Source organism: Dendrobium catenatum, unplaced genomic scaffold (assembly GCF_001605985.2).
Source record: "Dendrobium catenatum unplaced genomic scaffold, ASM160598v2 fragScaff_scaffold_1284, whole genome shotgun sequence".
Lineage (NCBI taxonomy): Eukaryota > Viridiplantae > Streptophyta > Magnoliopsida > Asparagales > Orchidaceae > Dendrobium > Dendrobium catenatum.
The window spans coordinates 2,502,436-2,619,736 of NW_021319746.1; the positions used below are offsets into that span (position 1 = coordinate 2,502,436).

Genomic DNA, 117,301 nt, shown 5'->3' on the forward strand with positions numbered 1-117,301 from the left:
GGGGGACGGCCGCCGTTAAAGTTAGGACCACCATACCCTGTTCATTTACGCCGGCAAATTCGTTATTATTAGTGGCTCACAATATCTTCGAAGCTAATACTTAAGATCATATAAAAAGTTAACCCATCGAAAATAAATTTTCTCAAATATTTTTAAAATGAAATGCATAATATTAAAACGTCTTTAATGCTTTGAACTATTATATTATAATTAAAAATTTTAAATTTTTTGCCTAAATTTATTTCAAAATTATTAAATTTATTTTGCAATGGATACTCAACATCAGAGGAGAACTGATTTACATTACTAATCATCATATACATATAGTATATTATAATAATCCTTACTACGCAATGCACAACACTGAACCGCGTCACAACCATGATAAATTTTGATATGTGGTTTGAAAGTTTGCAGTCAGAGAAACTGACAAAAAACCTCAAGGCCATTATTCTATGGCAGACTGCATTCAATAAGCGTGGAAAGTGGGTGGGTGTGGATGGGTATGACATCCGGAAAATCACCATAGGTAGGTGTGGGTGGGCAAAGCCCGCTAGCGCAGAGCATGGGTACCCAATGGGTACCCAGCCAGGACCCAATGTAGGGCTCTGGTAGTCACCTCAATTTTTTTTTCATAAGGTCATTCCATCTGTACCCAAGGAGAAATTATTATGTGCGGATGTCGAATGCAGCTCTACGTTCAGATGCTGCAGTACCCAGCGTTACCGAGCCGCTGTAACGAGCAATACCGAGCCGCGGTACAGTAAAATTGTGACATAGCACATTCTGTGTGCGGATGTCGAATACAGCTCTACGTTCAGATGCTACAGTACCCAGCGGTATCGAACCGCTGTAACGAGCAATACCAAGCCGCGGTACAGTAAAATTGTGACATAGCACATTCCGATTGATTTCTAACAGCATTTGACGTCCACACAGAATACTTTTTTATACCCAAGAGATCAAAACCTCTTAAATGCCCTAAATCATCACTACTACCTTTCTAAATAGTGTTGCACATTTCCTTTAGGCTATGCAATCTTTAATGCTAAAAGAAGGATCATCATGATTGCCTCTAGTTACCTCCATAACTTTCTATCGTCACTTCACATATTGCCTTTATGTTGTGTTATGCTTATCTCTAACAAAAGGAACTATTTGACCATCCTCAATATCATTCGTAGCGTTTAAATATCGCCTCATCTACTGTCTTAAAGTTGTGTGCTTTGGCAATAGGAGGAGGATCATCTTAACAACCACCAATAATCTCCTTGACCTTTTATAGCAACATTTCATTCATTGCCTTCATGTCCTATTGCCTCCAAAACTAATGCTATACCTTGCACTCAAGCTTATCACCATTAACTTTCTATTTATACTTTACACGTAATGATATACTATATCACATTATGAGATTTTTAAATTAATGCAATGTATTAAAAGATTCATGTCATGATTATTCAACAAGTTTTATGATGATTGTCAACTACCTAATGTAACCCTAAACTTTTCTTATCACAGACCTAACAATGACAATATTTACAAGACGATGTACCATGATGTATGTTTTTTGCTGATGATGGCTTCTTGTTGGTAAGTCTAAGAGAGAGAAAGTTGAAGGTAAACTTTGAATTATAGAGGTCAAATTTAGAGTCTAAAGGTTTTCGCTTGAGTATATCTAAAATCGAAGACATGGAGTGTAATTTTATAATAATAGATCTAGTAGGGGAATTGAGACGTTGAACAATCAAATTATTAATAAACAGGAATATTATTATTAGAATTCAAGTTGGATGATTGAAGTAGAGGAATGCATCATGTCTGTTGTGCGATAGAAAAGTACCCCTCAAACTTGAGGGAAAATTTATAATATGGTGGTGAGACCTACAATGCTTTATCGTGCAAAATGTTGGTCATTAAAAGAGAAGCATAAAATTAACTTAAATGTTGCAAAGATGAGGATGCTCATGGAAATGAGTGGCTTCACTATCAGATACAAAATATGAAATGAGCACATACATGAAAATATTGGAGTAGCTCCAATGAAAGACAAGACTAGAGAGAATCACCCTAGATGGTTTGGTCACATAAAATGTCAGCCTTTTTATGAATCCGTTAGGAGAGCAGGTGTATTAGAATAGATACATGTTAAGAGAATTAAAGGTAAACCTAGGAAGACTTGACTATAAAATATTAGAAATGACATTTTTATTAAATTTAATAAGAATTTGATTATTAACATGACAGAAAAGAAAAAAAAATCTTTCCCCTCCTACTTTTTGTTTACTTTATTAATGTGTATAGGCTGTCATTCATAACAATACTATCAATTAATTAATTGTGTTAAATTATCGTATAAAATTACTTTTAATATATTAGATACTTCACCTTTTTTTTATTTTGTGTTATTTAATGCTGGTCTAAATATAAATTCATTATAAAAATTAAAATAACAATGTAATAAAAAAAGAAAGCTATTCTCACCAAATAATTTTATGCAAAAACAAAGCCACCAATCATGGTGTTTCCCTAAATGTGGAAAAATATGCGGACTTAGTGACCTCTCCATGTGGCTTATGTTCCCAATCCATTAATTAACTTAAACGCTTCTTAATCAACGAATTAAAGGTGCAATGCGCAGATTATCTTAGACGGCATTGATTTATTAGTGTTGCACTAAAGATAGTACCAAAGTGACTAATCGCAGCATCCTAAGTGTTAAAAAAGTACAGTTAAATAATATAGTCTCATGATCCCCATCACTATAAAAGGATCCATCCTATCAATCCATCCAACTTTTTTTTTTTTTTATTGAATGCTAAAATATAAATTTAATATAAATATAATTCAATTCAAATAATAATAATTTAAGATGTTAAGGAAATTGAATGTGCTTAAACAATTTTTAATTGAAGAAGTTATTACATTTAATTCTATTTTGATAATGAAGTTTAAGGTTTAATATATCAACATTTTTATAGAAATAAATTATTTTAATACTTCTAAGGCTTTGTTTAGGTCAATTTTCTTACTGCATTGTTTTTTAAATCGCAACTATAGTTTATTTTTGGTGACTGCTTTTAGGAATTTTTTTTATGTAGGAACCACCAGCTTTATAAAAAGTTGTAGCCGTCACAAACGGACCTTAAGTTACACTTAAAATTACGGCACCATTTGTGACGGCTTTCTTACTATTTTGTAATGCTGCTATAGAGAAAATAACTTGTTAAAACTATTGTAAAAAACAACTTTTTAGCACAATTTTTTTAAGAGCACAGAAAAAATGGCGATCAAATAGATATTATGATTACAGTCTAAAAAGAAAAATAGTAAAAAAAAAATGGCATTAAAAGAAGCCTATATCAATCAATGGTGGGAAATATAGAAATCAATGTTTGCATGAAAATAATTAATTTCTCTCCCAATAACAATATAAGAGGATTGTTAACAATAACAATATGCAAAAGCATGTAAGATTAGAATGCCAAAATTACTTAATAATAATTATTAAAGTGATATGTTAAAGTCATACTAAGGCTTTGTTTGGGATGGCTTTTTTATTGCTTTTGAAAACGGAATTTTAGTACAAAAAATAAAAAATTTGTACTACAACTCCATTTTAGAAAGCAATTAAAAAGCCGTCCCAAACGAAGCCTAAGTCTTCGTTTGGGCAATTTTCTTGCTACTTAAAGAAGCTTTTCTAGTATAAAAGTTTTAATTTTTTACTACACTCATAGGTCTAGATGCTAATTTCATATAAACTCATAATTTATAAAAATAAAAAAGACAAATAAAAATATATTAAAAAGAAAAAACCAATTATTAGATGCCATTTTCATAAAATAAAAAAAAAAATTATGTCAATTTCATTAAAAAAATAAAGAATTAGTTTTTTTTTAAAATACAAACAACCCTTCTTCTTTATTTTCAAAATAATACATTTATGAGCCAATTTCATTAAAAAAATAAAGAATTAGTTTTTTTTTTAAATACAAACAACCCTTCTTCTTTATGTCCAAAATAATACATTTATGAAAATAAAATTTTCATTTTGAAAACAATTGAAATTAATCATTGCATTTTGATTATTTATCAAAGCTTCCAAAAGAGATATTCTCTTAAAAGCAAATATTTACTAATTACAGTATCATAAAGCAATACTTGTTATACACCATAGTTAAAAAGGAGAAAAATAAAATAAAATAGGTAAAAAGGAGAAAATTTGAGTGTAAATATTCTAATTAAAATTTGGTGAGAATAATTTAAAATTTCCTAATTTTTTTATTTAGTTAAAGATCTATTAAATTAATCCCAAAAAAAAATCAGCGGCCGCCGGAGCAGCAAAGAAGAAGCTTGAGGGATTCGGAATTACCAGAAGAGAAGAGATGGAGCCATAAGCGAGCGTACGGAAACGTCCGCAATAAGCGTCGGCTATAAAAGCTCCGATCAGCGGCGCGAAGTTAACTGTGCCTAAGAAGATGTTAGACATGCTAGCCGCCGCCACCGGCTCGATGCGAAATCTCTTCAGTAAATACACCGTAAAGTTGGCCGTGATCCCATAACTCGCCATTCTCTCGAACGTCTCATTACCTTCTCAAAACCGAAGCCTTTCAGAATCAAAATCAATGGAAATGTGAGACAGAGTAATCGATCGGAAGAGAAAATAGAACCTATGATGTAGGGGATGGATTTCCAGCCACCGGGTCTTCTTTTAGGTTGCTCCGGCGAGTCGGAAACGCCTTCCAGATCTTTGAAAACCGTGGGTTGGGAGAAGAAAGGAGAGCATTTTAGGTAGTAGATCAGAGCTCCAGGCAGGGATTTCCACATCATGAAAAAAGCTGGCTGTTTTGGGGCGAGGAGGAAGGGATAAATGAGAGCAGGGGAGTGGGGAAGTGGAAGAGAGAAGGGTAAATTTAAAAGTGGGGAGGAAGGAGAGAAGAGTACTCAAAAAGGCAAAGGGCAGAGAGGAGAAGGCCCACTAATGGTGACGTATAGAGGGCTAAGAGTCACAGTCCTCTGTATTTAGGCCGTCGGAGAGAGCCATAGTGGTGATAAGAAGGCGGAGAAGAAGACGGCTGGTATTATAAATTGGTCGACTGAAAAAGGGCTGAAAGGGGTCATTTAAGGCCGGCAGTTTGGTTCAAAGTTTAGCAATTTGGTTTAATATAAGTTGTGTCTAACTTTAGTCAATTTTTATAAGAAGATTAGAACATATATAGAAAATTTTGAGTATATATGTTTCATATTATATAGAATAAAAAAAGTCATTATTTATTTTATTGAAGAGAAATATCATAAAATTTATTTCAGACAAAATTACTTATAACGGGTAATAACATCTTATATCTCATACAACAAAATAGGTTCGAATATGTTCAAATTTGAATTCATATTTGAACATACCTAAATACTTCTCAATCGTTTTCATTTGAGGAATTATTACGGGCGGAGTCCGGACGTAGAGGTATGTCTAAACTCCAATAAAATGTTGACATATTGAGCGGACACGTGGATATTCAATTGGATTTATTTTTTACTTAATATATTTAATGTGTCCGCAGAACTTTAAGCCAAGCGCATTAAAAGAGTAGTCAAAGCGCAGGTAAAATACAGTCAAAGCGCAGCAAAAAGTACAACAAAATAGTAGTCAAAGCGCAGTTAAAGTGCAAATAAAGCACATGTAAAGCGCGAGAAAATCACCAAAAAAATACAACTAAAGTGCACTCCACGTGTCAAATTTTAAGTGAACGTCTAGACGTGTCTCTACGTCTGAACTCCACACATAATAATTTATCTTATCTGACCTCCATTATGAGAAATTAGTATGTGTAGTCACCAGACATCGTATGGAGGCGAATTAGGATACGTCATGGCACTTTTTTGTTGTGTACCAGTGCTATGTACCATATAACATGGCCTGTCCTGATTCGACTCCAGACTGTCTGATGGCTGCACATAATAATTTCCCCTCAATTATTGGTGAACTTCGTGAGCATCTTCCTACCTCACTGAAGACATCCCTAATCACATATTGTGGTTGAAAGAGAAAGAGAGTGTGAGAGGGAGAGAGAGAGCTTTCATAATAGCATGAGCTAATTCATAAATTTTAAAAACATTTGATATAATAGCACTAATTAACATATTGATTGAGATCTAATTTCTCTTATTTTTTAGCTGATTAATTTCGTAAAATTTTCATATATTTTTAAGACTAATTTTGAATCCTACAAATCGTGATCAACATAAAATATTTAATATATTAAAAAAATACAAAAATAATAATAATTCCAAAAAATTTCTGAATCCAATTCGAGCTCCAAGCCTACCTTATGGCATGGCAAAATGTGTTCAAAACAAATTTGGGCCGGCAAGAAATTGGGTCATGCTCAGCTAGATAGCCAAATCTAACAAAGCGATTTAATTCAAATTTTGTCGGAGCTATTTAAAATAATTTCGTATTAAATGTGGGCTTTCTCGATTTTGAGGTTTGATTATTCTATTTTGTACTTTTCTCGATAAGCGTATCTTCATTCCCCCTCACACAGTTTTAACTTCAGAATTAAGGGCCATTTCTTTGTGTTTTTCAAAATTACTCTAAAGATGTTGCATTATATTTGAGTGAAAAAGCAGAGTTTTTTTTTAAATAATTTGTTTATGATGTGTGTATATATTTTAAATATATATTTAAAACTATTTTTTCAACTAATACTAAGGCTTGGTTTGGTATGATTTTTTTACTATTTTTAATAAATTTTTAGTGCAAAAATTAAATTTTTATATTAAAAAATTGTTTTAAGAAGCAGTAAGAAAGTCGTCGGGTTCATTTGGGACAACTTTCTTAATGCTTTCGAAAGCGGTTTTCTGGCACCCAAATTTTTAGTTTAATAAACTTTTGAACTAACAAGTTGCTTTAGAAAATAATAAGAAAGTCGTTCCAAACGGAGCATGACGACTTTTTTATTGTTTCTTAAAACAACTTTCTAGTTTAAAAATTAAAATTTTAAACTAGAAAGTTATTTTAATATGCATTAAGGAAGCTGTCCCAAATAAAGCCTAAGTTATCAATATATTTTATTAAGAATGGCGCCCAACTAAAAAAATTCTATGATCAATCCATGATTGGGATAGATAAGGTAATTGATAAACTTAAATCGAGTCTGTTTGTGATGGCTGAAACTTCTTGTGAATGTGATTGTAAAACTATAGCAGGAAAAGTAATTTTCTGAAAGCTATTGTAACATACAACTTTATGATGCTGGAATTTCTTAAAAACAACGAAAAAACTCATTTTTCACTTCAAAATACAGTAACATTCATATCAAACAGTAATTTATTTCCAAATGAACTTAGTTTCTAATATCAAAAAGGAATATTACGTATATATTCTTTCTTTTCTCTATTTTTAGTCTAAAAATGAGTCATTAAAGTTCTCAAAAACACATTTTTGTGAACATTGTGATATCAATATTGATGTTGCACTGTACACAGTGGAGAAAAAAGTGTAATAATGCATTTGTGTTTGAGATATAATGCAATATTGATGTCGTATTGTTCACGCGGAGCGTCGGTGCGGCAGAGTGCGCTGGCAAGCTTTTTCGCACGGGCAGGGTGCAGGCAGCCGCGGGCTTTGCGTGGGTAGGCGGGGCAGTGCGGGCAGCTGATTTTAAACGGGTTCACGGGTTGACCCGACAACCCGTCAGGTCAACCCGAACCCGACCCTTTTTCAAACGGGTCGATTTTTGGAACACGAACCCGACCCGTTTTGAAATCGGTTGGGGTCAAATCCGAAATTTTCGGGTCGAGTTCAAGTCGGATTTTTGTATCATGTCAAATATTGACACCCCTAATTTGAACTTTCAATAGCATCGATATTAAATATAATATACGCATTAAAAAAGATTAAAAATGAAATTTTAAATTGGACCGAATGTAATTTAAGCAGCAATTCAACTTAGCATTGAAAAATGTGAAATTTTAGGCCGAAATTTGACCGGCTTAACGTTGGCTACTGCTCAACCATACGACCCGAATCTATATTGTGTTTTTAAGTTAAAAACTGTTGGAATAAATACATAGTTGACTAAAATAAATTTTGTATTAAATGTTTGGCAAGAGAAGTTTGACTATTATGTTTAAATAGATCTCTAAATTATTAAATTTATTTAAACTAAGTATTTCAAAATTTATAATGTACTAATCTTGAAAAAAAAAAAACAAAATTCCTTCAAAGCTAGCTATAGAAGTATGAAGTCTTTTATTTCATAGTTTAGCTCAGTGTCCATTGTTCTTCAATTTTCTTGCTGCTACTGCATATAAAATCATGAAAAAAAGAATGTGAAAAAATAGAGACGGTTTAAATTGCTGTTATACTTACATAATAGTGGCGGCTAAAACCGTTACGAAAATTATCGCTGCGCACGAAAACTATCGCAATTTATCTTTGGCTCTTCTTAGCTTATAGCAATTTATCTTTATATGAACCAAAGGATTTAATCCTACATAATTTAACTTAATTTTATTGCGGGCTAGAATATTTGTGGTGGTGGATTGAGTAAACTTTTGTCTTAGTGATGCATGAATATCCAACACACAAATAGAGAGAGAGAGAGAGAGAGAGAGAGAGAGAGAGAAGTAAAACACTCGATCTTTTTGTGTGGAAAGCACGAAGAGGGAAAAATTACGGGGCCTTGCACAGGTGAAACAATTCTACTAACTTTGAGTGAATTACAAAGGTTAACATTTCGTTAACTTAGAGGCGGTCAAATTACAATAGTTTGGAGACTTATGCGAAGATCTGGTGACGGTCGGGTAGAAAGCTTACGGTGTCAGGGTAGAAGTTTAGTTGACGGGGAATGATCTGACAAAGGTCGGGCGAAAGTCCGGGGATGCTCGAGGATCGGGTGGAAATTAGGAGGCGGTGGACAGTTGGGCGGTGATCTGAAAAAGGTCGAGCTGAAATCCGACGATGGTCAGTAGTTGGTTGGAAGTTCGGTGCGACTGCCGGATGATGGTTTATCAAAGGTCGGGCTGAAGATTGGCTGCGGTTGTTGACCTGTTGGAAGTTCGGCGGAGGTAGACGGTCGGGTGGTCACTGACGAAGGTCAGGCTAAAGTCTGACACTAATCGACGGTCGGGTGGAAGCTAGTCTGGCAGTGGTCGATGGTCAGGCGGTAGTCCAACGAAGGTCGGGCTAAAGTTCGACGGCTCAGCGGATGAGTAAAAGTTCAACGACAGTTGAGTGGAGGTTTTGCAACTCTCGACGGCCGGGCGGTGATCCGACGAAGGCCAGGCTAAAGTCCGACTGCGGTCAAATGCTGGGCAATGGTTCGACGAAGGACGAATTGAAGTCCGACAGCGGTCGGCGGTTAGGTGAAAGTCTGACGATTGTCGGTGATCGGGCAGTGGTTAAGCTGAAGTCAGGCGGTGGTCAGCGGCCGGCGGCCAGCGGCCGGGCGATGTTCTGATAGCTGTCAGGCTGAAGTTTAGCAGCGGTCGGTGGCCGGGCGGTGGTATAACGGTGAACCGTTGAAGTTCGGGTTGAAGTCCGACGGCAGTCGATGTCCGAGCCAGCCCGTAGCGTTCGACAGCTAGGCAGTGGTCCGACGAAGGTATGTGATAAAATTAGACGAGCGAGTGGAAGGGCAGCAGCGCGCGGGTGCGAGCGCGGACGCGGTCGGGCGCGAGCGTGGACGCGGTCGGGCGCGAGCGTGACGCGGGCTGGCTCGGACTCAGACTGCGTGTTTCGGGTCAAACGGGTTGACCCGGCAACCCGTCGGGTCAACCCGAACCCGACCCGTTTTTCAAACGGGTCGATTTCTAGAACCCAAACCCGACCCGTTTTGAAATCGGGTCGGGTCCAACCATAATTTTTCGGGTCGGGTTTTCGTGTCGTGTCAAATATTGACACCCCTACTGGCAGTAATTAATGACTGGACGGTGGTCTGATGGTAGTCAATGAGCAGGGGCGGAACCAACCTTAATTCTCTAGGGGGGGAGGGGGGCAAACTTATAAGTAATTGTTGGGATTTTTATTAATCTTTTAAAATCCTCCTAAATTAATTAAAAATAGGCCAAATCGGGTTGATTTTTGGTTTCTGGGTCAACCCGAACTCGACCTGGTTTCAAAAACGGATCGAAATCTCTAACCTGAAATTTTCGGGTCTGGTTTTGAGGTTGGGTCAAATATTGACACCCATACCAATGATCCCTCTCATAGAGAGTGGGAGTTTATTTATAGATTTTCATGTGTGGCACACCCCGTGAATATAGAGAAGATCTGAGGTAGGTTCAGAGTGCTCTATCGGAGGGCACATATTGATTCCCCCGATCATAGAGAGATTTTCTACTGTTGATGATGTCAAAATTCAATGATCTTGAACTTGTTCGATTCGTATCGCCAAACCGCTTGATTTGACTATAAGCATGTCATATTTGAATATCATTTTGTCATCCAAATAATGATTTGAACCTTCCAAATGTGGCTTGGGCCCCCGATTTGGACCCATTTGGGCTCAGGTTTGACCGATTTTGGTGTTGTTATGTTTGTCTCTTTGAGGCATTCTAACTATAAGTTTTGCTGAAATTTGAATTCAGATGAGAATTTAATTTTGAAAGTTTTCAACTTAAATATGCCTTAAAATCCGTGCCTTATCAAGACCGTTTTTGTACACGTATCAAGTTTCTTAGTCTTATTTTAACTTACCAAAATTAACACTTGTAATCTAGATTTAAGATGAGCTAAACATATAAAGAATAATAAAAATTTATATTACGCTTATCTCAATAAACATTTAAAAGTTTTAATCTTCATCATAACAAATAAAAGATTTGCTCTAAATTTCTTATAAATTATATTATAATTGATATATCATCAAAAAATTATGTTGTTTGGACATGAATCTCGAAGCAAAATCAAGTTAGAAACTTAAAAAATTAAATTGAAGATCATATGAACTCTGATTTTAGAAAACTTACAGTCGAACTGAACGTCTCAAAAATACAAACCCAACGACACCAAATTTGACCCAATCCAATATCAAATGAGTCCAAATCAAAGACCTGAAGCACATTCAAAAGGTTCAATCCATAATTTGGATTACCAAATGGTTTCCAAATGTAACATGCTTATAATCGAATCGAGTGGCTCGATGAGATGAATCCAACGAGCCCAAGATCGTCAAATTTTGACATCTCTAAGGCATTCAAATGTCCAATAAACAATCCATAATCAAGGGAATCAACATATGTCGTCCATTCAAATCACTCCTAGTTTACCATTGATTTTTCTCCTATTTATTGGTCATGCCATTCTCGTAAAACTATAAATAGACACCTCATTTTATATAGAGGGGGGACCCCAAAGGGGAGGAGGAGGATAGCCCATGCAAGAAGAAAAGAAGAAAGAAAAGGAAGAGAAGAAAGAGTTGTATTGCTACCAGACTCCACCTCGACTACCTCCCGACCATCAACCAACGTCAGACTTCAGCCAGTCATTAGATTTTTACCCAACGCGTGACTTCCGCTCGTCGTTGGAGTTCTACAAGTCTCCATACTTTCGTCGAACTTCTACCCGACGTCTGACTTCAGCCCGCAGCCGGACTTTCATCAGACTTCTACCCAACGTAAGAATTCTATCCATCTTCGGACTTCTACCTGATGTCAGACTTCTGTCAGTCATCGAACTTCTGTCATTCTTGGACTTTCATCAAAACTTTTACCCGATGTCGGACTTTAGCCCGTCGCTGGATTTCTACCCGACACAAAACTTTCGCTCATCGTCAGACTTCTACCCGATGCCAAACTTCTCCCCACCGCCAGACTTCCACCCTAACGATGCTGGTGTTCTACCCAAATGCTGACTGATGCTGAAGTTATGCATGTCGCCGAACTTCTTCTCATTATCAAACTTTCAATGAACTTCTACCCAACGTTAGACTTTTGTCCATCGCCTAACTTCTACCCGTCGCCAGACTTTTGTCGGACTTCAATCCAACGCCAAACTTCTGCCCGTCGCTGGACTTTCATCGGACGTGTACACGACGCCAAACTTTTGACCATCGCTGAACTTCCTACCTTCATCACCAGCCGACTATGATTCTTCTGATCTTCTTCACCAAACAATGATATTTCTATCAACTGTCGCCCGCCGACTATGATCCCTCCGACCACCGTCAACCGACTACGGTCCTTCCGACCTCTGTCGCCTGCCTACTACGATTGTCTACTATCCTTCCTACCTCCGTGGCTAGACAATGATCCTTTTGACCTCGTTCCCCCGCCGACTACGATTGCCTACGATCCTTTCGACTTCTGTAGCCAAACAAAGGTCTTTCGGACCTTCGTCGCCCATCGACTATGGTCCTTCCAGCCAAACAAAAACATCAGCATTGATTCTTTGTATTCATTCAAACTGGCTCGGGCCCTATGGTTTTTCCGCTTTTCAGGATTTTCTATGTAAAAATTTTGGTGTCTCTTATTAATACCGCATACTCTCTTTCATCTTTTTGTGTGCTGGATCTTCGTACAACGCTAAGATGTTAAACTTTTTATTTCTCTACCGCCGCGAATACTCTAGGACGCTACAATAATGGAATTTAAAATATGTAAATTTATTTTAATATTAGTGCAATATAATATTTTATATATAACAATAATCTAAAAAATTAAAATTGGGAAAAAACCACTGAGTCACACCACATCAAAAAATATACTATGAAAATGGAGAGAAATAAGTACAGAGTTTCTTCTCTCTCACTCTCTCCTTTTTTCTCTTCTCTATTACACCATTCTCACACAAGACATAAGAGAATGCAATGTAAATAACACAAAGGGACAACACTCTTCAGAAAAATGAGGAAAAAAATGTGCAGTCTGCCTTGAAGTGTTGCTACACTATTTTTGAGCACTGTGACAGTCAAACCTCTGATCTTGACCCATCTGGCGATGTTGCGGCGCTCATACCCGCAGTGTCGTGGCACTACACAATGTTGTGGCGCTCTGCTCTATCTCATTTCTTCCAGCAAACTCTACAGCGCCGAAACATTCGGGTACACAGCGCTGGGGCAAGTCGTCTTAAATGATTTGGTCATATAAAATATCGTCATTCCAATGACTGAGGATGACTAAGTTAGGAGAATAGATATATTAAATCTGATATATGTTAAGAAAGGTAGATGTATATCTAAAAAGATTTGGTTAGAAAGTATTAGAAATTATATTTTTTATTACATTTAAATGATAATTTGACTCTTAATATGACATAATGGAGAAAATGGATTCACGTGTAGCAAACCCCACGTGGTGAGATAACAGCTTAATATTATCATTATTGATGTATGTTATATTTATCTTAAAATAAATATTTTTTGGTTATATAACCATAACTTAATCAAAATATTCCAAATAAAATATTTTCCAAATTTATTCCTTTTTCAGTCGGAAAGCTGTTTTCTATGAATTAATTATAAGCCAACCATGCGTCAGCTCAGCAGAGCACTGCCATGAAAACAAAATTAATAAATAATAAGTAGAGCTCCTGCATTTTATATATCTCAAAGTCTTTGAACTACATCAAATATGAATTTGAGCTTAAAAATGAACTCAGCACTAATTCTTAGACTTAGATTAGATCCCTCACATGGTAACATGCTTGTACTATTAGCATCTAAACATTCTAGATAGACATTATTTAACTCTTAATTAAGCATCCTCTTCTATACTCTTTTATTTTCCCAATTCTTAATCTATCATAATTATCTTTATTTAGGGTTGGAACTAATCATTTTCTTAAGAGTCGGTAAAATAAGATTAAGACATGTATAACTTTTGACGTTATAATGCATAGACATGAATACGATGACATGAACACTACACGATACTGATACGGGACACATAAATTATTGAAAATATACGACACAGATACAAGTTGGACATGATATTATAATTTTTATATTTTATAAAAAAAGTTTATAGAAATCGATTAAACAAAATAATATTAAGAATAATAAGTCATTTAACTAGGATTTATACTTAAATTATTTATATTATGATGTAGAGAGTCAGACGTCAATGTCTTCTGTTAGGAATCTAGAAAGGAGATGCATGACAATTTTGTTGAAAGTTAGACATTGATATTATGCAGTGGACATCGGGTGTAGATTTTGTTATAGCACGACCCGGGGATGTAATTGTGGGTGCATAAATTGCTAACGCGATTGTCAATATCAGATGCTAAGATAATTTTAAAAGGCTGATGTTTTGACGTTATTGGACGTTGATGATGAGATGACACCAAACGTTGTTGTAAAACCTTAGTTGCCTGCTAGATAGAAATAAAAATTAGAGTGTTTGGGGAATGAGATATTTAATGTGGACGATTGATACGAGGTTGTGGAGAGGACATAAAAAAATATAGTTTTTATAAATAAAAATTTAAAATACATAAAATATTTAAGACAAGCATGTCCATTTTTTTTTTAATTGGATACATCTTAGCCATGCCCGACGTATGTTGGAGGTGTGTTGGATGCTTGTCGTGTCTAATATGTGTTGGATGTTGCATATTTTTTTGAGAAGAAGTGTCAGTGGATCATAGTTTAAAAGTGAACTGAAAGTAAAAAATTCCTTAAAATTTGGAGAAAATGCATTTATTGAGGGAGAGTGGGGGTGAAATAGTTAAACATATCCTACTAAGATTAAAAAACAAAAATTTAGAACGACCAATTACCCACTATGAGTTCTTCTTAAATCTTCCTCTTTATTCACTATTGCTCATATGAATGATTTTTTTTATTATTAGCTTCGCAGAGAGAGAGGGGGGGGGAGAGAGAGAGAGAGAGATGGAGAGAGAAAGAGAGATGGAGAGAGAGAGAGAAAGAGAGATGGAGAGATAGAGAGAGAGAGAGAGAGGGACCAATAATCATCAATTTGATATTGCCTTGTAATGCAAGGCTATATGATCCTCCTGAAATGGTCTAAGTTATCTTCCATTTGCTTTTTTTTTTATGGTCCTAACCATGTGCTTTTTGTGTATGGGAGGATTAATAATTAAAATTTATGGATGGATGCCAACTTCCTACCTACTTTCATATTGGCCCTAAGAATATGCATCTATTCATAACATTTTGCATTTGTAATATTGTGCTTCTAGTTTTATGTGAATAACTCAATACCATTAGATGTTTTATAAGATTATTTTTTATGAAAATTGATAGGAATTAAGGATTTTTAGAGGGGAATTATGTTAGGATAATAAATTTATTTGTAAGTTGAGCATGATAAAAATAAAAATATTTCGGTGAATATATGACAAAATAAAAAAAATATTAGAATGATAAGTAATTATATCGTAGGAATTCAGAATAATATTTATTAAAAATAAAATAGTAGTTTATATATATGTTTTTAGCATGTATAAAGAGTATGTTTGTGATGGCTGTAGCATTTTTCAAAGTTGATTGCGAAGTTGTAGTGGGATAAACAACTTTGTTAATATGGCGGTTAAAAATAGTTTTTCATCACTGAAATTTTTGAGAGTAATGATAAAACAACAAGAAAGCAATACCTAAATAAAATTATGTTTGTTGTTTGAAAAACAAAGCAACTAGGAAGTTTTCCCAAACAAATCATAAATATGCACTAATAAAATAAAGTAATAAGATATTGTCACTTAATTAAGGACACTACAGGAAATTCACTGAATACCGGCGATTTGACCGCTGCTATTTATCGGCGGTTACACCATCGGTACAAAACCAATTAACAGCTGGAATATTCTGGCGGTTTACATGTGGTTTTGGAAACAATAATTTCAGACTATTATAGCAGCCTGAAAACCACCATAAAATTTTACCGCCAGAAATATATCGTAGGCTTCTATCTCCTACACAGATTATTCCAGCAATCTTCAAGCTACCGGAAAACCGCCGGACGTTTTCATAACCGTAAAAAATTTGATGGATTATGACGGAAATTGCCACCGGTAATAGACGATTTTCCTGTAGTGGAAGAAAAATGTGGATCTAGTAAAGATCATGGCCTCACTATAATATCTTGTGAATTCTTTTTATTTAATATAATGTAAATATTACTTATGTAGCGATTAATAAAAAAATAAATGTAAAATTCAACTCGAAATAATTGAGATGTTACTAACAATAGCGATGATTATGAGCTATAAACTATAAATATATCTATACATTTACAATTATATGATGAAATAAAATAAGTTAAATAATATTGGATATATTTATAAATTGATATACTTTGTATAGCTCAATTGATCTCAAATTGGTCTTTCCACCGGTAAGTCAGTGTTAGGCAGTCAACCTCATGCATGCTCAGCACCCACCAGACAATACTTAAAAGGATATATCAATAAGAATAAGATACTCATTGAATAAATTAAATGGTCAATCAGTCAAATACAAATAGAATCCATATTCATTCGATAAATGACAATAAGATTTGAACATAAGTAAATGGCATTTGCGTTGCCAGTCCCCTTCAATTTGACTGATTTTTTAATGCTTTTGATTAATATTTTCATCTTTTTTTATATATGTTTGTATTAATATAATAATAATACAGATAAATACATAACCAAAAATAAAAAATAAAAAATAAAAAATAAAAAGATAGAGAAGCTTCTAATCTCTCAAGACAAATAAGAGAAAATTACAAAAGAAAGATTTAAAAAATATGATTAATCTATTATTAAAGTTTTTAAGCTCTCTAAAATAATATTTCTATGAGTTACTTCTCTCTCTTCTCAATTCATTATGAACTTTAAAAAATCTCTGGATCATCTATTGGGGCAACTTTCTTATTGTTTCATAAAATAATTTTCTATTACAAAAATTTATAATTCAAAATATTTTTGCATGAAAAAATTGTTTTATAAAGCAGTACGAATGTTGTCCCAAATGAAACCTAAGACTTTGGTTATGTTAGAGACCCCTTTTTTGATATTTATTAAAGCTGATTTTTATTACAAAAATTAAAATTTTTATACAAAAAAACTGCTTTAAGAAGCAACAAAAAAATTGTCTCAAATGAAGACATCATTTCAACAATTTTCTTAATGCTTTTTCAAACAGTTTTCTAATAAAAAAAGTTTTAATTTTAAAAATTTTTATGCTAAAAAAATGTTTTAAAAAACAGTAAGAAATATGTTTCAATAGAAACCTAAGTTTTAGGCTTCCTTTGGGAAGGCTTTTTTATTTCTTCTTAAAGCAAATTTTTAGTAGAAAAATTTTATTTTTTGTACTAAAAAATGCTTTAATAAGCAATAAGAAAGCCGTCCAAACAAAGCCTTAATCTATCAATTTATTGAATAATCAATTCAATATAAAGTTACATAATTTATGTTAAATCATCTAATCCATTTTAAATACTTCACATAAAAAAAAATCTAATACCCACATCATCACATAGTTAATTAATAAAAAGTAAATTAATATCTAATAATTAAACCACCTAATGATATTTTAAAGCATTAATTTATAATATTAAATCAATATGAAACAACTCATTGGTGCTGTTTGCATCATTAAATGATGCGTCAGCCAAAGATTTATTGATAGCTTTACTTTCTTTTTCTGGAATCTCAGTTGCTAGGCTTTTCTATCTCTCAGTCCACCTGGCACAAATGATGAAGCAGGCAATGCTCACCAATGCTGTTAAAGCAATCAAGAAGTTCAAAAGGTCCAATCTTCTTATTAAGACCGTTTGCCAAACACTTCTACTTTCTATCTTCCTCTTGTTGTTCTATCAAAACAATCATCATTTTGAAACTGTTTGATGTAAAGCTAAGAGTTTGATAAGCTTAAAATATTAATATTAATAAGGCTCGAATCATGCATTAAGTTAATGCGTTTAAGATTTCGTTTGAGACAGTTTTCTTACTGCTTTTTAGAATAACTTTTTAGTACAAAAATTTTAAATTTTAAAACTAAAAGCTGCTTTAAGAAGCAGTAAGAAAGTTCTCCCAAATAAAATCTGAATTTTATATTTGCATTAAACTTAGTTATTATTGAGTTATATTATTTATAAATATAAAGTCTATTATAAATTTATATTTATAAAGTATTGAATGTATGTATGTTATCATGTATACATATACAAGCACATTAAAGTGTAGAGGTACATATATACAGATATACATATATTTTTTATGCATATATAAACATAATCAGGTTGCTATAAAGTCAGATACAATCAAATATGATTGTGTTCATATGTCACTTTTTAAGGGCATGTTGGAGATGGTTATAGTGTTTATAAAGTTAATTATGAAGAAAGTAATTTCGTTATTATGGTTGTAGAAAACACTTTTTCATCATAGAAATTTTTGAAAATAGTGAGAAAGTGATTAGCAAGTAATAGTCATACGAAAATATGATTGTTGCATGAGAAGCAAAGCATACAGAAAGTTATCACAGCAAATCCTAAATGAGTGGACTTATAAAAATGAGTTGGTTATCGGGCGGAATGAGATCCAATATCAACAATATTTTTTCTTATATGACTATTTTTTATTATAAATTGATGGAGAAAAAGTAGAAAGATAATTTGATGGAAACTTATCATCTTATATAAAAACTATGAAGAGAGGGAAAAGGGAAGAAGAGCATCCAGAAGGAAGGTTAAAGAGCTTTGAAGAGAGAGAGACAAATAAAATTTTTATCACATCGTGCATGAGAGAGAAATAAAATAATCAAATTGATCTCTTAATTCTTTATGAAAGATCAAAATGAAACGCAAATTTAGTACTAAATGATCATTTTGATCCCTCAACTATTTAAAAAAGAATAAAAAAAATTTCATAATAGGACTATTTTGATTCCTTTTAAAACACTTAAGGAATCAAAGTAGTCATTTAATATAGTTGGAGATTATTTTGATCATTCATAAAGAGTTAGATGACCATTTTGATCTTTTTCTTAAATTTTAGTTACGCAAGAATCTAAGCATTTCATATTTAAGTCTAGCATGTAGAATGAGTAATAACTATAGAGCAAGAAAAGTGTTTCTATAAGTGACCAATGATAAAAAAGATACTTAAAAGAATAATAAAATGATCAAAGAGCCTATATAGGCAGCACTGCTGATAATCATGCTGATAAGTAATGAGGAAAATCTATGTATATAATAAGGTGGTGCCATTATAAAGTTATATATAAGAATGTAAAATAAAAGTATGTGATTTTTTTTTTTATTTGGCTCGAAGTAAAATACAACCAATATAAAATCAAACGATGACAGTAGCCTACAATGATAAGTGTATGCGGGTGGCGGGAGCGAGGGGCAACTGGAATACAAAATCAAATGGGGACAGTGGCCATCAACGATCAGTCTCAGCAGGTGGCGGGAGCGAGGGTTGACTAGAATATAAAATCAAATGATGATAGTGTCTGACAATGATCAGTCTCAGTAGACGGCGGGAGCGAGGGGCAACTGGAAGGTGGCTGTGTGAGTTTCTATCATTTTTGGCATCACCTAGCAGGTTATAAGGATTTTGTTAAATTAATTCATTATGGTTAGACATATAAATTAAGCTTTTAAGCAAGCTTAGGCTATACAAATTTACCGTTTTTTTATTTTGAATCTATAAACAAGCTTCTACTCAAAAGTTTGTAATTAATTTATATGCAAAAATTTACTTGTATCAAATTGGTTCTTCCATCATTTTAATTGAAAGATGAGCTGCCTATGAGAATGTGATTTTGGATTAAGAGACTTAAAATTGTTTGAAATTGAGATCAAATTCAGAATGAGAATCTATTTATAAATCAAATTAAACTTAGGAGACCTGATTGAGATCTTGGCTTCATTTTGGATAATATTTTTTATTTTTTAGAAGTAATATAATCATAATTTTTATTTGATCATTATTTTTTTTAATGATTTAAAAAAATTATGCTTGAGAAAATTTTTACTATAGTATTTAATTTTTTTTTGATGGGACAGCTTTACAAATTTATCTTAATTTGAGATAGAATTAAAAGACTTGAGCTGATTTTGGGGTTAGCAGATATTTAATTTTTGTTGTTTTTTTTATTCATAGGAAGAATTTTTTTTTTTTGCTTCTCTAAGGATATATATATATTTAGGATTTTTGCATAATAAATTTTTTGGTTGAGAAAGAGCCGATGAAGATGAAGACTATTTTGGAGGAGGACGTTGCATTCTTCGAGCAGATGATATGCTCACAGGATGTACAATTTGAAAGGCAGTACGCAAATGTCCAAGATAAGGAAAACTTAAAGTTGAAAAAACTGTAGCAGCGGGAGTCCAAGGGGCATGGCCTCTTTGGTGGAGTTTTGACCTGCCCGATCAGCTCGCGAGTACTGTGTATTATTGTGTATTGTTGATGTGTATCGTTGCATATTGTTGTTGTATATTGTTGTGTATTATTATTATGTACTGGTGTGTATTGTTACTGTGTAATATAATGTATTATTGATGTGTATTGTTATTATGTATTGTCATATAATATTATATATTATTGTTTATTGTTATCATGTTTACTTTGTATTGCTATTGTGTACTACTGTGTTGTCGTGTATTGCTTCTCAAATATGAACTCAATCCAACTAAATCATGGAGAATAAGCAAATCAATAGCAACTATAAGTTTCTTTTTCATCAATCAATCTTTGATTTTGCTAACATAAATTCTTCATTAGAGTAATTCGAGAGAGAGTGGCGACTTCAAATTTGGGCTTCTCTCCTCAGATATGATCAATCCATCATTTTAGTTTTGCTTGTTAATGTTTTGAATTGAAAGCCATAGAGGATATGGTTGTAATAAATCAATATGCATGTTCAAGTCTTCCTTCTAGTTATTTGCTTATATATGTATCTACTCGTTGCTGGATTTATTAACAAGCTAATAAGGGTTATATATGTATTTAAGGATTTTCAATTTAGTGAGTGCAAAATTTGGTTGGTCTTATTGCCTTAATGATTAGAGATTTTTGTTATTATTCAATATTATTAGCAATATATAATACGTTTTAGCGAAAAAATTATATTTTTCAACATAATTTCTCTAACACCCAGCTATGTAAAAACTCAAAAAGTTTTCAAATGAATAACTATAATATTTATAGATTAATATAAGGTTGAATACACAGCGATACATGACAATACATAGTACATTTTAGCAAACAAGTTATATTTTCAATATAATTTCTCTAATACACGCATGCACAGAAGCTCAAAAAGTTTTCAAATGCATAAATACAATATTTGTGGACTCATATAAGCTTGAATACATATCAATACCAAAGCAATACATAGTGCATTTTACACAACGGTACATAGTGGTACTCAACAACACATAATGTCAAAATGAACAAAGCATCACATAAACGAAAGAGAAAAAATGCATAATAATTACATCTGATAGAATAAATGAATGTCCAAAAAATTATCATTTAAATACAATTTCACATAGTTGATTTACATAACAGAAGCATGTGTTTCGTAACATTCGACATGTAAATTTTTTAAGAATACATTTTAATTGAATGTGTATGAAATGTCAGAAAAAATACATAAATTATTACTGTCCAATTTATAAATTTCTTGTTGAAATATTTAAACTTGTTTAAGAACTTGATATGCATAGAGCTACCTCTAGGGGCTGTTTGGTAGCAGGATTTAGGCTGGATTTGAGGCGGATTTGAGCGAAATCAAGCCAAACGGTCTAAAATGCAAAACCAAATCTCACGGCAAACGAAATCCTCCGTAGACGAAAAAATCCGCCGATTTGCTCTAAATCCGGGATTTCCGAAATCCTGTATTTTGTAGGATTTACGAAATCCATGGTACTAGAGGAAGAATCCGCTCAATAAATCTTGCTATGTAGACAAACAGTCACATGAGATTTAAGAGGATTTATCATGAATGTTACCAAACAGTTTTCAGGATTTAAGCCTCTCAAGATTTCCGAAATCCGGATTTAGAGGATTTAGGAAATCCTACTTAAATCAAATCCAGAATGATACCAAACAGTCCCCTAGAGTCCGCATAGAATAGTTTCTAAGAGGATTGTGATAATCATCTGATTTACTAAGTATACACTATAAACACTATACAAATAATTACAGTATCCCGTCCGGACTACGCGCGTAAGAATTTCCCGTTCGATGGAGTGCGAACTCTGCGTTAAGGAGTAGGGTTTGGAGTTCACTCCTGTAATTCGCTTTCGTGGGTCGGAGGCCTGCTACTTCCGTTCATAGTTTTCTGCGCCGCTGTGCTGCCGCTGCGCTATTAAGATGATGGTCGCCGATCAAAGTCCCAGTCGAGAAGCCCGGGAAGAGTCTAAGGAGGAAGGGCAGGAAGAAACTGGTGCGGAAATAAGAGGCGAAGAACCGGAGGAAGAGGAAAATGGACAGTCTCCTTCGCATCTCCCTTTCGCCCCTTCATCACAGGTGATACTTATAAAATTCCAGCAACCTCCTGCATATAATTCATCATTTTCCCCTATTATTGGTAACCGTTTTGTAATCTTATGGCATTTGTTTAAGATCATAGAAACTTTATTACTTCAGGTGTTCTGAAAGTGGCATTGCTTTCATAATTTATTTGTTGTTTTCATTCGTAGATCGACCAACTCTACCCCTAGGTCTCTGGTTCAGTGACTGCCCCCCTCATGCATGCCACTTCCATGTTCCCATTCGCTATTAAAATCCACAATTTCGAGCCTCTCTGTTATACAGTCGATGATCCTTATTATGATGTTGACATAAACTTACTAGAAAGTTATTGAGGATAGATGATCGTAAATGTGTGGTTGAAGCAAAACATGTTTCAGAATTCGAATTTTAGGCGAGACCTGAATCGAAACTGACCTTGGGTCTGAGTATGAGCTCAAATTCATACTTGAAGGTGTACTAAAATTTTGTCATTTAAGCCTAGCATTGAACGACAATGTGAATTTAATGCTGAATCTATACTTTAGTCAGAATCAGAGTCTGAATCTAATTGTGATCTTAAATACGAACAACTCATACCTGTTGAAGCCATTACTTCTCTTGAATACCTAACTTAACTCCTGTGTCTTTTGCATGAACTTCAGCATGTTGCTGACTTTGTTTTGGTTTCAGATTTATCAAATTTCTAACTTATGTCAGGGCGTAAGCTGAGTTGCATAAATACCTTGGCAGGCTTTCCTAATGGCTTTCTTTGTGAAAGCTTGAATCCTAGATGCATAGTGCAATCTTAACTCATTGATTCTAAATTTAGAATGGTCCAGCTATTTAGCCTTAAACTATAAGGTTTAGGCTTAGTTTGGGACGGCTTTCTTACTGCTTCGTAAAGCAGCTTTTTAGTACAAAAATAAAAAATTTGTACTAGAAAGCTGCTTTAAAAAGCAATAAAAAAGTCGTCCCAAACGAAGCCTTAGTTTTCTTTAAAAAGCAATAAAAAAGTCGTCCCAAACGAATCCTTAGTTTTCTTTAGAAAGGTTGTTTGCCATGTATGCTCACCATTAAGCAAAGTCACTTGACTACCATGATTTCAAAATTCTTTTTGTTATCACCTTGTTTCTCTATATTCTTAATTTCATTTACAACTTTCTTATTTGCTAATGTAGGATGTGGATACTTCTCAATGTATTGTATTTGGCATCTAGTTTGGTCGTTTAAGAATTCCAAAGAATTAATAATCCATTGAATTAAATTTTTTTTTTCTTTCATATTTTGAATTTTTTTTAATCATAAGATCTTTGATGCCAAAAAAATTTATTGACCTTGTGTAATATATGTTATTTTTCATCTTAATTGTACTGATATTTTTGCAGTTATCTGATACGACAACGGTGGATCCCAGCTATATCATTTCTCTAATAAGGAAGCTTTTACCAAATAACACAAGGACTCAAAAACAATGTCAAAATGCTACTTGCAATTTGTATCCTGTTGAAACATCAAAGGAGTGTCCTTTGGAAGAGAACATGGTGGGAGAATCTAATTACATGAAGAAAGTAGGAGACACGGAAGCTATTAATAATTCTGTCCCCCATAATATTGTAAATGATAGTGAGGGTTCGACTAATGATCACTTTGTTGATTGGACATATTCCTCTGCTTCCACATATAATGGGATGGGACCTGATTCTAGAAATGACGACACTGGTTCTGATGATAATGCATGGGAAGACTCCGGATGCATTATCTGGGATCTCTCTGCGAGCCGAGCTCATGCAGGATTCATGGTATTTGATTTTTTTAATCCTAAATGATTTCTGTATTCACTTTTTCCTTTCATCATGATAATTTAAAACACTCGTTGCATAGCAATTTTGATTTGTAAGCTTAGTAATCTTTTCAAAAATATTATATGGAATGATACATAATTTGTTCTCCTATTTTGATACTCAGAAGGTCTTTAGATTTTGCTTGTTTAGTTTTATTATTACTGTCAATTACTTATTAAACCTGGAAGACCATTCTTGCTATCAAATGATCATGCCATTGACTCAATCTTTGAGTCTTCAAATCATAACTAATTATATTTATTGACATTGATTTTGTAAATGATAAATCAAACTTTTTTATTTCCTAATTATTTCAATTAAATCTTTTTATACCCACATGTATTAGAATTACTTGTCCTTATGAGCATTGGATCAGAGCAAATTGCATGTTATATTTTTTTCTCTTTAAACTAGCAGCTCAATTTGCTGTTCACTACGTACATAGAAGTGGTCAAAATCAGGGAGGGAGGAGAAGATAAGAGAGAATCTCGGGAGAAAAAGAGAATTTAGTTGAATTGAAATTGTAATTGATTAGTTAAAGTACAAGCACTTAAGCCCTATTTATAAAAATATATTGTTACAATTTTAAATTCAATCTATATTAATCCATATTGACATAGCTCTAAAAATCCTACCATCTGATTTAAAATAAAGATAATGTTAAAAATTAAATACTTTAATGCTGAAATAAAATCAAAAAAATTATTTACAATGATAATCTAGCAGTTTTCTAGAATAATCTTGATACGTATTTTGCAACTGCTACAACTGGTCGTGTAAGATCAAATTCATTCATCTTATTATTGATCATTATGACTTAAACCTATCATATGTACCAATTTTGAACATCATTTTACCATACATTAGATCAATAAAGAAATTCTATATAATTTGAGATTTGTGATTTTGGTAATATAGAGCCTTTCAAATGATCAGCAATCTAACTCATTAGTTCCTCATATTTTTTAGCTCAGATTCCACAATCTTGATTGATGAAATACATGGGGAGAATTGCAACTTCTTTAAGTGGGTTTCTTTGTATGATCTAATGGTCTTTATATTGAATATAAGTTTGATAGATGATTATATCCTGAAGGAGACTGATACAACTGTAACAATCGGTAGTTTTATATGCTCAATGAAATTCAGTAGTGTGATCGTGGAATTCACTATCATAATCTACTAGATAATGACAATGTTTTGAATCACAATAATTTATATTATCGGTTTCTTTTTGTAAAAATTAAAAGAACATAGGAATTATAATTGAATGATTGCTAGCACTTGTAATATAGTTCTTTTTATGATAATAAAGATGAAAATGTGAATGTTCATATGAGTGAAAGGCTTTGCTTCTATCAAGCTACAGGTAGTCAAGATGGTATCTCTAACCGTAAACGAGATAGTTTAAGCATATGGGGTGTGGCTTTTGTAAATATGAATATAAATAGTAAAACCAAAAGAGATCTCGAAGGAATGAATGACAATGGATGATTGCTTGAATTGTTTGAAAATTTGCACAATGACGTTGATGTTGTCCTTTATTTTAATTTAATATTCATATGCATGAGTGTCTATTCCTAATTGAGATACTTTCTTTTAAGATATTTATATGCAACATGCAAATTCTGCTGTTCATTAAATGCCTTGGTTATTATTGGAGCAATTATATGGATCAATTTTATAACTGTCTTATGATTAGCCAACAATGCAGTGTCCTATAATGATGAATTTATTTAATTTATTGTTCAGGTCAACAATTTCATGCTTGAAGTGCTTCTAGCAAGTCTCCATTCCTCAAAATCTCCTCGAATCACGGTTAGTTACCGAGACTGCTAAGTACATTAAACATAACAAATCATCAATCTAGATATCTGTGTATTTCAAAAAGAGTTACATTGATCTCATCTTTAAAATTCTACTTAATTTAAATACTTATTTATTTATTTTTTTCCTTATACAAAATCATTTGCGCAGAACCACATATCCTTTCCTTCCTGTACTAAAGATACCTTCCTACAGAGCAGATCTTAAAGTTGAGTGATATGATGGGGTCAAGTCAGGTTAAGCGTTTATAGGTTTTTTGAAAATAGTAGATATCTCGGTTTGATGCTTTTCCGTCACTTAGCTGTTAGTGTGCCTTCATCGTCAAACTTAGTTAAAAGTAATGTTGAAGTCATGTAAGAAAGTAGTTCCTTCTGTGGTTAAGCCTGAACTTTCATTTTATCTTGAAATTTCAGCAATTTCAAGATTGTGAGTATCTTTTAGGTTTTATTATTTTAAAAACAAGCAATACTGGAGGATAATCATTCGAGGAGCTAGGTATTGAGCATTCCATTTAATTATGGTTCTCTGGTTACTACTCCTCGAAAGAAAGCTTTCAGAAGTACTCGTAAAGGCAAGATATGGTTTTAAATGCTTGTCATCCTTTTGCCAAATTTTGTTTTCAGCTTTTTCATCATCATTATTAGACTTGTCACAACTATTCATGCCAACTAAATTGGAATAAGAAAATTTAATCATAGACAAATTCGTTTTAAGTAATGATGAAGATCTTCATTTTTATATTTGTTGGAAATGATAAGCAAATAAATGATAAGTTCAAGTTTAATTAATTTCTGTTTTATTTTATTTGGCAATATATCAATCTTAGGTATTTTTGGCATACTTATGATGAATGCCTAGAAGAATGAGATGACATTTTCTATTAATTTGATCCTCTATTACTAGGTTGGTTTATGTGCTTTGGCATGGAGTTGGGCTAATTGGATGGTGGTATATCTAGGTAGGTGCTTTAGTTTTCCACATGAAGCTGTATTCACTATGTTATTAATGGACATGAGAATTCTCAGTGAGGCTTTATGTATATAGGTTTTTGAATGAAGACTTATGGGATAATTAATGATCTTTACGAAGCTAATTATAAACCTTTCCATACGTGAAAGCCTCTTACAGGCATTGGTTTTCGCTTTGCATTTGCCTTGATTCTAATTTCTATGGAATTTAAGCGCATGCAGTGATTTAACGCTAATTGCAATTTGGCAATATACTTCACCTCAGCTTTGGGAGTTGTAGATTTCTCGGTTATGTTTAAAATATCACTATTTTCAAATTTTGGGATATAACTGGTTACGGGTATGCTATTAGATTGAAACCAAGACTTGAATTTTGGATTTACTGAAATTGAACTGGGCTGATATTTGTGCCAACTGTTTTTACTTAGGGATGAGAAATCCATAAATAGATGTATGAGAAGTATATTATATTTCATATTTTTTCTTTCAAAATTGTGTGTGTTTGTTGGATGTAGGATTCCTTAATGTTTGATGTGAGTACGAGATACGACTTATAGGTTAATATGGTTATGCTGGCACAAGGCTTGGATTATATTTAACTTATGTTAAAAAAGGTAGGGGTAGACCTAAAAAGACTTGGTTAGAAAATATTAGGAATGACCTTTCTTTATTAGATTTAAACGAGAATTTGACTTTTAATAGGACACAATGGAGAAAAAGGATTCATGTAATGAATCCGACCCCACGTAGTGGGATAAAGGCTTAAGGCTTGATGGTGTTGTTGTTGTTGTTGTTGTTGTGGTGGTGTAAGGGTATTGATTTTGGTCAAATATGTTACTTGGATGATTCGAGTAGATTTGTAAAAGCTTGCCTTTCAATTGATAGAAGATTACCTAGATTTCAACTCTATGGAGCAGAGTTCAAATGAGTATAGTGGGGTTGATGTATCACATCAACTGGATTAAAAAAATGAAGCTAAAGGTTCAATTGCAAAAACCTAAGAAGGTTCTAAACCAAGAGCTCAATCATGGCCCATCACCCATTACCCATTACTAGAGCCCTCTCAAGAATAAATAATTAAGTTGGAGTTATATTTAAATTTTAATTTAGCATAAAAAAGTTTGACTTTCATCTCAGGGAACATGTGTGGGGTAGCTTAATGGAGATAAGATGAATTTATGAAGGTGGTTGACACCTTCTTCAAATAATTACCTCCTACTCTCTTTCCCCTAAAAAATTCTCTTAATTTTGAGTTATGATAATTATTGTAACTCTATAATAACACTAGTATGCAAGGAGAAATTTTAGAGTTTGAATGATAAAAAAAACTTTTGAGAAAGTTATTATCTTTGTGTTAGAGCTTGGTGGTATACCTTGACTAAGCTTAATAAGATTTTGATGCGCTTTTGAAGTAAAAACATCAAATAAAAGAGAAGAAAAGCATAGGGACACAAAGATAAGCTTAATAAGATTTTGATGCGCCTTGGAAGTAAAAACATCAAATAAAAGAGAAGAAAAACATAGGAACACTAAGATAGGGACTAGTATTTTATTAATACTTCAACAGTAATGAAAGATATAAGTGATCTACTATTTGAGAGGTAGATCAGCTCTCCCAATCAACCTTGACGCCACTAGGAAGCCCTCAAAGAGAAGAACTATAACAAAACCAAAACCCATTCATAGCATACCCTAAACCTTAGTCAACTCCCCCTTAAATAACTCTAGAACATAATAGCATAAATAGAACATACCTAAACAATTAAACATGATTTAGGAAGCCTTCATAAATAATTAAACATGATATAGAAAACCTTTCCTAAACAAATAAACCCTTCCTAAATAGCGTAATACAATTAGGAAATCTTCCTAATCAATTAAACAACTTTTCCTTGATTCCTCCTCCTCACATAATCACATAATGAATAATAGCTTCCCTGGATCTCACAAGGTGGGCCTTCCCTGATGTATCAGATTTTATCTTTAATGCTTATTGTTTCTCTACTTAAATATTCTTTTTGAACATCTCTAACATTTTCTCCTACACTCTAGCCATCTCTCAAGACCATCCATCCATAATTTAGGCCATTAAAAGCAGCCTCAACCCCACTTGGAAGCCCTGGATTTAAATTATGCTACCTTGCATCTAGTATTGTTCCCCAATCCTTCATAAGCACTTAAACCTTATAAAACCAGACCAAAACCTCCTGATCATAACTTTATGCCCTAAACTAACCCTCCATATTTATTTCCCTCCATCTAACCTTCATCAAACTTCCCTAATGAGTTAAATGAAATCAGCCCAAACCAAGCTAGTCTTGCATTTCCCTCTACAATACCCCACTCAAACGCATCACCATTCAACCAGAAACCCTAGATCACTTCTCTGCATACTAAAATAATCATTTGTAATTATTTTTAACCACGACTCTCATCATAAATCCTCCCACCATCATCATATTGCCTTCCTTCGAAGCCTATAAGATTGTGACGTATAAATAGCAATACGTAGAACGAATGATTAGAAGGTGAGATAAGGCGCATGTTAATCTTGGATGACAATAGCTTTTTTTTTGCAAGAGTTTTACTTTGAACATCCACTTTAAAGGTCAAAAGCAATACCACTCAACCATGTGGTTGGCTTCGGCACACAAGAGAAGAAAACCAAGATAAAAATTCATTCCAATTTTGCAAGAAGGTCTATGTTATTATGGTTGAAGCACATAAGTAGTCATCTAACTACAAAAAACTTAAAAAATCATGCCAAAGTTGACTTTAAGGGATTGAGTTATTGTGGAGTGACCAAACACTTCAAAATATTTAAAGAATTACATTAAAAACTGAAGCAACCTAAGTTCTTAAACCAAGTAGGAGAACACTAGGAATGCAAATTATGATACTTCCTTTTAATATCACATAAGCAAGCACAAATGATGGAAATTAAGAGAGAGAGAGAGAGAGAGAGAGAGAGAGAGAGAGAGAGAGAGAGAGAGATGGATCGAGAGAGGGAGGGAGGGAGGGAGAGAGAGAGAGAGACTTAGAAAATAGTTAGGAAGACACGCAAAAACCTAAGCAACTAAATTAAAATACCCTTAGAACAATCATGTATGGTCACCTTACATGCAAATCACAAAATTGAAGAAGGTGTTCAAAGGAAAGAACAAACCAGAGATCCACCACAGAAACTATGATCCAACACATGCCAATGCTCCTCCGACAAATATTAATAGTACAGGGCACAACATACCTTACAACTAACAATATTTAGAGAAGACAAATACGTGTGGAAGGAAAATTGTGGAGTGAAGAACTAGAAAGAAGAATGAGAAGAAAAAATAGGATTGGGAAGAAGATAGCTCTCAAGCTAGGAAGAAACCCTCAGGTTTGAATTTGTTTTCATCAACAACAACCCTCCCAACAACAATTCAACCCCTATATATATATAGGAGAAAGAAGGGAAATAATATTTAATAGATCACATAAATGTGCCACCAAACTAACTAATAGAAAATATTCAAGATAACCCTCATAATGAGAAGTTAAAACACTTATCATAAGAATCAACAAAGGGGAAACTGAACAACCAGTAGCAGGGAAACCGAGAGCCAGCAGGCAGCCAACAACAGGGAAATCAAGAGTCAACAGGAAGCTAAAAACAGGGGAACCGAGAGCTAGCAGATAGGGAAATTAAGAGCTAGCAGGGAAAAAAGCCACATGAGAGAGAGAACTAAAAATACAAGTGGAAAGCTAATGGAGTGAACCTACCTAAGAGCATCAAACCCAAGCATGTTCACAAGTTGTTTTTCATCATAGGGCAATACACAAAAAAAAAAAAAAAAAAAAAAAAAAAAAAAAAAAAAAAAAAAAAAAAAAAAAAAAAAAAAACATAGAGTACAAAATTTAGGGAAAAAAGCAAAAAATAATAATTTTTTGACTGCATCAAATCTTCTTTAGTGGAAGAATCTCATCTCTTGATGAGAATGCCTCAGTACCATGCTGATAGATATCAGGATGACCAATCTGCAACTCCTCGGCTTTAATCCAAGAACAGTCAGTCAAGGGACGTCCACTCAATTTAACCAAGAATTGTCAGTACACTCTATGTATTGTCTGGGTAGTACGAATATCCAAAACATCATCAATAAGATCATCACTGGTATGAACTGTAACAATAAGGGGCTAGGTCTCTATATCTATAGAATCAGTCAGTTCTCCCTCATATGTAGTAAGATTGGCAACATTTAACATATGAGAAGTTCCAACAGAAGGTGGAAGATGCAATAGATAAACATTTGTTCCCAATCTTTGTCGTACTCGGAAAGGACCAAATTTCTTTCAGCTTAATTTGCCAAATGTATCAATAGAAAAGCGCTTCGTCGAAAGTAAGCCTAACTAAATCTCCTTCTTGAAAATAACACTCTCTCCGGTGTTTGTTCGTCGTTGTTTTGTATTTAGCATTTTCCATGCAGAGTTTTTTCAGGACTTGATATTGGACTGATTGAATATGATCAATAATTTTTGTAGCTTCAACACTAATTCTACCAGGCATGGATAATGAAGTTCAGTTTAAGATGTGGGGAATAGATTCACCATAAATAATTTCAAATGGGATTTTTCTAGTGGACCGGTCAAGAGAATTGTTATAAGCAAATTCGGTTTGGGGTAAAATCAAATCCCACTGAGAATGTCTTTCTCCAACAAGACACCCAAACAAATATTGCAAACTTCTATTTGCTACTTCAATAAGTCCATCAATTTGTGGATGATTTGCACCGCTAATTTGGAGTAGTTCTCAGTTTTGACCAAAGTGTTCTCCAAGAATGACTTAAGAATCTAGTGTCCCTATCAGAGGTAAAATTAGAGGTGTGCCATGCAGTCTCACATTTTCTTTAAAAAATAAATCAACAACATGTGATGCATCAGAGGTTTTTTTATAAGGGATGAAATATGCCATTTTTTCTAAATCGATCAATGACAACAAACACAATCAAATTTTTGGATTATTATAGGTAATCCTAAAATGAAGTCCACAGTGGTATCTTCTCAAGGATTGTTTGGAATTGGGAGTGGAGTGTATAAACTAGTGTTTTTAGTTGTTCCTTTGAACAATTGACATGTTTTACATACTTTGTTATATGTTTTTGCATGTGGGGCCAATAATATCATTATTCAACTAATGCTTTAGTCTTTCCTTGACCAAAATATCCTTCTAATTCTCCACTATGAAGTTCTTGGATGAGTTTTTCATGTATAAAGCTTTGGGTTATTGATATGTCGGGTCCCCAGGAATCGACTCAACCTCAGCCGGCCCAGGTGGGGAAGGCACTTGTATACAGGGGGAGGGTCAAACCGCCTCCTTCCTACACCGCCTAAGGGAGGGGCCCACGCCCAATTTGTTTGGATTTAATTAATGAAAAAGATTTGATATCTTTTGAATTAGTTAAATACTATCTTATATTAGGAAAGTAGATTTAATTAATTAAAAAGATTTGATATCTTTTGAATTAATTAAATACTATATTATATTAGGAAGTTTTTAAGAAGGTGGAGAGGGCTATTTAAAGGGCATGAAGGGGTTAGGTCTAGGCATGCTTTGGTTATTGTCTTCTTGTAGTCTCTTTAGGGGCGTTTTGGGCTCTATAATCTTGTCTAGAGATTTGGGAGAGACGATCCTCCTCTCGAATAGAGGATCAATTGTATATTTTCTTCTAGCTTATTTTGCTTTTAGTATTTAATCAAGTTATTTTATTTTCTTGGTTGTTTCATCTCCGATCTTGGGTATTCTCGTTGTTTTTTCCAATTTCACATTAGGGTTGCTTGCGAACTCAAGTAGATCCGATAGGATTACTTGCAAACTCAAGTACTTCCTATCAAATTTGTATCAGAGCAAGTCATGGGACCTATGGAGGGCTGATTTCGGCAAATTTTAGCGGTGAATATTTGCCCGAAAAAAAGGGGGCTTGCTGTTTTTGGAGTTTCAAATCCATAATTTGTGATTTTACAAACTCTAGATTGCGATGGCGGCCAAAAAGGTGGATACTCTGGAAGAAAAGCTTGAAGGGGAGATGAATCAAATCAAAATGACGGTGGAGGAAAGGATTTCCTCCATGGAAGAACAAGTCGCCAATCTCCAAGACATGATGAAGAAGATGTTAGAAATTCAAAACCAAATGGCGGCGTCCGTGGCAAAAGGAGGGGAAGGAAAATAGTACGAATTCAGAAATTTGTAGGAGGAAGATGAGGTGGAAATCATGGAAGGAGAAAGAAGAAGACCCCATCTAGAGCCTGTCCAGAGGGATGAAAGAGGGGGTGGATATGGGGAACGCCAGGAGGGATACTATGGTTGCCGAGGTGCTGATTTTGAAGACAGAGGGCGGGGGGGGATTTCGAAGGGGGTTTGGGCTATGACAGAGCAAGGGAAGACCGAGAAACATGGGGTGCACCTAGCAATTGGGAGAGGGGAAACTATGGAAGATTCTGGGGCAATGGGGGCGACTAGAAGGTGGTTGGAAGTTGAAGATGCCCATATTTGAAGAAGAAGATGTGTATGGGTGAATTTACAAGGTGGAGCGATACTTCGTCGTGAATGGGCTAACGGAGGAGGAGAAACTGACCGCAGCCGGATTATGCTTGGAAGGAAAAGTCCTGTCGTGGTATCAATGGAGAGATCAGAGGAGGCCTATCAGGAATTGGAGGGAATTCAAAGACTGCATGATAGAATGCTTCCAAACCGACCGGGGAGGAGATTTCTATGTGCAGTTCTTTGCTCTGACGCAGGAGGGATCAATAGCAGACTACCAGGAGCAGTTTGAGTACCTAGCTAGCAGGGTGGAGCGACTCTCAGATACAATATTAGAGGGAAATTTAATGAAAGGGTTAAAGGCGGAGATCCGAGCAACAGTGAAGGTTTTGATGCCCCGTGACTTGGGGGAGGCCATGAAGTTGGCCCAACTGGTGGAAAATCAGAGGAATTTGGATAGGGGAGCCAAGAGTAGCAACACCGGGGGCACTTATAGGATGACGACCACTTATCTAGCACCTAAAGGTCTTGTAACAGGAGGGAGTCGAGAGGCCACCAAGGAGAAGACATGAGGAGGAAGCGGGGGAAATTTCAAGCGGCTGACGGAGAAAGAGACGCAAGAGAAGAGGGCTAAGGGGTTGTGCTTCAGGTGCGATGAAAAGTACATGCTAGGGCATCAGTGCAAGGACCGAATTCTTCAGGTTCTCACCGTCTGTGATGACGAGGAAACTGAGGAGGAGACAGAGGAGGAAATGTAGGAGAATCTACAATTGGGATATGGCTGAGGTTTCCCTGAACTCAATGGTATGATTCACTACGAATCACAACATAAAGGTGAAGGGAGAGATAGAGGACAGGGAGGTTGTGGTGCTGATTGATAGTGGGGCTACTCACAATTTCATTTTCACCCAAGTCATCGACCAACTGGAAGTGAGATTGGTGGACACTGGCTGTTGCGGAGTAATGATGGGTACAAGGAAGGTGGAGAAAGGCCAAGGGATTTGCAGAGGAGTGCGACTGACGATCCAGGAGATACAGGTGAGGGAAGACTTTCTTCCACTAGAGCTTGGGAGCACAGACGTCATCCTGGGAATGAAATGGCTGCAAACTTTGGGAGACACCAAAGTGAATTGAGGAGCGTTCACGATGGAGTTGACGGTGGAAGGAAGGAAGGTAGTGATTAAGGGAGATGCGGGGCTTTCCAAATCCCTGATCTTTCTTAAAACAATGGTGAGGGACATCCAGTTGGCAGGCGAAGGGTATTTGGTGGAGTTGCATAGTTTGGAGGGAGCGAGATTAGAGGAGGGAGGAGACATACCCCTCTCCATTCAGCCATTGATTCAGCAGTTCCAAGAGGTGTTTCAGCCACCTCAAGGATTGCCACCGCAGAGAGAGCAGGAGCATGCCATAATGTTGAAGGAGGGAGTGGGGCACCCATCAGTGTCCGGCCTTATCATTATCCTTAGTTCCAGAAGGATGAAATATAAAGGTTGATTAGAGAGATGTTGGAGGTAGAGATCATCAGACCCAGCGTCATTCCTTTTTCTAGCCCCATTCTATTGTTAAAAAGGAAGGATGACAACTGGCGTTTCTGTGTGGACTACAGAGCACTTAACAAGGAAACTATACCTGACAAGTTTCTTATACCAGTCATTGACGAGATGTTAGATGAATTGAGTGGGACCGTGATCTTCAGCAAGATAGACTTGAAATCGGGTTACCATCAGATCCAAATGAAGGAGGATGTACCAAAGACGGTCTTTAGAACTCATGAAGGACATTATGAGTTCCTGGTGATGCCCTTTGGCCTCTCCAATGCTCCCGCTACTTTCCAGGCCCTTATAAATAGGTTTTCAAACCTTATCTCAGACGATTTGTACTGGTATTCTTTGACGACGTCCTGGTCTACAATAGGACAGAAGAGGAGCATTGAGAGCATTTGAAGAGGGTGTTAGAAGTACTACAGGAGCACCAGCTGTGGGCTAATTTGAAGAAATGCTGCTTTGCATAAACCAGTGTAGAGTACTTGGGCCATGTGGTATCAAACGAAGGAGTGACAACAGATCAATCCAAAATTGAAGCATTTCTAAAGTGGTCAGTGCCGGAAAATTTGAAGGAGTTGAGAGGATTCCTAGGACTGACGGGTAACTACAGGAGGTTCTTTAAGGGGTACAGCTCCATAGCATGACCACTCACTGAATATTTGAAGAAGGATGGATTCCTATGGAGGGTAGCGGCCACATCAGCATTTGAGAGCTTGAAGAAGGCGATGACTACGGTGTCGGTCCTAGCCTTGCCAGATTTCACTCAGACCTTCATTGTGGAGACAGATGCTTCCGGGTACGGGCTGGGTGCAGTACTGATGCAGAGTCGTAGACCCACTTGAGCCGAGTATTGACTGCTAGAGCTCGACTGAAATCAGTTTACGAGAGAGAATTAATGGCCATCGTTGTGTCCATCCAGAAGTGATGGCCCTACTTTCTTGGGAGGCATTTCATTGTCAGGACTGATTAGCGAAGCTTGAAATACCTGTTGGACAACGGATGGTGACGGAAGAACATCAAAGGTGGTTGTCCAAGTTGTTAGGATACGATTTTGAGATTCAGTATAGACTAGGAGTAGAGAACAAGGCGGCAGACGCTTTGTCTAGATGTATGGGGGAGCTGCAGACGGTGGTGCTATCCGTTCCTTTGATGCTTGACTGGGAGGCCATCAGGGAAGAAAGTACTAGAAATGAAGAATTAGGAAAGATCAGGTTAGAATTGCTGAAAGAGGAGGGTAGCCATCCAAGGTACTCATTAGAGGGAGATAGACTGCTGTACCAGGAAAGATTTGTGATGCCCCGTACCTCGATCCACATCCCAAATTTTCTCCAGGAATTTTATGGAAGCGCAGTTGGGGGCCATTCATGAGTGCAGAAGACCTACAAGAGACTAGCGGCCGAGCTTTATTAGAAGGGATGCATAGAGATGTAGAGGAGATGGTGGCAAGGTGTGAGATCTGTCAGAGGAACAAATATTTGGCTATGTCGCCAGGGGGATTACTACAGTCGTTGGCGTTACCAGGACTAGTATGGGAGGAGATATCCATGGATTTCATAGATGGGATGCCCCGTTCAGAAGGCTTCACAGTGATCTTGGTGGTGGTGGATAGATTGAGCGAGTATGCTCATTTCATCCCCCTCCTACATCCTTACACTGCGATGACAGTGGCTTCAACATTCATTAGAGAAGTGGTCAGATTGCATGGGATAGCAAAAGCGATTGTGCCAGACAGAGATAAGGTGTTTCTCAGTCATTTTTGGAGGGAGTTGTTCAGGTTACAGGGGACAATTATGAAGAGAAGCCCCGCTTACCACCCACAGACAGATAGCCAAACGGAGGTGATCAATAGGAGCCTGGAGACATACCTGAGATGCTTTGTGTCAGAGACACCCAAGTTATGGGCCATGTGGCTATCTTGGATAAAGTACTGGTACAACACATCTTTTCATTCTGCTTCACAGATGACCCCATTCAAGGTGTTGTACGGATGGGATCCTCCACATGTGATGCACTTTGGGAGTAGCAGTACCCCAATGTCGTCAGTAGAGGAGTACTTAAAGGAGAGGGATCGAGTATTAGAGGAGTTAAAGAGGCATTTACTGAGAGCTTAACAAATTATGAAGAAACAAACAGATGGGCATAGGAAGGACATCCAATTTGAAGTAGGGGAGAGGGTGTTCCTGAAGCTCCGACCGTATAGACAAAAGACAGTCGCCAACAGGAGGAACGAAAAGCTGACTCTAAGGTATTTTGGGCCTTATGAAGTGCTGGAGAAGATTGGAGCACTAGCATATCGATTGAAATTACCACCAACATCAACTATACATCCGGTTTTTCATGTTTTGCAGTTGAGGAAGGCCATTGGTGACTACACAGCCAGTCCTGAGCTACTAGTAACACTTAATGAGGATTTAGAGGTGACTCTGGAACCCTTAGAGCTGGAAGGGGTTCGCCAAAACAAAGATGGAACTAAGGAGGTGTTGATCAAATGGAAGAACCTCCCGGATTACGAGGCCACGTGGGAGCCATATGAGAGGATAAAACAACAGTTCCCTTATTTTTACCTTGAGGACAAGGTGATTCTTTGGGAGGGCGGTATTGATATGTCGGTTCCCCAGGAATCGACACAACCTCAGCCGGCCCAGGTGATGCCGGTACTTATATACAGGAGGCGGGTCAAACCGCCTCCTTCCTACACCGCCTAAGGGAGGGGTCCATGCCCAATTTGTTTAGATTTAATTAATTAAAAAGATTTGATATCTTTTGAATTAATTAAATACTATCTCATATTCGGGAAGTTGATTTAATTAATTAAAAAGATTTGATATCTTTTAAATTAATTAAATACTATCTTGTATTAGGAAAGTGAATTTAATTAATTAAAAAGATTTGATATCTTTTGAATAAATTAAATACTATCTTATATTAGGAAGTTTTTAAGGAGGTGGAGAGGGCTATTTAAAGGGCATGAAGGGCTTAGGGTTAGGGATGCTTAAGTTATTGTCTTCTTGTAGTCTCTTTGGTGTTTTGGGCTCTAGACTCTTGTCTAGAGATTTGGGAGAGACGATCCTCCTCTCGAATAGAGGATCAATTGTATCTTTTCTTCTAGCTTATTTTGCTTTGAGTATTTAATCAAGTTCTATTATTTTCTTGGTTGTTTCATCTCCGATCTTGGGTATTCTCACTGTTTTTACCAATTTCGCATTAGGGTTGCTTGCGAACTCAAGTAGATCCGATAGGATTACTTGCGAACTCAATTACTTCCTATCATTTATACAGAGTCTAGTTCGCTTAAACAGAAACCCTTGTTCAATGGTAAATTAAGCAGTGAGGTTAATTTCAGAAGTGCAACTTGATTCCCAAATGGTTTTAAAGTTTGGGTCTGTGTCATAGCTATCTTTCAAAGAATTTAGTGAAACCAATGTTTAGTGAAGTGTTATCAAGAAGCGGGCTCATCTGCTTAAGGCATCAATGATTTTATTCACAACTCCAGCTTTGTGTTTAAGTTGAAATGTGTATTCTTGTAAGAAAGATATACACTTAGCATGTCTTCGATTCAAATTTTTTTGAGATCCTAAATATCATAGTGCTTTGTGATGAAAATTTAGCACAAATTCCCTTTCAAAAAGATAACGTCTACAGAATTTTAGGGTTTGGACAATTGCATAGAACTCAACATCATAGGTCGGGATCAGGTATCATTAAGTTTTTTGCTAAAGAAAGTAGCAGGTCGACCCTCTTGACTGAGGACAACTCTTATGCCTACATGGGATACATCATTGTCAACTTCAAAAATCTTATCAAAATCAAGTAACCTAAGAACATGTGCTTGACTCATTTCTGTTTTAATTAGATGAAAGGCTTTTTTAGCTTCAAGTTTCTTTTTTAAGACAATCAATGATGGGCGAAATCAAAGTACTAAAAATTTTCATGAATCTTCGACAAAAAGAGGCTAATCTATGAAATCCTTTAACTTCACTAATAATTTTCAGAGTCAGCCAACTTTGGATTGCTTTAATTTTAATGGGGTTCACTTTAATACCATCAGCAGAGACAATGTATCCAAGGAAAGTCAATCTATGAGTCAAGCACTTTTTAAAGTTGATGTATAAGTTTTGTTCTCTTAAAGTTTGGAGGATTTGTTTCACATGTTCAAGATGATCATTAGGACAAGTGTTTTAAATCAGGATGCCATCAAATTAAACTACAATAAATTTTTCAATCAAGGGATGTAAGATATGATTCATGGTTCACATAAACGTGCTAGGAGCATTTGATAGGCTAAAGGGCATGACTAGCTATTCTTAAAGTCCTTCCTTGATTTTAAAGGATGTTTTCCACTCATCACCAGGTCGTATTTGGATTTGATTATATCCACTTCACAAATAAATCTTAGAAAAAAATTTAGCACCACTAAGCATGTCAAGCATGTAGTCAAGTCTTGGGATAGGAAACCTATACTTGATTGTTATCTTATTTATAGCTCGACTGTCAACACACATCCTCCATGTTCCATCTTTTTTGGGTGTTAGCAGGGTTGGGACGACACATAGACTCATGCTTTCTTTGATTAACCATTTAGTTAAGAGTTTAATTACTTATTTGCAGAGTTCTTCTTGTTCAGTAAGACTCATACGATAGTGAGGCAAGTGGGGTAAATTGGCTCTAGGTACGAGATCAATATGATGTTGAATATCTCTTAGAGGAGGTAAGGAATCAAGTAAATCTTCAAGATTTTTGTCTTCATATTCGTTGATCAGAGGTTGAATTTCTTCAAGATTTTTTTTGTTTACTTCCGTCTCTTTTCCTACCACTAGATATATCACTTTAGAGTTTTTGAGTTCATTTGTATTGAGAAGCAATTCAAGAGTGGGTGTCTTTTAGGTTGTTTGGACAACTTTGGTTGGAGAATCAGAAATATTCTTTTTGGGGATATAGGTTGAACTCTTTGTTGTAATGGGTTAGGGTGTAAGTATTTTTTCCCCTATTGTGAATAACCTTATGTTCATATTGCCAAGTTTGACCTAGTAGAATATGACATATGTCGAGTGACATGATGTCACGTAATATTTGGTCTTTATAAAATTTTTCAATTGTAAGATTGACAAGGCATTGTTGGGTGATTGGTACCTCTCCTCCTTCCTTAAACTATGATATCTTGTAAGGCTTGACAAGGGTTTTGGTTTTAATTTAGGTTTTCCCACCATGAGTTGTGACATAAAATTTTCTGAACTTCCACTATCAATCATGAGGGTACATAGTTTTCCTCTTACAGTACAAGTGGTTTGAAAGATATTTTGTCTATGCCATTTATCTCCAGCATTTAAATTGGTGGTCAAAACCCTACGAATAACTAAATAATGATCTCCTTGGCCACCTTCAACATCAATTGATTCCATCTCTTCCTCGTTTCTTTCTTCAGACTCATCTTTCTCTGAATTTTCATGATTTTCCTCTCATTCATCCTAGTTGGTTCTAGGATGACCATACAAGAAACATTCATAACATGGTCCAATTGGTTTTTCTCCGATCACTCCTTTTCCCTTTTAATTAACTTGAGTTTTATTAGGTTTCGTTCGTGGATTTAGATTTGAAGATGTCAATCCCATGACTGCTTGTGAATTTTGAGCTTTTCTTTCTTGAGATTGCTTAGGTTTCAATGAATCAATTTTTTTATTGTTATTTCTTTGCTGTTCTTTTTCAATTTTTAATGCCATGTGATAGGCCTCATCGAATTTGGTTACATGATGAAGGTTCAATTGATCTTGAATTGACCATTTAAATCCATTAATATATTGAGTTATATTTCGTTCCTTAGTTTCATGTAGATCATTTTGAGATTGTAGTTTATAAAAATCTTCAGTGTACTCTTCAATGGGCCTGGTTCCTTGGCAAATATTATTGTATTCTTGGAATAAGGTTCAAGAATAGTCATAAGGTAAAAATTTTCCCCGCATTTTTTTCTTTCATTCTATCACAAGTTTGAATTTTCTCTTTGCCTCTTCTTACTCTGTTATTTTGAAGATTTTTTCACCAAGTTAACGCACGACCAGTTAATTTTAAGCTAGCAAACCTAATTTTTTTGTTTTCAAGGATTTTTTTCCATTAAAAAATTGATCCATTTTTTCTACCAATTTAAGGAATTGCTTAGGTTGCAATTTGCCTTCAAATTCATTGACCTCTATTTTAATTCCTTGATCCCATTGTCTAATGTTTCTATTTTGGTTTCGTGGAACTTTAATTTTACTTTCATTATTTAGGGCATGAGCGTTGTTTAGATTTAGGTCTGTCATGGTATTAGCCATTTTTTTCATTTGTTGTTGTAGGTTAGCCATTTGTTGTCAATCTGCTTTTTGATTGTTTTGGTTATTCTCTCTTTTTTTTTTAATTTTTTTTATTTATTTTTTATAAGGGAAAGGAAGATGGACCAACTATCTAATGCTCTGATACTAAATTGATACAACCTAAGTTATTAAACTAAGTAGGAGAACACTAGGAATGCAAATTATGACACTTGTTTTCAATATCATATAAACAAGCACAAATGATGGAAAATAAGAAGGAAATAAAGCTTAGAAAATTGTTAGGAAGACACAAGAAACCAAACAACTAAATTAAAGTACCCTTAGAATAACCATGTATGGTCACCTCACATAAAAGGTGCTCAAAGGAAAGGGCAAAGTAGAGATCCACCATAGGCCAACGCTCCTTCGGCAAATACTAATAGAACATGGCACAACACATCTTACAACTCGTAATATTTAGAGAAGAAAGATACATGTGGAAAGAAAACCGTGGAGAAAAGAAGTAGAAAGAAGATCGAGAAGAAAAAAATAAGATTAGGAAGAAGATAACTCTCAAGTTAGGAAGAAACCCTCAGGTTTGAATTTGTTTTCACCAATAACAACCTTCCCAACAGTAATTCTCCTTATATATATGAGAAAGAAGGGAAATAACATTTAATAGATCGCATAAATGTGCCATCAAAACAACCAATAGAAAACATTCAAGACAACCCTCGTAATGAGAAGTCAGAACACTCAACATAGTAATCTAGAAAACATTCAAGATAACCCTCGTAATGAGAAGTCAGAACGCTCAACATAGTAATCAACAAAGGGGAAATTGAGCAGCCAACAATAGGGAAACTGAGAGCCAACAAGTAGCTATCAGCATGGAAATCGGGAACAAACAGGGAAACCGAGAGCCAGTTGGGAAACTGCTAGTCAGTGGGAAAATGAGGAGTCTGAGAGATAGAACTTAAAACACAAGTGGAAAGCTAATGGAGTGAACCTATCTAAGAGCACCAAACCCAAGCATAATCACGGGTTGTTTTCCATCTTAGGACAATACAAAAATAAAAAACATAGAGTCCAAAATTACATAGTGTCCAAAACATAGGAAAAAAAAAACATAAATGATTATTTTTTGACTGCATAAAAAATTAATATTAAACATGCAACTTTTGCTGGTTACAACAATGCTTATCAAACATTTTGAAAATATTGGCCACTATGTGCATGCTATTTGTAGATAAGAGGGTTTCAAAAGATGAGATATCTTGTAAGGTGATAATTTAGAAATAATGAATAAAATCTATGAAAAAAGAAAGTTATTGGGATAAACAAAACAATGATTGAGTGCAAATATGTAATTTTGGTAAATATCAAATTGATAATTATCGATGAATATCCAATACTAGTGTGATACAATGAATGTAAATCATGCAAAATAAATAAAAATTTATAGGTATAATTCCACAAATTAAAAAAAGTTTGCTTTTGTTAAATCCCACTGTCCCTTGACCCATGATCCTACAGCCAGGATGAAAATCCGTGGGAGGCTCACATGGATCACGTCGATCTCCTTCCGTATTCGGGTGGCTGATTTCAGAAGGATTATATTAGGGAAATTATGCAAGATTCTATAGATATTTGTTTATTTATTATGATATGCTATATAAATCTATAAATAGGGATAATTTTGTGTAATAATATTAAGCATTTTTCTCTCTCTAATCCTCTAAATTTAACATGGTTTTAGAGAGAGAGAGAGAGAGAGAGAGAGAGAGATCGAGCGGCCTTCATCTCTTGTCAGAATTCTAAGGGCGCTTCTTGTGTATAGTGGGGACGAGACATTGTCATCTTCAATTCATAGGATATACGAATCGAAAGAGCGAGAGATCAAGCGGGGTTCCTTCTTCCTTGTGTGTGCGAAGATCGAGCAAGAGAGGCGTGCGACCATAAGCTCCTATGCGTACGGTTTGGAGGGACTTGGCGTATGTGAGCGAAACTCCTACGTCCACGTGAGAAAGGGAGACGAACGCCTTTGTTCATTCGTGTTTGGAATAACTCGGTTAAGGAAGAGCGCTACTAACGTTCGCATACGAACGTCTGGAAGCAGAATTGGGAGGCTGTGAGTGGGAATCCTTCTGCGTCCACATGAGAAAGTGAGACAAATACCTCTGATTTGTTTGTGTTATTAACATGAGTAGAGAAAAGCGCGATTGACATTTGCGTGCAAACGTCTGGGAGTAAAACTGGGCTGTGAGTAGGACCCTGAACCCAAAATTTCTTGCATCCTCCGAATTTGCTTCAAATCTTGCCCGCATGGACGCCGTCACTAGCTCCCACCATGTTGGTGATGCCATCGTAGACCATTCCGGTGGGTCTTTCACCGACACATCCAACCCCACATGGTATAACTTATGACAAGCACCACCGGTCTTCATTACCGGAATTTTGAGGAATACTGGGCCTTCCACAAGTTTCCAAAGTTCTATTACAATCCAAAAATCCCAATAAGCCAAGAATTGCAATGATCTAAGGTCAAATTACAGTCCGATTAGGAGAGAGCGATTGTAGAATGTTAGCATCAATTTTGCCCAGCTTAGAAACATTGGCTCGGATGAATTATTTAGTTGATGATCGTATATAGGTATGAATGTAATTATCTAATTTCCTATAGAAATATCAATGAATCTTCACATACATGACTTTCTCACTACTGTACAAAATACCTATGATATCAAATATAATTATTGCACATTATTACATCGCCAATAATAGCTTCATGCATAAGCCTTGGCGATATAGAAAGAGATGACTTCAAGACATTGATGTCAGTTCATGCCATTAACTTAGATTTGATTCATTAAACTTTGGATACATATCAATTTTTTTTTTGATGCATCATCCCAATTTGTTGTATAATTTTATATGATCCTACTTTTTAAGTATTTAATTTTTATTTTTCATGGAGAAAGTTTTTTAGGATTTAAATGAGCCATTATCTTTTTGCCTTGTTGAATTTAATATATATTTGCTCACGTCTGCAATAGACAATTTTTTCACAGTTAAAAACAAGTTTCCAACAAAAATTTTCTTTTAAAAAAATCATGAGTAAAAGATAATGCTATAGGATATGATGCAAGCAGGAGTAATGAAGAATACTACCTTACATGCTTGTAATGCATATGTACTAAAGATGGGGGAAAAAGATGAAGAAAGCTAAAATTTATATTTAGATTCTATGAAGTTTTTTTTTTTGGATAGGTGGCAAAACACATTGAAAGTTTTGATTCAAATGGGACATATATTACGTATATCATATGGACGACTTCAATAAAAGCAATCCAAATAGTTCAATGATTAGCCTTTTTGAATTGTATGCTTTTGGATTCTACCAAATCAATTGAGTTTTTAGGTTCAAGTTTTCGTTAAGGCAGGTGTCATTAATATATGTAATTCGACTTTCTCATTATAATTAAATTTGTAAATTAAGAAACAAAGAACCAAACATAAAATTGATATTAATTTGGTTATTTGTCATCAGTTAAAATTAGTAGGCAAGTCGCTCGGAGTTACATTATTAATTTTCTCAATTGATTCAACAATTTTGACCGGTCCGTTTCACAGTCAAGATAGATTTAGTTTCTAACTAATCTTTAGGAGCACGAGTGATCTCAAATTAAATTTCATATTCAAATTTTATCTCTTGCACAATTTCAGGTTTGAGTTCATTGAATATGTTCTAGACTTCTTGTCTAAACTTTGATACATATTCTTGTAATTGTTTTGGCGCAAACTTAGATGTATGATTATTCTATAAATGTAATATTTTTTTTATTTAACTCATCATTTAAAGAATATCCATGAAACAAATTTTTTAAATATGATTAAAATTGACTTTACATGATATTGGTGTTTATGCGTGTTCAACAAGTTTTAGATCAGATGCATACTATTTTTTGTTGGGAATGCTAAACTGAGGTATAGAGTCCTAATAGGCACAATGCTATAATATTTTTCAAATTTTGAAACTTTGTAGCACACATCATCTAATATATTTTGAGAATACTAGCTTAATTTTTGTTCAAGATCTTTAATGAAGCAAATATTGATGACGTTATAACTTATAGGAAAAAATTTTTTGTTACAAAATATTCAAACCTAGGTAAACATTGAATCATAGCATAGTCACCGTGTTAAAAGTCTTGAATTGATTATTTAATTGATCTTTGTAATTCAAGAATGACAAATATTTTTCTTTAATTTTTTTTTATATCGGCCCAAAATTTGAGCAGTTCTTATTAATTTTGCTTTAATATGTTGAACTCTTTGAAATTCAAACATTTTATACATTCTAAAATATTTCTTTAAATTATCAAACCAATATGGAAATTCCAATATATTACATCTCTTATCAAATATAGAAATATAATTCTTAATTTAGTAATAATTAGAATTGTGTAGAAATTATCTAGAATTATAGTCGAATTAATTTTTTAATTTTATTAATTATCATTGATATTTGGTTCTGCTTCTAAAAGGCATCTTGATACAATCTTTAGCCTTGATACCATATCAGGAGGACTTCTATGGGTCTAAAAATTTGAATGCAATTTTAATTAGCAATCTGGAAAATCATGTAACATGCACATAAAATTTGCAGGATGTGCTATGAGGCCAAAACAATTATTGAATAATTTTGATTAAAACTCAATTCATACGGAGTTCTATGACTTGTTGCTAAATCTTAATGGATAGAAATGCCAAAATAACCATTGAATAACTTTGGATTGCTATGATTTTTTCTGGTCTACGTAGTGGTATGCCTTGCGGAGGACTTAATTTTTCTACTTCAATACCTTGTAATGCCCACATTTCATGCTTTCTGCTTTATAGACCTCTTACAGAAATGCGTTATTCATGATTTGAAAAAAGATTATTTTCAATATTAATAATTTTTTATTGCACAAGCTTGATGGTTAAAAATCCATGGGTAAGCATTTGCCAATTATAATAGAAGACAATGGTTTATTAGCTTATATGGACGGTATAGGTTCATCTAAGATTATGTACTCGCTTTTGCCAGTTATGATAAAAGACAATGTTTACCCCTTAGTATGGTATACACACCCAAAATTCCCAGCGATGATGGTAGTTTATGGTAAAACCAGTCATATTACTAGGGAAGTTATTTGGACTTCTTTTTAATAATTACCAAAGTTTAGTTCTAAAAGAATGTTATTTTGAAAGCCATAAATAATATAAATTCATTCACTTTGTCATATTAAAATTTAAGAGTAGTTTTTTAATGAGCTGAATGGAATAATCTTGATTTTGTAGAGATACAAGTGAGGAAATATATTAGATTGAATCATTGAAATTCTTATTCAGGACGCATTTATGGAAACTTTCTGTTTCTCGTTTGGTGCTCTTTAAATTTGGAGAATTAGCCATCTTTATCCTCTCTTTTAGCGGTTCACAAAATTGTTTCTAGTTGGGACTTTAATTGATTTGTTGGATTCTATTGGCTAGACCCTTTTGGCGAGTGGTTTAATCTCATCTATGTTTAAATAATTGCTCTCTCTCTCTCTCTCTCTCTCTCTCTCTCTCTCTCTATATATATATATATATATATATATATATATATATATGTGTGTGTGTGTGTGTGTGTACATACATGCATAGATGCACACAAATACATGAGTTCACATGCATAATGTACAAACATATTCACGCATCTTCATGAAAGAGAGATTATCCAAATTGAATTGTGATTGAACCCTTTTATTTATTTATATACGTAGATAAAACATGTTCATGAAAGAGAGAATTAATGTTAAATTATTAATCCTTTTGGCTTTGTACAGGAGATTTGTCTGGGGATTTTGGGAAATCTAGCTTGCCATGATGTTTCTAGCAAAGCCATGGCATCTAAAGATGGTTTGATTGAAATGGTTATTAATCAACTATACTTGGATGACTCTCCGTGCCTCTCTGCAACATTCAGGTATGCATATTGATAAATCTTTCAAGTTTGTTTTACATACATTGAACTTATGAAAATCATGTATAATACCAAAATTTATCTATTAAGTCTTGTAAATGTCACGCTCTAGGGGATTTGGCATCATTTTGATAATTAATAGAAAGCACCCATAAGCATAAAAACTATAAATAGTTGAAGCAGAATAATTAAAGTATGAACTGAAACATTAAATGGAATGCTTGGATGAACCAAATTATTTGATTCAAATTTGTTTGTGGGTGACACCAGAACTTTACTAATAAAAATGGATTAACTTAAAAGAAAAAAAAGGCGAGAGAGAAAGAGGACTTAGAGAGAAAAGTGTAAGAACCGGGTTTGCCGGTTTAAGTGAACCGACCCTAATCTAGCAGCAGCGGGGCGAAGCAAGTGAGCCGAGCGGGAAAATCCGCTGGTCGAACATGAGCGTAGGCACACATTGCAGAACCAGACCATGCAAACAAGCGAGGAAACACATTTGATTGCCAAAAACAGTGACTCATTGTGTGAGATAACTTCAATTCGCTCACTCTTTTTGCACCACAGGAATAGAAGAGGCTTTGAATGAGAGGAGGTTGATTGAGAGGAAGAAGGAGTGCTGATGTCGTTTGGTCTTTTGGTCGTGGCCAGCTTCATCGACTGAAGACGATGAAGGAGGAGTCATGTTTGAGGTGAGTGAGTGAGCAAGGAAGAGGAGTTAGATCGAGAGGTAAGTATTCATTTTTTTTAATATTATTAGAATATTTAATAAATATAAATTTAATAGTTAAAAATAGAAGTTTATTATAGTTTTGATTTTATATATATATATAAGATAATTAAAATTTATTAGAAAATGAGAGTATATTTAATTATTAGTGAATTAAATGGAGAATTTATTAAATATAGAAAGTCTATTTTAGAAATTAATTGAATTATTATTTTTCGAGGAGAATAAATTTATCCTTTATTAAATTTGTACTAATAATTATTTAATTATATTCAACAGCTAGTTAGAGAAGATATTTATATTAAAAAATTTAGATTTATGATATAAATTACGAGAGTTAAATAAGATATAGATTTTTATTTAACATGCTAATCAAGAAAATTAATTATATAAATAATACATTAAATACAAAATGGTCATAAAGATTTTTGTTTTTATCTACGTATTAGTAAATCCGAAGGTAGAGAGGCTTTAACGAAAATGAAGTGTGAAAAAGTTGTTGGAGATGAAAAAATTTCATGGTTTATTAAACTTTTTAATACTATTTTGATGACTAAAAAGATGCCGGATTAGTGGAGAATGAGTGTGTTGATTCATTTGCAAGAGGATGTACCTTGGTGTATGCTTTTTACTGATTATATTCTTCTTGTTGATAAGACTTGAGAGGGAGTTGATGGTAAACTTGAATTATGGTGGTCAACTTTAGAAAGGTTTTCACTTGAGTAGATCTAAAATTAAATATATATAGTGTAATTTTAGTAGTAATAGACCTAGTGAGGGGATTGTGACTTTGGGTGATCAAGTCATTAATAATAGTACACGTTTTAGATATCTTGGATCTATTGTTCAGAATATTAACTAAAATATTTTTGAGAATAAGATTTTAGATCTTAAGATTTTGTCTGTGCATGAGGATGCTAAAGCTATGTGGGAAAAAGTGGCTAGTGATAATGTGATATTAAAAATATTGCAAAAGATGTTCTTGGAGTATCAAAGGAAAAAGCTCCTAATAGTAAAAATAGTTGGCGGTGGAATCCAAACGTGCAAGAAAAGATTAAAAATAAGAAATTTTGTTATAAAAATTGGTTTAATTTTGAAAATTCTGATAATTGGAAAATATATAAAGTGGCTCGTAAGGATGCTAAGAAAGTAATATACGATGCAAAGACATTAGCTTTTAGTGATTTATATAATAGATTAGATACTAAAGAGGGAGAAAGATTTATGTATAAGTTAGCCAAACAAAGAGATATGAGTAGTAAGGATTTAGTTCAAGTTAAGTGTATTAAGAATGAAGATCAAAAAATACTTTTCTTAGAAGATGATATTCAATAAAGATGGATGATATATTTTGCTAAACTTTTTAATGAAGATTGTGATAATAAGATTGACTATAGTGATATTAGCACCCTTAATGAAAATAAAGATTTCTGTTTTTATCGGCGTATTAGTAAAATGTTAGACCAGTCCTCTTTGGACTGGTCCAGCCGGCCCAAGCCATTGGCCGGCTCGGGTTGTCTACACGCGACGGAAGCAGGCGGAAAACAGAGGGGAGCCGGCGGGATTTTGAGGAGTGTTTTGGGTGGGGTCCACTGGTTTTTGAATTGGTTTCTTGGAGCCAAAAGATGTGGGAGCAAGGGCAATTAGGTCCTTTTAGGTTAATTTTGAATTGTATGCATTAAGTAGGGAGAAAAGAAGAGATTAGGGTTATGTTGAATTTGCTTAAAGTTTTCTTGTTCTTCTTTGGTGGCTAGGCTCTAGATCGAATTCTAGAGATTGGGAGAGTGCGATCCTCCTCTCGAATAGAGGATCCTTGTATCTTTGCTATTTTCCTTGCATCTACTAGTAGAATACAAGCTTTTTCTCCACTATTTCTCTCAGATTTGCTATTTTTTCCACTGTTTTGTGCCATTTTCTGCTGTGGACAGCAGGTTCTCACTGTTTCTTGCGTCAAAAGTGGTTAGGAAATACTTAAAATCAAGCATTTCCTATCAAATTGGTATCAGAGTTGTATTTGAAGGAAGAAGGGAGGAACGTCATCGTCGAGGTGCTGAATTTGAAGGATTTCAGCGTCGAGGTGATGATTGCGAAGGAAGAAGAGGTGAGTATGAAGAGGGATTCGAATATAATCGTCGGATGGATGATCGGGACACTTGGGGGACTCTTCCCTTTTGAGGAATGGGAGGTTATGGAGGATACCGGGGAAACGGAGGAGACCTGCGGGTGAGGAAGCTGAACATGCCCGTCTTTGAGGGTGAAGACAGCCATGGCTGGATCTACAAAGTGGAGCGTTACTTCGCTGTCAACGGGTTGACAGAGGATGAAAAATTGACAGTGGCGGGTCTGTGTCTGGAAGGCAAAGCTCTGGCATGGTATCAGAGGCGTGACAGGAGGGAGGTTATTCGGAACTGGAGAGAGTTCAAGGATTGCTTATTAGAGCGTTTCCAAACCGACGTGGGAGGAGACTTCTATGAGCAATTCTTTGCCTTGACTCAAGAAGGGACTGTGGCAGATTATCGGGATCGGTTTGAGTACTTGACTAGCAGATTGGATCACATTTCAGAGTCAGCCTTAGAAGGGAACTTCATGAAGGGGCTGAAACCAGAGATCCGAACAGCAGTCAGGGTACTGGAGCCGAGGAACCTGGGAAAGGCTATGGAGCTGGCACAGTTGGTAGAAGATCAGAATAAAGCAGAAAGAGGGGCTCGAGAAAACTGCTCAGGAGGCTCTTACAGGACAACGACCACTCTTCTAGCACCCAAGGGGCCTGAATCAGGCAACAGTAATGAGACCACTTCTATCTTATTTTCTCTATAAGAATTCTCTACTCAACTTGTCTAATTCTTTTAGCACTCCCAAAAGTATCAAGGAATGAGTTGAAAGAAAGATTGAAATAGACAAGAAAGAAGACTTAATAAGTTGCAATTTACCAGAAAGAATTAGGAAACAGTTACCCCATAGATTAAGCTTATCATAAGCTTTCTTTAGGAAACCTTGAAAATCTGAGAGAGTTAGTCTTCTCATCACCATTTTGACTCTAAGATAAACCAGCTCGTCAACTGCTTTGATACCTAGAATTTTTGACAGAATTTTAGACTTGCTTCTTCTCACTGATTTCCCAAGTAATAATGAAGATTTTAACACCTTTGCCCTGTCCAGCTGCAGTAGTTCTTCATTATCTTTTTAATTTTCTTAGCATTTCTGCTACTGGCTATAGAAAATATAATGATGTTATCAGCATATAGTAAGTGAGACATTTTTTCAGCCTTTGAAGTCACCTTGACTCCAATCTTTTCTCCTCTTTGATTTAATTCTTCCGTTAACAATTGAGAGCATGTGATAAACAAAAAGGAAGATAAAGGACATCCTTGCCTGAAGCCACATTTTTACCAAATCCATTTGGTATTCAAACCATTAATGAGTATGGAGTATTTAGTATCAACTACACATTGAAGGAGTAGTTTTGAGAAGTTTTCCTAGAAACCAAATTAATCTAACACCTGATTCAAGGTTTGCCATCCCATACTATCGTAGGATTATTCCATATCTATTTTGATAGCCATTATGCCTCTTCTTGATTTAGAAAATCTAAATTTGCTAATGATCTCTTGAGTAAGAAGAATATTATCGGAATTAGATCTACCTTTAATAAAAGAAACTTGATTTTCTTATATAATTTTGGGAAAACAATGAACTAATATGTTCAACAATATTATTGATACAATTTTGTAGATGGAATTGCATAGACGTATGGGTCTATAATTAGAGGGAATAGTCGGGTTCTTGAGCTTAGTAATAAGAATTACTAAAATTACCTTCCAATGTTCACACATCAAGCCAGATTATTAAAAATGATTCACTTCCTTCCAAACATCATTTTTAATGATGTTCCAATAGAATTTAATAAACGAGTATGTTATTCCATCTAAACAAGGTGAAATATTACCTTTCAGATGCCGAACAACAGCTTCCAGTTCTACTTCAAAAAAATTAGCCATGAGCATTTCTTTATTAGCCTCGTCCAGCATTCTGCTAGGTTTTGGCCAGCCAGTTAATTTACATCTTCTGGCTCTCCACTTTTCGTTGAAATACTCAAATAAAGTTTTTACAATACTTTTTTGCTCCTCCAACATTCTACCATCGGATTGTTCAATTTGCTTAACGAAGTTCATGTTCCATCTAGTAGAGGCAATAAAATGAAAATACTTTGAGTTTGAATCACTTTCTTTGATCCACTTGACTTTAGTTCTTTGTCTCCACCAAGAACTAAGCCTTCCCAAGGTAGAATTTAACCCCTTTACCTTGAATTTCAGCAAAAAAAATTTCTCTTCAGATAGGCCTTCTGAATTTGCTTCTTCCTCTTGGAGCTCACTCTTTCTTCAGTTCTTTTTAAAGGGAGTTGAGGTTAGAATACTTAGCTCTACTCCAGTAATGTCATGCTTTTAGAACTCTTCTAAATTTAAGATTCAAAGATTGAACATCATCACCTCTGACAGTTTTCATCCAAGACTTGGTTACTATAGCTTTGGACACTGGAAATGATGTCCAAATATCTTCAAACTGCAGTTTCTTTGGCTCACAAAATCCTGAAGAAAAAATTTTAATCACAAGAGGGCAGTGATCCGATGAAATTCTACCTAGATGTCAGACAACAGCTGGTTGAATAAATTTAATAGCAGCTGAGTTGAGAAGGTAGCGTCCAGTCTCTCTAAAATGCGAGCTCCTACATTCTTATTATTACACCAATAAAATTTAGGACCGATAATTCAAACATCATGAAAATCACAACTATTCAAGAATAAATTCATGTGTTGTGGTCCTTGAGAAAAAATGAACCTCTTACCTCGTCTTTTCTCTTCTTGAGACAAGATGCAATTGAAATCTCCTCCAATGATAAAAGGATGGTGAGTATTTGAAAAAGTTTTAAATTTTGCCACAATTGTCTTCTTTTAACACTGCCGTTGCCAGGTCCCAAGTCCTGGATGAGAAAAGTGGAGGGTTGCGTTAGGTAGTCGACAGCCAGCGTAAAACTTGTCGAACAATAATGACATGAATCCTTTAAGAAATTGTGTTAATGCTAGGGCGTCCCCTGGAAGCGACGCGCTGTATGGCCTGAATACAGTGACAAGTGTGCAAGGGCCGCTGCACCGGCGCCCGGGTGCAGTGTTAAATAGGCAAGGGTTCCCACATCAAGGACGGATGTGGGCAAAGAAGCTAGTCCATGATACTAAAATTAGGATAGGAACTTGGAATATAGGTTCCCTTACAGGAAAATTAATGGAATTAATAGATATTATGATTCATAGGAAGTTAAATATTTTGTGCATTCAGGAAACTAAATGGGTTGGAGATAAGGCTAAGGAAATTGATAGTTTAGGATTTAAACTTTGGTATTCGGGTAGGAGTCGTACTAGAAATGGTGTAGGTGTTATTATAGATAAGAGTTTAAAGGATAATGTTATAAAAATTAATAGGATTGGAGATAGAATTATAGCTTTAAAGATTGTTGTTGATGATAAGATTGTTAATATTATAAGTGCTTATGCTCCTCAAGTAGGTTTGGATATGAGTTCTAAATTAAATTTTTGGAATGACTTAGAAGAATTAATACAAAATATACCTCTTGAAGAAAGAGTTTTTATTGGAGGAGATTTAAATGGACATGTTGGTAGAGAGGTAGATGATTTTAAAAGCATTCATGGTGGCCATGGATTTGGAACGACGAATGAAGGTGGCAAGACCATATTGGATTTTTGTTTAGCTTATGATTTTTCAATTGCTAATACCTTATTTAAGAAAAGGAATGAGCATCTCATCACTTATAAAAATGGATGTAGTACAACCCAGATTGACTATTTTCTTATTAGAAAATTAAACCGTTTAGATTGCAAAGATTGTAAAGTTATTCCGAGTGAAAGTTTATGTACCCAACATCGATTATTAGTTTTGGACTTTAAGATAAAGGGGCATAAAATAAAAAATAAAGTAAAACAATTTTCTAGGATTAGATGGGGGCATTTAAAGAATATTAACCAAAATATTTTTGTGAGTAAGATTTTAGATCTTAAGATTTTGTCTGTGCATGAGGATGCTAATATTATGTGGGAAAAAGTGGCTAGTGATCTTAAGAATATTGCAAAAGATGTCCTTGGAGTATCAAAGGGAAAAGCTCCTAATAGTAAAAATAGTTGGTGGTGGAATCCTAATGTGCAAGAAAAGATAAAAAATAAGAAGCTTTGTTATAAAAATTGGTTTAATTTTAAAAATTCCGATAATTGGGAAATATATAAAGTTGCTCGTAAGGATGCTAAGAAAGCCATATGCGATGCAAAGACATTAGCTTTTAGCGATTTATATAATAGATTAAATACTAAGGAGGGAGAAAGATATATGTATAAGTTAGCCAAACAAAGAGATAGGAGTAGTAAGGATTTAGTTCAAGTGAAGTGTATTAAGGATGAAGATCAAAAAATACTTTTCTTAGAAGATGATATTCAACAAAGGTGGATGAGATATTTTGCTAAACTTTTTAATGAAAATTGTGATAATAAGATTGACTATAGTGACCTTAGCACCCTAAATGAAAGTAAAGATTTCTGTTTTTATCGGCGTATTAGTAAAACTGAAGTTAGAGAGGCTTTAAATAGAATGAAGGGTGGAAAAGCTGTTGGACCTGATGATATTCCAATAGAGGTGTGGAAATGCTTAGGAGATGAAGGGATTTCTTGGCTTACTAAACTTTTTAATACTATTTTGAAGACTAAGAAGATGCCAGATGAGTGGAGAATGAGTGTGTTAATTCCTATTTTTAAGAATAAAGGTGATGTTCAAGATTGTGCGAATTATAGAGGTATTAAGTTAATGTGTCATACTTTAAAACTATGGGAGCGAGTTTTGGAGCATAGGTTGCGGCGTGATACTAATGTTTCTCAAAATCAATTTGGATTCATGCCGGGTAGGTCGACTATGGAAGCCATACATTTATTAAGAGGTTTGATGGAGAAATATAGATAAAATAAGGAGGATCTACATATGATATTTATTGATTTAGAAAAATCATATGATAAAGTTCCAAGAGAAGTGCTATGGATAGTTCTTGAAAAGAAAGGAGTTAATAATGCTTATATTCAAATCATTAAAGATATGTATGCAGGAGCTATTACTTGTGTTCAAACACAAGGTGGATTGACCAAGTATTTTCCTATTTCGGTTGGGTTACATCAAGGATCAGCCTTAAGCCCATATCTTTTTGCTTTAGTCTTGGATGTTCTCACTAGACATTTGCAAGAGGATGTACCTTGGTGTATGTTTTTTGCTGATGATATTCTTCTTGTTGATAAGACTAGAGAGGGAGTTGAAGGTAAACTTGAATTATGGAGGTCAACCTTAGAGTCTAAAGGTTTTCGCTTGAGTAGATCTAAAACGGAATATATGGAGTGTAATTTTAGTAGTAATAGACCTGGTGAGGGGATTGTGATTTTGGGCGATCAAGTCATTAATAAGAGTACACGTTTTAGATATCTTGGATCTATTGTTCAGAGTGATGGTGAAATAGATGGGGATATTATCAGTAGAATTCAAGTTGGATGGTTGAAGTGGAGGAATGTATCGGGCTTGTTGTGTGATAGAAAAGTACCCCTCAAACTTAAGGGAAAATTCTATAAGATGGTAGTGAGGCCTGCAATGCTTTATGGTGCCGAATGTTGGCCATTAAAAGAGAAGCATAATACTAAGTTAAGTGTGGCAGAGATGAGGATGCTCAGGTGGATGAGTGGCTTTACCCTTAGAGATAGGATACCAAATGAGCATATACGTGAAAAGGTTCGAGTAGCTCCAGTAGAAGATAAGATTAGAGAGAGTCGCCTTAGATGGTTTGGTCACATAAAACGGCGGCCTTCCGATGACCCGGTTAGGAGAGTAGAGGTATTAGATTTGACTTATGTTAAGAAAGGTTGGGGTAGACCTAAAAAGACTTGGTTAGAAAATATTAGGAATGACCTTTCTTTATTAGATTTAAATGAGAATTTGACTTTTAATAGGACACAATGGAGAAAAAGGATTCATGTAGCCGACCCCACGTAGTGGGATAAAGGCTTGATGTTGTTGTTGTTGTTGTTGTTGTTGTTGGATCTATTGTTCAATGTGATGGTGAAATGGATGGAAATATTATCAACAGAATTCAAGTTGGATGGTTGAATGGAGGAATACATTGGGCTTGTTATGTGATAGAAAAGCCCCCCTCAAACTTAAGGGAAAATTCTATAAGTGAGATCTGCAATGCTTTATGGTGCCGAATGTTGGCCATTAAAAGAAAAGCATAATACTAAGTTAAGTGTTGTAGAGATGAGGATGCTCGGGTGGATGAGTGGATTACCGTTAGAGACAGGATATGAAATGAGCATATATGTTAAAAGGTTTGAGTAGCTCCAGTGGAAGATGAGCTTAGAGAGTCGCCTTAGATGGTTTGGTCACATAAAACGATGACCTTCCAATGACTCGATTAGGAAAATAGAGGGGTATTATTTTTGACTTATATTAAGAAAGGTAGAGGTAGTCCTAAAAAGACTTGGTTAGAAAATATTAGAAATGATCTTTCTTTATTAGGTTTAAACGAGAATTTGACTTTTTACAGGACACAATGGAGAAAAATGATTCATGTATCCGACCCCACGTAGTGGGACAAAGGCTTGTTGTTGTTGTTGTTGTAATAAATTAAATACAAAAGCTATTTATGTGTGTTCAATAGCTAATTCAAGAGATTGAGAGCAATTCTAATCTATAATATTTGAGATTTTAAACTAGATAAGGAATAAATTAAGACTATATTTTGTTAAATTGTAAAATTGTTTTAGGCAAACAATGAAATTATGAGTTAAGGAAAAAATGTATAGAAAAATAATAGTATATTTTAATAAAATATAAGAAAATTTAAATGGCCTCTTGCCAGTATTGATTTTGTTACCAAATGACACTACAAGTAAATGGGCATGACGGGAGCCTTGACTAGGTGATTTTGTCATGAAATGATATCATTAAATTATAGTCACAACTAGGCTTGTATGTTCTTTAATGGTTAAAAACTCTTGAGAATGAATTATAAGATATATTTGATAGGGCACATAACCTTCTATTAGCTAATATCGATTTCAATTTGTCTCTTTAGACAAACATCAATGTCAAGTTTACAAGGTTTCTTTGGATGAACAACTCATGGCGGCTAATAAGGATTCTTTAATCAGGTTGGGTCAACTAACTTATCTAATAAGCTGACTAGGGATCATGATAACTTGGGATGATGAAATTATGAGATTTTGATATGGTTCATCATCTTTCCCTCACCACATGCTTCAAGTATAAGGCGGTAAATCTTAATCCTTAATCAAATTGTTGTTATTATAAGCTAAGCACTTAGTTCTTATGTAACAACTAGACTTTATCAAAAGTTCACTCTTGTTATCGAGAGAGGTAAGTAATCATAGGGGAAACTTGTGAGAAATCTAGAATCAGATCATAAAATCCTTGCAAAATGAAGGTAAAATCTTCTGGTAGTGTCGTATCTTTAATTTAATATGCATTCTAAAAATTTGACTAGAAAACATCACAAACTTTCTCAGTAGGGCTTGGGCATGATTTTTCTAAGCCCGCATTGTACTCAATTAAGAAGCTAAGTGGTGCAAAGAGAGGAAAATCTAAGATGGATTCTTTCCATCATCCCATTAGAAGCTCCAATCCCTATTACAAAGATGAAATAGAATTGTGATCTACGCTAGCATCAATTCACTTTTGCCAAACAATAAGTTGAACTTGACCCCTTTTGATCTTATCCCTGCCATGTACTACCTTCACAAGCATCTTTCAAAGCTTACACATAATGATCCGCATGTGATAATGATGAGGTTGTTAGTTTCAACTTTACATACCTTTTTTAGCAGATGAACAAAAGAAATTGGTTACCAAGAATGTTGATTTGAGGGGTGATTTGGATTGAGTTTGCCAGGAGAAAGAGATTATATTAGTGGTTTTAAAACAAAATGATATTATTGTGAATAAAGTTATAGATATCGCGTAAAAGGCATAAGAGTTTGCTTGAGAATTTGCCAAGAAAGCTAATATTAACTTGGAGACAAGATAGAATTTGAAGAAGAAGCGGCTACTTTGAAGGCTTCAAGCATCGAGTAGAATGCCAAATTCCAAAATCAGATCAATGCCTTTAAAAATCTTCTCTGTTCGAGTATGAGATTTCTAGGAAAGAACTAGCTCTATCATTACTTTCTTCTTGATACAAGCAAAAATTTGGGAAGGGCCCCAAAATTTTGCGAGCAAAAGTAATGCTTCCTAGATAATAGAAAATTACGTGAATTGCTAAAAAAGACACAAAATATGACAATTGAACCAAAAAAAAATTCACTTTAATAATAAAAAAGACTTACAAACTTAGTCACTTACAAACGACACTATAAAGACACCTAAACTTGCATTTCCTTGCTTGAGAAGAAAGATACATATGGAATGGCACTTGTGGAGAGAAGGAGATGAGAAGTCCAAGACGAAGATAGGAGTAGAAGCTCGCAAGCTTTCCTAGAAGAAGAGGAAGAGGTGGAACAAGCTCTCAAGCTTTTTTAAGAAAAATCATCAGTTTTTCGATTCCAAAACTCACATCATATCTCTCAACCAACCTCTTTAAGACTCAAAACATCTCTAATTTATGGGCAAAAGGAAGAAGCTAAACAACCACAACACCTTCAATCAAATCCAATCAGATTTGGGGCAATGAAAGGCCAAACGTCACCACAACATCTCACAAAAACTGCACAGAAAATAGGGAGAAATAGCTACGGGAAACCCAGCCAGAAATCCACGGGAAGCCCAGCCAGCAAGGGACCCGAGGAGCCAGCACAGGAAACGGGGAAGAGATTCACGGGAAAACAGCCAGGGGAAAAGCCGAGAGGGAGAGGTCACAGGAACAGCAACAGCCAGCAGAAACCAAGAAGGCAAAAGGGGAAGTCACGGGAACAGTAACAGCCAAGGCCCCAAACCGAGAACAGCAAGCAACCTAAGGCCCCAAACCGAGAACAGTAAGCAGCTCAAGGCCCTAAACAGAGAAACAGCAAGTAGCCCAAGGACAAAAACCAAAAAGGTAGCAAGCAGCCCAAAGCTTGCCTGCATCAATTCTCGTCCGGTTGAAAGAATTCTTCTCCTGATGAAGCTTGACTTTGCTTTGAAAAGTTGCATCTAGAGACACCAAGGCTCAAATGACAACATGACTCAAAAAACAAAACTTACATGACACGTACATATATGACACCAAGACACACACGACAACTTGCTCTGATATCAAATTGATGCAAACAAAAATTTGGGAAAAGCCCCAAATTTTTGCGAGCAAAAACTATACTTTCCTAGGTAATAGAAAATACACAAATTTCTCAAAAAGCCACTTTTATAATATAAAAATGACACTTACAACTCTTGACACTTGCAAATACAAAATAAAGACACCTAAAGTTGCTTTTCCTTTGCTTGAGAAGAAGGATACAAGTGGCGTCAGACTTGCGGATAGAAGATGGAGATTAGAAGCCGAGACGAAGAAGGCATAACTCGCAAGTTATCCTAGAAGGAGGAGGAAGGAATACATAGCTCGCAAGATATCAAACAAAACCCAAAGGTTTTCTTCCAAAAATTACTTTCATCAACTCTTAACCAACCTCTACAAGCCTCAAAAAATATTTCTAATTTATAGGCGAAAAGAAGAAGCTAAATAGCCACAACACTTTCAACCAAATCCAATCAGATTTGGGGAAATGAAAGGCCAAAAGTCACCACAACATCCCACAAAAACTGCACAGAAAACATGGAGAAATAGCTACGGGAAACCCAGCCAAAAATCCACGGGAAGCCCAGCTAGCAAGGGACCCGAGGAGCCAGCACAAGAAACGGGGCAGAGATTCACGGGAAAACAGCCAGGGGAAAAACCGAGAGGGAGACGTCACGGGAACAGCAACAACCAGCATAAACCGAGAAGGCAAAAGGGGAAGTCACGGGAACAGCAACAACCAAGGCCCCAAACCGAGAACCGCAAGTAGCCCAAGGCCCCAAATTGAGAACAGCAAGCAGCTCAAGGCCCCAAACAGAGAAACAACAAGCAGCCCAAGGACAAAAATTAAAAGGTAGCAAGCAGCCCAAAGCTTTCCTACATCACTTCTCAAACCAAAATAGCCTAGTTAGAAGAGTCTTTAAGTAAGTCAAAGTAAGACAATACTATGTCGATTTCATAGTCTTCCAAAATAACTATCATTAATGAGTTTATTGAATTTGACTAGTATAAGAATGAGATTAAGAATAAATACCAAGAAGGTATTATGTTTTGCTTGGATGTCTTGAAGAAGCATAATATCATCAAACATATGTGGCAATATTTGATCTTCTTCTATTACAATGCGTTGAACTTGCCCAATGACGTGGAGTTCAAGAACGAGACTTTCAAGGAGAGTAATCCAGATTTTGCCAAAGCATGTTAGAACTTTTTTTCGTGTCCCTCTTTAATTGAATTTTAAACCCTACTTTAAATGAAGTCACTTTCTTGAATCAATATCAACTACTTGTAGATAAATATAAAAGTTCCCAACGAAGAACAATAGCTGACATGCAATGAGCCTAGTAACTCCATATGAAAATGATAAACAGTTTATGGACGAAGGTGGTCAATATGTGATGAATGCCACAATGCTCTACATTCAACATCATGATACAAACACATGCATTCAAGCCCGCAAGCAATGAAATTAAGAAGAAATATGCAGTTTGACTGTAGGCAAATATGCAGGAGTCTTTAGTGAATACGATAACTTGTCAACAAAAGCACATAACAAGATTATGACGTATGCAGCGCATCATCTACAATATAAAGAAATGAGTTGTGATGAATGAGAATACTTGCAAGCAATACTAGATGACCTACAATATGCTAACAACCTGCATACAAAGTGAAATGGCAAATTCATGATGAATTTAAACTTTTACTAATCACTGTAGGAAGCTCTTCACGGATGAAGTAGAGTGCTTACGGGTAATAGCTGGAAAGCTGAAATGCATACAACAACCCACATTTAGGCCACACACATAGATGATAACAAACCACTACAAGGATCCTTGGACACTACAACATTCTTTCAGCCAACATCAACCATTTTGCAAATAGAAGCTGCAGTCCATTACTAGCGTTGAAAATTAATATGCAATGAATGCGGCAATGACCTACAACCCACATCAAGACAAGCAAATACATTTGATCTTGCAATTAATGAAGTTGATAGGGATACTCATCAATGAAGTAGGAAGGATATGTAATAAATGCAACGGGTTGCAATGCATGTTGCATATTGCATACAAGCAAGGGTAATACACTTGCAAAGCATACAAGCCCCTACAAACCACTGTAGGAGACTTTTCATTTATACAATAATCCTATCTACAAGCAATGATGGTGAATGTATTGCCAGTGTGATGGATCCTCTATAGGCAAGAGATAGAAGATCGTAGCGGATGCAAGCGCCCACTGTTAATGATGGAAGGTGCATCATATGCACAACAATATGCATATGCGGGTGATGATCAACAAGTTGTGGATGTCACAACACCCCTATAACCAACCACCATTCAATGACCAGCGAATACATCGATCCATTGCAGGCAGGGAGGGTGATATGCAACAAATGCAAATACCTACGAATCATTGTAGGAGACATGTCACGTACACAAAGTGCTATCCATGAGCAAATACAAAAGACCTTCATCAAATGCAATCTCCTACGAGCTGTAGCATGAGGTTCGTTAGTGCACGACAACCTACATGTATAAAGCAGCAAACAACTCAATTCACAACGCCATGCCACTGTATTCACAACATGCATACAAGTGGACATAAAACGTTTATAAATTTCCTAGTGGGGCCCTGCACTTTTCTCAACAACAACTCATCTACATAAATCAACAGACAACTCATAGTACAACTGTGGGCTCCGAAAATTCGGCCCCGACATCCGCCCGCTTTTGCTTTTTCTTTTCGGGGGAGTTTTAACGAAGTAAGTTATGGGGTAAATTTTGGGAAGGAAGATGGGTTTGTAGATAAGACACTACCCAGAAATTTCGCCCTCATTTTGTGAGGAATTTATGATCTGAGTTCTGGTTTCCTATAGGCACATGCCCCTATAATTAATTATCCCTCCTGGTAACGAGAGAGAACTTTCGATTAAGGCTAGTCGTCAATCAAATACGTAGAGATACGCGTTATCTGTCATGTAGTAGCAGCATGAGCAATGGATATTTGGAAAGGGTTGATATTTAAAATTGGGAATTTCACCACCTTGCACTTAAAGCAGATGGTTGGTGAATGGATGATGGACCCGATCAAGATCCCATGGTTCCGTCGTCCCGGGCCATCGTGGTCCCCGTTCTACTTAGTCAGAGGAGGTAGTCGACCCAACTTGACAGAAGGATCCTTGTTGGCAGCCATGGGTTGCTTCATTCTAGGGTACCTTGTAGACATAGGGTGAATGTTTATCTAAGGGGACAAATTGAATCCACCTTAGCTAACAGAGGGCTTTGTGCCCTTTTGATTATATCATATTGATTCATGTCTCAAGAATTTGATGCCACTAAGGAGCGTATTGGCTCTGCCATAACCGGTATTTTGTGGTGTCATTTGGCGGCAAAACCACTTAGTTCAGAGGGCCCCAGATTATAACTGTTTATCCTGCGGTGCCATTTAGCGGCAAAACCGCTATTAGAGGACACGTAACACGTCCTTACTGGAAGGAGATTATTTGAGAATGGATCATAGTGATATTTTCGACTAAGCATTTGGCTCTTTGTGAGCTGAATTTATATTCGAATTTGTCCACCTCAGCAAACTGTTGCGGATAGTGGATGAACTTTGCTTTGAGTGGTTGATGATTGAGTTTCAATTTTAAATATTTGAATTTTGAGATTTTTCTTGGAGTTTGGATTTTGGGGCCATTTGGGAGGCATTTGAAAGTATGTGAATCACCCATCTGGTTGAGATCTACGTTCAACGTGACCATTATCGGGGTGTTTGGGGTCGTTTTCATTTGTGGATTAAACTTTATCGACTCGGCCGAACTATTGACCGAGGATTGGGTTTCTCGTAGGCTTTATTATTTTGTGAATGAATTTCTTTTGTTATAGACCTTAAAAGTCTAATATGAATGCATAAAATAAATATCTCGGTCTATCTCGCGACCTCATATTTATTTAGTAGTTCGAGCCGTGCCGACTTCTATCTACCCGCATAGAAGGATCGTGGTCGAACTTGAATTTATTTACTGACCCGCGCAGCATCCTTAGACGTCACGTGTGTTCCTACAAAACGCTCGCCAAAGACCATACGGGTGTTTGAGAGCATTTTATAATTATTTGCCGAACCTTGTCGACTCCTATTTGCCTGCTTATGAGGATTATGTTGAAATTTATTGACCCGCACAGCATCCCTAGACATCACGTGTGCATCCATAACACACTCGTCGAGTCCCATGCGAGTACTTTAGGATATTTAACTCTGCTCAGTTATATGGATGATCACCATTTGAATCCAGCATTCGCCAAAGACCATACGGGTTGCATATCCAGTGGCGTTTTATTTGTTGATGATTTCTGTGATGTATGATGGTTCTCTTACAAGGGCCCGGGGGAACTTGGATTTGTTGCAGTGGATCAATGTATTTGCTTAACCTTGAACATTAACTGATCATAAAGGTGCCATAGTGTTCATTGGCTTTTGCTACGACTACTTATGAATGCTTGTATTCATCACATGCCTACGACTACTTTTCTCTCTAAATAGATAATCTCTTCTTCCCCTCTTTTATTTCTCCAATAAGAATCTATACTGCATGTGAGGAGCAGCTACCTTTGCAAAGTGCAAATGTGATGCTTGGTTCTGGTAATCAAATCCATAGGTATGTCTAAGCTGTGATTCCTTTTCATGTACAGTTCCTTTTTTTTTTATACATCAGAAGAGCACCAATAAATGAAATGCTCAATGGCAAGAACATTAAGCACTATGCCTCCAACATTGAATGCTGCCTTGTTCAGTAGTTTAAGTAGTTTTCTAGATGAGGTTGGCAAACTGTGCTGAAGAAATGCATTTTAGATGTTGATCTAGAATGGTAGCCTTTTCTTATAAGACAAGAAATGCAACTCCACTACAGTAAGCCTATGTATTAAGAACCCCAGTTTTTTTTATGGCTTGTAGACTCAAGACGATCCGATTAAGCTCCATTGCACTTCTTGTTAGTTGTATGAATTTCTTATAAGGTCCTATATCACTATCAGGTAACACATTGTATGGACCTTGTAATTGTGTGCATTGAAAGATAATAGAAGCTCTGCAACTTGTTAAATGCTTGGGCATAAAGCTTTTAGATCTTATGCTAGAGGTATTGAGCTTTGGAGCTGTGGTAACCTCACATTCAAGATGAGCTTGAGGCACAATCAGTTTCTTAAATATGTTGACCAGTATTTGATTAGCTACTCTGACAGCTTATTTGGTGCTCCTCTATAAGTTTTCTTCATTTATGAATCCTTGGATTTGATATGGTTGTTGGAACTTGTCTGTATTTTCATCAACTTCATTATCAGATATCTTCTTATAATGCAAACTCTTTGCTTCTGCAACCAACTGCAGCGAAGTATTCCTTTCATTGATTGAAATTTGGTTAATTATTTCCATATTTGGTGATTGCTCAATGAGTCCATGGCTTCCTTCTTCCCTTATATGGTGTCTTTGAAGTTTTTGTTCCCTATTGTTCGATCTGTGCACCCAGTGCATTGTCATTCAGTTCGAGTTCGATTCAAGTCCATGTTCAAGCTTACAAGTTAAAGCTTACAAGTTCTTTTGCTTGTGTTCAAATCAACTTTGAGTCCTTGTTCAATTCAAGTTCTATGCCATCATGAGCTTAGTTCTTTAAAGTTCACCGAAGCTCAAGTTCTATGTTCAGGTCCCCTGCTGTCTCAAGTATTGTTCAAATTTTTATGATCATTCAAATTCAGTTCCCAATTCGGATCAAATTTGAGTCCTGGTTTGAATCTGACTTTGAATTCGAGTTCATTTCAAGTTCCATGCCATCATGAGCTTAGTTCTTTAAAGTTCACCGAAGCTCAAGTTCTATGTTCAGGTCCCCTGCTGTCTCAAGTATTGTTCAAATCTTTATGATCATTCAAATTTAGTTCTCCTTGGTCAAATTATTTGAAGTATTTTGTTTGATCATTTAGTTCATTTGGTGTTCAAATTCAAGTTTAATTTAGTTCTCATGTCGTCCAAATTGAGTTCAATCAGGTCCAAGTATAGTCTTGCGTTCACCCGAAATTTCGGCAGCCTCCCGGCGTCTCCCCCGTTTAGGGGAAAACTACGGGAAACTGGGTCTTCCCACCATGCTAAGAAAAACGTGTATGGTAGGTGTCCTCGGACGAGGACATCGCAGCCGTATTTTCTTCGTCCCCCACCACGCTAAGAAAAGCGTGTATGTGTCTTCAATACATGTTGCAAAAGAAAAGCAGTTGTTTCCCTCCAAGCGGATGCTTATGGGTATCCCCACTTCGTCGTACGCATCGCACCTGGTTCCCATCCCACCACGCTAAGAAAAGCGTGTATGGGCGGTTTTCCAGTGCGCCACGAACGCCGGAGAAGGGATTTTAGGTGATCACCCGATTCGTCGAGAGCACCGCGACGAACTTCCTCCCACCACGTTAAGAAAAGCGTGTATAGGTGGTCGTTTTATCGCGTTGCAAGCTTCGAAGACGGGTTCTCAGAGTTTTAGGGTTTAGAGCGGTTATACCTTGACATTCTGGTGACGGAGTTTTACAAAAAAAGCACAAACACTCCTTTTTTTTACACATGTATCTTAAACAATAACATCACACCCAAAACTACTTTTAATAATGATAATTGTTATTACCACAAGCAATGATAATAGTCACTGTAATTCTCATACACACAACACAAAATAGTAAAACTAAATAATAATAATAATAATAATATTAATAAGATCAAATGAAACTTTATTTTTACTTGCTGTGAGGGTAATGAATAAGTTCAAGGAAGATGTAGGTTTGCTGATGGGTTGAAGCAATGGGTTTCTTTAAGTGGGCTGGATTAGTGAATGTAGAAGGCTGCCAGATAACATAGTGGGTTGGATGTGGCTCAAGTGGGCTGAAATAAGGTATAAAGGGTTCTGCGGTTTGAGAGGTAGGAGGGGCTGTTTAGTGGGTTTGAGTTGTTGATTTTATTGTGATGTTGGGCTGCTTTGATGCTCTAAAGTGGGCTGTTCTGATGTCCCAAAGTGGGCTGCTTTGATAAACTGGAGAAATAATTTCAGTCAAATGAATCATAAGATAAAGCTATGTATAAAGAAAAAGACAAACAAGGGCTCTGTTGGATCCAGACTTCTCGTGAAAAGCAAAGTGGAAATCTTTGCATAAAAAAAAACTGCTCCTGTTGCATATCTTAAATCCATGTACACCTGTCAACATCTCAACCACCACATGTAAATTCTTTTATTTTATTTTATACTAGCAGCACTAAAATAGTGCTGACATCCACTTGATGGCTGCAGAGATAAAGAAAAGAAAGGGAATCTTACTGTAGTTTTTTTTTGTCTTCTTCCTTTGGAATACAATGAGCTAACGGAGGAGAATAAAGAAAACTCAATAGAACCAATAAAGATGAAAAGTTCAGTGGTTGCTGGTGTGAAACACGTGAAAAGCACAATTAACGTGTAGCATCAATAGGAACGGTATAAGGAGAGCCTTGGACTTCTGCTTTCAAAGGGGATTCAACTGCAGCTTGAAGCAGACTCGTGAAAGGGGAGGAGGCTGCAGACGTTTAATTGCTGAAAGGAACAGGTTGAGGGAAAGAGCAGGAGCGGACAGACAGGTCTCGTCGTGGGGAATTTTGGAGGCTGAAATTTGGAGCAGGTGAGCTGCGGTTTGGGAGGAAAGTGGAGGCCAGTTGGGAGAGGTTTTGGATCAGTTCTCACGCAAGGGAGGAAACTACAGGCGTCGGTTTGCTGAGGTTTTTTTTTTTTGAAGTCTTCGCATAAGGAAGGAAAATTGATCTGGAGTGGACAGAGGTTGTGGAGAAAGGAGTGGACCTCTTTTTGTTGTTTTTGCGTGGATAGGAGACGGATGGACAGATGATCTTTGAATAGGGGTTGAAGGGCCAGCCAAATTTCATTCCAATTCGCTTTAAGGACAAGTGCCAGCTGCCCTTTTAGGTTGAGTTGACGAGGCGGAGCAGATTGGCAGATTGGCAGATTGACAGAACGGGGTATGTCTAATATGTATTTAATTAAAACATGACTATTCCCTAATTTAGCATCTCCTCTTTTGTAAGATTCTTATTGAGTTAACGCCACATTAGTATTTTGGTCATTCCAGCATTAATTCAAAATGACATAACTGCATCAAGTCAAAATCACCTCGTTCTACGTGTTGTTTTCTCAATTCGCATGCCACTTTTCTCGATATTCGTGCACATTGTGTTGTTTAACATGTTGATTTCTCCGAACATCAAAATTAGACAAATTGATAGTGCATTTAGGGTATTGTCGGTGTTCCAAACACAACGACGCAGTTCGTTTCACGATCGGACGTTGTTTGAGCAACGCCGAGGGTAATTTTACACGGGATTACCTCGATTTGCGTGCACAACCTCAATTGAACAAATTGACAGTACATTTAGGGTATTGATGGTGTTCCGGATACAACGACGCAGTCCGTTTCACGATCGGACATCATTTAGATAGCATCAAGTGACATTTTCCTTGAAATTTGTGCTTTGCCTCGGGATGCATGCCAACCTCCTTGCATGTCTTCAATTTGTCAAATTGAATGTCATTATTATGTATTTGGGACATTCTGAACGCAGTGGTGGAGTCCGTTTCGCGATCGGACTTTGTTTAGGCAGTAATAAGGCCTATTCTCGATATGCGTGTTTTATCTTGAAATTCGCCATCAATCTGAATAATCCAAATTGAATATAAAAGATGTAATTCTTGAGTATTTGCGATATTTCGACCGCAATGGAGAAATCCGTTTTGTGAACGAATATCATTTGGATAGCGACAAGGCTGATTTTTCTTGAAATTTGTGATTGCCTCGGGATCTGTGCCACCAATCCGGATGTTTCAAATCGAATAAACAAAAATGTAATTTTTAGAGGTTGACAACATTTCGGACGCAATGATAAAGTCTGTTCGTTGATCCGACGTCGTTTGATTCGTCTTGCACTTTAATTTCAGGTGTTGGTCTTCCCTTTTAACCGATCTCGTTCGATTCAGTTGCGAGCGGCCTCGACCTAGCAGAATTCAATGTCATGATCACAACGACTCCATCCGTTTGGCTATCAGAGGTCGTTTGATCCTTCAAGTGACACGTGGTGCTAAGGTGTGTATCGCTTTACTCACCAATTTGGTCCTTTCGCACATGGTTTGAGGTGTCGGGGTCAACAACAACGCCACACCATCAGATCTGCAACACTCATACAAGCAACCAAAAGACGTCAACAAGCTTCCAAACATAATGTTTTGCACACTCAAATTGAAATCATTTGCACAGCAGATCAATGCCAAATATTTTAAATTCAACCATACATGCATTGCATCGGTCATAATAATTCACGCAATCATATTATGCAAAATGCACGCAAAAGCATACACCCGTATGGTCCCCGGCGAGCGTGTTGTATTTACACACGTGACGTCTGAGGATGCTGCGCAGGTTCAAAAATGAACATAAGTTTGAGCCAGATTCTTCTATATGACTAGATAGGACTTGGCACGGCTCGAATCGTTAAAGAGATATACAGTCGTGACGTCGACCAGAATATTTGTTTTATAGTTCATATTAGGCCTTCAAGGCCCATAACAAGGAAAATTCATTAACAAAGACATAAAGCCGACGACGAACCCGATCCTCTGTTGACAATTTGACAAAGTTGATAAGGTTCAACCAACAAAATGAAATTGTCCATAAATATCACCCTGATGATGGTCATGTTGAATAAAAATCTCAAGCGGAGGGGATCTCAATATTTAAAAATTCCACCCAAATGCCCACGAAAATGTAAAATACTCAAAAATACCAAGGCCTTAAATATTTAAAATTGACATAAAGCATCTAAATGCTTAAAGTAAAATTTGTCCATCCTCCGCAATAATTTTTTGAGCTGGACAAATTTGAAAATTACTTCAGCTCATAAAGAGCCAATGTCTGGCCAAGAATATCACTAAGATTCATTCTCAAATAGTCTCTTGCTAGCAAGGACGTGGCACATGCCATCCAACCGGTGGTTTTGCCTCAAAATGGCAGCAAATCGTGAATTTTGCCACTAAATGGCTTCACAGATAAACAATTATGACCATAACCCTCTGAACTAGGTGGATTTTGCCGCCAAATGGCACCACTAAATTACGGACATGGTTAGAGTCCGTATGCTCTCCAATGGCGTCAAATCCTTGATATATGAATCAATAGGATATAATCGATAGGACACAAAGCCCTTTGTTAGCTAAGGTGGATTTAAATTTGTTCCCTTAGACAAATATTTACTTCAGGTTTACAAGGTACAATTGGACGAAGCAACCCATGGCTGCCGACTAGGATCCTTCTGTCAGGTTGGGTCGACTATCTCCTCTAATTAAGTAGACCAGAGACCATGATGACCCGGGACAACGTATCCATGTGATCTTTATCAGGTCCATCAACATTCCTCCACCATCCGCTTTAAATACAAGATGATAAAATTTTTAATTTTGAATATTTAGTCTCAAAATTGAATCCATGCTGCTACTATACTCTGTATATCACGTATCTCTATGTATCTGTTTGATGACTAATCTTAATCAAAAGTTCTCTCTCATTTTTGGGAAGGGTAATTAACTATAGGGGCTTGCGCCTATAGGAAGCATGAACTCAGATCATAAAGTCCTCGCAAAATGAGGGCGAAATCTTTGGGTAGTGTCTTATTCTCAATCCAATCTGTCTGCTAAAAATTTGCCTTAGAACCTACTCGTTAAAACTCTCCTCGACGACCCGAAAGAAAAGAAAGGGTTTCGCAGACAAGCCGGAGTGTGAATTTTCGGATCCCACAATAAGTAAATTATTTCTACCTAGCTGCAATTAACTTCTCACTAAAGTAGGTGATTGAGTGATTTCTAGGCTAAGAAATAAATATATATATATATATATATATATATATATATATGAGCTATTACATATGTTCAAACACAAGGTGGCTTGACCAAGTATTTTTCTATTTCAGTTGGATTGTATCAAAGATTAATTTTAAGTCCATATCCTTTTGCTTTAGACATGGATGTACTTACTGAACAATTGAAAGAGGATGTAGCTTGGTGTATGGCTTTTGTTGATAACATTTTTCTTGTTGATAAGACTAGAGAGAGAGATGAAGAAAAATTTGAATTATGGAGGTCAACCTTAGAGTCTAAAGGTTTTCGTTTGAGTAGATCTAAAACCGAATACATGGAGTATAATTTTAGTAGTAATAGATCTAGTGGTGGGATTGTGACATTGGATGATCAAGTCATTAAAAAGAGTGCACATTTTAGATATTATTGGTAGAATTCCAAATTTTTAAAGTGGAGGAATCATTGGGACTGTTGTATGATAAAAAAGTACCCCTCAAACTTAAGTGAAAATTTTATAAGATTGTGGTGAGACCTGCAATGCCTTATGGAACAGAATGTTGGCCATTAAAAGAGAAGCATAAAATTATGTTAAGTGTTGCAGAGACGAGGATGCTCAAATGGATGAGTAGCTGTACACTTAGAGACAAAATGCGAATGAGTATATACTTTAAAAATTTGGCGTAGTTCCAGTGAAAAATAAGATTGGAGAGAGTTGCCTTAGATGATTTGGCCACATTAAAGGTCGGCTTTATGACGACCTATTAGAATAGTAGATTTATTATATTCGGCATATGTTAACAAATGTAGAGGTATACCTGAAAAGACTTTGTTAGAAAGTATTCGAAAGGACCCTTCTTATTAGAGTTAAATAAGAATTTAACTCTTAATAGGACAAAATGAAGAAAAATGATTAATGTAGTCGACCCTGCGCAGTGGGATAAAGGCTTATTGTTGTAGACTTGTAGTCAATTAATAATTCAATTATATGCATCAATCCCTATTTATTTAAATAGTGTAAAGATAAGTTAATATAATTTTAATTACAATTTAATCCTATATAAAATCAAATCCATTCATATCTTAACTTTTAAAGTCAAACATATAATTATCTAAACTGGTTAATTACACCTAAGAAATCAATTAAGTAAATTACTAAAAATTCTGTCAAAATAAAATAGGCATCAAAATGGTCCAATTCAGTTCTATTTTGGCCTTGTTTGACTCTTTGAAATTGGCCTATTAACATCAAAGCTTTTGGGTGCTGTTTCGGCTTGATGAATGGTTTGTATTGCATCAAAAACTTAGAAGACCAACTATTTATTTTCACCTAAGTTGATGTTATTTATTGATATAGTCAAATGCTGATTCAACAAACCAACAATGAAGATTTCTGGTCAAGTTATTCTTACTGTATATGTAATTTCCAATTTGGCATTTATGCATGCAGGCTTTTAACTGTGTCTCTTCATGGAACTGGGTCTACGTTGTGGGCAAAAGCATTACTATCCGAACAGACATGTCTACGCATAATTTGGATTGTTGGGAACACATTAAATTCAACATTATTGGAAAAGGTTGGACAAATATGATTTCATATCTAGTCTTTCATGGATTTATGGCATTTGTAGAATGTCAAATATGGTATTTTATTTGTAGCATGTGCAAAAGCGATAGATGGATAAATAATGCAGGAATTTTTTTTTTACTTAATTTTAACATTTTGGATTTCAGGTTGATGGTCAAACATTTTGTTGTGGGATGGCTAGGGATGGTGGTGATTTGGCTTAGAAAAGGGATAGGATACTTGTAATCAACATCAGGTAGGATCCCTTATGATGGAGGAATGTGTTGGTCTATTATATGGAGTCTAACCATGATATTAAGTCTTAGGTGGTGGCTTAGCCAATGAAAAAAGAAGATGAGATGATATATATATAAGAGATGAAGTTATAGGGAAGTGATATATCATCTTTCATAAGAATAATAATGTAAAGATTTAAATAAGATGCCAATGTTTCCTAATAGGAGACAACCACCAAACGCTGCCTCATAAAGAGACACCCCCACTATATTGGATATTTGTATCAGTTAAATATATTTAAGTCTACTTTCTACTATAAAGCCATTCTATATCTAACATCTCCACTATAATTTCATTAAATAAAGAAATGCATGATATTAATGCAAAAGAGATGGGGGTCGGCCACTTAAAGCATCCATGGGATTTTCTTAATTCCAAACTGGCTTGCTTGATTGCTTGGTTCTCCTTGAAATTATATTCGAAGTAATATCGAGACTAAATAAAGCATCCAAGCTTTCCTTTCTTGTATATGGTGCCATAAAGGAAAGAGGGGAGAGAAGGGTGATTGAATTCTTCATGATTCCTTATTTCTCCAATTTGGCCTAGCATATTTGGATGGAGAGTGATTCTATATTGTTGTTTTCATAATGATTTAAATCTCCCTTGATGTCACACTTGATGAAGATGAAAAATAATAGTCTTTTTTTGGATGATATTTCTTTTCATATTTTTGTAATATTGATGGAAACTATGTTCTTTTCATATTTAGATAATAGTGATAATGCCAATCAACTTCCTCCCTCATATTAGTAGTGATGATAATGATGGTAATGCAAATACCTTCCACATTTGGATGTTGATGTCCTGATGTCTTAATTTATTTCAATAAATAGATGGATATGATGAAAAGTAAAAAAACTCAAGACAATTTAATACAAATTTTTTAATAGTTTGAGCTTGAGTTTGTCCTACATATCATCTTGGTCATTAGATTGTATTACAATTCTTGCATAAGGTTAATAGTAATTAATTGAAACATTAGTATCTTCAATCGTATTTTAGTTATTATCAGAAATAAGTTCATCACATCAATGGGCTCAAGGGATGAACAATTACCATTAGACCAAAAAGTTAAACTCAATAGGGATATTTCGTACTTTTAGGATCGGTGGCCTTGAACTGTCCGAGGATCAAGGTAGGCCTCTTTGAATAGCTTATGATTTATTTTTTTTCCTAATTTACTAACACTATTCTATTCACTAGTACCTTCTTTTTCTTAGAAACCTATGATGAATTTTAGGTCGGTTTCTTAGAATTAGCACATTTTGAGGAGCAATGACTTGGAGCTTCTCCTAACTCCATCCAAATGATAAGGCCGTAAAGTTCATTATTGATAACTCCAATTGTAATTAGCGTGCAAATCAATCCTTACGAATAACTTTGAATTTTGTTGGTCTGCTCTGCACAGTAGGAGATTTAAAGGCAAGGGAAATCCCTTTATCAATACCTGCTAAATCTGCAGAAAGGCCACAAGAGATTCTTAAACTATGGGGTGAGAAATAACGGTCCAACCAGGATGCTCAGAATAATGTAGTAGGGAAGTGGATGGGAAAATGAACTTAGGTTGAAATTAAACTTGGGTATACATAAACTTTAATTATGAAATGAATCTCCGATACTAAATGCTGGGTATGAATTGGGATTGCAAATCCATCCTTAAAAAAGAAGCCTAAGGTATTTGTACAACTACTCCTTGAACATTGCATTGAAAGGAATCTCTTGATTTTATGAAAATGGTTTAGTACCTGAGATTGAGAATTTCAGTAATAGAGCAAGTGAATATTGCACAAAATCTGATAAAAAATTGTTAAGTGCTGCAGATTATTGTAAATTACACTATTTTAACTGATACCTTGGGGCAAGAACATATGGAGAATTAATTTCTTATTTTTAAATATATATTTATTGATTTAGTAAATGCAGTTTAAAATGACCTGATAGTACATCATTTGATGAAGAGGGTATGTATGCTCCTGATGATTGAGATTGGAAATTTTGTAGATGGTAATGTATGTTCGGCCAATATCTTTGGGTATTTGATTTAGTTAATGAATACAATGTGACTTCAACGTAATTATTGTAATCATAGAAAATTTTGTAATGTTCCTATCCTTGAACCTTCTCATTTTTTATGGTGGTAAGTACTGTTGACCCCTATCACTCAAACTACGTGTGAAAAGGTTGAGAATTGCGAATTGAGCAGCGCGCGGGTTGATATGACGCGCCACTTGAAGGGTCAAAAGACCTTCGATTGCCAAACGGACTACGTCATTGTGTCCGGAACGTCGTCGACATTAAGAGTATACATCTTATTTAATCAATCGGGATCATCCAGAATGGTGGAATGTATCCAAATGTTATGGCACGTTTATCGAGAAAAAATAGCTTTGACGCTAGGGATGTCAATATTTGGCACAACCCGAAAACCCGACTCGAACTCGACCCGAAAATTTCGGGTTAGGATCAACCCGAACCCGAAACGAGTCGGGTTCGGGTTCAACATTTCGACCCGTTTAAAAAATCGGGTCGTGTTCGGGTTAACCCTTTGACCCAAAATTGATCCGATTTTGACTCGAAAATTCGATTTTGACCCGGCAACCCGAGATTGACCCGATTTTGACCCGGTTTTGACTCGAAAAGAGGAGATTGACACCCGAAAATTAGCAATTTTTTTGTTGTAAACGGCTCATTCGGGTCGTGTCGGGTTGACCCGGACCTGAAGCGGGTCGGGTTCGGGTTGAACCGAATAGTGCCGGGTCTGTTTCATGTTCGACCCGAACCCGACCCGTGACCCGAAATTGACACCCCTATTTGACGCTATCCAAATGACGTCCGATTGTGAAACAGATTTCGTCATTGTGTCCGGAGCATTGCCAATCTCTAAAAAGTAGATTTTGTTTATTCAATTTGAAGCATCCAGATTAGTAGCATGTATCTCGAGGCAATTCCAATGTAATGCAAGGACAAACATATAGAGGAAATTGGCCTCTACGGAGACAGCATGATGTCCGATTATGAAACGGAATGCGCCACTGCATCTGGAACATCATCAACATCCGAAATATGTATTTTATAAATTCAATTGGTATCAACTGGGATGGTGGGATGCAAATTAAGACAATCCCAATGTAATGCAAGGACGCGCATATCGAGGAAATTGGCCTTTATGGAGACGGCATAATGTCCGATCATGAAATGGACTGCGCCGCTCCGTCCGGAACATCATCAACATCCAAAATATGTATTTTATTTAATCAATTTGGATCGTTCGAGGTGGTGACACTAATCCCAAGATGATTTGAATATGACAACACGTATTTCGATGAAAATTAGGCCTTGGTGCCACTCAAACAACGTCCGATTGTGAAATGTACTATGTCGTTGTGACCGAGACATCGTTAATATCCTAAATACACTATCAATTTGTCTAATTTCGATATTCAACAAATTTGACACGTTAAATGAAAAGAAAGACACATTTCGAGAAATTACACAAATCGAGAAAGCACGCAATTCGAGGCAACTTGGAATGATTGACACATCAATCTAATAACTTATTTTAAATAGGGGATGATAATGACAGAGCACATATTTTTAACTTTTTTTATTTATTAAAATTAAGATAAAATATATATGAAAAGTCAAAACAAAAAAAATCAAATCAATACGTTAATGACAAACCTCGTTTTGTCGAATATCTTCTCTGATCTCCTGATTTTCAGCTGAGTTTGGCATCTAAATCCCGTAATTTCTGCTGAAGTAAAACCTCGGATGGAGATTGCCGCATTTGAATACAGCTTTTTGATGTTAAAACGAAGAAAAGGAGCTCTAGGGTGTCTTTTTTTTTTTCTCGTCAATTGAGTTTCAAAAAGATAACTTCCTCTGCCTTCCAATCAAGCTCTTTACACTTCCGTTGCCGATTACGAACTCCTCTGTCCGTCCAAAGTTCCTCGCCAACCTTTGCTTCCTCCGACCTTCAAGTCCTCTCCACGCCAAACACTCAAAGTCTTCTACTTGCCTGAACCGACCACAAGCTTGCCGGCTTCCCACTGCCTAAGTTCCACCCGATCTCTCCCTTTCAAGCCGTTTTCAGTACTGAACCAGTCCACTCTTTCAAACTCTACTGGGGAATCCAAAACTGCAAATCTGAGTGGCCTTGCCCTTCTGACCGCACAAGGAATAATAAAGGGGAAAGCAAGAGAATATCTCTCAAAGAAGGGTACAATGTTTTATGAAAAAGCCACGAAAGCAGGAAACTTTTATATTGGAGTTTAAACTCTCATAAAGTTGCTTAAGAGGTATTTTAAACTTAGTCGTCGATTATCATGGGTAAGTTGGAATTTCAAAAAAGTTACATGCTGGCTTCTTTTTCACGTGGAGAACTTTAATAGTTTCACTTACTGTTGTTGCACATGTGAAATCACTGTTCATGTCAGGCTGTGTCCAAAACAGTTGTTTTTTTTTTTTAAATAAATCAAAATAGTTCTTTCCCACTTGCTGAACTTCACTCAATTTATTCCTTCATGAGGTGTTTGCTGTCTATAGTAACCTCCAAATTTCACAGCAGCTTTTATATATATATATATACACGCTTTTCTTAGCATGGTGGGAAGGGAATGCGGTGTGGCGCCTACGACAAGGCGGACAATCATCTAAAATCTATTTTTTCGGCTTTCGTGGCGCACCGGAAAACCGTATATACACGCTTTTCTCTAGCATGGTGGGATGGGAACCCTGTGCGACGCCTACGGCGAGATGTAGATATTCATAAGTACGCGCTTGCGGGGAAATGACTGCGTTTCTTTTGAAATAGGTGCCCGAGACCCATACATGCCTTTCTCTGGCGTGGTGGGATTGAAGATTTTATGGCCGCGGTGTCCAAGGACACGTACCGTACACGTTTTTCTCTAGCGTGGCGGGAGACAGTTTTCCATAATTTCCCCTAAACAGGGAGATGCTGGGAGGCTGCCAAAATTTCTGGTGAACATAAGACCACACTTGGGACTTGTTTTGAACATCAAATGAAAAAAGATTTGGAGTTAAACTTCATTAAAAAAAAGGAATTAAGTGAACTCAAACTTTAAATGAACTTGAAAGACAACATAAGCTTGAACTAGACTTGATCGAACTCAAAGGATAAGAAAAGACTTATGTTAAAATCTCAATGAATATAATTTGCTCATAATCAAATGAAAGACTTATGTGAAATCATCATGCATGTTGCAAACAACATGTGGAGGCAAGGAGTATAAACAGTCTACAAGCAATGAATAATAATAAGGATATGTGAGCTAGTCATAAGTGAATGCACAAGGATATTCCATTGAACATTGCAACTCATATGCAATATGATTCACACATAATTCAAGATGGAAATTAAACAATTGATTAATTCGGGGCAATTGTATGAACTAAGAGAATATATGATGAAAGTGATAACGATCGATATCATCAAGCCAGCAAGCAAGTAGAAGATTCATGACATGCATGAGACAATGAATGCATGTGATATTCACACAAAGGTAATAATTTGTCCATGAAGAAGAAATGTATAACAAGCACACAAGCGATGGGTGAGAATATGTATGTCATGAGTTATTCATAAATATGATGCATAAGATACAAAACTAATGAGACATTCAACTGATGTCGGTTGACACATAAACAAAGGATGTTGATGCCCATGGGCTTTGAGGGTTGAAACACAAGTAAGATATAAATTCATCAATTGATGCATACGATGAAGCCATAATTTCGTCACAGATGCAATAACAGATTTGCAAGTGACAATCATTGGCAAACAATGAATGGTATAGTATTCTAGAGCCAACAGTGATCAGTACAAAAGCACCTACAACAATCTCCACGAATATTAAAATACATGTGAGTTGATGTTGCAGCTCACCGATCGATGCATATAAGGAAACTGATGATAAATGCAACATCTTGCTAATCAACAAGCAAGGAAGAATCGACAACGAATATAAATCATTCGACGATCAATGTCATTTTGCAGATGAAGTATACATACAAGTCTTCATACAATCAATACTAATTGTCGTGGGAATGCATACGATAGCCCCTACAAACACTGAAATGGGCACAAGCAAATATAAAAGATTCTTTCAATCAATGCAATAAAGAAACCAATGACAAAGGCAATAATTTATCAATCAAAATATGTGAAAAGATGGATGACAAATGCAGCTCAAGCAATGAATAATGTAGGCATGCCAACAGATATATTACTTTCCTGCAAGCAACAATAATAAATATATTATAAGGATAGGGGGTCCTTCGCAAGCAAACAAAAATAACGTGTAAATGAATGCGGATACCTGTTGGCAATGATGAAGGGTTTATATATGCGCAATGGCATATGTATAATTGGTGACTAGCGACGAGCATCACATGTTATAACGCCCTTGTGATTGATGACCACTTAATGGCAAGCAAGTACATCGATCCCTTTTACAACCAAAAGCAAGTGGCATGTAGTAAATGCAAGCGCCTATGGACTGCTGCAAATGATCAGTCACATACTCAATATACCACCTTCGGACAAATCCAGAAATCCTACAAGCCGTCGTAAGAAGCCTCTCGTGTATGCAATATGCCATCTACGAGCAAAGGAGAATGACATATAATAAATGCAAGCCTCTACAACCAATAGCAGGAGATTCGTTAGTGCACTATAATCCATCTGCATAAAGTAGCAAGTAGTGCACGACAATCTATATGTATACAATGGGTTGATAACCAGTACTATAATACGCCACTGGATTTACAACACTCATACAAGCAGACAGAAGGCGTCCATAAGCTACTACAACACGCCACCAAATCTGCAACTTATATGCAAGTAGAGAAAAGGCATGTACAAGCTTCCAAATAGAATACTGCATTTAAATGAGGGTCTCTCACACAACTGAGCAGCATCAAATATTTCCAAAATACCCCTGCACATGCACCGTAGTTTGTATACACATAGGTATGCAAGGGAGCAAGTGCAATCATAAAATCCGCATGGGCCCCGATAACATGTTATTGGTACACACGTAACGTCTAGGGATATTGCGCGGGTCAATAAATTTGAACCCGATCCTTCTAAACATGTAAAAAGGAGTCAATAATGTTCAATAAATAATTATAAAATACTCCCAAACACCCGCATGGACCCCGGCGAGCATGTTGTGGGGATACATGTGACGTCTAGGGATGCTGCGTGGGTCAATAAGTGAATTCAAGTTCGAATACGATCCTTCCATACGGATCAATAGGAGTCGACAGGGTTCGAATCATTAAATAAATATACGGTGGTCACCACCGGTGTTTTTATTTTACTACATTAATATTAGGCATTCAAGACCTATAACAATGAGAATTCACTAATAAAGGCACAAAGCCTATAACGAACTAGATCTTATATCAACAATTCGATAGAGTCGACAAGGTTCAGTCCATAAATAAAAATGCCTCCAAACACCCCTATGATGGCCGCGTTTAATGCAAATCTCAACCAGAGGGGTTGACTCCAAATACTTTCAAATGCCACCTAAATGCTCATCAGAACTCCAAAACTTCATAGAAATTCCCAAAATCCCAAAAATTCAAAAAATATTTAAAATTAAAATCCATCCATTAAACACTTAAAGTAAAATCCATCCATCAAACTTATAAGCTTAAAAGCACTAAGATCATTTTTTCTCGATATGCAGCACCTCGGGCAAGATAAATTGATGGTGCACGGCTTCAATGAGAAGCGGCAAAAGACCCTTGTATCATTCATGCTCTCCCTAGTATTTGGGGAACTCCATATCGAGGAGAAATTTCATGTGATTGACGCGAACACCTCCTTTAAGGCGCTTCTGGGTCGCCCATGGTTACATGATTACGGCATTGTCCCGTCAACATTACATCAATGTATGAAGTACATAAGAGATGGAGAGGAGTTCAGAATCTCCAGTGATATTCAACTCTTTGCGGTTCATGAGGTAAAAATCTATGAATATGTCAGATACTTCATCCCTAAAAAATCAAAGCCGTCAAGTTCTCTCGAGACTAAGGCCACAAACCCAAAGGCTGTAAGGCGTCCCAAATAAGATGATGAGAAGAAGCAGACGAGAAGAAAGAAGGCAACGCCGACTCTTTCAAAACAGCGATCACTCCTAAATCAAGAAAATATGTGCATCATCTAGAGAGTGACACAGATGAATATGACATCATCCCTGCTAAATCTCAGGAAATATGTCAATCAATAGCTAGGGGGAAAAAGAAGGCAAAATATTCAGACGATAACTACATGAATAATGTGCAATATGTACTTTCAAAGAGAATAGATTATCTCTCAATTTCAGATAATGGATGTGTAGTCACGCGTATTCCCCTGCAACATTTCAGAAAAATCATCCATCGAGAAGTGCATAATGTTGAGGAATTCGTAATATTCTATGTGTCTCCTCAAAGAAATATGGGCGGACCGGGAACCCTGTTCTACAAATCTGGAGAGCGCGAAGATGAAGAGAATTGAGAAGGGCTCTATAGGCCCATCGAACATAGGGAGCTAAAGCCTACAAGAATGCTCATATTCACTATTGGAAACTTACATAAAGATGTTGCAAAAGCAAGTCGGAATTCACACCCCTATGCAACAACTTCACCTTTGCTTAAAGTTTTGGTATCAGAGAAATTCACATACATTGCGAAGAAAGGATATTCTCTCTAGAAGATGTCTCGGATTTGTCGTAAGAAGATATTCCCAAGGAGAGACGTGTCGTGCCATTACATACAAGGAAATTGAATATGGTGATGATGGTGTTGAAGAGATTTATGAAGCTGATAATTATGAGGATCAACCCGTAGAAGTCGAGCCTGCACTTAAAGAGCTTGAGGATGGTGGAGAGGCTGCCATTATGGATGAGCTAAAGAAAATCAATTAGGGGACTGAGGAGGAACCTCGCCCGACCTTCATTAGCTCCCTACTACCAGAAGATCAAGTGGAAGAAATTAAAGAGCTTTTTTGTTAATTCAGTGATTGTTTTGCTTGGACATATGCTGAGATGCCCGGCTTATCCCCTGATGTGACAGTTCAAAGGTTGACCATCAAGCATGAGACGGTGTCTGCCAATCAAGCTCCAAGGAGAATGAGATTAGAGATTGAAGATCAGGTGATTGCCGAAACCAAGAAGCTCATAGAAGCGGGCTTTATCCGCGAATAAAAATATGCCCACTGGATCGCCAATATTGTCCCGATGAAGAAGAAGAATGGTCAGATTCATATTTGTATTGATTTTCAGGACCTCAACAAGGCGTGCCCAAAAGATGATTTTTCGCTCCCGGTATCAGAATTTCTAGTTGACAACACATCCAACTACGACATGTTCTCATTTATGGATGGATCGTTGGGTTACAATCAAATCAAGATGGCGCCTGAGGATGAAAAGTATACATCATTCAGAACACCCATCTGTATTTTCTACTACACGGTCATGCACTTCGGCCTGAAGAATGATGGTGCCACCTTTCAGCGGGCAATGACGCATATATTTGATGAGCTAATACATCAAAAGGTCGAGTGCTATGTGGACCTTGTTGTCAAGAGCATGGATTTGAAAGACAATCTAAGTGATCTGAGAATCGTGTTTGAGAGAATTAAAAAGTTTGATCTGAAGATGAACCCTCTCAAATGTGCTTTTGGGATCTCCTCTAGTAAATTATGGTAAATTCTTGGGGTATGTTGTTCGTCACCAAGGAATTAAGATCGACCCCAATAAAATCAAAGATGGAGATGTCGCCTCCTAGAAATCTCCAACAACTTCGCTCCTTGCAAGAAAAATTAGCTTTCATTCGCCGATTCATATCAAATCTGTCAGGTAGGTGCTAGCCATTTTCAAAGCTGATGAAAAAAGATGTCTGTTTCAAATGGGACAATAAGTGTCAAGAAGCTTTTGACAGTATAAAGAAGTACATGTTAAACCCGCTCATTCTCGCAGCGTCAATTTCGGGGAAGCCTCTTATATTGTACACGACAGCACTAAAAGAGTCCCTCGGAGCATTATTGACCCAACACAATGAAGAAGGCCAAGAGAATGCACTATACTACATCAGTTGGAGGTTAATTAGAGCTTAAATTTGCTATTCTCCAATTGAGAAGCATTGCCTAGCGTTGATTTTTGCAGTTCAGAAACTCCGTCATTATATGCTCTCGCATAAAATTATGTTGACATCAAAGATTGATTCACTGAAGTTCTTGATAACAAAACCAGCGTTGACAGATCGTCTAGCCAGGTGTGCGGTACTACTACTGCAGTTTGATATCACGTATATTCCACAAAAGGCGGTTAAATGGCAAGCATTGACAAATTTTCTTGCCACACATCCTATCCCGGTAGACTCGTCGTTTAATGATGATCTACCTGATGAACAAATCATGCAGGTCGAGGAAAAGGAGAATATACCATTCTGGGAGATCAGAGATGTACTTTCATGGGGCATCGTCGATTAAACCTGCCTAACCTCAAAATATTGCAAGAGCCCGAGCCGGCATCGGTCTTGTTCGCATACCGCCTGAAGGAGGTATAATGAGATTTTCATTCAGTTTGACTGAGCCTCGGACCAACAATGAAGCCGAATATGAAGCTCTAATAGTAGGGTTGGAGATTGCGATCGACATTAAAATTCAAAATATTCAAATCTTCGGCGACTCTCAACTTGTGATAAATCATGTCTTGGGCATTTATAAGATTTGCAAGCTTGAGTTGGTCCATTACCACCAGCGGACCCTTGAGCTCCTAAGACAGGTGTCAATTGTTAAAATAGTTCGGATTCCCCAAGGACAAAATGCCAAAGCAGATTGCTTGGCCAAATTGGCAAAAACAAATGGCGAATACCAACGAGGAGAGGCTTATATTTATAGGAATTTATAACCGTCGAGTCTTGGAGCCCGCTCTGTTACTATTCCTGAAGGCAGAGGAAATTTCATATTCAAGCCAGCATGATGAAATCCCAGTTGACCCACAACCTCTCCATCAGATCATTATTGAAATTTATCCAAAAGAATATCATGTTGCCAAGAGACGTAAAGTTAGTCAAGCTTCAAAATCATGGTTGCATTGTTTAGACATTGAAGTCGAAAATGATTTGAGACATCCATTTATTGTTTACTTCAAAGAAAACAAACTCGCAGTAGAAAAATTTATGGTCGCACAAATCCAAAAAATGACGCTGCGATGCATTTGTCAATGATACGTTGTATCGACTGGCTTTTTGATCAGATGTGGCTAATGTGCCTAGAGACTAAGGAAGTTGATAAAGTAGTAATAGAAGTCCACAAAAAATTTTGTGGTGTACATCAGTCAGGTCTCAAAATAGCTGCTAAAATCAAGAGGATGTGTTACTATTGGCCAACAATGGTGACAGATTGCATTGACCACGCTAGAAGGTGTTATGAGTGTCAGATTCACGGTGATGTTATTCATCAACTGCCAAATCCAGTACACCCGACAGTAGCATCTTGGCCGTTTCAATGTTGGGGCACATATATAAATGGTCCGATAGATCCACCATCGTCGGCCGAGAACGCTTTATACTGACAGCAACAGACTATTTTTCTAAGTGGGCAGAAGCGGCTCCCTTCAAAGAAGTCACGTCTGAGCACGTGATTAACTTCTTCACCCACAACTTCGTCTGCAGATTTGGTGTACCGCGCCGTGTGATCTCAGACAACCGCACAACATTCATGAGTACTAAAATCTATAAGTTTGTCAAGCGACAGAAGATCAATTAGCGATACTCATCTATATACAATCCAAGGGCTAATGGTTTGGCGGAGACCTTTAACAAGACGCTGGTTAAACTGTGGGTCAATAAGTGAATTCAAGTTCGAATACGATCCTTCCATACAAATCAATAGGAGTCGACAAGGTTCAAATCATTAAATAAATATACGGCGGTGGTGACCGATGTATTTATTTTACTACATTAATATTAGGCCTTCAAAACCTATAACAATGAGAATTCAATAATAATGGCATAAAGCCTATAACGAACTAGATCTTCTATCAACAATTCGATAGAGTCGACAAGGTTCAGTCCATAAATAAAAATGCCTCCAAACATCCCTATGATGGCCGCTTTGAATGCAAATCTCAACCAGAGGAGTTGACTTTAAATACTTTCAAATTCCACCTAAATGTTCATCAGAATTCCAAAACTTCATAGAAATTCCCAAAATCCCAAAAATTCAAAAAATATTTAAAATTGAAATCCATCCATTAAACACTTAAAGCAAAATTCATCCATCATCCGCAATAGTTTGCCGAGGTGGACAAATTCGAATATAACTTCTGCTCATATAGAGTTAAATGCCTAGTCGAAAATATCACTAAGATCCATTATCAAACAATATCCTGCCAATAAGGACGTAGTACGTGTACTCTGACCGGCAACTTTGCCGCCAAATGACACCGCATGATAAATGGTTATGATTCGGGGCCCTCTGAACCGAGTGGTTTTGCCGCTAAATGACACCACGAAATACCGGTTATGTCCAAAGTCAATGCATTCCTTATTGGCATCAAATCCTTGAGATATGAATCAATAGGATATGATCGATAGGGCACAAAGCCCTCTATTAGCTAAGGTGGATTCAAATTTGTCCCCTTAGATAAACATTCATCTCAGGTCTACAAGGTTCCCTTGGACGAAGCAACCCATGGCTGTCGACAAGGATCCTCTGTTTGGTTGGGTCGACTACCTCCTTTGACTAAATAGACTAGGGACCATGATGGCCTGAGACGACGGAACCATGGGATCTTGATTGGGTCCATCATCCATTCCCCACCATCCGCTTTAAGTGTGAGATTGTGAAATTTCTAATTTTAAATATCAAACTTTTTAAATTATCAAGTTCTAAACTCATACTGCTACTATATGCCAAATACTATGTATCTCTACGTATCTGATTGACAATTAGCTTTAATCGAAAGTTCTCTCTCGTGACCGGGAGGGGTAATTAACTATAGGGGCTTGCGCCTATAGGAAACCAGAACTCAGATCATAAAGTCCTCAACAAATGAGGGCGAAATCTCTGGGTAGTGTCTTATCTACAAACCCAGCTGCCTTCCAAAATTTACCCCGGAACATATTCGTTAAAACTCCGTCGCCGAAGAAAAGAGAAGCGGGGAGCCCCCCCGAAAAGAAGAAAAACACAATGGGCGAAGGCCGGGGCCGGGGCTGAATTTTTTGAGCCCACAGATTTCTGATGTCTCCGCTCGGGATTGGTTTCTCTTAACCATCTTTGGCTAATCACCTCAGTGATATAGTAGCAGCCATGTCAATCCGCATTTAAAATATGGAATCTTTCAAAATGATCATTTAACAGATCAAAATTTTAAAATTTTCTAAAATGATCATTCATATATTCATTGAGATAACATATTTAGCAGAGCTTTAAATTTATGTTATTTTTATTGCTTGCTAATGGTTATATGCTTTTATCTTTTTTTTTTGTGCATGTCTCTGCATTTTGAAAGTGTGGGGTGGTATATCAAATTCTGATTACTAACTCTTGCCTTTCAATTGTGCAGATAGATCTACAGAACACTGATTTTACTTTTCAGCTAGGTAGTGGAGCCAGCATTCAGTTGGCAAATGCTCTAATCAACACTAGAAATATCGGAGCTACCATATAATTCAGTAGTTTTGACTTTCGGCAATTGCTGCAAGGAGTGCCGCCATTCCTGCGAATGGCGGGTGTTGAGAGGTCTGAAAGAAGACTTAATACCGTTGAAGCTCCTATCGGTCCTGTGCATTTGCTGGCACAAGGACCTGCTGCTGTAAATCCTCATTGAAGGATTTCTGTGTTTGAACGACTGTCACGGCTAGAAGCCCCGGCCATCAAGAGGGTTGTAGCTGGAGGAAGGATTTCCGTGGTGACTGCAAACACCACATCTCTGCCAGTCGGGATGCCTGCACCCGGGAAGAATAATGTTGAAGCCTCCTCATATGGAGGAAAGTTAAGGAGGAGGCAGAGGAGAAAGCTGAATGCCGAGCTCCGAGCTCAGCAGCAACTGGTGCGTGTGCACCCATCAAATTTGCTGGCACAAGAGCCAGAGACTGATATCCCCACGCAAAAAAGGTTTACTAATCTGAAGTGAGTGAAAAGAAATAGCTCTTATGGTAAACTCAAACAATCATTCTGGGAGTGTCGACCAGAAGCACCGACCCCTTAGAAGACAAGAGAACCTGAACGACTGTCAGCCCGAGTACATCGAGTGCTGAAGACAGTCAAGGAGAGGGGACTGATGAAGAAGAAATTTCAGAGGCCACTAATTATTAAAGCTAGGAGAACGCCTATGGGGGAAAGGCTATCATCTGTTGTGATAGCTGAACAAAGAAGATACCGATGACAAGCTCCGCAGGAAGCATATCGAGGCGTGACACTTGGAACACATGTCCAAGGATCTGCCACCGAAAGGGCCTAGCGGAATGGTAAACAAGTGTGGATGTTGAAGCTTCAGAAAGAGAAATAAATCTGGGTGTGACATATGGTGTAGCTTCCCGGAAATTCACACCCGCCTACAAACAATGTCAAAGATGGGTCCCAAAGAACACCTACGATGACGTCACTCCCGACGGTCGACACCTTAGAGAATCCTCTAGGGGATCCTGTCATTCGCTGAATAGAAGTCCACAAACAATTTTGTGGTGCACATCAGTCAGGTCCCAAAATAGCCGCTAAAATCAAGAGGATGTGTTACTATTGGCCAACAATGGTGACAGATTGCATTGACCACGCTAGAAGGTGTTATGAGTGTCAGATTCACGGTGATGTTTTTCATCAATCGTCAAATCCAGTACACCCGACAGTAGCATCTTGGTTGTTTCAATGTTGGGGCAGATATATAATTGGTCCGATAGATCCACCATCGTCGGTCGACAACGCTTTATACTGGCAGCATCAGACTATTTTTCTAAGTGGGCAGAAGCGGCTTCCTTCAAAGAAGTCACGTCTGAGCACGTGATTAACTTCTTCACCCACAACATCGTCTACATATTTGGTGTACTGCACCGTGTGATCTCAGACAACCGCACAACATTCAAGAGTACTAAAATCTATAAGTTTGTCGAGCGACAGAAGATCGATTAGCGATACTTATTTATATACAATCTAAGGGCTAATGGTTTGGCGGAGACCTTTAACAAGACGCTGGTTAAACTGTTGAAGATCTTCACCAAGAATAAAAGGGAGTGGCACACAAAAATGGCAGAGGCACTATGGGCGTATCATACTACTTAGAAGATGCCGACCAATGCCACTCCTTACTGGTGTTCGGGGTTGAAACTGCATTTCCATTGGAAATTGAGCTGTCATCACTCCGTGTAGCTATTCAGTACGATCTGACTCAGGAGCAAAACGTTCGATTGAGAATGGAAGAACTCGACGCGCTTGATAAAATCAGACTACAAGCTTAACAGAATTTGGAAATCTATGGGGCGAGGATGACAAAGTACTTTGATCGAATGGTACGTCATCGATCATTTCAAGAAGGAGAATTGGTCATAGTGCTGAGAAGGTCAATCATCCCACATCGAAAAATTGGTGAAAATTTTATGTCCAATTGGGAAGGCCCATTCTTTATTGAGAAGGTGTACCTAGGAGGAGCTTATCAATTAATCAACTTGGACGGTCAGAGGCCCATGCCACAGATTAACGGTCGATACCTGAAGAAGTATTATACATAGGGATAAACATGTGTTTAAAATTTATTATGTGCTTCACATGTACCTACTAGCATATTTACGTCATATATTTCGAAATTATCTTGTAATACAATAATGCATTTAAAAAAAATACTGTTTTGGACATAGCTTAACATGAACAGAGAATTCCCATGTGCAACAACAGTAAGTGGAACTATTAAAGCTCTCCACGTGAAAAAGAAGCTGGCATGTAATTTTTTGAAAGTCCAACTATACTCATGATAATCGACGACTTAGCTTAAAATACCTCTTAAGCAACTTTATGAGAGTTTAAACTCCAATGTAAAAGTTTCATGCTTTTGTGGCTTTTTCATAAAACCTTATCCTTCTTTGAGAGATATTCTCTTGCTTTCCCCTTTATTATTCCTTTGACCATTTTTGTCACCAGAGTACTAATAAAGATATATAAAAAAAAGAAAACGGATCTAAAAGGGAAAAGGGAACCAAAGGATGTCAAGCCACTATTGTTTGTTTTTTTTATACCTATAAATGATATAACCTGTGAACTGTGGTATAGAGGGTAGGCGTGAAAACGCCCTATAAGCTTAACATGTAAGTAATTTGGTGGAGTATGGTTTGCTTGTGCCTCCAATCGAAGCAAACAGAAAACTCTAACGGGGAGAAAGGATCGAACAACAGACTTTAATCGCGAAACTTGACAAAATCTGGCTTGGACTGTTGAGTTGAAGTCTAGAGTTTAAGCTTCAGTTCTGCGATTGTGGAGGCAGGGAAGAAGGTCAAGAAGGGTGGCTTGAGAGCTTCAACTAGAAGCTGGGTTCCTTGTGCAGTCAAAAGGGCAAGGCCACTCAGATTTGCGATTTTGGATTCCTCAACAGAGTTTGAAAGAGTGGGCTGGTTCAGTACAGAAAATGGCTTGAAAGGGAGAGATCGGGTGGAACTTAAGCAGTGGGAAGCTGGCAGGCTTGTGGTCGGTTCAGGCAAGTAGAAGTCTTTGAGTGTTTTGGCGTGGAGAGGACTCGAAGGTCGGAGGAAGCAAAGGTTGGCGAGGAGCTTTGGACAGACAGAGGAGTTCGTAATCGGTGTCATGGGTTGAGGAGGTGGCGACGGAAGTGTAAAGAGCTTGATTGGAAGGCAGATGAGGAAGTTTTCTTTTTAAAACTCATTTGACGAGAAAAAAAAAGACGCCCCAAAGCTCCTCCTTTGCTTCGTTTTAACATCGTAAAGTTGTATTCAAACGAGGCAATCTACTTCCGAGGTTTTGCTCAAGCAGAAATTATGGGATTTAGATGCTAAACTCAGCGGATAATCGGGAGATTATAGCAAATATTCGACAAAACGAGATTTGTCATTAATGTATTATTTTGATTTTTCATATATATTTTATCTTAATTTTAATAAATTAAAAAAAGTTAAAATATGTACTATGTCATCATCATCCCTCTATTTAAAATAGGATTTGTGTCAAGCAGTCCAAGTTGCCTCAAATTACATGCTTTATCGATTTATGTAATTTCTCTTCGTTTAACGTGTCAAATTTGTCGAATATCAAAATTAGACAAATTGATAGTGTATTTAGGGTATTAACGATGTCTCGGTCGCAACGACGTAGTCTGTTTCACAATCAGACATTGTTTGAGCGACGCCAAGGCCTAATTTTCATCGAAATATGTGTTGTCGTATTCAAATCTCGGGATTTGTGCAACCACCACAAACGATCCAAATTGATTAAATAAAATACATTTTTCGAATGTTGATGATGTTCTGGACGAAGCGGCGCAGTTCGTTTCTTGATAGGACATCATGCTGTCTTCGTAGAGGCTAATTTTCTCGATATGCGCACCCTTATATTACATTGGGATTGCCTTAATTTGCATGCCACCATCCCAGTTGATACCAATTGAATTTATAAAATGCATGTTGATGATGTTTCGGATACAGCGGCACAATCCATTTCGGACATCATGTCATCTTTGTAGAAGCTAATTTCCTCGATATGTGCATCCTTGTATTACATTGGGATTACCTTAATTTGCATGCCACCATCCCAGTTGATACCAATTGAATTTATAAAATACATATTTTGGATGTTGATGATGTTCTGGACGCAGCGGCGCAATCCATTTCATCATCGGACATCATGCTATCTCCGTAGAGGCTAATGTTCTCGATATGCGCGTCCTTACATTATATTGGGATTGCTTCGAGATACATGCCACTAATCCGGATGCTTCAAATTGAATAAACAAAATCTACTTTTTAGAGGTTGGTAACGCTCCGGACACAGTGACGAAGTCCATATCACAATCAGATGTCATTTGGATAGTGTCAAAGCTAATTTTTCTTAATAAATGTGCCATCGCATTTGGATCCATGCCACCATTCCGGATGATCCAGATTGATTAAATAAGAACTATACTCTTAATGTCGACGACTTTCCGGACACAATGACGTAGTTTGTTTGGAAATCATATTTGACCCTTCAAGTAGCGCATCATATCAACCCACGCGTTGCTCGATTCATCATTCTCGTCTTTTTCACATGTAGTTTGAGTGATAGGGGTCAACAAATGCCCCTAAACAAATGTGATATGCGTCTAGAAAGTATCATGTTTATTGTGAGTCGGTTGACAGTTTTCGTTAGTCCCCTTTTTCAGCATTTTTTTGTCATTATTACTATTTTTTGACACATTTTGCTTGTTTTTCCTGTGCAGGGAATGTTCTGCTGGCAGAGATCCGATGACCTGCCTCCATGCGAGCCTAGCGAGGCTGCTATTTAGGAGGCTATTGACAGACAGGACCCCCAGGGTAGTGTTGATATTCGGGATAGACTAGAGCAACACCAGGACATGCTGCAGGGGCGGGACCTCTTCCACAGTTTCTTTGCCAGTTCCCCCTTATTTTCAGAGCTCTCTAAAGATTCTATTTCTTTTGAGGACCCGGACAGGTGGGTCACCAGTCTCAGGTTACAGTACGGGGAGTACCACCCATTAAAGAGTTTTGTGGCACAGGTCGGCTGGGGCACCTATGACGTTTTAGTGCCTATCATAGACAAAGTTGAGACAGTTGGGCAATTTAGCTTGCTTAGCCATCGTCAGCTACCGTCGTCACCTTTAGAGTGAACATGGGACTCGACACTTGGACAGGTTCAGAGTCCAGCCAGCGGCTACGTTTGTTGGGTCCGCTATGTTTTGCAAGTGCACAGGGGTACACTATAAGAGGCAGTGATCTACGAGGCAGTGTATGCCTCGCTGTTTGACTACAGACGCCTCCCTACTTCTTAGGCTCGCGGTTTGATAGAGTTTTGGGACTCGGGCAGAGTTACGTGTTAGGTCGTGGTAGAGAAGCTTACTGTGACACTCTCAAGCTTACAAATAGTGTCCCGTCTACCAGTCTTTGGTTACCGCTTTGAGGAGCGTCCCTTCAGACGAGCAGTTGTTTCAACAATTTCCCTTAGCGGATGGTGATAGGAGAGGAAGAGCTACTCTCAGACGTTTACCCTACAGTTTTAGAGCACTACCAACGGACCTTCAGAGCTTCAGACTTGTCGAGGCGTGGTAGGGCTTCCATGCCTGTGGATGTCTGGATCCACAGTTCTCCAAGAGAGGTACTTGTCTCTCGTTACGGTGTCACTGCACGATCTATTTGGCTTCAGTTTGCAGCGCGGTGCTCCGCTGTCAGAGGACGCCGAGCCTTCTTCTTCATCTAGTTACACTTACCCAGGTTTTGCAGGGATCGATGAGGGTCTACTTTTGACGGGTTTCTTGGCTCTTTGGCTCAGCACCTTCAAACTCCCACTTCGGACAGGCTCTTTGAGGTGCAGTGTTTTGTTGGCAGCCAGCCAGTTGGCACAGGGACATAGACTTGCTCTAGCTTCTGCTGTTCTTGCAAGAGTGTACAGAGTTATGCAGACCGTTTTTTAGGCCAGCTCTTTAGAGGTACGAGATTCAATTTTGTCGTGGTAGTGCTTGTACACCTGGGTTCACTTACACGTCCAGTGTGTCTTTTCCTGTATAAAGATTCCAGCTTACTTGTAGAGAGGGTACCCTATGGTTTTACAGTTGTCTCAGGCGTCTTCCACCTTTGAGTCAGAGAGGATCCGCCTCTTCTTTTTCGTCCGCCAGCTAGTTACAGGCTGGTTTTTCCTAGTTCCCCAGCTAGATGTTGTCAGTTTACGGCCTTATGAGAGCGGTACTGTTGTTGTGGACGGGATTGACCACAGAGGGAGCCGTACTTTACCGCAGAGGAGACAGAGTTTGACAATTGCTGAGTACTTCATTAGCATGCGTCCAGGCTGGTTGTGTTACAGGCAGGTGCTGTAGTGACTTTGGAGGGTTACCAGCCTAGTAGGATGGCTGGAAAATTTGGACTCTCTTAGGCCACAACTTTCGACGGACGACCACTTGTCCTCGGGGCTCCAAACACACGACGCATGGACACAGTTCCACTAGAGACCCGCCTCTACGCTGCAGCTCTTACTTGGTTACACTTGTTGAGGATCGGGACAGGTTCCAGTTTTCTTTTTGCTCAGTCGTCTGCTCACACGAGCGTTAGTTACACACAGCTGTCTTGGGTACGACAGTCTTTTGGACCTGCTTTGGAGCACGGTGCGATGATGTATGAGCGCCGAGTACGGGAGCTCGGGTTACCGAAGGGATAGAGGTCCCTTCGAGTCTTCCAGAGACTGCAGGTAGCAGAGGTACTTTTCTACCCTTCTCCTCTTCTCTTTCTTGTTAGCATTTAATTTGATAGATATTTAATTATTTTATGTCTGTCAAATTAAATGCTAACCATAAAGAAAAGAGGAGAATGGTAGAAAAGTACCTCTGCTACCTACAGTCTCTGGAAGACCCCGATGGGACCTCTATCCCCTCGGTAACTCAAGCTCTCGTACTCGGCGCTAGTTCCTCATCGCACCGTTCTCCAAGGCAGGTCTAAAAGACTATCGTTCCCAAGACAATTGTGTGTAACTAACACTTGCGTGAGAAGACGGCTCAGCCAAAAGAAAACTAGAACTTGTCCCGAGCCTCAGCAGTGTAACCAAGTAAGATGTGCAGCGTATAGGCGGGTCTTTAGTGGAACTGTGTCCATGCGTCGTGTGTTTGGAACCCCGGGGACAAGTGGTCATCCGTCGTAAGTTGTGGTCTGAGAGAATCCAAATTTCCTTGTCACCCTGCTGGGTTGGTAACCCTCTAAAGTCACTATAGCACCTGCCCTATAACACAATCAGCCTAGGCGCATGCTGATGAAGTACTCAGCAACTGTCAAACTTCGTCTCCTCTGCAGTAAAATACGCCTCCCTCTGTGGTCGATTCCTTCCACAACAACAGTACCTCTATGGTGAGGCGGTAAACTGACAACATCTGGTTGGTAAACTAGGAAAAATCTGTCTGTAACTAGCTGTGGGGCGAAGAAGAAGAGGCGGATCCTCTCTGACTCAAAGGTGGAAGACGCTTGAGACAACTGTAAATATGTAGGGTACCCTCTCTACAAGAAGTAAGCTTGAGTCTATATAGGAAAAAGCACCATTGGCGTGTAAGTGAACTCAAACGTACAGGTACTACCACGGCAAAATTAAATCTCGTACCTCCAAAGAGCTGGCCTCAGAAACGGTCCGCAGAACTCTGTACACTCTGGCAAGAACAGCAGAAGCTATAGCAAGTTTCTGTCCCTGTGCCAACTGGCTGGCTGCCAACAAAATACTGCACCTCAAAGAGCCTATCCAGAGTGGGAGTACGAAGGTGCTGAGTCAGAGAGTCAAGAAACCCGTCAAAAGTAGACCCTCGTCGATCTCTGTCAAACCTGGGGAAGTGTAACCAGCTGAAGAAGGCTCGGCGGTCTCCTCTGACAGCGAAGCACTATGCTGCAAACTGAAGCCAAACGGGTCGTGCAGTAACGCCATAATGGGAGACAAGTACCTCTCATGGAGAAAACTGTAGATCCAGACATCCGCATGCATGGAAGCCCTAGCACGCCTCGACAAGTTCGAAGGTTCATCGATAGTGCTCTAAAACTGTAGGGTAAACATCTGGGAGTAGCAGTTTGCCTCCTATCACCATCCACTATGAGAACTCGTTGAAACAATTGCTTGTCTGGAGGGACGCTCCTCAAAGTGATAACCAAAGACTTATAGACCGGACACTGTCTGTAAGTCTAAGAGTGTCATAGTAAGCACCTCTGCCCAAGTCCCAAAACTCTACCAAACCGCGAGCCCAAGAAGTAGAGAGTCGTCCGTAGTAAAACAGCGAGGCGTACACTACCTCGTAGATCCCTGCCATTTGTAGTGAGCGCCTGCAAAATGTAGCGGGCCCAACAAACGTAGCCGCTGACTGGACTATGAACCTGTCCAAGTGTCGAGTTCAGTGGCCACTCTAAAGGCGACGACTGTAGCTGAAGGTGGCTAAGCAAGCTAGACTGCCCAATTGGCTCAACTGTGTCTGCGACAGACACTAAAACGTCGCAGGTGCCCCAGCCGACCTGTGCCACAGAACTCTCTAACGAGTGGTACTCCCCGTACTGTAAACTGAGACTGGTGACCCACCTGTCCATGTCCTCAAAAGCAACTGACATAGTTGGGTTAGTTATAATTTTTTTGAAATTTATCTTTAAGTCTTCATGATATTCTCTTACCATATAAAGCTCTTTAGAAATTTATTTATTTTAATTACCTAACATTAACTCCAAAAAATTATATCCTCATATGTATTCCATTTATTTTTAATGTTAGATCCATGGTACTTATAGTTATCATACTTAGTTATCACTTTATCTTCTTATGTTATTGATTGATAATTTGTAATATCACACCCACTAAAATTACATATCTTTTAGTCAATTCTTTGTTATGCTTCTAAGTCCTCTAAACATTTTCTCCAGTATTCGATCTTTCCTTGTATTTTAAGTTTTCAATAAATGTCATATTGATTAAAACTGTTTGTGATTGTTATTTTGTCTAAAAGTTTCTGTATTAGTTTGTCGTTACTATTTCATAATTAGCGTGCTGTTCCACTGATGAGTTCTTATTACAATGGATACAGAGTATTGACTTTTTATTGACTGTGATTAACAATGAAGAAGTGTCAAACGTTCTTCTTCAACCCTGGATAAAGCTGGGTTTGCTAAATCTTGTAGTTAACTTATTATCCTGTGAGATGAGCAACGTAGATGATGAAAACAAGCCAAACAGGTAGTTAATTACTGCTCTTTTTCTTTCTTTATTTCGTGTTTTGCACTTTTGGAGTTGCTCTTAACATGATCCTATCCTACTCTTTTCGATTTTATGTTTGTTTGTTACTTTCCTACTCTTTTCCTTGTGGATCAAGATCTCATTATAGACTTGCACCATAATTTAATTTGGTGGAAAATACAAGTTGTAAGGTTCTAAGTTTCCTACTTTTTATTATTTTAATTTATTTTTGCAGTGCTTGTTGATGTCTTAGTTCATTAGGATAAGGGCTCTGGGAATGCATTCATAAGCTTATACTATGCCAATTACTATGTTCATATGATTATATATATATATATATATATATATATATATATATATATATATTTGTGCACTTTTCCTATTGGTAAAAATTACTGAAGAAATACTTGATGATTCTGCCATTTCAAACCATTCAAATAAAAAATGACTTCTGTTTTAGTTGAACAAACATAAGTACAAGCAAACGTTTTATCTTACTATATCTTTAGAAGAAAAAACAAAGTCGGGAAGGAAAAATATCTGACTATGAATTCAATTTTTCATTATTTAACATTTTAACTATATCACACTAAAATCAATTATTGCTTTCTTTGTTTATTTGAATTATAAATGTGCTCCTAGATTGAGAGTACATTTAATAAATTTTTTTATTATGCTATTCTTTTTGCATTACTTTTAAATGTCAATGTTTGCCTGGTAATTGTGCTCCTACTTTTAATTATGCTATTTTAGAAGGATGTTTGAATTCAGTGCATTAATGAACTGCATAATTTTCTAGTAGGAATAAAATTTTCAATCCAGTTCATTCAATGAATGAAAAATTTTCTGATATTTGCTCTTAATATTAGCATCCAAGTTACCTCCGCATAGGAGATGATAAATTGGATACCTTCTGCGCAATTGTGATTAGCTCTTATAGTACGATCTAACTTTTTTCATACTGTATAATCTTGTACAAACTCATGATCAGCATTAGGCTTTTGAACTTCTTGTGGGCAATGGATGTCCTAAGTCACTCAAGAGGTTGTTTTTGTTATAGTTATTTGTTTTTGTGTGCTCCAAATTACAATGAAGGTGATGTGAAACGTAATCGGAATTGCACGGAGAAACAATAAGACAATTGAATAAGCAAGTCAATATAAAGATTTACTGAGTCACAATTAATGATTTAATGAAATCTCAGTTGCAAAGTTGTTTAGGCAGTGTTACAAACTCATTAGGCAAGACAATTTAAAACAATAACAAACATGCTGAGTAATGACAAATGCACGTTAACAATAATCCGTAGGTTAATATGTAGAAAAGTCATCTTGAGTTTCCCTCACTCAAGCTCTCTTGCGGTTAACGGAAGAAAGATATTAGCAATACTGACGTGATCACCACGAGTAAGAGGGAGCTTACAATACTGTCCACAGGAAAGCTCGTCGGAGTTGGAGGAGTCGGTGGAAGGTGTAAGAGTTGCCACTTGGATGGAAGGTAGTATTCGTCGATGGCGGTTTATAGAGAAAATAGTATATGATCCACGTAATCCTCAACGGTTGCGTCGATCTCTACATTGACGTCACAGAAAAGCGATCTCAAAATGTCCACAGGTCCTTGGGAATCAAAGACGAATCTATGATCAACATCCGGATTGACCATGCATAATTGTCCATGAGAAAATGTAGAGAGGGAGAGGAGGGCTGGTCAGTTGGAGGAGAGCGGTGAGAGAACCTAGTTGGAATCTAGGTGGGGAGGGAACAAATCTGAAATTAATTTCAGATTTCCCTAATTTAATTTGAGGTTAAAGGAGTTTCAAAATTTGAATTTGAAAGTAAGTATTAGAGAGGGAAATATGGGAGTAATTGGGCTTTAATTGGAACCTTGATTTAAGCCACAATTAGGGAAGCTAATTAAAGGGGTGGTCGGCCATAAAGGGGACTTGGGAGGGAATTAATTAGTGCTTAGGTGGCAAAGTAGAAATAGAAAGAGAGAGAGAGGGGACGGCTTAAGAAGGCCGGCCAATTAAAGAGGGGAGAGAGGGCTTTGTTTTAATTGGGTGGGTTTGGAGGGAGTTGGATTTGAATTTGAATTTAAATTCAAATAAGGCTTGAATCTTAAATGGGCATTAAATGGGGGAAACCCATTGATGGGCCGGCGGCATGCTTAGGGGAGGAGGGAGAAGGGGAGAGAAATTAATGCCTCTTAATGCATTAAACCCATTTAAGCAATGGAATAAGAAATCCTATTTAATTAAATATTAAATTAGATTTGGATTGAAAACTTTTCTAATTTGGCTTGGCTAATTTGGTAAAGTATTTGAATTTCAAATTGAATGATGGCTTTCCAAAATCATGTAAGCTAAATTAGGTAGGTCTTAATGGTGATTAAACTACCATTAAGTGGTGAAAAGAAGGGTGGCCGGCGGTGGTGGTGGGATTTGGCTGGTGGGAGGAAAGATGGAGGAGGAGACGGGTGATGGGGAGAAATGGGTGGGGGTTATATGTTTGAGGGAGGGGGGAATGGATGTCGGCGGTATGGGGGAAGAATGGAAGAGGTAGGATACAATAAAATAGAAAAAACCAAGAGCTCACCCGCTGGTGGGCTGTTGGGTACTCCGATGACCTCTCATAAGCTTCACCAATCACATGAACTCACTAAGAGATCTCTAAGAAAATAAACTGGAATTTCATTCATCAAATCATCATCCCCACATACAATAGAAATGACCTATATATAGGCCTCACTAAAAGAAAAGAAACAAAGACTAAAATGCCCTTGAGGCTACAACATCAAATGACCACCCATAAGGGTAAAACAGTAAAACTGAAAATAAAATAAAATAAATGAATCAAAAATATAAGCTCCTGATCGTAGCCGTCGATCTCCGGTGTCTCCTCTGATAAACGCGCCGAAATCTCCTGCTGATGTCCTCATCAGAAGGTGACTTAACTAATGCTTTAGGCTTGCCCTATGAAGTTGGGACGGTTGATATAAGCGTAAAATGTCTAATAAGGAACTTGCAGTTAATATTTAGATGGCGATTCTATTTCTTACATCAAATTTAAATCTAACATGAATAATTTTCAGCATTTTATCAATTGAATTGGAATGAGGGAAAAGTAAATATCTGTATGCTTATTGTTAGTTTTTTTTTTTTGCAGGACGTCTTTTCTTGATCCAGTTTTATGCTTAGTTGAAGCACTTTCTAACATTGACTGTGGTTTGGAAACGATCTTTCCAAATGAGGAACTCTGTCATTTGGTCTGCCGTGTCATCAAGCTACCTGAGAAATATGAGGTTAGCATTGTTTGAAATTTTTATTATCTTCAATCTTAACAAGTTAGCAATCAGATTTAACACTTACAAGCCACTTCATATATCAAATCAAGGATCAAAACTTAACCAGAGATTAGTTACGAGTCTAGATCTGCCACTAAACTGGAACATTGCTGCCATTCCATGGCTGGCAATACTTGACATGCGCTGTGATTACTGGCTCAAGAAACTGCCAAAGGATAAATGTAATTGTCAAGAATTTATCAGCAAAATGGGGGTGGACAGGCATACTTGTTTCCTGCTACAAAGTATGCCACAGTTGCTTACTTTGGCCCAAACAGGATTACGACTATTGATGGGTTATGCGGCCATGCATATTTGCATGCTAATGTTTTATTTATGTATTTATTTATTTATTTATAAATATATATTTTTGAGCAAAATCCTTAATTTTGAATGATTGAGTTTTAAGATAACATCTACATCAAGTTTATAAATTTAAAATAGTTTATATGGATTTTGACATATACGAATTGATTAAGGAAACATAAATATTCTTTATTCTAATCTTTACCTAATTGTTAAAATAATTAATTGAATTTTATGTAATTAAAAAAAGTGTGTAGAGGAATATTGGAAGGTTGAGAATTTGGCAATGGAGAGCCGTTAGGACAGTTATGTTATCATGCATGACGGTAGTGCAAATAAAATATAAGGAAATGAGAGGGTAAGGGAAAGGAGGATAAAAAGAAAAATGTCGTGACAGCATTCTCAACGGATATCAACTTCATTCATTAAGCATGTGATTCCAACACGAGGCCTCCTTCCCAGGAGACCGTCACGCGGAGGGGAAGAAGAAAAACATAATGGCAATGGACATGTCTCATTTTGGCAACCGAGGGTGGCCATGTAAACCAGAATTCTTCCACTTGCATCATTTGACTCTCCTAGATTAAAGAGAAATTATTTGATGCATACGACACACATATAAATTATTGAGTATTTGAAAAGCGCAGCAAAAGCACAGCAAAAGGGCAACAAATACTCAATGAGTAAAATATTTGTTGTGCTTTTGCTACGTTTTTGTTGTATTTTTGTAAATAAGCGGTAAAAGGGCAGCTAATATGCAATTAAAATTGTGTATTAGCTACCTTTTACAAAATATATCAAAAGCGCAGCAATCCGGATGCAAGCTTGTGTCTGGTGTCTGTACAGAATAATTTGCCCTAAGCTGAAGGGCATAAACCGACTGACATTATTTATGAACTCGTGGCTCTTGCTTCTCTCTAGTATCTGTAATATACTGATTGTGCAGGTTTCAGTCATGGCCTATACCTTGATTCCAAAAAGTTAGGCTAGGGAAAGTGATGGGGACATCAGTTGGAAAGTCTACCGTCGACGTGGCCGTAGATCAACGGCCACAATTTATCCGATGTACTTTTGATTTTTTTTTTATTGTCTACTTATTGATGTATCTTTTAATTTCAGCAATTTTCCTTTTTACCCTTGCTTGAGGGATCGAGTCATGTAGCCCCTTGAGGGTATTTGAGTCCTTTTATTTTGAGTCATTGTAGAGGGTATTTAAAGCCTTCATCTTGTTCTTTTGAGGTTAATGAATGATTATGAAGAATTTACCCTTGCTTGAGGGATCGAGTCATGTAGACTCTTGTGTTTTGAGTCATTGTAGAGGCTATTTAAAGCCTTCATCTTATTCTTTTGAGGTTAATAAATGATTATGAAGAATTTTTCCTGCATTCGTGTTCTTGAAGCTTGGGTGAGCTTGAGAGAAAGTTTGAGAGTTTGGTGGAGCCTAGGAGAGGCCACCCGTCGTACCCAACAGCCACCACCGGTGCCTCTTGGTCCTCCTCCCTTTTCTCCTCCCTTCTCCTTCCTACCATCATCGACCATCTCCACCGCCGACCTCATTCCATAATCCCATCTCCCCAAGCCCCCCCCCAACCTAACCACCAACCCAATCCCTTTTTCTACATTGGCTCCTCCACCTGCCCCACTCAAGCCAAACCCGCCGCTGGCCACCCTTGTTTGCCTCCATGAATGAGGAGTTAATGCCTCCTTAATGCTTACCTAAAGAGTTTAAATAATTTGGGAAATTATTTTCATCATTTGAAATTCAAATAGTTTCCTAAATTAGAGAGTTATTTTAGGAAAGTATTGACTCTCATTCATGATTATTTTCAAATTTAATTTGGGCGGAATTTTTGTCCTCCAAAATTAAAGAGATTATTTAGGAAGGGAATTTAAATTGCTCCACAAAACCCTCTCTCCCTCCCTCTACATGCCGCCGGCCTCCCCCTTGCTTGGACCCTCTCCATCAATGCTCAATTAAGGCCATTGATTGTAATTAATTTAAAATCCAAATTCAAATTAATTCCCTCCACTTTTAATCAAAATTTAAATTTATTTTCAGATTTTGAACTTAGATTTACATCACCTTCTTTTAACCTAAGCTCTCCAAACCCTAGCCCTTCCCCACCTCCCTACACCGCCGGCCTCCTTCCTCACCTCCACCTCCCTCCTACTTCTTCTCTCTCGTGTTCTCTCCTCACATGATTATGATGCTTGACCGATCCGGAGTTTGATTCCAGCTTCGCATACGATGGCCAAGGCATCGTGGATCTTCTCAAATTGCCAGTCGTCGATGTGAGCCCATGCATTGACAGATCCATAGAAAGTCCGTCGATCACATGATATTCGATTTGACCAAGCCTTTGGAAGATCAACTATTGGAAGGTACGTGGTGAATCAAGACGTTTCTCCGAGAAGGTGATCTTCTTCCTTGACTCGTGTACTTTCATATTCTACTTACTTCATAGAGAGATTGTTCAAGCAAGAGATTGTGTCTACTTATCGCCATCCACTAGTAAGCGTAGGATTGTTACTTTTTTGCTTTTGGATCTCATTGTTAGGCCAAGGTTATGTTGGAAACTACTCCGCATGCAACGCTTTGATTTTCCTAAATGTTTTGATTTCACTTAGTCTCTTGCATAGCTTAGCCTAAACGGAAGTAACCACTTATTAGTTTTATTTTGTTGTTTTAGTTGCTAATAACGAAAATCCAAAATTGTTCTTTAACTATTTTGTGCAAGTTTCCTATTTCGCATTTAGTCCTGCATCAGAAAGAAATTTTAATTACTAGCATCATCTAATGTTAATTTTCCATTACCTCAAAAAAAAAAAAGGGAATTTAGAAGTTTTTTATCATTTGTGGTTGATCAAACATTAAAATTTAGTGGCCTTGATTTGCAAGCTTGTAGTATTATCGAGCTAAATTCCTTTTTTATCTTCCAAGTTTTATTTATTTGACAACCTAGTTATTGAAGTAAATTGCATGGCGTTTAAAGCAACTAAATCTGCATGATTCGTTTGTTGGGTGAACATAAGCATGGCTAGATAACTCTAAAAGCCGTCGTGTTGTATATACATGTTTTAATCAGTTGCTCATATGCTACTTGCAATCCTCAACTTGATATGTAATACAAGGTTGCTGCTGTCAAAATGTATAACTATGTGCATAAATTTTTAAATTTTCGTACTTGTCTCTCTATGCTAATGGATTTTTCATATTTCTGAATGTCAAATAGCTTTCTGCTTCCAATCTGCATTCTAACTATGACAGAACATGGTGATAATAATATTCAGCCAAGGTATCATCTCCCCCAAGGGCTTTCTAAATCACATATGCCATCATTATTAGAACCATATGCTTTAAGCGGCAAGTAAGATTTGACTGTTTTTTTCAACATCTTATTATAATATTCTAGCTTTTTAGTCCTACAGTAGGGACTTAGGGACAGAATGCAAAATGAGTTAATATGTGAGAGATTGGAATAGCTCCAATGGCAGATAAGATTAGAGAGTTTGGTCACATAAGACATCTACCTTCTAATGACACATTTAGAAGAGTAGATGTATTAGATTCGACCTATGTTAAGAAAGGTGAAGATATACCTAAAAAGATTTGATTAGAAAGTATTAGAAATGACCTTTTTTTTAATTAGATTTAAATGAGAATTTGACTCTTAATAGGACAAAATGGAGAGAGGGATTCATATGGCCGACCCCATGTAGCATGATAAAAGTTTGATGTTATTATTGTTGTTATCGTTGTTGCTATATCTTATCGTTATTAAAAAAATGCAAAATGTGATTAAATGGCATTTGAGAATGGATTATCGTATGAGTTCTAGCCTCCAATTATAATATCTTACCATAAAAGTTAAATTTATGTCTTCTCGCATCTATTTTATGAATAACACTTATTTTACATTTGGATTAGTACACTAGCTCCTGTGTCTCCGCGGTAGTGATAATTGCAAACCTCTTGTTGGATGGGAAGCATATTGCATCGCAACTTTCACAAGGTAAGGAAACACATTAGACTTCCAATAGATTTCCACCTTCAAATCAACCAGCTGCAGCTAATAGTTTCTTATTGGAATGCCTAGATCCTGAATTCTTACAGGGCCTTCTTGAAACCATCCCTTTTGTTTCTGATGATCTGCAAGCCCGTGACGCTCTCTGGTGCATCTTAGAGACATTGTTGGTTCAAATTGAAGAGAGAGAGATCAGCATTTCATCCCTTCACCATATTGTGTCATTATTTACAGAGAAATCCAGTCTCATTATGGATGACTTGGATGGTCATTATATGGAGTATTCCAACCCTTTGAATGGTTCCAACACTGGTGCAATAGTCAGAACCGTATCCTGTTCATCTGATTAAAACAAAAATCCTGTTCATCTGATACTTTAGTCAGAAAATTGAATACTTTATTGAGTTTTAAAGTTTATTGTTGTTCTCTTATGATAAAACCATTATATTACTTGCAATTGCAATTATCTGTTTATCTCCTTTACCTTGATTGCTACAGCTTTTGAGAATTGCTTGCATCATAGATGAATGGTATGCCCGGAAAAATGAAAAGATTGAGGAAACTGCAAATATTGTTGATTCTGATGCCAAAGTTCGAAGGCTGCTGCATTACTGCAGTAAGTACAGTTCTATGTTTTCGTCTCCAAATGCACAAGAATAGGAAGAACATAATGGAAGAAATAAAGGTTCAAAAAGTTTCTTTGCATCATCTTACCTTACTTTTCTTCATAGTAAATATTGTTTTGATTTTATTTTCTTCACCTTCAAGAACATTCTTTGTGCGCTTCTGTTACACTATGATATCAAGGTACCATTATTGTTTATATGATTTTGCTGCCATTTATAAAATTGGAGAAATTATTCTATGTGCTCATCGGATCGTTCAGAGTTGAATCAGAATGTAACATGCCACCCGGTACACAGCACTGGTATACAATAAAAAAATGATGGGATGTATGCTGATTCGTCTTTGGACGGCGTCCGGTGATAAAATTGAGCTTTGCTTGTCAATGAGAAACATGTGGTATTCTGACTGAAACATATTATACCTCTAAACAATTCTTAAACTCCGACTCTAAAGTAGAAACATTTCTCTTTCGAATGCAAGAACATAATGGAGGAAATAAATTTTATTAAGATTTTGTTCGAGACGGTTTTCTTATTGTTTTTTAAAATAAAATTGCTTTAAGAAACAGTAAGAAAGCATTTCAACGGCTTTCTTACTGCTACTTAAATCAGCTTTTTAGCACAAAAGTTAAAATTTATGTGTTAGAAAGCTGCTTTAAGAAATAGTAAAAAAACAGTTCCAAATGAAGACAGCTTTTATTTGGGAGATTTTTTTACTGCTTATTAAAGTAATTTTTTAATAAAAATTTAATTTTTTTTACAAATAAATTATTTTAAAAAGTAATAAAAAAAACTAAATATCATAAGTATGAACCATGGCACTGTACTCTTCAGAAGGATTAATGTGTATGTTCGCACGAATATCATAAAATCCATCAAACGTCATTTTTTTGGGTGGATATGATTAAGGCTTCGTTTGTTTTATTTTCCGTTTTGGTATAAAAAACGTCAATAGGAGAAAATGTCTTTTTAAAATGTCTTTTTAAAACGGAAAAGCTAATATAGAATGCTTCTCAAAACAATACAAAAATGGAGTTTTTAAAAAAGTCTGCTACACATTCAAACATATTCCACTACTTCGTTTTTCAATTTCAAATGAAAAAAAAAAGAGAAATAATGTGGAAACAAATGAGCCCTAAATCCATTAAAAAAAAGGCAAATCAATCACAACAACACAGTTTTGGTGGGTCTGCTTAAGCTTTGGGTCAAATTCTAGAGCCTGCGACATTTCATCAATTATCATAATAAATGTAAAGAATTCGAGAGAAAGCTTGGGATGACATTTTGTAAATGCCTTCCTTGCGTTCACTTCTCTAAGATTAATTTATTATTTAAAAAAAAAAAACACATATTTTCAAACCTGAATGTGGACAGATTATTTCTTGCGTTATTAAATATATTTTTAATATTATATTTTCATGTTTTATTATAAAAAGGAATGTTAAGAATAAATAAACTTCAGAAAGTGTATATAATATTTTTTTTTATTTCTATAAAAAGAGAGATTTTTAGAACTTTTGAATAATTTGGGTTTTGATTGATAAGCTAAATTTCAGCTGTAGTTTTATGCTCATGTTGATTTGAATCATTTAGCTATTTAGGCTTAGTTTGAGATGGATTTTTATTGTTTCTTAAAGCAGAACAAACACAAGCATAAGTTCTTCAAAAAAGATTAATATTCATCAATATCTCTAATCTTCTTACATCATTCCATATATACTAATCAAGTAGAAAAACTTAGAAGATTCTAAAAACATTTAACAAACTAAATCAGATATCCTAAGAAATATTTTAAGCTAAAATGTTTCACATCATTAAGGGTCACTATTATTGTATTAAGAGCTCAAATTTTCTTATCATTATTCTCTGCTCTGCTCTCTTGAGGATATCAACATTTATAACATGAATGACTGGAGATGACAGACATAAATCAATACTAAAAACTTTTATTACGCAGGAATCAACATTGCTGAGGAGAAAGAACCTCTGAGCTTAAGATGCCAAATCGACAATCAAACTCCACTCATTAATGAGCTTGCAAGCCATTGATTCAAGCTTTAGCAGGCCATGAATTGGCTCATCACATGAAGAGCCACTGGGTTCTCCAAACACTAAACAATGGCTGTATATAACTACAAAACTTGCGGTTTGAAAAGCTAAACTGAGAAAATCAAACGATAATTGTTGCCCCAAGTGAAAATATCAAAATTGACTGCTAAATATCGGTTGCATAATAAAAAGGGCCTTATTAAAGGCTCTAAAGTAATTGTTGCCCCAAGTGAAAATGAATTCCAAGTCTCACAAATTAAGCATTTAGCATTAGAATTGGGAAAAAAAATGGTGGAGCAACTCTCTCAACTTCTATATCATATTCCAGAGCCTAGGAGTTAAGTAGCTTGTGGAAAGTGCTCAAATATGCACTGGATCATCCTTATCAAGCAAACCTCCATGCATTGTAGTTTCTATGATGTAATGAAGTTGTTAGGTCGCTTTTTTGTGCAAGAACCCTCACAGTGCTCAAGATGATCCATGTTCTTGTTCTTGGTCATTAACATAATCCACATTCGTCATACCAAAGAAGATATTGCATCCAAAGTTGCTTACAAAAAGACAACAAGACATCGGTGGACAAATAAATCAAGTTCAAAGAACGAAGAGGAGAGAGAGAAGCTAGATCATAATGAATCTTTTAAGAAATTGTTTTACAAGGAACCTGGTTGAAGTCATGTCGACTAACACATGCAAGTCAAACTAAGCTATAGAGAAACAATTTAGATAGAAAGAGATTTCATATGATTTGATCATGTTCGTGCTAAAACAATGACCCTTATTCATAAGTGAGGATCAATGTCGATATTATAGAATTAGCTTTATAGTATAGTTTTATAAGAAATAAATAAATTGAACTTGTTGTGACTAGCCATGCAACACATAAGTTTTACTTAAATTCAACTTCAAGTTAAGGGAATTGTAGGAAAATTTCACATTAAAATGAAGGAACCCTCAACAAATTTGTCTTGCAAGAAAATAAAACTATTGTCCCAATAATTGAGCAAATGCATTCCAAAGAGTAAGTTTGGTGAATAAACATTGAGGGTCAAATTAGAGCTAACTCCTGAGAAACTTGCCTAAGATGTGACTTCAGCTTGCGTAGTTGAGTAACAATTTACATTGTCCCCTTAAGAAAATAAAAACATGACCTCTCCTTGTCCTTGACTCATCCTGATGGGCAAAATCAACTCCTCAGCTAATGTGGTTTTCTTTATTGATCACTTATGTCATGTCCTAGCACAAACCAATTCATTTAGATGTATTTGGTGGCCTAAAAGGATAGATATGTATGTCTACATTTACAATCTTTTAATGCGTACTACTGCATATTATCATCCAAATCCTCATATGAAAGAAAGCAACCGGATCAATTATAGCCCAAAGAACTTTGCAGAAGATCACTAAACTTAACTGTCTTTAGGAAGCAGTGAATATAGGCTAGAAGCTACAGTTCAAGAGTCTGGTTACAAAAAGAAGCAAAGAAACTATCACAGTACCAACAATGATATGCAAAAAATTGCACCAGGGCATGAAACTCGCACATCAAAAATGATATGAGCAGCAAGCTATATTAGATGATTTGATAACATAAAAAGGCAGCCTTCCGATTACCCGGTTTAGGAAAAGATGTATTAGATTTGAATTATATTAAAAAAGGTAGACATAAACCTAAAAAGACTTGGTTAGAAAATATTAAAAATGACATTTCTTTATTAGATTTAGATGAGAATTTGACCACTATGTGGGATAAAGGCTTTCTATTGTTGTTGTTGTAAGAGAAGAATTTAATGGAGGCAAAATTTTATTGGAGATGAAACTTATCAGTTTCTTACCAAGGAAGTTTTCCCCATGCACAAAGAGAACACAAGGCAGGGAAACCAAATCCTATTAGGAAGAGATGATAAATAAGTCCTCCAACCAAGGGCGGAACCAGCCCTAATTTTCAGGGGGGCAAACTTATAAGACATATATGTCGGGGATTCAAGGGGGCAGTGTCTTCTGGCGGGGTTCGACCTGTTGGGGGCAATTATCTAAAGACCATAGTATTTTAAAATTTTTAGGGGGGGCAATTGCATGAAAACCCTTGTAATAAAGACTAAAAAATGAATAAAAAGGGATAAATTACCTAAAAAAGCCATATAAAAAAATTAAAAAAAAATTTTGAGGGGGGGCAACTGCCCCCCCTGGAACCTAAATGGTTCCGCCCTTGCCTCCAACACATATATTCACGAATGCGCAAAGAAACCAAACAGCGGTATCAGTTATTCAGTTTATTTCTGCCATCATATTCGTCTTATTCTTGCAAAGGCAGAGCCAATTTGTTTCAAGGAGAGGACGAGTGAAGCAATCAAAATGTGAAAGGTTACAAGATTAGTCTTTCCAATATTGGTGTAAGAGAAAATGGAATATTTTTGCCATGATCCAATGCTAACTATTGTGAACTGTGAAGTATCCTTGAGCTTCAAATAGATGAATATGAAAGTAAGAAAGGCAGGAAATTATACAACAAGCACAGCCAATGAACCAGAGTAACTTCAATATAGAAACTCAACCATACAAGTCTTAAGCTCTTTCAGACAAAGCATCAAATAGATCTTTTTTTGGCAGATAACAAGAACACATAACAATAAACACGGATAAAATCAATTCAGCGAAAGCAAGCATCTGCCGCCATCATTATAAATATTACAAAATCGCCCATTTCACAGTTTACATCGCAAAACCGTAAGATCCCGAAACCATGATGGCACAAACTTCCATAAGTTATTACATGAAATTGATTCCTCAATGGTGATAAATTGAGGACAAACCTAACAAGCTAGAGTTCTAGCTTAAGCTCTTCCTTCTCCTTGGTGAGGTAATGGAGGACGATGGGAGTGACGCGGACGACGGCAACCCATAAACCCATGATCGTTAGATGCCTTTTCAGCTGCTTGTAAGCCGTCGCCTTGTCCGGTCGACGAGGAAGCGCTCCGAGGAACATCGTCGGTGTCTTCTCTCTCTCTCTTCTTGCACGATTTCTCAAATTGAATCTCGCTCTCACGCCGAAACCCTAATTGGACGATAGCGGCGTATATGCGGTAGCTGTATAAAGGCTTGCGATGGTCCGTTGGTCGAAATAGTTGCAATTGGTCTCTCTCTCTCTCTCTCTCTAGACTTTTTATTTATTTATTTATTTATTTATTTATATTAATTTGTAAGAAAAAAGTTATTTCATAAAAAATTTTAATTTTTTTAAAGCAAATTTTAACGTCTAAGAAATATGATTATTATTTATTTTTAAGAGATAAATGTAAAAGTTCATTTTAGAAAAAAAAAAATATTTTCTTATATTCTCGAACTATTTATTCAAATTCATTAGAAGAATTATTCAAGATTAGTTCAAATTCAAATATTTATTCAAGCCTTTCTTTGATTTTTTTTTTTTCCTTTCTTTTTTAAAGCGGTTTTAGTTGTTCTTAACCTTTCTTTGAACCTATTTTGATCAAGGTTTGAGTTTTGTTCGAACTTGATTCATATTTAGTTTGAACTTGATTTGAATCTTAATTTGAACCAATGTTTGATAGTTTGGTATACTCTTATAGAGTGAGTTTTGTGTTGCCAACCTTGTAATGTCTTATCTAACGAACTTTCTCGTGTTGTTAGCCTTATCTAAGTATGCCACCAGTGAACTCCCATAAACTTATCTTCTTCAGACGTGTCACCATCCAACGAGTTTTTTTGATCTAACACCGACCATGAAATTATCCACTCCTTGACATGTCGTTGCTCACATTAAAGCCTTCAATTAGTGAGAGATTGCAAACTCTTTTCTCTTTTAGAAGATGTCAGACTCCTCAATGTTCATGTTTGCACGCAAGCTTGCATTTTGAATTAGGTTCGAATCAAGATTCAAGTTGAGGTTCAAACTGAGTTTAAATTTGACCCGATTCAAATCAATTTTGATTAATTTTTCATTAAGCACTCTGCAAATGCAAGTGGTCATTCCTCATTAGGGGTAACTTTAACATAAATGAGCTTTCATACATATTTCTCTATGAAAAACATCAACCATATTTTTCTAATTTTACGTATTATAAAGAATGTAAAGTCAATTTTCCCACTCAAGTTTAACAAAAGTATAGAATTATTAGAGAAATGATATATAAAATTATTACGTGCTAGAAAATTTATGATTCTAGAGAGAGAGTTTATCTTAGTTTTGTATGAAGATCCTACACATAAAGACAAAATAAGAGAATATAAGAGACATCAAAATTTTTATATTGTAAACATACATAATAGAAAAATCAAGGGGTATGCCCCAATTAAAATAATTCCACTAGAAAGATATTGGTTATAAAGATTTGCTCATCCCCCTAAATCGAAAAAAGCAACATTACAAGATTATATATAAAATGTTGATGGAAAATGTCACAGAATTGGCAAGAGTTCAAAGGATTTCATATTGTTGTAGCCAACTGACAATGAGTGGCAGCGGTCCAACGATGGTGATTCGACGATGGGAATGTTTTATTATTGTAAGTTTGATTTGAACAATCTAATAATAATGGTCTGTGACATATTTAAGTTCAACATGTGGTTCTACCTGTTCTTACTTGATTTGGAAAAAGATAAATTTTGAACTTTTAAGCTTTGAATACATTTGCATTTCTTTAGGCGTATTTTGATGCAAGAAAATGATTGCTTGTGATCTAGAACAAGTTTTAATTGTTTTTCCAATCATAGTAGAAAAGTTGTTTTCTCGACAACTACTTCACAACGAACTTCATAAAACGCTACAACCGTCCCAAACAGATCCTTAATTAATTGTACTTACAAAATCAATCAAACATATAATCAAAGATAAGTGGGTATAAATTAACTATTAAGCTCATTGATAGAAATTAACCAAACCACATAAGCTTAAGATGATTATATACTTAAACACAGAAACAAAATATTGCAAGAGTTCAGATAAAAATTACTCAGTACAATCAAAGAAAACTATGAAGCAAATAATTATGAAAATATAAAAGACAAAATCCTTTACTATTCAAACTAAAAGATCGACCGATTAAAATAACCAAAGGAAGATTTCAAGGAAATAAAAAAAATAAAATATGTAACTTTTCTTATATCTTATTATCTTTTTTTAGTATTATTTATAGCACTACAAATGCCATACAAAAAGCTCAATAAAGTTCTCCAAAATCCCTAAAAAATCTCTTAAAAAATAGCATCTAATAGTCGTCTGATAATTTGGGGAAATTATTCTATGCGGTCACCGGATGTCGTCCGGAGGCAAATCAAGATGTGCCACATCATTTTTTTGTTGTGTACTGGATGATGTATCGCATCCTAATTTACCTCTAAACGGTCGGGTGACCGCACATGATATCTTGAGGCGTAGGCATCTCTTAAGATTGCTCTACATCAATAACTAACCCTGATTTCTCCTCTTATCAAGGGAATGATCAAGCTAAACACCAATATAATGACAGCACAAACATCTCAGAATCCTGCTATCATGACGATCAATATCTTTCACAATTTTAGTCTAATATAATATATCAATATAATTTTTAAATTATTAACTAGCACTAATGAAATCATTTTAATTGATTTATAGGTTTCGTTTGAAACAACTTTCTTACTATTTTTTTAAAACAGTTATTTAATATAAAAATTTTTTAAGCTAGAAATTTCCGTGCTAGAAAATTGTTTTATAAAGCGTTGCGAAAGCCGCTCCAATCGAAGCCATAGCTAGATTTTTTTGTAATTAGTGACAATAAACTATTTTCAAATTAAGACCTCCTAATCAATACACATGTATAAAGATAGTTACACACCATAATTTTGAACTAAATTCTGATATTGTCATTCTTTAATTTGGTGCGGTTGCTGTGTAGGTGAGCCAGAAGAAACACAGTAGCTGAAGCTGTGAAAATGGCAGCTGCAAAGCAACCAAGATCCATTCCATTCACCACAGAAACACCCTTCAACTTTTCCACCATCCCAGCTTGAAGGAGCATCATCACTGCATGCCCAATTCTTGATTTTGCCTCTGCTACAGACTTCATCTGCATCCAAGCTGGTAGCATCTGAAAAATATCATATTTAAGTTTCGTTTGAAATGACTTTCTTAATGATTCTTAAAATAATTTTTTAGTGCAAAAATTAAAATCTTCATATTAAAAAGCTGTAGTGGAAGATAGAATACGAAATGAGCATATACGTGGAAAGGTTGGAGTAGCTCCAGTGGAAGATAAGATTAGAGGGAGTCCCCTTAGATGGTTTGGCCATATTAAACGGAGGCAATCCGATGACCCGGTTAGAAAAGTTGAGGTATTAAATTTGACTTATGTTAAGAAAGGTAGAGGTAGACCTAAGAAGACTAGGTTAGAAAATATTAAAATGATTTTTCTTTATTAGATTTAAATGAAAATATGACTTTTAACTGGACACAATAGCGAAAAAGGATTCATGTAGCCGATCCCACGTAGTGGGACAAAGTCATCTCAAACGATTGAACGAAGCTTAAGCAATGGTGGTTTTTAATGATTTTTTCCGATCAATCAGACTGTTCATATTCAAGTATTTTTATAGAGAAAAATAAAAAGTTTCATTAAGAACCTGTAGATGGAAAAGGCCAAAAAGATTAGAGCGGTTCGCTAACAACCCCTTTCTTCTCCTTGGGATTTCACTATCTTCTATGAACATAGAATACAGTCCCATTCCAAACACGAGCATAGCAGTTCCCACAAGAAACATGTCTGCAAATAATGAGCATCAGAGAGTTAATTAGACCTTTATTTTCTTCTGTCTGAATTAAAAGAACAAATCAAAAAAAGAAATGATTGCATATTATGGGAAGAAATTTAGGCTCCGTTTGGGGGATTTTTATTTTGTGTGGACACCGGACAGAGAAAATCGTCCGATTTTCTCTCTGTCTATAGTAAAATCCCAATCAAAGTACAGCTGCTACAGTAACTACGGTTTACCTTATAAACAGAGAGAAAGCTGGATGATTCTCTCCGTCCGATGTCCGCACAAAATGTTTTGGACAGCTTTCTTCTACTTTAAAAAGTAATAAAAAAAAACTATCTCAAATAAAAGATTAATGAGAGATCCATTACCTGATGCTTCTAAAATAAGCTGCAGAACATCTCCTTGATCCAATCCTTTCCATATAATGAAAAAGTACTCAAAGTAAGACTTCAGTATTAGGAAGCAACCCTGATCGAATATTATAAATTTATGATCTCAAAAAAGGCTTATTTGAAATGTTTATTGTAATCCCAAAAAATATATTTTTCTTCAAACAAATCAAGTTATTTATAATTTCAAAAAATAATAATTTAAAATAGGACTAAAAAACTATAATATATCATAATTAATTTTATTAAAAAAATAATGAATTTATATACGATAACTGAAAATACTAATTAATGACCAAATATAATTCAAAATTCCAGCGGTTACATATCTTATAATATTTCTTCAGCAACTTACCTCAATAAAGCACAAAACAGATCCAACTAACGATCCGACGACCCCAATCAGTGTGAAGAAGCGACAGTTCATAATAACCTGCAAAACCATCCTCATGACTTTTACAAACTCATAAAATAAGAGAAATTTTCTCCAAATCATTTTGTTAATTTTAAGTTAAATATAATACATGAATACTCATTAAAATAGATATTATATAAATATTAAAATAAATATAATTATTTAAATTTATCAAGACAAAAAATCTGAGAGAACATCCTATGTTTTTATTTTTTTTCTAAATTTAAGAAAAGAATAAATCCAAATGAATACCTTTTCAAGAAGCACTTGAGGATTTAAATACCAGCGAAAGCTTCTTGCACGAAAATAATGAAGAGCTCCATTAATCTGTTCAACTAGAGACTTGAACACTGACACTAAACCTTCTTCTCTTCCAGTCATCTTCTTCTTCTCCACTGAGATCATTCCAGCGGCAAAACCAGCTGCCCGTATTGCTTGACTGGCTTCTGCCATCTTCTTCTTCTTCTTCAAGAGCTTCCATAGTACTCTGCTTTTACCTTTCTGATAAAACAAGTATTCATCATTACTCTGGGGGAAGTAAAGACTAGGCGAAGAAGGGAAGAGATGGAAATGGAGAGAGATGGTTGATGCCGCCATTGTTGCTGTTAAATTATGTGCTTTTTTTCTGCTGAAGCAAGAAGGAAAAGTGAACAAGAATCAAGAATGGTTTAGTTGGCTGGTGTTTATTTGTTTATATAGGTAATGGAGAAACAAGAAGAGAGCGTGAGGCCGGAGAAGGCTAAATGTATTGAAGTTTGGAAGGCAATAGTGTTAAAAGTAGAGTTTGGTTTGACTACAGAAGGCTAAAAAAACACGTGTTCTCCAACTAAAAAAATTCTTAGTACTCGGATTTAGGTCTTGATTAAGGTTTTGTTTGGGATTATTTTTTTACCGTTTTTTATAATAAATTTTAAGTATAAAAATTAAAATTTGTATGCTACAAAATAATTTTAGTTTAAAATACTTTAAAAAAAAAATAACTTTAAAGATAGTAACAAAATCATTTCAAATTAAGGTTTCGTTTGGGACATTTTATTTTACTAATTCTTAAAACAGTTTTTTAGTACAGAAGTTAAAGTTTTTGTACTAAAAAACTGCTTTAAGAATCAATAAAAAGTCATCCTAAACGAAGTCTAAGGCTTCGTTTGGGACGGCTTTCTTCCTGCTTCTTAAAACAGCTTTTTAGTTAAAAAGTTAAATTTTTTATACTAAAAAGCCGATTTAAGAAGCAGAAAGAAAGCCGTCCCAAACAAAGCCTAAATCTTAATGTTTTAGCAAGTTATTTTTAGAAACAACTTTAGTATATATTTGTGCTTTATTTTTTATGTTTTGTAATATTAAAAATTATAGGTCCACTCCTTCATGAAAAAAATTATTTGTGCCTTATTTTTTTCATTTTTATTTATTTTTTCTAATTTAATAAAAAACTTTGTAACATACAAAATTTTGAATTCTAAAATATTTTACTTATTTTATATTTCTTAGCAATCACAACAATAATAAAAAATCATAATCCTTTTTTAACAAAAGGTTATTAAAATTAATGGAAAAATAGTATGTTATAGTTAAGAAAATTGTAATGACGCAATTTGCGGACCAAAATTCGCCTTCTTTGGCATATGAAACGAACGGTTGAAGTTTTATTTATTGTTGTTAAGAATAAAAAAAAAAGTTTGCTAATTTGTCTCGTGGCGGAGGGGAAGGTGGTTGGAAAGGCCGTCGCTTGGAAACGGACGGTGGAGAAGGCGTTTAATTTCTTGATGCCGCCGCGTGAGAGTTTCGCCGAGCAGAATGTTCCAGAATAATACCTTTGACTAACGACGACGGAGTTCATTTTTCCTGCATTTGAATTCTGTAGCAGCTGGCTTCATTTCCACGGCAGAAATTTATGTGACACGATTTTTCGTATAATTTGTATTCGTTTAGTTCATTTTTTGCCATTGTTTTTTTTTATGGGTAAAAGAAAAAAATATTATTCTCGTGCAAAATATGGGCTGTAATTTATATTCTAGGGTGATTGAGGAGAGTGCCCTTCATTCTTCAAGCTAGGGCAAGTGTCCCCCGAGTTGAAGGAGAGATTATTACGTGCGGAATTCGAACACATAGAAATGTTCGGTTTTGTTATTGTAAACAGTAAAGTGCAGCACCGAACAATAAAAGCACAGTAATGAGCAGTAACTATGCTTTAATTGTTTACAATTACAAAATGAACGGTTCTCTATGTCCGGACTCCGCACGTAACAATCTGTTTAGTTGAGGTGAACGCTCCTGGGATTATGGTGATTAATGTTTCATTTGGAATAATTTTTAACTACTTTCTAAAGTAGTTTTATAGTACAAAAGTTTTAAGTTCAAAAACTCTTGTACTAAAAGACTACTTTACAAAACAGTCTCAACCGAGATCTAAGACAAGTGTTCATCAAGCTGAGGGAAGTACTCCACTGGCTGAGACGAGTGCTCCTTCAATTTAAGGTGATTACTCCTCATGTTGGGGCAAATGCCCATCAAATTATTGTAGGTGACTTATGATGGATGTGTTGTCGTCTGCCTAATCTCCCAAATTCATCTAGATTTGTATATAAGAGTATCTGATTTAAAATTAAAAATAAAAATTTTACTACAAATAGGTCTTTATTCAAAAGTCCAAGCCTGAACATTTCTCATTATTCAGCAAAAAGGGGATTTTTACATACCTAACATTTAAAACTATCTTATTTACTCATCGAAAACCAAAAGTTCTCTATTTACACATCTACCACTTAAAACCTATTTATTTCATTTGAAATGTCACTCTTGTTACCTCCTGTCAAAACAACATACCGATACGAAAGTCAGTGTTGCACGCAACAACTTTTATTCACTCAACAACTTCTGTTCTCATTGTCATTTCGTCTTCTCCATTTCTTCGCCTAAGTATGGTGTTTGTCTTCTCCATTTCTCTATGTAGGTTAGAAAAATGACTTCTCCATTTCTTTGTTTAGGGTTGTTCTTCATCTAGGTTTGTTGTTTGTCTACTCCATTTCTTCGCTGGGCTTTGGATTTGGCCTCGACAGTCTTGCCACTAGGTCGCCTAGATTATTTCCTCATCTGAGTTTCTCCATTTGTTATTATTCTATTCAATTTCTTCGCCAGGTCTGCTGTTCGGCTATCCATCCTATTAAACGGATACCAAACGGATACAATTCTTTCAAAACAGCAATCAGGACATCTCTTCAACCCATTACCTTAGATGATCTCTACTCATTACTGTGCAGCGAAGAAATCAATCTCCAGCACCAAAATCTTCAAGATCAACGACAGATGGAAGCCACGGCACTCCTGGCTCAACGACAGTCAAATTACAGGGGAAGATCAAATAAATCACGCTATGTTGCGACCGCTCCCAGAACTTCGACGGCGACTGATAATCAAGAATCATCAAGAACCTCTGTCAACCGTCCTACATGTCAAATCTGCGGCAAGCGAGGACATTCAGCCGGGAACTGTTGGCATCCCTGCAATTTAAACTATGCCCCTCCCTCCACTCAGCGCGCTCTCTCCGCCCAGCATCAAACTGCAAACAACGACTGGATCCTCGACTCAGGCGCTTCCTCTCATCTGACCTCCGATCTGACGAACATCCAAAACCCAGTCGCGTACAATGGAATGGACTCGGTATCCATTGCAAACGGATCAACTCTCCCAATTCAGCACTCGGGTCAGGGGATCCTACCTTTACCCGAGTCCAATCGTAAGCTTCTTCTTCGCAACATACGTCACGTACCCTCCCTCTCACATAATCTGATTTCTGTTTCAAATTTGGCCGCTGACAATAATCTCTCTATCTCTTTTAATGCTAACAATTTTACCATTAAGGATTGTCAGGACAACAGGATTCTTCTGCAAGGTCCCAAGCTCAATGGTCTTTATCAAATCAAAGCTCCTACGCGCAATAGACCGATTGCGCTGTGTTCTACTAGGTCGTTCAACTACACTTGGCACAACAGGCTCGGGCATCCTAGCACGGGAACCATCCGTCATCTTGCAGCACTCATCCCGGAGATCTCCAATCGTTCCACTGATTTGTGCGTAGCTTGTAATCTCTCCCGAAGCCACAAGCTACCCTTTAATACTAGCAGCTCTATCTGTAATAAACCGTTTGAACTCGTTCATTCGGACGTCTGGGGTCCAGCCCCCGTCCCTTCTACGACTGGTTTTAAGTACTACGTGATTTTCATAGACGATTTTTCCCGCTTTACTTGGTTGTATCTTTTGCATAATAA

General features: G+C 36.4%; 4 protein-coding genes across 4 annotated transcripts in view; 1 reads left to right on the forward strand and 3 right to left on the reverse strand.

The window, feature by feature from the left end:
* Window positions 1-5,158, reverse strand: part of LOC110098384 (protein NRT1/ PTR FAMILY 2.13-like) — a gene marked incomplete in the record, with an annotated part of 7,530 nt that extends 2,372 nt beyond the window's left edge. Inside the window, 3 exon segments of the mRNA XM_028699435.1 lie at window positions 1-37; window positions 4,373-4,590; window positions 4,671-5,158. Coding sequence (XP_028555268.1) covers window positions 1-37; window positions 4,373-4,590; window positions 4,671-4,830 — 415 coding nt within the window.
* Window positions 5,159-22,103: 16,945 nt separating this feature from the next.
* LOC110098383 (protein saal1) lies at window positions 22,104-103,678 on the forward strand. Its single transcript, XM_020825203.2, has 10 exons — window positions 22,104-22,438; window positions 23,809-24,222; window positions 26,017-26,082; window positions 47,281-47,420; window positions 71,815-71,941; window positions 94,986-95,134; window positions 98,299-98,434; window positions 102,711-102,795; window positions 102,880-103,136; window positions 103,306-103,678. Exons 1-10 carry the CDS (start codon window positions 22,283-22,285, stop codon window positions 103,465-103,467), a joined length of 1,692 nt encoding a protein of 563 aa, XP_020680862.2. The 5' UTR covers window positions 22,104-22,282; the 3' UTR covers window positions 103,468-103,678.
* A 4,321-nt stretch (window positions 103,679-107,999) lies between these two features.
* LOC110098385 (mitochondrial import receptor subunit TOM6 homolog) lies at window positions 108,000-108,618 on the reverse strand. The gene has a single exon (XM_020825206.2). The coding sequence runs from the start codon at window positions 108,466-108,468 to the stop codon at window positions 108,304-108,306; it is 165 nt and encodes a 54-aa protein (XP_020680865.1). The 5' UTR covers window positions 108,469-108,618; the 3' UTR covers window positions 108,000-108,303.
* A 2,704-nt stretch (window positions 108,619-111,322) lies between these two features.
* On the reverse strand, window positions 111,323-113,636 carry LOC110098386. Its single transcript, XM_028699422.1, has 5 exons — window positions 113,292-113,636; window positions 112,980-113,087; window positions 112,604-112,703; window positions 112,101-112,240; window positions 111,323-111,568 (listed from the first exon to the last, which is right to left on the reverse strand). Exons 1-5 carry the CDS (start codon window positions 113,634-113,636, stop codon window positions 111,329-111,331), a joined length of 933 nt encoding a protein of 310 aa, XP_028555255.1. The 3' UTR covers window positions 111,323-111,328.
* Between the last annotated feature and the right edge of the window lie 3,665 nt (window positions 113,637-117,301).

What these genes read in the sequence shown, in the direction of transcription:
- LOC110098385 (XM_020825206.2), bottom strand. Translation starts at nt 108,468, where the DNA reads ATGTTCCTCGGAGCGCTTCCTCGTCGACCGGACAAGGCGACGGCTTAC.
- LOC110098383 (XM_020825203.2), top strand. Translation starts at nt 22,283, where the DNA reads ATGATGGTCGCCGATCAAAGTCCCAGTCGAGAAGCCCGGGAAGAGTCT. An exon ending in CAAAATCTCCTCGAATCACG is followed by an intron (nt 26,083 to 47,280) that starts GTTAGTTACCGA and finishes GGCTTTGTACAG; the next exon opens with GAGATTTGTCTGGGGATTTT. An exon ending in GATGAAAACAAGCCAAACAG is followed by an intron (nt 95,135 to 98,298) that starts GTAGTTAATTAC and finishes TTTTTTTTGCAG; the next exon opens with GACGTCTTTTCTTGATCCAG.
- LOC110098386 (XM_028699422.1), bottom strand. Translation starts at nt 113,636, where the DNA reads ATGGCGGCATCAACCATCTCTCTCCATTTCCATCTCTTCCCTTCTTCG. An exon ending in CTCAAGTGCTTCTTGAAAAG is followed by an intron (nt 113,088 to 113,291) that starts GTATTCATTTGG and finishes TTATTTTATGAG; the next exon opens with TTTGTAAAAGTCATGAGGAT. An exon ending in TTGGCCTTTTCCATCTACAG is followed by an intron (nt 111,569 to 112,100) that starts GTTCTTAATGAA and finishes GATATTTTTCAG; the next exon opens with ATGCTACCAGCTTGGATGCA.